Source organism: Gymnodraco acuticeps, unplaced genomic scaffold, assembly GCF_902827175.1.
Source record: "Gymnodraco acuticeps unplaced genomic scaffold, fGymAcu1.1, whole genome shotgun sequence".
Taxonomy (NCBI): Eukaryota; Metazoa; Chordata; class Actinopteri; order Perciformes; family Bathydraconidae; genus Gymnodraco; species Gymnodraco acuticeps.
Window position 1 is genome coordinate 299,256 of NW_022990385.1, and position 131,062 is coordinate 430,317.

Here is a 131,062-nt window from a genome sequence, read left to right on the forward strand (position 1 = left end):
CAATCAGGGTTAAAAGCTCTGTTCTCACTGTCCACGTTCCTCTTCTTGGAGAGCGCCATGTGTAATTATTTGTCTCTCCCTGTCTGCTGCTAACACGCCTGTTCACTCTCCGCTTCTCTCCCTGTATCGCTAATTATTCTCTTCACTCACTTTCCTCTCCGCTTCTCTCTGCCGCTCTCTCATCTCTTCTTCTGTGTTCTCTCCCTGGTCGCTCTCTCGTCTCTTTCGCCCACTGTCGGCAGCGGTTAAAGATGTATTATTGATTATAGGTCCGTCCGTATAGGTCGGCGTCTGGGTCCGGGTCTGGACCGCGGTCCACCTGTTGCCGACCCCTGCACTAAATTGTGATACATTGAATTGTTGCTGTAGGCAATATTTACCTCAATGCCTTCTGGTCGCACACCTAGCAGTGCCACCTTAGGATCCTTTGTCAAATGTTGGTGGAACACTTCATTTAGGGCCTCAAACACTTCATCCCAGAACTTTCTTGGTTTAGGGCACGACCAAAACACATGGGTATGGGTGCACCACAATTTCTCCATCATCTATCTGAGTTTGTCGGACTCATTTTAGCTACTATTTCTGGTGTTCTAAAAAATCTTGATCGATCCGATACTTTAACATTATTTTACCGGTTCTTTTTGTTATCTTTTAAGGGAAAAACTCATTGGAAACAGAATTAACTTTGCTTTATTTTATGTAAAATATTTTTTCTTGTGACAAATTATTAAAGACTAATGTGATGATGGAAATGCAAAACAATGAAAAAAATGGTTAGATTTAATAAGTAACCCATGTTTGTAAGAGTTAGTTAACTCCCTGTGTGGGCTCTGGGCTACCAGCAAACATAACACACCTGACGTGGTAACGTTACACGTAAATGGGGCACCAGAGCTACGAGTGACGGCAGTTATTTTCATTCTCCGTCTGAATATGATGCCTTTTGACCAGATGTTTGGACAAGCATGATCTAAATCGGGCCATGTAGAGTGTAACTAAACTTTTGAAAGCTCCGTTCTCTCCGTTTTGAATTTGTAGCCCTGGGGCCCATTCATTACCCTGGTTTAGCAATCCCTGCCTTACATTGGCCCTACATCCTGCATTAATGAATAGTTATACGACTTGAGCTCCCACCTTCTCCAGTCTGTCGAAGTGATCCCTGAGGAAGGCCAGGGGACGGTCGGGCCGGGTGGTGCACAGCTGGATGATGCAGTCCTTGAGCAGCTTCTGGATGTTGTGTTTCTGGACATACTGCTCGCACTCTCGGAGGCTACGCTCCTCCTCACCGCTTGTGCTCGAGGCCATTTTTGTCTTGTGACCTGGAAGAAGAGGAGAGGAAAAACAAAACGGATCAGGAAGCAGCATTCTGATATTCGGAATTATTCGGAAACTGTGCTTTATTTTGACCTATGAACTTAAGGGGTTTCCCAGTTGAAAGTTACAAATAGCATGCCATGTTTATAGGGGACAAGCACTGGCCCTTCCTTACTTTCATTTCCTTTCATGTCTAAAAGATAAACCTTATTAAACATTATTTCACAGCTTCTCTGAAATATGAGTCCCATAAGCCTTTCAAATGAGAAACATGCCATACTATGATGGCATGTAACAAGAACCATAATATGACTTTACACTGACACATCTTGCTGGGTGATAAAAGCAATAAAGATGATTATCTAAAAAACTAAACAAATGTTCTCAATGACTTTGTGTGATGTGTGTGATGGAAGAATAATTCTTTATGGAAGCAGGTTAGGTATAAAGTGAATCAATTTGTGTTGATACAGAACGGTTTCGAGCCACAAAAAATGTTGGCATTAAAAACTTAACCTGTAGTAAGATTGAAGATGGACACTAATTTTGGAAAACATTGTCTACACACTCAAAAGCCCCCAGCCCCTACTTCCGGGTCATTTCACTCCGTTATGAAGGTTCCTAAGCTAAATGGACTATTCGACTGCAGCCCTGGACTTTCACTTGTAACAGAGTATTAGTACTACACTTTGGTACTTCTACTTTTACTTCATTACAAGGTCCAAGTACTTTTTCCACCTCTGCTATGCTACCCAACCAGCCATTGAGCTATAGCTGTAGTACAATCACTCAGTATTATTTAGTATTTAGCAGAGCTGAGGCTGGTCTATTTACACTGTTAGCTTCTAGCAATGCAACACACATGAAAAATGACTTATTTCACCAGATGATTTCTTATGATAAGCCTTCTTGAAATACTGACCACAATCATTAGCTTAGCGAGCTAACAGTTAGCACGACAGCCTCGTCTGAAAACAAGGTGAATAATGAACGGTAACAGACGGAAACACGACCCAGGCTGACACTAAGTCATGCAGGACAGTGTGCCATTATTCACACAGCAAACAATAAAAACATCTTTACCAAATATCAAATGACGTGGTTCTGATTGTTTTCCTTCTTGAAACCACCACTTCCGCCTGGACGTTTCACAATAAAAGCATTGCCTGTAATTAAAGAAAAGAAGAGGATAAGTTTGTTATTTGTTTTAAGAAATCTCTATTAAACAACAAATGACATATACCGGTCCAAATGATATCCATAGAAGCTATACGGAAACTGCAAACTTTCAACTTGTTTACCGTTTTTAAAATCTTGAAACACTCACGGATTTGATTAGTTATTTTTAATATATGACACGATGGTCTTTATAGATGTTAAAACAAACAAATCATCCGCTGTTCTTCACCTTCGTAAGGTTGACATTTTCGGCAACTCTCTTTTACCGTATCAAATTAAGCTGACCATGCTGGGCATTATATGTATAAAACAAACAGAAACAATATGTGTGTATCTATAGTAGGCAGTGTAGGCAGGGCCGTTTCTAGCTTTTTGGGGGCCCTATGCAAGATGCTGTTTGGGGGCCCTAGTTTTGACAGTTTTTTAACTGCAATGGGGGGATTCTGAAGCCTTTAAGATGATCTGTGGAGATGCATCAATCTGTTACACGTTAATAGGAAAACAGGCTAATTTCAAAAAACCAAGCAATTGAAAATTACAAAAAATTATATTAAAAAGGTAAACAATAAGGCTCCTCTATGTCAATAAATGCAAGAGATGCAGCATTTTCTCAACAATGTTTAATTTACATTGTTCATCTTCCTCAAGTGATCGTTGGCTCTCAACCCATGATTTGGACTTTATTACCCCAAAAACCCAAGCCACAGCTTTGCTATCATTGCAGTTTAGTCGTGTTTATATCCTACATTGGATTTGTCAGCATATAATGCTTCACACACAATACACAGTGGCGACTGGTCATTAGGGGCAGGCACAGCCCCACCTAGTGTCAGCAGAAAGTATTACAAATAATGATTACAAAAAAATGCTAAAAATAAATAACAAAATATATAAAATATATTTTAAGATCATGGTTGATCATCTGATTCGTCTGTACATTGCTGTTTTAGTCTGTGTTCTTCTAATTAGTGTCTACAGTGTGTGCCTATTGAGCTGTTTAGAGCCATGTGGGACAAAACCCGATCATGCCCCTCCCTCTCACTGTCTAAGTGAACGGTGACTGTAAAAACTACACTGCGCATGCTCAGAGTATTGTCCTATTTAATGTGTGTGGCAAAAAATAATGACCATAGGGGCACTGAGCTGCCATCCCCACCATACGTCATCTCACATAATTCAGAGCTGATTTACTGTAAGTACGTGTGCCGCGAAAAGTGTGGTGTGTGAAGAGAGGAGAGAGACCGTCCTAAAACCTGGAAGTAAGCTGCGCATGGCTTCCCTCGACAAAAAGCAATGAGATTTCTCCATAGGATTTTAGAAAATAGCTGGAAATAAGATCTGTGGGAAACGTACCTGTTAGATAAATGCACGTTTTGGTCAGCCGGATAATATCCACATGTCTACCTTACTTTTATAATTTTCTAATCATAAATCTATCGATTAGATTTATGATAGACTTTTGAAACTACAAGAAGATAAGGAGGACTTTTACAAAAAAGTAATAGAGATTTTTGTCCAGAAGGATAGGCAAATGGACTTCATCTTCAAGTCAAGGTAAGACCGCAATTTTATTGAAAATGGGATCTTACTAAGAGAGAACAATTCAATATTTAAATGATAAAATTACATTTGTTGGGTATCCTTTTGTTGAACTGTCTGTTTAAAATTAATCTAAGCATCAGACAAAAAAAGCTTTTGAAAATAATATTATATTTTGATTTAGGTCAAAATATAATATTTGTAAACCTGAAGAGTCAGTGCCAGTGCCTCACCAGCCATGAACCTCACTGCACAAGCTTATATATAGACATCTACGTTTTTTGTGCCCACCACTTTTGTACATATAAAACGCCACTGCGAACACAGGAGGGGGCTTGGCTGTCTACAAATAAAGATGCTCATTTGAATTCTCCCCAAATATATTGAGGCTGAACCTGAACTTTGAATTCTCTGCTCCCATCATAATCTTGGCATCTTGTTAAAATTGTGAATGCAGAATTAAAAATACTATGTAACTGGTTTGCAGTTAATAAATGATCCCTTAATGTGGCCAAAACAAATTACATTTATTCAATATAAAGTCTGAGAGTAGAAATGACTGCATTATACGGATTTGCAATACAGAGATAGAAAAAGTTGGTGCATGTACATTTTTAGGACTGCTTGTTGACGAAAAACTCAATTGGAAGCACCATATAAATTATGTACAGACTAAACTGTCAAAAACAATAGGTATTTTGTATCATACTAAGAAAATATACTCTTTATAACAGTCTATTTCTCCCTTACCTTTATACTGCTCCGAAATATGGGGAAACACGTACTCAACAAATCTACAAAAATAATAACATCCCAAAAAAAAGTATTACGAATAGTCTGTGGTGTTGGTAAATATGAACACACAACTCCCATATTTAAAAAAAACTCAATCTATTAAAATGTGTTGAGATAGTACAGCTTAAAACAGTACTGATTATGCACAACATTTTCCATAAGAAATGCCTAATAACATTCAAAAGCAGTTCCAAACCACAGCGTGAACATATGAATGTAAAAAAGTCACTTGAAAATAAGTGTTCACAATGTTTATATGCAATTATGTATATATTATTATTTTATTCATTTGCCAAGTACATGTGTACCTATGTATATATTTATATATAGTATTTTAATTTCCAAAAAAAGATAGTTGAAACTGCTATTGACATGTGCAGAAAATGACCCTATATCTAGTTTTCGTATATATATATATGCATTTATTGTTTTCCTGCCCTAACTTTTATTTAATTTTTTCTCCTGTTTCTTCTTCTGGCTTGAACGATCCACTTGATAACCCGCGTCGTAGTACCGTTTAGCGAGAGCGCGTATGTTTTTACAGGCCTCTGAGGCCTGTACTACGAAGCTGGATTTGTGCTTAGCCGGCTAACTTCAGGGAAAACTCCGGCTTTCCGGTCCTGGTTCTCTTTTTAGCGGGCTAGATTTCTATGGTAATTTATAGTGATGGCAGTTTGACACTGAAGCTTCGAACGGAGCTTCAACCCTGGACTTCCTATTCCATAGAAGCAGTGCTTCGAAGCTTGCTTCAAATCACGTGACATATGACGTCCGAAGCAGCAACTGCTTCAAATCACGTGACATGTGACGTCCGAAGCAGCAACTGCTTCAAATCACGTGACATGTGACGTCCGAAGCAGCAACTGCTTTATTTCCTGAATGAATCACTACTGGTTTGCGGTCCATTCACGCGATTCAATGCACTGCCTCGTCTCGATTCTGACAGGTGACAGGTTGAAACAGTTTCAAACTTGAGTGCTTCAACACTTTATGACCGCTCTAAACAATGCACAATGTGTGGGTTGTTGTCGTAGTTTGCGTTGTTGCTGTTGAGTTGTTGTTGTTATTGCATTTGATATCATTATAGAGCAAGCCAGGAAGAAAGATAGGTCATTCTGGCTCGGGAAACACTTTGAAATGTGGAGAAGTTGTGAACAAAAAGACAATTATCAGTAATATAAAAACAGTTAAATATTTTAAGGAATAGATAGCCCAGTGGGTACAGCCGGAGGCCCGAATGCGGCGATGTCCTCCGCGCAGCTGGTTCAAATCCTGGAATGGACGTATTTTAATCATTGCTTTTCAACTTTAATAACTGATAAAAGGCCCTCTCCGCCCGAAAACATGTCTAGCACTCTCTAGTCTCTTCTCAATAACCCAATACACACAATTATAAATCTTTAATTGCAAATAGAACATGATATTCAGTCTTAGTGGGTGTGTGCGTCGAATATTTTTCAAGGCAAAGATACGTTAAACCCACTGCAGCCTTGCACTTCGCCAGGAGAGGTCGCTGTAACTGAAGCTTCGAGAAATGAACCTATTTCCGACACAATTGTCCAAGTGGTTCGACGCTTCATTCAAAGCTTCATTTTGCCATCACTAGTAACTTATGCTGTGCGGCTAACCTGGGGGGTATACTAGGAATCTAGTTCAACCTATCCTGGATATGTTTTGAGTTATCCGGTTGACTTAATCCAAAACAAAGCCGCTCTAAACTGTCATACAACGCTGGCTATCAACTCGTTCGCTCAAGCCAGCCGTGTCCTACCTAGTTAGGTGCGCGTTCACATAAAAGGGGTGGTATCTGGAGCATTCGACCAATCACAAACATGGAGAAGCGTACTGACAGCGCAGCGTGATACTTCCTGAATGCAAAGTCAACTATAATATTAGACATATGAAGAAGTTAAACATTAAACATACATGACTTAAACACTTTATCCAGGATCAAAGCCACATAGCTGCACCTGCAAGGTGAATACAGCTGGTAAAAGAACAAGTGTTTGAATGCGTACATTAACAGGTTTATTATATCACTGCCCCGTCTAAGACACGATCTGACTTTAATTACATTTGACTCAAGTGTTTCGTCAACTTAATGCGTTGCTTAAAATAATACTTCTGCATACAGTATGTGACACTGTGAGTGTTGCACGGCCAGATACGGCTCAGCTGACTCAGATAAGGAAATATATGATACATTATGATGTGATATGAATGATAATGGGACACATCGACGTCTGCACTCACAGTGCCGTTGACTGTAGGCTACGTAATGTTACTTTAGATCCGGTTACTTATGTTGTGGCAGATATTTAATTAAGCTTTCTTAACATAATAGTATAGTTATAATAGTCAGATTGCTCTGAAGATGGGTGGTGATGTTCTATTCATTTTCACGTTCACACAGTCGGTGATTTTGGCCGGCTGTCTTTCCTGCAACGGCAGTTTAAACTGTATTTCCTCCGCACACTGAGCTCTGATTGGTCAGCAGCCAGGCGTGGTGCTTTCACTGAGTTGAGCTCTTAGCCTGCAACCTAACCTGCTCCGGACCAGGTTAGGTTGCAGGCTAAGAGATCAACTCAGTGAAAGCACCGCCTGCTGACCAATCAGAGCTCAGTGTGCGGAGTTTTTAGCGATCAAGTCATATTACAGGAGAAAGGAAATACAGAAAAGCTGCCGTTGCAGGAAAGACGGCCGGCAAAAATCACCGGCTGTGTGAAAGTGAACATTAATAGAATATCACCTCCATCTTCAGAGCAATCTGACTATTATAACATTAGCGTTAGAAAGCTTACTTAAATATCTGCCACAACATAAGTAACCGGATCAGAGTAACATTAAGTAGGCCTACAGTCATATCACTTCATAATGTATCATATATTTCCTTATCTGAGTCAGCTGAGCCGTATCTGGCCGTGCAACACTCACAGTGTCACAGACTGGATGCAGAAGTATTATTTTAAGCACACATTAAGTTGACGAAACACTCGAGTCAAATGTAATGAAAGTCAGATGGTGTCTTGGACGGGCGTGCAGTGATATCATAAACCTGTTAATGTACGCATTCAAACACTTTTTCTGTTACCAGCTGTATTCACCTTGTAGGTGCAGACTATGTGGCTTTGATCCTGGATAAAGTTTTAAATCATGAATGTTTAAAGTTTAACTTCTTCATATTTGACTAGTATTAAAGTACACTTTTCATTCAGTATGCTTCTCCATGTTTGTGATTGGTCGAATGCTCCAAATACCACCCCTTTCATGTGAACGCGCACCTAACTAGATAGGACACGGCTGGCTTGAGCGATCCACTTGATAACCGCGTCGTAGTACAGTTTAGCGAGAGCGCGATTGTTTTGGATTAGGCCAACCGGCTAACTCAAACATATCCAGGTTAGGTTGAACCAGCTTGGTAGTACAGGCCCCTGCTCATGATGGTTGTTGCTCAACAGCTATCAGCAGACACACCCACCTTTCTCCCCTCCCTCCCTCCTGTAATAACACAGTCACTTCCTTCACCAGTCGCACTGCTTCATTCGTGTCGACTGCCCAGAGTCCACGAACACAGCCCTGCACCTCTGAGCAGCCCCACAAACTGAACCTGACCACAGAGCAAAAGTAGGTCATAACATCACATTTTGTTTTATTACATTTAATCAGCTCACTCAGTTTTTGATCACTTGTAAAACTGTTGTTTGCATTCCATCTGGTCCATATCGATAGGAAAACAGTATGTCCCAATCTGTTTGACAAGGCAGGGCAAATACAAATACCCTACTAACACTTGGAATGTGCTCATACTATATGCACAAGTTTAGTTTCTTTCCTGTAAGATCCAGTAGTTGTTAGGGCACATAATACAGACGTTACAGTCACAGTGTTTGAACAGTGTGCACCACACCTGGTAAAGGTGTGTCATTATCTTACAGTCAGTACTAGCAGCTCACAGTTGCTGCAGACAGGGAACTCAGTGCCAGTAAAGTGGATGTATCAAAGTAAGCAATACCAGTCAGGTGGATTTAAGGTGTTATGATTAAATAGGAGCATGACAGTCTTATACGTATACTTTATTGTTATTGCTTTAGAATTCACTCCTCACATTATTTCTCAACCCAAATACTACAAACGAGCGGTGCTTTGTCTCTAAAAATGTTTCTCTACTAATTATCTGTCTTTCCTCCCTGATCTGATCCTGGGACCTGCAGCAACACATCTGCAGCTCAGCAGTAACAGTGCTACATTCCAGGGCCTCCTTCTGTTCAGACATGTCGCTCTACAGTTTTGGACTGGAGCCACTCTCCTGCCACTCCTGGAACAAAGACAGAACCCGTAGGTGACCAGCAACACAGTTACACATGCCTCTGTGTTCTTTTTCCATGATGGGTGCACTAGTGGGTGGGACGGGACCATACTAACAATGTAGAGCGAAGATACATTTTCTCCCTGATCTAATTTCATTAATGTTGTCTGGAGAACCGCAGGGAATCTGATTATCTATGCAGGAAATGGAGTCAAAGAGCCTTACTGCACGCATCTGACTGCACTTCAGTTCCAGGATGTCTTATTCGGTGTTTACTTTGCATTACAGTTACACACGGAAGTGCAGATTACTTTATACACACTTTAAATTTGACCTACCGTAATTTGATTTCAACAAGAAAGCCAGGGTCACTGCTGCTGTTTGCCAACAATATATTTTTGTGAAACTAAAGCGTGAAAACAAAAGCAACAAGACTATTTTATTTGCAGTTGGTCACTTGGTTTGTTGGTGGACTTTGGTCTTTGATGTCTCAACTAAATCCTACAGCCTCACAGCCAGTGAGGTTTGAGCACAGCTTTGAGCTAAGTGCTAGCTAACATGCTCCTACTGATGTTAACTTGTGGTTGTTATATTTCCATCTTAATTAAGGATGTTAGCATATGAGCAATAAAGGTCACCTATTATGCAAAATGCACTTTTTGATGTCTTTTATACATAAATATATGTCCCTACTCCCTAATGTGTAAGGAAACTCACAAAGTGCCAGAAAATAAAACCCTCTCTCTTTTCCTCCTTACCCACATCTCTATAAAAACGTGGGGTACAGCAGAGCTGATCCATATTTTCTGCGGTCATGATGACATTTCTGAAATGTGGGCTGGCTTTACGTTGAACTCCTGACAACGTGCCGCCCACGTCCCAACCTATCATCCCCATATACAGTCGGCTAGCTGAATCCCCTCCCTCAGCTGTGTCTGTGTATTCAGCAGGATGTCTATCACTGTTAGCCCAGATAAGTTGAATCTACTTAAAAAAATTGAGTCAAGTGTTGCCTTTAAAAATTTAAGTAAGCATTATTAAAACTTGAGTAAATTAAACTTAAATTAATCAAGGACTAGAATTGTTATTTGAAGTACAATGTACTTCATGTGAAGTTGATTTTACTTAAAATATTGTGTAATATCAATTGGTTTTTTTTCCAATTATTAACTTAGAATTTTAGTTGAAAGTGGTTACATTTCGTATTTATATTTTTTATTCCGTCAACTACAAAAAAGAAAAAAGACACAAAAATAAAGTTTTACCTTTTATTAAAACTTGAGTGTTTCATTTGGATACAATGAAATTGAGCTTCCTATACAAACTGTGGCAAAAAATATTGTACCATACATTTTCCTGAGAACATATTTCACATGAAAGCAATAGCAATCTCTCTATATATTATAGATATATAGTTATATCTATATATATCTATAAAATAGATATATAGATCTATATATTTATGTAGAGCTCTGAAACAATTAAGAGACCTCTGTAAAATGATCAGTTCCTCTCGTTTTACTATTGGTAAAAACTGGATTAACATTTGTGTTTTATTCTATAAATTAATGACTGACTACATTTATCCCAAACTCCAAATATTCTCATTTAGAGCGTTTATTTACAAAAAATACCAAATGTTCAAAGTAACCAAAAAAGATGGAGTGTTTTCAGACCTCGAATAGTGCAAAGAAAACAATTTAAAATTCATTTTTCAACAACACAATACTAATGTTTTAACATAGGAAGGGCTGAGGAATCAGTAATTGGTGGAATAACCCAGATTTTCAATCCCAGCTTTCATGCGTCTTGGCTCTGCAACACCTTTCACATCGCTGTTGGGTCACTTATTAAGCCACTCCTGGCACAAACACTCAGGCAGCTTGGCTTTGAGTGATGGCTTGTGACCATTCATATTCCTCTGGATCACATCTGGATGGACCTGGCTGTGGGGCATGGAGCATTGTCCTGCTGGATAAACCCACCCTCAGCTCAATTCAGGTGTGAATGGAGGAAGACCAGATCAAGACCCTGTCATGGAACAGTTGGAACCTCACTGGATGTGATCCAGAGGAAGATGGATGGTCACAAGCCATCAAACAAAGCCGAGCTGCTTGAGTTTGTGTGCCAGGAGAGACATAAAGTCACCCAGCAACAATGTGACAGACTGGTGGCGAGCAACCAAGACGCATTGAAAGCTGTTATTGAAACATCTGGGTTATTCCACCAAAGATTGATTTCTGAACTCTTCCTAAGTTCAAACATTATATTGTGTTGTTTAATAATGAAGAACTTGTTTTCTTTGCATTATTTGAGGTTTGAAAACACAGCCTTTTCTCTGTTATTCTGACCAGTTGTAATTTTCTGCAAATAAATGCTCTAAATGACTTTGGGAGAGATGTGTCAGTAGTTTATAGAATAAAACACAAATGGGAATGCCAACAAGCTTAATAGGTCAAACAGTGCAAACATGCAACAACAACAAAAATGCAATATGGAAGCCTAAATACTTGCCATATGTAACAGTAGCCAACTTTTCAGAACCCCGTTTCACAATGTAAGCTGATTTTTCAAAGTCTGAATTTTGGGGTGCAGCCTCAACTTTACCAAGTTTTAACATCACCTGCTGAACAAAGTGAAGTGTTTTCATGCACTTTGGGTACTCAGTTGCAGGGCATAATGAGTCTGAACAGGACACAGAAGGCCTGAGGCAGGTTAGCCGGTCCATCCAATCACCACTTCCCCTCCAAGACGATTGCCACAATGGATGGGGTTGAGCTGAGGATTTTCTCCGGCAGTTTGACTGTACACCTCCTTATCAGCCGCATCCTAACGGAGAAATAAAGAGATTGACATATAATTCTACATCGTCCAGTAGCTTCCACGGTTTATAATGAAAAGCATCATACATATTTAAAAAACGTATCATATTTCATTTATATTGTTGGTGAATTAGTTAATGAAAATATATATAAGGAATAGTGTAAGTTAAATTTAGTTCCGTACTTTTTTAAACTGAATAATGTCCCGGGTTCAATTCACCCAAAACTTACCCAAGGGTGCAAAAATGTGAACATAACACAAGGGTTAAAGTCACTTACGGTGCAGGTCTTGAAGAAGGCAGAAGGCTCATCCCTCAAGATGATTGGCAGTCCCCGAACACAAAGGCATCTGATGTCTGTTGGCTCAGTGGTCTGGAATATAGTGGAGATAACAAAGAATGGTCATATATTCATCAAAATCAAATACATTCTACAAACTCTACACAATTACTTTATTGCAAATATACTTGAAAGTAAAGGAGAGGACAAAAGGAGATGACATGATGGGAGAGAATAGAAAAGGGAGAGAACATAACTTCTTCTTGACCAAAGAATAGAATAGGAAACAAAACAAGAGAGCAAAGCAAACAAGGGAAAAGAGGAAACAATGACACATGAAGAGATGCAATTAAATTGACAGGACAAGAGCAGCAAATGAGAGAAAAGAAGAGATGAGAGGAAGTCAAAGGGACAGAAGAGGACAAGGAGAGAGGAAAGAGATTGGGTAGACAGATGTTAAGTAAACCCACCTTTGTCTGACTTAGCTCAGACAGAAATTGGCCAGTGACACCCTCTTCTTTCTTCCTGAAGAGGTCCATCAGGCTCGGAGAGAAACGGTCAAGTGCATCGAAGAGTTGTCCTTGAGATTTTTCCCCCACCACTCTGTTGAACTCGCAATAAACCTGAAACACAAAAGAGAACAAACCATGTAAAACTGTCAAATAAAATCCTCCTTGGTGAAACAAATAAGTGCATTTTTTTATTTAGACAGCTTTTGCTTGCTTCACCATCTGATTTTTCAAGATGCCTCTGTGCACTTCTCACAGTAATATCTTAATAAAATCAGATATTTAAGTAGGTATGAGGATATAACTACATTTTATGAACATTACATTTAGAACACAAAAGGACAAACAAACCTGGGGAGGTTTCAGCCTGGAACCTCCACCCCGCTGCGGGACCCGTGGTCCCCGAGTCAGACGATGCGTCTTGGTCATTTCATATCGGCCCGGCCCGGGAAGAGACGCAGCACACCCTCCGGCCATCAGAGTCGAACCCGCAGTTCGGAGGAACCGACCGCCAGGACACCGGTACTAGGCCGGTGGAGGCCCTCCGATGGTGGGTCGCGTTTGCCATTCGATCAGTGAGAGGAGAGGACAAAAATGCAACAAGAATTGTCAAAATCGGTTAATATATGGATGAGTGGGGGGGGGAACGGCTGGACACAGGCCGTGGGGCGACACCCGAGACCGGGCTATGTCCCCGTTAGAAGGAACCGGGTGAAATAGCCAAAAAAAGAAAAATCAATAAAACCGGTGGAAAATAGGGGGAAAAGTGACAAAAAGTGTCCGAAAATAGGCACTCATGAGGCGGGCAGAGTCCCCTGTTAACTCCCGTTACATTCCTCATGGTTTGAGCAAAAAATGGCTAAGTCAACTATTACGAGAACCAGGATGGGGGGTTCAAAAGGCCTGCCCAAGGGCCGACCCCAAAGTGCATGGTGAGCGGACTCATCACCTCCGTGAGAGTGGAGGTGTCCTGAGAGTGGAGCCTGCAGGCAGACCCCTCTCAGCTGACAGGCAGGTAGGCCATCCAGCTATTTTAGCCAGGCCGACTAAAATGATTGGTCGTGCTTTTTACATTGCTACGGCTTCCACAGAGGAACATTTTGTATGTATGTATTGTCAAAGCATTTCATATATGCATTGCTATCGGGATGTTAAGAGCATTCCATGGAATATACAATAAGTGTTTCTGAAATAAATTACATACCCCACCTTTAAGGGACGTTAATCAACAACATCTGATAACGTAATGTGGTCGCTAATGGTAGCTAAATGGCGTCTCACCTGATGTAGTAGCACAAAGCAGCCGTCCAAGCGCCACCCTCCTCTCCCTATGATGGAAGCCTGAGACAGCCTGTGGTGGCAGGGTTCGAAGCGTCCGGCGTTAATGTGGGGTGGTGTCCGACTCACACGACTAAAAGAAAGGTGACAAAAACAGCAACTGGGTGAAAAAAAAATCTACGTCTTCAGTGAACACGAACAAGTGAAAAAGTACAGCACTATCTTGTTTAAAACTATCTGCACCTCGTAGCCTACTATCGCTCAGTAAAAGTTAACAAAAGCGAGGGAAACACACATTGCCTGACTGCAGTAGCGTAGAAGTGCTGGAGTTAAGTGATGTAAATCAAATGAAAACTTAATGCGGTCGCTATTAAGATCTAGATCCCTCCGCGGGCTCCATGATCACACTGCGGGGATTCTCCCCCCCCCTAATGACCACCTAGCAGCACATTATACCGCTTATTACATGGCTACATACTAAAAAAACAAACAAATTATTCATAATATCGATTTTAAATGATTTAATTGACTTACAAATTATCGTAATGCTTCCCGCCAAAATAAAAAGTCCGTTCCACGGCGCACCAACGAATGGAACTTTAATTCAGAAAATAAACAGCAACATAATTCGAATTTACCTGTAACTGTCAAAGTCTGTTAACATTTTATTTCCTCTAAACAAGTACTGAAACAATGCGAGAGAAGCCCACACCGTGTTCCCGCCAGTTGATACTTCCTGTGGCTGTGTTACACCCAAAAGTACGAGAATTCAACCAAGCCCTGTTAGGCTAAATCACTCACCAGATTCAGTAGATACGGCAGCCGTGCAGCGTCCTTCTTTGGAAGCGTAGACAGCGCGGTGAAAGGGTGCAAGTCCGGCGTTCAATCAAAGTGGGGTTGCGTCCGACTGAGAAATTGCGAGCTGGAAAGCGTGGCTGCGGCACATTAAAAATATCCTTCTCTTTCCCATAATGCATTGCGAACATGACTAAAACTTAATAATGTGAAGTTACTTAACTTAAAATTATTGACACATTGCTTAACTAACACATGTAAGTATTATATGCTTACAGTTGGTAGTCAGCAAGTAGAATAAGCTTACATTTGATAGTAATGCAATGAAACTTAAAATAATGTCAGTAATTTGTCATTCATTATTTAATTAGATATGAACTCCGGGCTAACAGAGAGGGACTTATGGCGCATTTCCACTACAGCACGGAGCTCGCTTTAAGCAGGGCTAAGGGGGGTGCTGAGGGGGGGGGGGGGGCTGAGGGTGCTGCAGCACGTCAGGCAGGCTGAGCGGAGATCCCCTGCCTGCACATTTATTTTATTTTTATTTTATACATATTGATTTCATTTCATTGTGCCTGAGATTATATTTTATATGATATATTATTATTCAAATGATAATTTAAAACTATATAATAAATAATTTTGCTTCAGGGAAGAAAAATAAAAAAGATGTGGAAAAAAAAGTTTTTTGTTAGTTTTTAGTCGGCTACTTTTAACGTGACGCACAACAACACAAGTAACTGACATGGCGCAAAAACGTATCTCGGAATTTGTTCTCTCTAAACGCTAAATCTTCTAAATCATGTGCATAATCTGTATGTATCAATATCATGTTTGTGGTATTTTAATTATTATTTGATGGTTATAGCTGCTGCATAATCTGTGTAATATGTAGCCAATACATTCCACATAGTTGGTCAAATAATATTTTACATCTTTGTAGTGTGTGTGTGTGTGTGTGTGTGTGTGTGTGTGTGCGTGTGTGTGTGCTTTTGCTTTTGTGCGTGCTCTATAGTGCCCGTAATAGTGTTCACTGGAGTCCATTGTTATGCCACTGTGTGTGGTGTGGTTTGAAGTGGAGCAACTAACTGAAAGACATTGCCAAACCTCATGCAACTCCTTTATGGATCAAATCAAATCAAGTTTTATTATATAGCACATTTATAAACGATTTTGGTCGAGCCAAAGTGCTGTACATATAATAAAATGAGCCTACAGTAGAGACACTTTACAGCAAATACAACAGCACAGATTGTTCAGAATATCAGTATGAGAAAAACGACACCCTCTATCCTTAGACCCTCACATCGTACAAGGAAAAACTTCCAGAGAAAACCCACAGTTTAAGGGGAAAAAATGGGAGAAACCTCAGGGAGAGCAACAGAGGAGGGATCCCTCTCCCAGGACGGACAGACGTGCCATAGATGCCGTGTGTAAATCGAAGAGATAATACATTTCACAGCATATAGACCGAATGTTAGGAAATGCATGTGTCTGTAATAAGAAGATGAATCCACGAGGATGTCAGCTACAATCCTGTGGAAGCCATCAGGGAAGCAGCATGGCGAGACCCAAGGCAGGACCGCAGAGACAGGTTCAGCCACGACCCGAAACGTCCACGACTTAATCCAGAACTCAGGATAGAGGATCCAAGACACAGGACTACAGCAAGAGGATCAGCCTCGACTCCGGATCCCGGCGTAGATATAGATACAAAACAAGAAAAAATATGTGGCTGGGTTAATCGGAACAAGAGAATACACAGACACAGACAGAGAGGGAAAAGGTAATTGGATAAAAGTTATTCTTGATAACCCTCTAGAAAGATCTCATGAACTTCCCCACTCAATCTATCAAGACCCGAGCAGTTCTATTTGAAGTCCAAGGTAAAGGCACAGGCCGGCGCATATCGCTCATGGAATCCCTCACCATATGAACTCTGACCCCTCAAGTGTACAAGTGAAGAGACACCATGTGTCAGCTCCTTTTTAGAATAGTATTTCTTCTCTTCTCTGAGAAACAAGGGTATGAAAAGAACAGCCAGAAACAGAGGAAGAGAGGCAGAACGTGACTACGTAAATGCACTCTCCTAAATATTAAACCAGTAAGAGGTGAAGAAACACAAAGCCAGAAATTGAAATGAAAAGGCACCATCATGCTTCCCCTTAGAATAGGGTGGAAATTATGAAGACCCAAATTATGAAGAGGGGACATGGGATACTAGTGAGAGGGACAACCAGTGAAAAGGCCCAACGTATCCAACGTACTAGCACTCTCCAAAGAGACAGAAAGTCAAAGTATAAACCGAGAGGCACAACGTGACTACGTAAATGCACTCTCCCGTGTAAATGAGTTCAAGGGAAAGGGGGTGAAAAACTAAACTAATCAAAAGAAGGAAGTAGAGAGGCCTAAATGCCCTCTCCTAGATTCAGTTAAAGGAAGAACTGGGGAACAAACAAGTACAGGAGGAAAGGCCCAACGAGTCAACGTCAACACACTCTCCTAGAATAGTTCAAGGGTAAACGGGGTAAGGAAGAATATAGTAAGAAACAGAGCTGAAAAGGCGTCCAAGAACGCTTTCCCCTCTAGTCCAGGTGAAAATGTAGGATAAGAAGTAGAGATAGAGAGCACAACAACCTATCTCTTCGTCAGATGCACTCCCCCGCCTGGATAAGCGACTCTGTGCCCCATCCCCCTCTACCGGACCTTAGATCCGCAGAGGGAGAGGGGAGGGACCAACCCCAAGGGGGGGTTTAGGGTTTTAAAAGAAAACCCCGCAGAGATCCAAAAATGGATGAAGAAGTAATTACAAAACGGTTTATAAAACCAAGAGGTTATTCCTCATATTTCTAAAATGTTCTAATCTAATTCAGGGTTATACCAACTCAGCTCCAAGCAACCAGACGTAGCAACCAGTCAGTCCAGTCAGAACCTTCTCTAAGGTCTCCCCGCCCCCAACCTACTAATCATAAAAAACTGAAACCCCATAAAACCCCAATAATATTAATAACATTTAATAATATAAAAAATAGTATCAATTCTGTGGATAACTAAATAAATAAATAATTAAACAAAAGCCAGAGAGAAAAAGTGAGTTTTAAGTGTTGATTAAAAAACCCCCAGGGTCTGGGCCGACCTCACATAGTAGACCTCGCAAAGTATTCCAGAGCCTAGGGCCAGCCGCTGCGAAAGCTCGATGCCCTCGGGTTTTAAGCCTGGTCTTAGGCACTATCAACAGCAGCTGATCAGCCGACTTTAAGGCTCTGCCTGGGGTGTAGCGATGGAGGAGTTCGGCTATATAGGCAGGAGCCAGCCCATTTAGGGCTTGAAAACAAATAAAAGGAGTTTTAAAATCGATTCTGAACCGAACTGGAAGCCAGTGCAATGAATCCAGAATTGGGGTGATATGGTCATGCTTTTATGGCCAGTAAGAAGACGTGCAGCTGCATTCTGAACTAGCTGGAGGCGTCTAATTCAGGCCTGGTCCATACCCACATACAGATTATTGCAGTAATCCAGTCTCGAGGTAACAAAGGCGTTAATAACCCTTTCTAGGTCTTTAAAAGATAAAAACGACTTGGTCTTAGCCAATAGTCGTATTTTGAAAAAGCAGGTCTTGACTACAGTGCTAACCTGCTTATCAAATTGAAAGGCGCTGTTGAAGGTCACTCCAAGGTTCATGACAGAGGGGAGGATATTTTTATTGAGGGAGCCCAGAATATCAACCGGAGAGGCTGGAGGTCGGGGTCCAAAAAATATGACCTCGGTCTTGCTCTCGCTGAGGGTGAGGACGTTTTGGCTCAGCCAGGATTTAATCTCCATTAAGCAGTCCTTCAACTGCTGTAATGAGTTGGCATTTTGATTGAGAGGCAGATAAATCTGTACATCATCAGCGTAACAATGGAAGGGGATATTATGTTTTGTGAGAATTTAACCTAGGGGCAGTATATACAATAGGAAAAGGATGGGGCCCAGAATCGAGCCTTGGGGAACCCCACAAGTAAGAGGGGCTTTGGCAGAGGAGAAGGCACCTAACTGCACTGAGAAGCTACGGTCCGTCAGGTAAGACCAAAACCATGCAAGAGCAGAGCCTGTAATACCTGCGGACTGTTCAAGCCGTGACAACAGGATGCTATGGTCCACAGTGTCAAAGGCAGCTGTCAGGTCTAACAGCACCAAGACAGCTGGGCTGCCTGAATCGGCGGCTAAGAGCAGATCATTAAAAACTCTTAAAAGGGCTGTTTCAGTGCTATGCATAGGTTTAAAGCCAGACTGAAATTTTTCGTGGATGCCATGCGTGGTTAAGAACGACTGCAGCTGGGCGTAGACTACTCGCTCCAAGGCTTTAGATAAAAAGGGTAGCTGGGAGATGGGCCTGAAATTTGCGAGAATGGAGGGATCGAGATTTTTCTTTTTAAGTAGTGGCTTAACCACGGCATGTTTGAAGGCAGCTGGGACACATCCTGAGCTAAGAGAGGTGTTTACAAGCAATAAAACACTTGCTCCAACTGATTCAAAAACATCTCTAAGGAAGCGAGAGGGAATGCTGTCTAAGATACAGTTTGTCGGCCGCAGGTGCTTGACTACTTCCGAGAGAGAAGAGAGGGTATACAGGCTCAAAGTGGTCGAGGACAGCAGGGGCACAGAAAGGGAGCAGGATCTGGGGTAGCACTAGTATAGGCTAGCCTAAGAGCAGATACTTTTTCGAAGAAATGTATGGCAGAGAGTAGTTGATGGCACAATTGGAGAAGCATCACAGGGATTAATGATCGAATTGAGGACATTAAAAAGAACTTGAGGTTTATGGCTGTTTTTGGAGATTAACAGAGAAATATACTCTGTTTTGGCTGCTTTGACTGCCATCTGATAATCGGAAAGGCAAGCGCGAAGAATTTCTAAGGAGACATGAAGTTTATCCTTTTTCCATTTTCTCTCTGCACGCCTACAAATGATCATGGTCCCCATACTGAGGATTTCTCTGGATGTGAACTTTCCTCTGGTGGAATTATCAGGACAAGCTATAGGCCTGTACCCATTAAGAATCAAAATGTAATGTGCAGTATCTATGCAAAATCGCTGAGTACTTCATTTTCCCCAGAGGATTAATCTTTTACCTTTCAGGCGTTTTTAAGAATAATCACAAATGAAAACTGTGAATTTAAATTTGCTTCTGTAGGTATTAAATCCTCTAAAGGTGCCGTATGCTGTCCACAACATAAAGACCCTTGACACAAATGTCATATTAGGTTTTCTAAAAAATAAATGAAACGATTGATTGAAAATCTAACTGGGCATATTACCATGACATTGTCATGCTCCTCAGAGGATGTGACATTTCCACTATTGCAAAAATAATAATGAATGGCTAAATGACATGGCATATCTGTGTATTAAACATAAGATGAACCCTGTTTTGTCAATTTTGTCACCCTGAATATGGGTCATCACAATGCACATTCATTCTCCTTAAAGGTGGGGTAGGTCATTTTGGAAAAACCAGCTCGAGTGCGCTAGAATTTGAAAATACACAGCCGGAGAAAATCTGCCACTTCCTTACAGAGCCCCTCCTCCAACACACGAACGCGCACATGACCAATGAGGGCACGAGATAAGTTTGTGCACAGACGGAAGGCTGACAGGCAGGTACTGTAGGCCATCCAGTTACTTTACCCGGGCCGGCTCAGATGATTGGTCGTGCTTTTTACAGCGCTACGGCTTCCACAAATAACATTTTTTTATGGATTTTTTGTCAAAGCACTTAAGATATTCATTGCTATCGGGATGTTAAGAGCATTCCATGGAATATAACAAAAAGTGTATCTCGAGCCGGTTTCTCAAACTTACCTACCCCACCTTTAAATAAAAACGATGTCATATTTACTACCCCAGTGTTTTTGTATTAGTATCCTCACATTTCAAAAGCCTAACATTTGGGTATACATATTTATTTACAGAGATTGCAGTGAGTCCTAACAACAATGTGGTGGACATCTATGAAAAGAAAGGCAATGAATGGGCCAAGATCCACGAGCTGACTGAGCACAGTGGGCGGATCACAGGTACTGTATCCCTCCTCCAACAGTGACGAGGCCGGGGGTAAAGGTGCAGCTGGACATTTGCCCCTTGCCATTCTCCTACGACTCGTATGTTTCTGTTTTAACACACAAGGATTGATGCGATATGAATTTATATGAACATTCATTTGAGAGAGATAATACGAGATGTATACAAATGTATTTTTATTTAATGTGATAAGAATTTGGAACTGAAAGTTTATTCTTTTACTTGGGAATAATGATTTGATAGGCTAGAACATTTATTGGCATCACACCGTTATATTTAAGAAAAACTAGTCTGAGGAAAATGATAATGAATTCATATTACAAGAGAAAACATTGGAAGGGGTTCTGGTGCTTGTATTCGTTTATACCGTGAAACACAGCATGGTCATTCCCTCAGTTTAAAACATGAGAGTTTGGGCAGCCAATAAGAGAAACTTAAATTCTAATGTAATTATTTGACTACTGTACATGTTGGTATTGATATCCACAATTAAGGAAGCACATTTGATTTTAGGGTGTCTGAATAATAAAAAACTGTTGATGACATTAAGTTAAATTCATGATTAGAAAGAAAGCATTGCATAATGTATGCTTTGACACTTGAATGGAGCTTCAGAATAATGTCCACAGGCATTGACTGGGCCCCAGAATCCAACCGCATTGTGACATGTGCCTCTGACCGCAACGCCTACGTGTGGACCCTAAAGGACGGCGTGTGGAAGCCCACCCTGGTGCTGGTGCGCATCAACCGTGCAGCCACCTGTGTGAGGTGGTCCCCGCTGGAGAACAAGTTCGCCCTGGGCAGCGGAGCGCGCCTCATCTCCGTCTGCTACTTCGAGAAGGAGAACGACTGGTGAGCAACACATGACCAATTCACCATGATCAGAGACCAGAGGTGGGAAGTAATTAAGTACATTTACTCAAGTACTTGTAAGCACAATTTTGAGCTACCGTAATTTTTTGGTACTGTGTACTTCTACTCCACTACAGTTCTGAGGTACATGGTGTACTTCTACTCCACTACATGTATTTAATACCTTTAGTTACTTCACAGATGTGGATTAATGATGTGAAATATAATCAAGTGTTGAATCAGACTTTAGTTCCACCTGGAGTAAATCCACCAGCTACCCTGCAGTATACAAAGTCATTCAAACTAGCTGCACCTTCACCAGCTTTGAGAACACTTTCATGATCAATCATTATAAAACATATCATATCTATTATTCTGAAATGGACCAATCTGCACAATGACTACTTTTACTGTCTTAGCTACTTTCACTATATTTTGATGAGAATACTTTTCTACTTTCACTTGAGTAATATTGTGATTGCAGGACTTTTACTTGTAACAGTAGTATTCCTACACTGTGGTACTTCTACTTTTACTCAAGTACAATATCTGAGTACTTCTCCACCTCTTCCAGAGACTTGAGATTATATTGATTTTGAGGATCAAGATGATTTACCGCAGTAGTGTCTGATCTCATGAAAAGGGATATCTGTCAATAAGTTAAGAAAAAGGATACAAAAAAGTCAAACAATTACTGTACTGTCACATCCAGAAACCTACAGAAACAAATAGAAAAACACAACAAATGTTCATATATCTCTGACCTCTTCCTTGATACATGTATTGCCTTGATGTTTGCCAATAATTTAGTTTACAGGTTGTCATCATTCTCCTTCCCTTTCAGGTGGCTGAGTAAGCATATCAAGAAGTCCATTCGCTCCACAGTCCTGAGTCTGGACTGGCACCCCAACAACATCCTGCTGGCTGCTGGCTCTGCAGACTTCCACTGCAGGTGACACCCCCACCAGTGCTCTGATACTGGAGTCTTAGTTCTACCATCAGATACCTTAAGAACCACCACAATAATAACTAGCTTGAACAGTAAACACTCAATTTCAAATAAATCATTCAAAACAAATCCAAATATGCTCGGGCAACGATGACATAAACAAGATAACAATAAAAGCACTCTTTGATCCCATTTGGAATTTGAGGATGCAAGTCAGACCAACTTTAAATCTTCACACATTCACAGTGCAAAACACTCAGTAACATTTACACTCTGCATTTAACTCATCTTAGTATAAGGAGCTTTATGTTTACAGCAGTTGCTAACAGACTGTGTTTGTCCTTTCCCCTTGCTGATCTTATATTATCTATTTTAATTTCCTGCAACCGGACGTCTTCCAGAAGCAGGCAGGTAGTGGTAGCCTTTGTTACAAGAGTATTTAATAATATCTTTGATATTTCTTTTTAAAAAAAAATATTTTCCCTTTTTTAGGTTCAATTAAGACCATGGCAGAAAAAGACAGCTCCAGAATTGTATAAAATCAGCATATCGTTAACTCTCAGCTTTTCCAAGACATTACATTACATGTGTTGTGCACCGTCAAAAGTGTTAGTCAGTCATGTTTCATGTTTATGTTGTATTGTTTTTCACTTCCTGTTTTGTTTTTGTCACGTCTCATTTCAGGTTCCTTGACTCCCTTTCCTTATGTGTTCTCCCGCCTTCATCAGTGTCAGCCCCGCCCCTGATTGTTTTCACCTGTGTCTTGTTGTTGAGTGTTTAAATTCCCCAGTCTCCCAGTGTTCAGTGTCAGTTCGTCTTGTCTTGTACTCATGCCAGTACTCTGCTCGTCGGCGATTGCTTCTTTTGTCAAACCTACGTTATGCTTCTGAAACTTATTGAAAGTTTAATTCCTCATGTTGTGAGCGATATTTTGTTGTATCTTTTTGGACCCTTTTTTGTCACCTCGTAAGAGTGTTTTTCTTTTGTATATATTTTGTGGAAGAAATAAAGTATATTAATTATACTTTACCTCTAGCTCCCGGGTCGTGCATTTGAGTCCTTACATTTGAGTATCCAAGTTCGTAACAACATGTCACTTGTTAGACGCTTTTATCCAAAGCGACTTACATACTCAATACTGTGGACAATCCCCATTAATATTTCAATGATATCAAACAATATAAATAGATCTGCCTGAGCAGGAGGTCTGACAGTACTTTATAAGCAAACCAGCCTTTGACCGCAGCTGACAATAACAGTCTGCACACTTCTCAGGGTGTTGTCAACCTACATCAAGGACATTGAGGACAAGCCTGGGCCCACTGCCTGGGGGGCCAAGATGCCGTTTGGAGAGGTGCTGTTAGAGCATAAGGACTGTGGAGGCTGGGTGCATGGCGTCACCTTCTCCCCCAGCGGAGACCAGCTGGCCTGGACGGCCCACAACAGCAGCATCACTGTGGCTGATGCCACCCAGGGGAAAGAGTGAGTACATCTGCTAATACTAATATTCAGCTAAACGTACAGAAAGTCTGTTACAGAGTATCAAGTGACAAACTTGGTACTCTGTAACAGGTACTTTATGTCTAGACTAGAACATATTCCAACATAAATCTGCTTCTTTACAAACTCATCAGAGCAAATTCCACAATTTCAAATGTTAACCTCTGTCTGATTTTCAATGGCTAAAACTCCATTAAGAACCATTTAATCAGATGCAATGTGTTTAAAAAAAGTGACAAGCTCCACCACTCTGTCTCTGACCTCCAGGATTACCATGCTAACCAACAACCGTCTGCCCCTGCTGGATGTCCTGTACGTCAGCCCCACGGAGCTAGTTGCTGCGGTAACTATTACCTGTGTGTGTGTGTGTGTGTGTGTGTGTGCGTGTGTGCAAAGTCAACTTTAATGTCAATCTTTCAGTTTGTATGTACATACAGAGAGATCGAAATAACGTTTCCAACAATCCCGAATACAAAAATACAATTAAGCAAATATATATACAAATATGTATATCCTATATATACACAATCAACACATTTATACATACAGTGTATGCACACATTAAGATAAAAACACAACAATCAATATATACAAAATAACAGTCACTTCAATATCTTTGGGAATGTACAAAAGCGTAAAACAAAAAGTGTCTGGTGCTGGAATTGAGTGTCTGAGTGTGTGGGGGTGTTAAAGTCCAGTGGGAGATGGGGAGAGAGGAGAGTTCAGCCTCCTGATAGCCTGGTTGAAAAAACTGTTCTTTAGTCTGGTGGTGCTCGACCTCAGGCTGCGGAACCTTCTCCCTGAAGGCAGGAGGGTGAAGCGGCAGGTGGAGGGTTGGGTGGGGTCACCCACAATAGTAGGGAGTACTTTTCCCCGTACTTTTCCCCTTTAGTTCCGTTAGTACCCCTTATGTTGCGTTCACACCAAAAAGAGTACTTAGTGCCGGGAACTTTTACCCCCATTCTTAGTGCCTGCTGAGAGGTGGTACTATCCTGGGGGAAAAAGTGCCCCAGTTCTGATTGGCTGGGCGAATTGCAAACCACGCCCCGTAAAACTCTGAAGAGTTTTGTGAAGCCGCCATTGTATTTGTGGCAGAAGCTGCTGGGAGTCCCAGCAGCAGCTTCTACTGAAGCCAGTCCCCAACTCCGGGGACTTCCGGCCGGGGACTTTGGGTGGCAGTAAACGCCGTGAAGTGGTTTGCAGCCTGCCAGTAAACCCAAAGCAGAAGAAGAAGTGACGTCAGCGGCTTCATTTGCGTAATCTTCCCTCAGGGAAAAGTACTCCGGTGTGAACGCGATTGGTACTTAGTGCCCAGGGGTAATAAGTGTCGGGGCACTAAGTGCTGCAAAGTACGCGGTGTGAACGTGGCTAATGCTCTGCGGGTGTTGTAGAGGTCCAGGAGTGATGGGACTGAGGCACCGATGATCCTCTCAGCAGGGTCTTGCGGTTCGATGCTGTACAGCTTCCGAACCACCGCGTGATGCAGCTGCTGAGGATGCTCTCGATGTCGCCTCGGTAGAAGAAGAGCATGATGGGGGGGGGATCCTGCTCTCTTCAGTTTGTGGACGAAGTAGAGGTGCTGCTGGGCTATCTTGGTGATTGACGTGGTGTTGTTAGTCCAGGAGAGGTCATCTGTGATGTGCACCCCCAAGAATTTGGTGCAGCTCACCTGTTCCACAGCAGTACCACCAATGGTCAGTGGGTGGGGGTGTTGGGTGTCGTTTCTCCTGAAGTCGACAACAATCTCCTAAAGTCGACAACAATCTCCTTTGTTTTCTCCACATTGAGAAAGAGATTGTTGTCTATGCACCACGTGGCCAGCTGGTTCACCTCCATCCTGTAGTGGGTCTCGTCGTTGTTGCTGTTGAGACCCACCACGGTTGTGTCATCTGCAAACTTAATGAAGTGGTTGGAGCTGTGGGTGGGTGTGCAGTCGTGGGTCAGCAGGGTGAAGAGCAGGGGGCTGAGCACACGTCCTTGGGGGGCCCCTGTACTCAGTGTGATGGGGTCTGATGTGTTGTTGCCGACCCGTACAGATTGGGGTCTGGCAGTGAGGAAGTCCAGCAGCCAGTTGCAGAGAAAGGGGCTGAGGCCCAGGTCTGTTGGTTTACAAACCAGCTGCTCAGGGTTGATGGTGTTGAACACTGAGCTAAAGTCTATGAACAGCATCCTAACATAAGAGTTTTTTGTGTCGTGGAAAGTGTTGTATGCCAAACCAAAGATGATGCCGAACTAATGACAAAACGGGTAGCTGTACTAAGGAAGAAGTAGGCCGGCAAAAAAAGAGCTTGAGACACTCTGGAGCAGTGCAGCGACCAGGTCCTCGCAAACAGGACAATTGTTAGGGAACACACTACTGGGAGGAGTAAGGCTGAAGTCGCCTAATGGCGCATTTCCACTGCAGCGGGTAGCCCCGTTTAAGCGTCCTTAATCGTCTTCAAGTGGCCAGGCCAGTTTTTTGGTGGCCTTTCCATATAGCGTAGCCCCGGCTAGCGGGTACTTTTTCCCTCTTTTTCCGGCCCCATAAAATCGTGGTTCTATCAGGCCAGGGCTGAACTAGTGACGTCAACACTCTCGACTGCTGATTGGTCAGAGAGAATCGTCACAAGATCGCGCGCAAGATCATCCCTAGCGTCGCATATATATCTAGAAGCAAGCTTGCAGCATTTTTATACACAGCATTTTGTAAACGGAGGAGCTACAAAAATGGCAACGTCAAAGAAAAGCACACCGTGGTCGACGGAGGAGGTGACGACGTTCCTACATCTCATTGGGGATGATAAATTCCAGCAGGAGCTCGACGGAACAACTCGAAATGTGAAGCCGATCGCCCCGCCTACATTGCGTTGCTACCCCAGGTCCTAAACTGTAATGGAAATGCGCCACAGCCTCGGACGGCCAGCGAGGCAGCCCTAGGCCTGAGTGAGGACGCTTAGGGACGCTTAAACGGGGCTACCCCGCTGCAGTGGAAATGTGCCATTAGAGTCGGTGTCCCTATCGATCACCGGCATACTAACCCAACCACAGCAACCTGAGCACAAACAACAATGTCAAAATGACCAGTTACATACGACCTTCACACTGAATATATCGCCTGTAGCTCCATACCACATCTCCAGCAACCCCGATACTTGAGAAGCAATTTAAGAAGGTGGGCCCAGCAAAACAGGTGAATAGAAACAGCATAACAGTCAATATATTACATATTTACATATATATTTGAAGTCACACTAGTCCCAGTCCAGTCTGCTTTTTACAAAAGAAATGTCAAAGATACTCTACATCAGCTCTGCCATGTTGTAACAACCTGTCCAAATGTTGGCAGAAAATAGAGCCAGAAATCTACAAACGTCCAATCGGCAAACTCAACACGGCCCCCACTGAGGTGGTCAAGAGATTCAGCCACAAACCGGTTCCCATGGCAGCACAATGGGAAACAGCCAAAACATGCTCAAAACCCCTGTTGGAAGAATGGGCAGCACGTTGATCCTGGACAACCCCACTGCCAAATTGCTCTTAAAGAGCAACAAAAACCCTTTTATAATATATATTTTTTGTGCTTTGATATTTTACGTCCTTATAGAAGGGAAGAAACATTTGGAATTTTAGTTAGCCGTTTTGGTAATGAACTATTGAAGTGATTGTTGTGATAGTGGCATTACTGTAATATATACAAACAACTTTCCCTATTCCCAATGCTTTTGTCTTTTTCTTGGTTAAAAACACATAATTTAAAGTTCATGAAGTCTTAATTTTCCCTTAAACATTCGTATGATTCCATATCCTTATGTGATTTGGTCAGGGTCATGACTGTTGCCCCTACCAGTTCAGCTATAAGGGTCCAGGTGCTCTGGAGTTTGTGAAGAAGCTGGACATCCCCAAGCAGTCCTCCAAAGGCAGCCTGACAGCCATGCAGCACTTCCAGAACCTGGACAAGAGGGCCACTGACGACGACACCAACGAAGTGGGGACCCTTCACCAGAACAGCATCACGTAAGGGCCAACGCTTTCCATTAAACTACAGACAGAACCCAAACTGAGAAGGTTTAGACTGAAGTGGAACTATTCTGTAGCTCTGGACCCAGCAGACTGCGGGCCTTTTGTCAGACAAAGCCTACTAGTGTTGCTCAATTGCTAGGACTAGGGGTTATGATTATGTTACATGATTCTATATATGCTACATAAAAGCTCTGTCCCGAGGCATTTATTAGTTTCGAACTCTGGGGACAATCTTTTTTGTAAAATAGTTATACCTCTTCCTGTCGAGAAAATTATTTGTTTTTAAATATTCCATGTGTTTTTTTTAACTGGTTTTGTTGAAATATATTTTTTGATATTAATATTTAAACACATTAATGCAGGAGTAGCAACCTAATTTAGAATACATACAGCTGTACTTCAAACTGTTACTGATGTTAAGGTGTCTCCAGAAATCAATGTTTTTGAGGTTTTTTTGCAACAACATTAAACACTATTAGTTCTGCTTTTGTAATACGTGTGCATGTGTTGTGTTCTGCAGACAGCTGTGTGTTGTGTCTGGGGAGAAAGCCAAAGTGGAGAAATACAGCAGTGTGGGTCTGGATGGAGCCATGGTGATCTGGGATTTTAAGGTACAAAAGTAAATCTGTGATTTAGTAACTAACTGATCTAGTTCACTGTAAAGTGTGTTACTTACTGCTTCCACTCTTTGCTCCAATAACAGTTGAGCAAGCTTTGAACATTTGAACATTACCATGTTAGTCACATTGGATTGGTCTCACAATCTTCACAAACAGATTTCATTATATAAAGTCACATCTGAAGTTAGTTGATGTTAAAAAATACTAGAAAAGGTCAGTTGGTTGCTGACATATTTCTCAGATCCCATTCATTATCCTTCAAAGTCACTTTTTATGTTTTTGAGGATAATGAAGTCAGATAAAGCATTGTTAGCCTGATACTTATGTTGTATCTGATTTTCTTATCCTCAAAACATAAACAGTTTGGAGGACATGTTGGTGCACTGTATTATAATTTCTAAAAATATTTTTGACAGAAAGTCTTATTTACGACATAAAATCAGTTAAACCTATAGGACAAATTGATGTTTGAGAAATGTGTTTTATGAATAATGGTCCAACATTGTGCCACATAATCTGCCTTTAAAGCACCACATCAGTAAAACTGTGTGGGATCTATTCTGACATGTGTGTCCTCTCCCTGCAGCACTAAGACCCCCCAGAGCCGTCCTGCAGGAGACCCACACTCAACTGACCATCACACGGCTGAATATAACTACAGTAGAGATGCCTTTGAGAAACTGGAAAACACTATAAGCACATTTGTTTGTGATATTTGAGTAAATAAAGAGTGTACAGGTCAGACAATGAATTGTAGTTACTGGTTCTTTAAATTTTTCTGTTGTGTACTCACTGTATTGTTGTGTTATTTTTGCTGTCCGACTGCATATTCATGTATTTCTTTAGGTTATGACTCTATTTCTGCTTGACTATTGCACTGCCGTACTTCTACTATTTGACCTTCTCAGATAGTTTGTTTGTTTCATTCTAAGCTATCCAGCAAGGTTATTTTCATTTATGTTGTTTTTTTCTGTACAGTGTAGAGTCTTGTTGTGATGAGAGGGATGGAGGTATTTAATAAAAACCTTGCTCGCTGGAGAATAGCTACAGAATTAAGTCCTGTCACAAGTTAATCGGAGAGGATCACAGCTGGCCACGGATCTCGATGCTGCATTCGGGCTGTGAGTAAACAACTTGTGTCTTACTTTTAGGCTGTCTGGAGGTATGGACAGCTATTAAAGCTACTAAACATCACATTAACAACGATGTACAAATGAAAGTCGGAGCCAAATACATATTTGAAATGATTTATTAACGTTTGCAATGTTTTGAACAGACATCCCCAGTCACCTCATTGTCATGTTGTAGTCCTCGCTGTACGCGTCCGGATATCGGCATCGCAACCACAACCTCACAGACTGGTACTGAATGTGCATCAAAGTGTTCCTATGGAGCCAAATAACACTATTTAGCATTTTGCCTAATCATTCCTGTAGCTTCTTGGCTAAGCTAACACTGTGATGCAGTTCCACCAAACACAAAAGTAATATATAAAAAAGGATAATATTGGACTATAAATGAATAATATTACAACAAATAAATAAGTAAACACATGTATATATTCATTCACTGGCCACTCATTTAGAAAATGTAACTCCAAAAAGACAAGTAACACTATTTAGCATTTTGCCTAATCATTCTTGTAGCTTCTTGGCTAAGCTAGCACTGTGACGCAGTCAGTGCTTGAATTGGAATGAAAAAGGTGCCAGTACTCTAAAATCAGCAACTTTTTCAAGTCAATTTTATATATACAGCCCACAAACAAGAATTTGGCTACTATAATGCTGGTGGGTTTGTCTCTTTACTACTGTATATTTTAGAAAGGTTCACTGTACTTAACATTTTTTATGATAGGCAGCGGATATGGCTAAAGCTCAGTAAGGTCAATATTAACTGAAAATATAGCAATCAAAGTCTAGATCTTCTGCTGAAGACACATGAAGCAGAGACCTTTCAGGTGAGAGCCCCTCTGGTGGTGTTCAACATTAATGACAAGGAAACAAAGCTCTGGTCAGAAGCATTTTTTATAAAAAGCTTTAACAAAATTAAGTATTTCTGTACATTTTGAATGCAATCTAACTTTCCAACTCAGAAAACGAAAAACAAAAAAGTGCCAAAAGTCTTCTCACATGGCTGAGCTGCTTTGCAATATACTTCACCACTGAAGAATACAAATATGTATAAAGTAAACTATGATGCAATCTAACTTTCCAACTCAGAAAAATGATAAAGAGCATGAACAAAGAACATGTAAAAACAAATGCAAAATTTGCACAATCTAAAACTGTAACTGCAAGTAACAAAGTCTGAGCCATGGTAAAGAGTTACATTGAACACCAAGCTGATCAGATAACTCCCTGGTTGGTCTGAAGTCCTTCTATCTCCAGGATCTGTACAAATCTGCACATTATGCCAAAAGTCTTCTCACTGGGTGAGCTGCTTTGCAATATACTTCACATTGTTAGAAAAGGCTCCAGAAGGCCTTGGGGACATCAGTATCAGGGGCTGGAGCTGGACAGGCTCTTTCATCAGCACTTCTCCTTCCCTTTGCCAGCCAGGACCTCACATACTGTTCCGGATTGAACTGTCCTAGTGATGGTCCATTACATTTAATGAAAACCAGGCTGGACAGTCGGCTGACAGAGAGAGCATTCCTTTTTGCAGTAAGGATATCGTTCATGCAGCTGAATGCCCGCTCACACTCACTAGTGGAGACAGCGATGGTTCGGACTGCTTTCAGTAGAGGCTCCATGGCAGCAGGTGTACGGGATGCCCTGGTTTCCTTGTATTCGCGAAAGCCCTGAACAGTCTCTCTTCTGTCCACTTTCAGCACTTCGCACAAACGTAGCACCTCTACGTCCCCGTACTGTACGTCTAACTCCTCTTCAGGCCAACTTCCAGGATGGATAACTTTCATGTCCTGGATTAGCTGATTGTCCCGGGCCTCCCGGCCATGTAATGGGATTTCTCTTGTGCTGACATGAGAGGAGGTTGTGGAAGTCATTCTGTGTCTCAGATTCTCTACCATACTGCGGAAAAACTGACCTGCATGAATCTGTACAAGCCTGCCATTCTCACGCAGGGCAACACCCTTGAAGGACTTCTCAGCTAGAGCTGTATGAACTGTAGTCATGTGTGGGCCAGGCATGGTGACCATGGATTCAAAAAACTCGTATTTCTCGAGTTAAGAGCCTATCTGCTGTAGGCAGTGTCATCTCTCTTTTTTGGAGTTGCCGAGAGAGGTCGCTGAGCTCTGTGAGCGCATCGTACATCAGTCCCAGATTGCTGACAAACGTTGCAGATGTGAGCACATCATCCGGGCCCTTGTACTTTGCTCTGTCTCTGGAATCCCTGCTCGTGTCGTTTGCAGCATTTGTGAAGTGATCATGAAGCACTCGGTAGTTTTCCCAGACTGCTCTGACGCTCCTTTCACTTGAAGCCACCCAGCGGATGGACAAAACACGCCCTATCACCAGGAGACGCTGTCCGACTGCTTGCGCACACTGCGCTAACTGCCTCTGATTTTTGGGAGCGGCATGGAACAAGGAATAGAGTTTGTCAAAAAAAATCAGGAAATGATAGAGCCCTGAGACCTCCTTGACCACATCCCCAACTGCCAGCTCTAGACGATGATTGGAGCAGTGCCACACAAACAGGCTTGGGAATTTACTACACAACTGGGTAGCAACGCCTGTTCTCTTCCCTAGCATGACTGAAGCCCCATCACATGCAAAAGAAACGAAACACTGACCTAAAAAGTCCTCGTTAAAATCTCTTCCAAGACACTCCATTAACGCCTTTGTGATGTCATCAGCCGTTGTTCCATCCAACTCGATCAGCTCCCAAAAAAACGTTTCGGGCTCAGCATCAGCTAATGCTGAGCGTAGACCCACAACAAGCACCGTTTTACCACTAATAGTGGTAGATTCATCGACCAAAACACAGAGTTTTCTTTGGTTTTATGTAATGTCTTCTGCCATTTTTTTCTTCAGCTCATGAGCTATGTGGTCGATGATTTCGCCACAGGTTTTATTGGAGTGCAAAACCCTGCCCACGTTCAGCCCATTCAGTTTCTGTACATTCAAATCAATTGGCATGTCTGTGAATGGCCGGCTATGTTTGCCAATTTTATATGCCGTTCGAAAAACTCTGATAGTGGTGTCTAATTCAGATTTATGCATAGACTGCACTTGATGTTGAATAGTTTCACGTGAAGCAGATGTAAGGATGTCAGCAGCTTTTACATGGGCTTGTGATTCTTTATGTTCTTTGATTTTTTTTTCTCAGGCTAGCTTGTTGTTTGCCCTTGTCAACACCGAAATGAGACACTGCACACTCACCCCATTCAGTTGACAGTTTCAGTCCTTGTCCAGTGTGTATTCCCAAAGATTTGACATCTCTGCATATCCGACATCCTAGCTTCTTATCTTTAAGAAGGAGCCATGCATTGGTCTTGCAAAAATATTGCACCTGGTCCGTTGTCCAGCAGTCAGGTGCATCGCTTTGCCCGGTGTTGGTGGTGGCAGTTGCGCCAGCAGCAGCTAACGTTAGAGGCTCTGGAGGAGGCGGCGGAGCTAGTGCTAATGCTAATGCACTAGAACTTGGAGCAGGAGGATCAACCAAAGAAAGCTCCCCATCAGACACAATTTCCAACACAGGCACAGCATTCTCTGTATTTGAAGTTTCTTCCGGCGACAACCGCTGTCTTTTTGCACTTTTATTAATCCACGCTAACATTTTAGAAATGCTAATTTGTGACGTGACTTGCTTTCCTTCTCTCGGGGGCGTGCCTGCTCTGTTCTATCACTCTACATAGCCACCCACTGGGTGGGAGTTGCACTGCATAAACACAACACACGTGCATCTAGGTATGTAAATTGTAAAGCATTAAAACATGGTTTTACTAACAGTTTTCAGTATGTTGTTACTTCGGCATTATTATTATTATTATTATTTTGAAACGTGTATTACTATTAAATCACGGTCAAATAGGTTAATTTTGACAGTCGTTTCCACCACAGTATTTACATGGAGAAGATAAGCCCCGCCCCCTCTCCAGCACGTTCTGTTTGAATGACAGGAGTAAACAGCTGACAGCCGCTGTGAAACTCCAGCGGTTAGAGCGATGAGAATGTCCGTTCGGCACCTCATGACGCATCTACTGAGTACCGGGCGGCTGTATATATATATATGGATGTATAATAAGAACGGCGGGAGAGTGTTGAGTACTGGCACGGTGTATGAGTACCGGAGTACCGCCAGCATGCCGGTACTGAGCAAGAAGTGCCGGTACTCCATGGGTCAGAACCAGAAGTGCCGGTACTGCGTACCGGTGAGTACCGGCCCAATTCCAGCACTGGACGCAGTTCCACCAAACACATAAGTAATATATAAAAACAGAGAGATTACATACCTTTCCCGTGGTGGAAGTTCAACATCCGAGTCACTACTGTCCGGATCCAGGTCTGGCTGGAGGAGATCTTCATCATCCGACGAAGAGTAATCTTGTATGATCATATAGGCCATAAGGTGAACCCTGTTATCGTTTCATCCCGCTCCACAGAAGTGAAACTACACAATCTTTAGTTCATAAAAAAGAACGAGTCATGCTTATCCACCAAAAAAAATATCGTCGCTAAAATTCCTGCCAATTCTTCTAGGCACGTAATTATTGGCTGAACTAGTCCCTTCGAAGCGTAATAATATCTTGGTCCAAAGTCGTGCCACGGTTCGTCACGTGATCGTGCTACACCAATTGGGTAGCTGCATATTGTCAACAGAAGTGAAAGATGGCGGCCGCCATGGTTACGCTAAACCAGACCAAATGGATTCTAAACAGTGCTGTATGCTTGTTTTATGTCATGTTTTGTCATATGTCTTAATACATCACTAAGTCCGAGGTATTTGCGTTATATACGCGGTATTTGTGAGAGGTTTTACTATCTGGGAACAGAGTTGACCATCGAATCAACATTGACTAGCAGCGTTTATCAGCCAACTCCAGCTACAAACAATTTCCCCACGGGGATTAATAAAGTATATCAAACTCATATTTATCAAACTATCATTCCTGGACTGCCATGTTCACATCGCTAGGTTCATTGGGATTATTCCATTAGACTGAGGACTTTTTGTCTGTCTGTTGTTACCCTGTACACGTTAAATGCACTCTTAAAATAAACATGACTTGATTTCTGCGTCCAAGAAGAAGGTTAACTTGTTACGTTAAGTAATTTAGATCAATAAAATGCAGTACTTCCAGGCTGAAGACTTTTCTTTTTGTTGCTGCTTTTAATTGAACTATTCATATCTTAGACTGCACTGTAACTTTTATCCATGTATTTTTTCTTTTAATGTTTATTTTATTAGCTTTTCTTTTGAATGACTGATTTTAAATGCCATTTTCTTAATGTCTTTAATTTTTTGTAAAACACTTTGAATTGCCTTGTGTTGAAAAGTGCTATATAAATAAACTTGCCTTGCCTTACTTATACCAATGTCCATTGATTCATTTATTTACTCATTCATCCCTCCACAAATGAAAACAACACTGATGAACCATAAAAACGAGATTTATTACAAATATAAAAGGTATGACATAGAAAACAGTAGAAGGACATGTAATGTAGTATAATTGATTGGTGTCAGGCTGGGCGGAGCAGCTGATTGGTGCTGTGATTGCCTCAGCTGGTTAAAAGAGTCCTGCTGATTATACTCTGTTCTAGTACCAAAAACAAACGTATCTATGAGTGATGTGACACTTCTACTAGTGTCAGTTGGGCAAGGCTAGTGTCTAGACTCAAAACTGTGTCCCATGATGCACAATGTCCCAGTCTGTTAAGCAGTGATGCAATGCGTGATGATCCAGTTAAATGTCGAACAGTTAAACCTAAAGCCAAGGACTTGGGTGTCTGCTTGCGGCCCTTGGAAGCAAGGTACACAATGTCTTGACAAACAGACAACACTTTCAAATGTACGTCATCATCAATGTTGACATAATGATCCAGTGTTGGCTCCTCAGTGGAACCTATAATCCAGCTGAGCAGATTGTATAGTCCAATGGGGACAACAGTTTGAGATTCAGTGACATTTACATTTTCAGAAGTGGGAGGCCATGGGCATGACATGCCAGGAGTGTCACTAAGCAGTCTTTTCAAAAACAACGCTGCTGTATACAGTGTCCTTGTGTCCTCATGTGTTGTTTGGCACTTTGTTCTCCCTGTTTCATTGTCGCTGTCTGTCTGGCTCAATTCACTGGACTGTGTTGTTTCCGTACCGGATGGATCTGGTAGCATGTCCACGAGTGCATCCTTTGACAGAGTCTCAGCAAAAACCAGTTCGCAGACGTTGCGCTTGGTGGGCATGTGAAACGCTAGCTGAGGGAAATCTTGAGCCAGCCTCTTCTTCAACAGATCCTGTCTGTAACACAACAAAACAGTGACAATTACGAGTCACAGGAGTACCATCAAAAGCAGAGTGGTGGAGGTGATACAAGACATTACAGACTAGAACCTATCTGCCATACAGCACATTTAACACCAAAGAAGCCAAATAAAGGCCCACATCATCACAAACAACACTACACACTACACATCATGGGGGTTTCTCCAAACAGGCCTGTCATACACATTTTGTTTAAAGCTGGCCTTGCACATGATAAATAATAAGACTTGTATTACATTGCAGTTACCTGTAGTTTGAAGCATCAACACCTTCGTTTGCTTTCACCATGTCAATGAAGGCCTGCCTCAGCTGGCCCATTCTAAGCACCTCATTGTTGACAAGCAGCCTCTGGCGGATGATCCTCTCACAGAACAGCTTGTAACTGGCATCAAACATTGCCTCATCCCTACAACACATGAATGAGAAGTAAATAAATGGATAAATGAATAAGTGTTGTGATTGTGTGCACATATAACAGAAGGAAATTGGATGTTTACTTATAATGTTAAGTATGTGTATGTGTATATATATATATAGCCATCGCCGACACACACCTGGACTTCAGTCTGGTGGTAGTGCAAATAGGTAAAGCAATCCAAGGAGAAATAACTTACTGTTCTGTCTCTGGTTTGTCAGGTCTCAGCAAAAACATGGTGTACTGACTGTAACAGCTTTTGTGGTACCGCACCTCCAGAGCCACACAGTCTTTGTCTTTTATATGTAAAAGAACACTTTGGTCATCTTTCTTCTCAGCAGCTTTCTGCAATTTGCCTAAACGGAAAAAAAGGACAACTCAATGAGTTTGTTGACGTATCTCTCACACATAATTGTACCTTTCAGTTATTCAACCACAGAGAATGTGTGTGTGGTGTGTGTGTAGTGTGTGTGTGGTGTGTGGGTGGGGGAGGGGGTTTGCTTACCTGCTTTTAATGTTTCAGCCTTACACAGTTGATCCCTTTGTCGCTTGCCTGCTTTGATGATCATTTTCTCCTTCATCTTGCATATAATGCACAGGGCAGGAAGGACGGGGCCAGAGCCTGCGATTGGCAGGCCTGACCTTGATCGTAGCTTCTCTGTTTGGCTTCGGTACGTGCTGCGAGACGTCGATGGGATGGGCTCGACCTCAAGGTCCTCCCTAACGTCTTGATCTCCCTCACGTGCGAGCCGTCTTTCCACCTTCGTCATGGCCTTTGTGTCGGTAAACCTTATGTAGCATGTGTGGTGGAAGCCAGCGTCCTCAGGAATATCTTCGAACTCGAAATCAAGACAGTGCTTGTGGTTTTCAGCCACCACGTTCCGAGAGTCTCCCTTCAAGCCGAGCAACCGTTGTAAGCTTGTCCTGTACGTATTCCATCTTGTATTGGTAAAACAATCAACCTTTTCGTGCTTCACAGACGTAATATGCATGTAACAATGTTTGTGTGTTGACAATTTTGACTTTTTGAGACTTTCTGGTGCGTTTTCCTCGTCTCCGCTACTCGATGAAACCATGGCGGCCGCCATCTTTCACTTCTGTTGACAATATGCAGCTACCCAATTGGTGTAGCACGATCACGTGATGAACCGTGGCACGACTTTGGACCAAGATATTATTACGCTTCGAAGGGAATAGTTCAGCCAATAATTAGGTGCCTAGAAGAATTGGCAGGAATTTTAGCGACGAAATTTTTTTTGGTGGATAAGCATGAATCGTTCTTTTTTATGAACTAAAGATTGTGTAGTTTCACTTCTGTGGAGCGGGATTTCTTTTCTAAAGGACTTTTCGAGGTTCACCTTGCGGCCTAATAGCCCCGCTATCGTCAGCTAGCATCTCTAGCACCTGCTCGGTGGTGAAGCTCTCCCTTCTGGCTGCCATTATTTGCTAAAATGGAAAGAGGATACACAAGAAAAAGATCTAAAAGCAAAGAAATCAACCTCCTTGAAATGTGCTCTGTTACCTGTTACCTGCTATCGTCGCTGCGTGCTGTGGTGCTGTCCTGCTGTGGTAATGCGTAATGGAGCGGGCGTAGTTTATACTACGCAGGATCATATCTTTGGAACCCATTGGTCGATTTGGGTGATTGACACCTTTTCTGAACCGTTAGAGCCAATAGAATCGAGTGACAGTTAGTAAATCCCGCTAAACACTTACGTCAAGTAGAGAGAGGTTTGCGTAAACAGCACGTGAGACAGCATTAGCTCGGGACTGCGAAACTTTATACCTACTCTGCTGCCATGAATGTAATGATAGATTATCAGGAACAATTCTAAAGTGACTAAGAGACATTGGATTAACCTTAAGCAGCGTTTGTATACCCTTTAACACGAGCTTTGATCACAAAACAGCAAGGGTAAAACATAATTATTGTTATGGTTTTGAAAACTGTTGTTTTTTTTCTTCTCTGTTCTGGCTGCTAGCTCAGTGAGTTTGTGTCTTACAGTGATGATACTTATAACAAAATAATCTGTGGAGTATCATCTTTCAGATGATATGTAGTTTGTGCAGAAAATATTACGTTTTAAAGATCGTTTTTTGCTAGTTAGCACCGAATGTAGCATCTGCCCGTTTTAGCTAAGGGCTAATGCTAACGCTTCTTGTGATACTTGTGTTTTGTTTCGGTAAAAATGGTTCGTATCGTCAGTTAGCTGAGATTCTTCTCGTTAATCTGGTATAACACATTAATAGGTTTTTAAATATTAAGATGCCCTGAGACCAGTGGCGGCGCCAGAGATTTTCTCTAGGGGGTGCTGTGGGGTAGCTTGACGTTTCATAGAGGGTGCTCAAACATTAAGGGTTTCCCATTAATGCACCAGCGCTACAGTTGAATTTTCTACTGCAACCAGTGTTGAAAGTGTGCCGGTCCTACCCGGTCCTTAGTACCGGTAAGAGATTTCCAGGCGGTCCGGAGGACCAGGAAGAATTGACAGCTCCACCCGTGGAATTTATACTACGAAGGGAAGATATTTTGGTTTGGATTACTGGTCTGGGGGAAGTGTGTGTGTGTGTGTGTGTGTGTGTGTGTGTGTGGTGTGTGTGTGTGTGTGTGTGTGTGTGTGTGTGTGTGTGTGTGTGTGTGTGTGTGTGTGTGTGTGTGTGTGTGTGTGTGTGTGTGTGTGTGTGTGTGTGTGTGTGTGTGCGTGCGTGTGTACGTGTTTGTGTATGTGCGTATTGTGTTTGTTTCCCGGGGAAAACCCTCACGAGAAACACCGGCTGTTGTTATGCCTGCAGTGACGTTAAGTTACTCCGTTCTCCGCTTGTAATTATGCCGTTACAAGCTTCAAAGCTGTATTTATCACCTGAATTTGCCGAAACAAGTTTAATATTCTGAAAGCCAAGACTTTGTTTAATTGAAATCAGATGAAAACAAACTGTAACGGACCCTGCCGTGTTATCTATGATTACTATACTCTTTCATAATTTCAGCCGGAGGGAGGGGGGGCGGCGCTGCGGAAGAGCAGATTGCGAGGGAGAGGTGCCTGTCTTCGTCCCTTTACAAGCTTCAAAAATATATTTATCGTGTGATTTTGGAAATAAAAGTTTCATATTCTGAAAGCCAAGACTTTGTTTGTTTAAAATCAAACAAAACACCCGAACACCGAAAAAATAGTTTTTTACGTAAATCCACGTTTATTTTGAAATGAGCCGTTGCGACTTCCGACTGATTTCGATAGAGCGGGTCACATATTGTCAAGTGTTTCTAATTTCTACCCCATAAAGGCATTACAAATGTGAAGTTTGTGTTCAGGGATGCATGAAGCTGGGGGCGGGAGGAGAACAATATGAACCAATGAAGGTCGGGGTAGCATTATAGTACCTGCAAGAAATTCAAACCACATTCACCCCTGACTGCAACACTCCCCACACGCACACACAGTGCACCCGCGACTGTAACAATGAAGGCTCGATAATCAGCCTAGGGTTGCGTTCCGATAATCCAAAAATCAGCTCCTAAATTCTAACCCTATCTCCTATTCCTTGACCTCTGAGTGAAACGTCACGGGGTTAAGGGATAGTGGATAGGAGAATTCAAAAGGATTTAGGAGAAGAGACTGCGGTACTTTAGAGAATCCGAATGCACTTTCACTATCCGACGTGTTTATGATGCGCCAGCGGACGTCATGAATGTGCGTCTGCTGCTGTGGGGAAACTATGGAAACTACAGTTTTCTGTACAGCGGACTACAACATGGATGTTTAATAAGAACGAGGGACTACTGTAAACTCATCTAGAGACTCTGCACCGTGCTCTGATGCTGTTGCTTTATGCTTTATGAACGTGGACAACAGAGAAACATATTCTTCATGACCAAAGTTGGAATTGAAATAAAAAAGGAAAGTGAAACTTCTGCTCGTCGTCACCCTCTCCCTCCGGTCCACATTAATACAAATGATCCCAATACGTATGATTGATGAAAAGATCTTAAAATCAATACAAATGTATTTATTATAAACGTTAGTCCTTAACATCTATCGCTGTGTATATCACCATTCAAACATCTATTAAAAGTTGAACAACCCCACACAGCTCAGTGAAATGTTGACTTTATTTGATCATTTCAGTAAAAACTAACGTTTATATTTCTCTTTTTGATTATAATACTGATGAACGTTCAAAACAAAGCACTTTGGCAACTTACCACATACGTTTTAAAATGTGTAATAAGCACCGTAACTTTCATGATATAATTTCTCCCATAATCGTTTGTGTCCGTGAACGGCCGACTGTTGAGTGACGGCAAATGCTGCGGCTGCAATGCATTGTGGGGCAGCATTTTCTCCTCTCCTTTCGGTTAGGGAGGTCCAGTGGTTCCTAAGCTAAAGGAGGTTATAAAGGAAGTTTGAAACCTCCTTTCCTTTCATTTGGAGAATTGGAACGGCACTTATCATGGCTGCCAGTGACGTACTTCCGGGTCATTTCACTCCATTAGGAAGGTTCCTAAGCTAAATGGACTATTGGAATGCAACCTAGGTGTAAGCAGGGGTAAAGTGCTATTTTTACAAGTGGGGAGTGGACCTCACCTCCTCTAGGAGGGTCCTCACCTCCTCTAGTGGTGATTTTTTTTAAATATTGAAGTTAAAAGCATCAATCTGGTGCACTTTGAGAGCAACATTAAGAGATCTATGGATACATCTCTCAACACCCATATGAAACAGAACTGTAAACAGATTTTCTATTTCTTTATAGATATTTTACAAATCACTCCCCTTTTAAAACAAATCGTTTGAGACCCACTGAGATAACTAGACTAAAGTTAACTATCTAAACACTGAGAGTCCTTTACTTCACCTGAGCTGAGGTTATCTGAGACTCTCAGTCTGACAGGAGAGAGTTCTCCCTCCACCCTGTTGTTGAAAAAGCTCCTTATATCCGTTAGCTTGACTAGCTAGCACCAGATGCTAACCACAACGATCTCCGGTAGATACCCACTGGTGCGCGAGGCGAGCTCTCTCGCTCGCGCACAAAATGGCTCGTGCCACACACACACACAGAGCAGAGCTTGAATGAAACAGACCCAGAAGTAAGCTACTTGTACTCACGAGGCCTATTATGTGCAGAATTCCTCTCGCTTTCAGGTGGTTTTGATTGAGTGTCCACACGTGGACGTTTAAGGACTAAAAAACGATCCATTTGTCACTTTGCTGTTAGCAAATAATTTGGGGCTCCAGCTAACAGGAAGTCACTCAAGTGTCACAAAGTCATTTAGCCTATCGGTAGGTCAAAAATCGAATGGGTGCTGGCCATTGGCCTAATCATATCACCTGTGTTGGCTTTATGTTTTTGGTCAAACATTTGTTTGTTTCACATTTGCATTGATGTAATCAATAATTTTTCTGATTTAATTTAATAAAAATAATAATAATTTTTTGAAAAAAATAAATAAAACATATTTCTTGGGGGTGCTTAGGGGGTGCTTTGGCAATCCTGGGGGGTGTTTCAACATAAACTGTACCGAAAATAAATACCTCACCACGTCTATCTAATTATGAACTTGCTTTACTTTCACGGAACACATTTTTGGTGATAACAAATGTAACAAAGTAACATATTTTTACCAACACATGTTCTACGCCACTACATACACTGAACACAAATATAAATGCAACACTTTTGTTTTTGCTCCCATTTTTCATGAGATGAACTCAAAAGATCTAAAACATTTTCTATATACACAAAATAACCATTTCTTTCAAATATTGTTCACAAATCTGAAAAAATCTGTGATAGTGAGCACTTCTCCTTTGCCGAGATAATCCATCCCACCTCACAGGTGTGGCATATCAAGATGCTGATTAGACAGCATGATTATTGCACAGGTGTGCCTTAGGCTGGCCACAATAAAAGGCCACTCTGAAACGTGCAGTTTTGCTTTATTGGGGGGGTCCGAAAACCAGTCAGTATCTGGTGTGACCACCATTTGCCTCACGCAGTGCAACACATCTCCTTCGCATAGAGTTGATCAGGTTGTTGATTGTGGCCTGTGGAATGTTGGTCCACTCCTCTTCAATGGCTGTGCCAAGTTGCTGGATATTGGCAGGAACTGGAACACGCTGTCGTATACGCCGATCCAGAGCATCTCAAACATGCTCAATGGGTGACATGTCCGGTGAGTATGCTGGCCATGCAAGAACTGGGATGTTTTCAGCCTCCAGGAATTGTGTACAGATCCTTGCAACATGGGGCCGTGCATTATCATACTGCAACATGAGGTGATGGTGGTGGATGAATGGCACAACAATGGGCGTCAGGATCTCGTCACGGTATCTCTGTGCATTCACAATGCCATCAATAAAATGCACCTGTGTTCGTCGTCCATAACATACGCCTGCCCATACCATAACCCCACCACCACCATGGGCCACTCGATTCACAACATTGACATCAGAAAACCGCCACACACGCTGTCTGCCATCTGCCCTGAACAGTGAAAACCGGGATTCATCCGTGAAGAGAACACCTCTCCAACGTGCCAGACGCCATCGAATGTGAGCATTTGCCCACTCAAGTCGGTTACGACGACGAACCAGAGTCAGGTCGAGACCCCGATGAGGACGACGAGCATGCAGATGAGCTTCCCTGAGACGGTTTCTGACAGTTTGTGCAGAAATTCTTTGGTTATGCAAACCGATTGTTGCAGCAGCTGTCCGAGTGGCTGGTCTCAGACGATCTTGGAGGTGAACATGCTGGATGTGGAGGTCCTGGGCTGGTGTGGTTACACGTGGTCTGCGGTTGTGAGGCCGGTTGGATGTACTGCCAAATTATCTGAAACGCCTTTGGAGACGGCTTATGGTAGAGAAATGAACATTCAATTCACGGGCAACAGCTCTGGTGGACATTCCTGCTGTCAGCATGCCAATTGCACGCTCCCTCAAAACTTGCGACATCTGTGGCATTGTGCTGTGTGATAAAACTGAACATTTCAGAGTGGCCTTTTATTGTGGCCAGCCCAAGGCACACCTGTGCAATAATCATGCTGTCTAATCAGCATCTTGATATGCCACACCTGTGAGGTGGGATGGATTATCTCGGCAAAGGAGAAGTGCTCACTATCACAGATTTTTTCAGATTTGTGAACAATATTTGAGAGAAATGGTTATTTTGTGTATATAGAAAATGTTTTAGATCTTTGAGTTCATCTCATGAAAAATGGGAGCAAAAACAAAAGTGTTTCATTTATATTTTTGTTCAGTGTACTTACATTTCAATGTGTGCTGCGTCGGTTCAGCCATTCTCCGCAAGGGTTTTTGAAATTGGTCTGTGCGCAAAGCATTGTGGGGATTTTAAGGACGCAAAGTCTACCCATGTGCAGCCTCGAAATTTCAAAAATGTTAAGGACGCGGCCTCTGTGGAATTCCAAGTATGCTGGAGATTGGAACAGTACTTTGGCGGCACTCGATGACGTAGCATCCTTGAAATATTGGCTTGGAAGCTAGCATCCTCGAGATTGAGAAACGGCCACTATCATCCTGAAGTACTGAAGAATACAAGGGGGCCGCAGAGACCCATCCTTCTTCTTAGTTATATCTCCACACATTATGACACCAAAATACTACTGGGACGTTCCAAGGGTCAGTATTGATTTTGATGACCCTGGCCGCCTGGTACTGGATTTATATTAACGAGGCGGCAGTTAGCAGCTAGCGGCTAGCTAGTAAATTATGCTAAATTACACATCAATCGTTATGTACTTTTATATTACGCTAGTGATATCCAAGCAACAGAGCTTTATTTAGCATGATACTTGTGTGGGTTGTACATGAAACCACTTGGTAATATATAAAAATGTATATGTTGAAGCCTGTTATGATCAATTGTGAGTTAAAACTGTATCTAAAAAGTAAAGCTGATGATGGATTACTGTGGTGGAGTTAAAATAACAATAGCCTATTTCTTTTTGAAATGTGATGGAGTAAATGGATAGTAACTGTGATTATTCATGTTAAGTACCCCACAAGTAACTAAAACGTATAATACTTGAAGGAAAGGTGTAAAATGTTTCCATAAATACCAATATCACACACTACAACACCCCTTTTTGTTAAATACCAACCATGTATATAAATATAAATATGGTGAGTGGGCTTTAAACTAAGACAGGCCATTTATGTTTGAAATATCATGCTAACAAACCTGCAATTACAGAATTGAATGATAGTGGTTATATCTGTTCATGTCTTGTTGACATTATTACAATTTTTAAAATGGTTCTCCTCTCTCCTGCAGTCAGCTGTGATTCCAGGTGTTCATGCTGCCGCCCGCCTCCCCCCTCCCCCCCCATCCATCTCCTTTCATCACATCCAGTACCAGGAGAGCTAATCCAAAAACCTCATCACACCTCCTCTTCATCCCATCTCCTCATCAAATCCAGATCTTCAGCATCATCATCACCAGTGTCTAGACCCCGGGGGGTTCCCTATATGCTCACGGCTGCATTTCCCCCTTTAGATATACCATTTCAGAATCGGGGTCTAATCGCCAAAGACTTAACATTTATCATATGACATGTGTCAATAAATGTTCTTTAAACAAAATGAAGTCTCTCCTGATTGAACTGTCTGGACCCCATCCTCAACTTTTTTCAAACCATAACATGCCTTCAGAGGGCTTTCCTGTTGATAATGTTTGGTGGATTTTTTAATAGAATAATTGTAATCAATATTATATTACCTTTTAATCTATATAAATTGTATTAACATTTTGTGTCACTATTTTGTTCACCTTGTTCTACTATGCCAGCCATCAGAGGTATACATTTGTTAACATCTCTTTTAGGTTTAATTTCTTATATTTGTGAATTTCTATATAAAATGCTAATTTCTACCTGAAATGCTTATGTATTTTTAATTCCATTTTCGTAAAGCTTTCACTTTTTCAGCAGAATAAATATTATAACTGGTTTTGTTCAGCATTGCCAGCTTCACTGTTGAGCGTGATGTTGTGCCCAGCATTCTCCTGGCCTGTGCTCTGAAATCAAAATGTGGATAAGAATAAAACAACACTAAAATAAACACTACAAAAAACACAAGGTTGTTCATTTGTGTGTATACATATACAACACAGGCAATATACATATATATATATATACAATTATAATGAATACAACTGTTAATTTGATTAGAGCTTTGACACATATCTTTATTGATAGCCTATATGTATAAATATGACGACTTAATATATAGTCGGCCTAATAGCAAACAGCTACGTTCAACTCTTTTAATGGTATATTGCAAGTGCAATAAGAAGCTACAGGGACGTTAATCTACGTCAGTAATATTAACTTTATTTAATACAACATTTACGGTACAAGATTTAATCATACAGCCCATGTAGTATAATATTTTACAAATGATGAATTACAGCAAACATGTGCAATATATCCATTATTACAGCTCCGTGGGATGGCAGTAAGGCGATATGGTCCGTTGTTATTGTGCATCCATGGGTAAAGAGAAACGCATGTAGTGCTGAACACGTAACGTGAACGTGGCGGGCAGCGCGGTCCCGTGGGTTAGATGCGCGTTCATAATGCAGAGGGAAATAACTCTCAAAATAACATTATTAGCACATTTTTACAACTTGAGGAACGAATGTTTTTAATAAGGGCTATACAAGTGTTTATACTGGGTTGTTTATTTAGTTTTAAAATTATCCAACGAGTTACAGACCACTCTTTCCCAATGTAAGTCAATGGGAAAAAGTGTTTCCGGGCCCAGCAACCTAAAGGAAGTATAGTACCGCCGTTTGGCCACAACGAATATTCTCATCGGACTCCGGCGCACTTCCTGGGGGCTTGGGAAGCATACTTGCTTCGTTTCTGAAGGAGGTGACTTGGAAGTACGCGACTACCAAGCCAGCATCCTCGCGATTGAGAAACACCCAGTAGCCTATGTTAAACGCGCCATATAGACTCTGTAACAAACACAAGTCCTGATTTCAAAATGTTAAAGCAGGTCAGGACTTATAAATAGGCTACATGTAAATAAAGCATTTCAAAAATAGCACAAACAAATCAAGTAGCCTATTCATTCTGCACACAAACCCTCAGCCTATTCCAAAATAATATGTTATTTTATTGGACTATTTGGTTATTAATGTGATCATAATGTAATGTCGTTTGTAGCTTCTTGTACAAACACACAGACTCAGGGGGGAGATTGTGAACGTTGAGGGTCCACTGCTGCCAACCTGCTGCTCACTGTTCGTGTGTGTGTGTGTGTGTGTGTGTGTGTGTGTGTGTGTGTGTGTGTGTGTGTGTGTGTGTGTGTGTGTGTGTGTGTGTGTGTGTGTGCGTGCGTGCGTGTGTGTGTGTATGTGGAGGGGGGGTGTACCCTACGTCACATGAATGGACGGACACAAACAGAGCCCACAAGGCGCAAGCAAGCATCCAATAGAAACACGTTGGAGCACGCTTGGCCAATCGAAATGAAATGCAGTGACAACATAATTTCACTACCAGCCAATAGTAGGAGGCGAGGGCGTGACGTAGCGCTGTCAGCTGTTCTTGTTTTGCTTCTGTTTTCCAGTTATTTTCCTCAAGGGTCTGGATAACCGACCTCCACAAATACCCAGTGAAATCCGCTAGTATTTGTTCCGTAGCAGAGAAAAGCAGCCCCCCCTGCTCCGGCCGCCCACCGACCTTCCTACAGGTCGGCATTTCTCCCACATTGGAGCCGTCTTCCGCCGACATCGAGCGAAGAGGTGCAGCCGATCCCAGGCCTCCAATCCAGGGCGGAGGGAGGGAAGGAGGTCGCTGGGAATCGGGATGGAGAGCGGAGTGGCGGGCCCCGGCGGAGAGGCAGCGGGGCCCGGCGGAGAGGCAGCGGGGCCCGGCGGAGAGGCAGCGGGGCCCGGCGGAGAGGCAGCGGGGCCCGGTGGAGCGGACGGACCGGGGTTGCAGTTCGGCTGCGCCTCCTTTAACCAGGACTCCACGTAAGCAGCAGAACATGACATGAGTCAAGCAAACACTCAACATGCTTTAGATCTGTCTCAGACTAAAGGAATGCAGGAGGCTTTGATCAGATTGTCCTGGGATCACCTAAAATCCATAAAGGGGCAAGCCGATTTCATATGGCTTGCCTATATCAAAACCGGTTTAGCTAATGATCAGATTGAGTATCATCCAAAACATTGCTTTGTCTTCTGGCTCTGGAGAAGATTGGAGATTTCCTTTCAGGAAATAACCCTGATGATGTCATAGTGATGGTTAGGGTTATTTTGGCTTGGACACCACTAAAAACAGACATCTAAAAGAGATGGGGTTTATGCACACACCTCTGAAATTGAACATTTTGATCTCCTACTATAAAATGGACACTTATCAAAGTCAGTGTTCTTATAGACTTGGCAAATCCGTTAACCCAGAAGAAGCAGCTACTTTCGTAGCCTATATAATAAGACAAAACTTGAATGAAACCTTATATATATATAGGATATATATAAGGTTTCATTCAAGTTTTCTGTTTGCACCTTCAAAGCTCGTGGTCAGAAGTTGTATTTAAACTGAGGATGTTCTGACCTCTGAGTTGTCCGGAGCGCAGCCACAGACTAAGATTTTATTGTGAAATGGGAAATGTAACTACAGAGATGGGGTCGTTACTAAAAAAAAGTAATATATTACATATTACATATTACTTTAAAAAAAAGTAATATATTACACTACTTCATTACTCTCTACATAAAGTAACTCGTTACTTTGCTCGTTACTTTACTCGTTACTTTACTCGCAGGGCCGGCCCGCCCCTCCCTACAGGCAGATCACGCAGACTGCGGCGCACCTACAGTGTGCGCGCCACAGTTTTGCCTCTGCGAGACTCCACTTGCACCCCAAATTACTATTGCATTAAGGAAGACATAACACAAGTCTTTCTCTAAAATAGGCTACCAGCCTACCACAACAAACTAACAGTCTGTGAAACGTCAAGACACTAATTAATGAAACCAGTTCAAGACGCATTATTCTTATCATTCTTTATGAGGGCAGTAACGGTAAGGTATCTAATTACTTATGTATTTAGTATTCCATAACTTAGTAACAGAGATGGTCAAAGTAAAGTGGTAGAGACAGAATTCCTACAATGAAGCGGGACATTGAACTGTTCACCCGTGAGAGGGCGATCAACAAAAGAGAGCGAGCGGCCCCGTTGAGGGAGTTTACGATGAAAAGACTCAGCCATGTTTATGCAGCACTGCACGTGGAGATGTGGTCTCGCAAGTCGCGCAGATTACATAGGCCTACATGTATATAAACCTGCGGCGGAAACCCCTCTAGTCTGTCAGTGAGTGTGATTATTTTATAAAAGTAACGAAGTAACGCGTGTCGGGGCAATGTTAGTAACTGTAGTGTGATTACTAAATTATAAAAGTAACGCATTACACTACTCTGTTACCGACAAAAGTAATATTATTACAGTACAAGGTGTGGACATTCTCTCGCGTTATAATATCAGCGCGGCTGTGGTCAGATCAAAATGCCTCCGAATGCAATTTGAACAGACACCCAACTCTGGAAATGTACGATCAATATTTTTGGAACTTGACTCATCCAACTACAGGGGAGCTAAGACAGGATACTGTATTGGACTGTGCTGGACAATACCTGTCTCTCACAGCTCCTGGCATCTATGATGTTAGGTTGGGGTTTCCATTTAAAACATGGTAACCCATGTTGATGGCTGTAATAGCAGCGCATGGATCAGTAGGGAGTTTCCTGTGCCTTGCTTAAAAACGTCTCTTAAGGGTGTAACTCGTATTGCAGAGAAGCTTCCACTGCTTAGTGTCAGATTATTTGAATAGTTGAAACACACAATAACAGAGGTCACTGTATTTTAGACAGGCCTGCCTCTGACATGTTGTTAAAGTGTTGAGTAATCCAAAGATTTAGGACATTATAGAAAGAAATGTTCAAATCTGTCTGGTTATGTACTATCACCTGTGTGTATATTTATCTCCTGTCCATGTTGCAGAAAGAGTTTCAGACAGCAGAAGAACAGAAACTCCATATGTATGCTTTGTCTATATCTTAAAATGACAGATGCTATAGATACTTTATTCATCCCACATTGGGAAATTATTAATTCACAGCAGCAGTGTTGTCAAGCATTACATGAGTTAACATATTTAAAAGATACAATAAGATACAAATATAATACAACTAAAAATGACCATTCACAGCAAATATATACTAAATTACAAAAGAAAGTACATACTCACTAGAGTATCCAAATAATACACAATATAAAGAAACTACTGAATACATTTGAGACAGGACAGGAATGTGCACACCTGCTGGCCATTACCAAAATGACCTGTGTAAGAATAAAGTGATGTCTCCAACACGTAAAACTGAGTTACTATAAAGTGTACAGGCTAAATAAGTACAGAAATGGAGGAGACAGAATGTTGGTCAGCGTGTAAGCTTGCTTAAAACATCACTTTTATATAAAATGTAATGGAAACAGGTGAGTTTGATATCATTTTTCTTCCTTTTTTTATGGACAAACAAAATGACAGGTCATCAAATTAACCCACAAAAAACCTGGAATATTAATCTGCCTTGTATCCCACAGCTGACCATAACAAGGCATAGATGGTGTGTATTGATGGACAATACCTCTGTCATTATACGCTTTCAAGCTGTGGTCTAAGTCTCTGGAACATCAAAAGTGTTGCTGTCGTTGTTTATCACCTATCTCTAATATGTTGTTACTTATTTCTCAAGATCTACCATGTTGTTACTTTGCACTCCTGGTTAGCAAAGGTCCTAACCATGACCACTGGATTGGTGGTAGATTTCCTGTTAAGGAACAAATTACTCTATACTCTGGCAACTACTGTAGCAAATGTTCCATTGTTATTTGATTTCATTTAGATTTAGGGATCCATGTGTTCATCTGTTCAAAAACACTTTTGTCTAGCAAAAGTTACCCTTTGAAATAGCAGTGTGACTTTTATAAAAAAATATTCAAGGTGTGCTCCAGCAACTACATTTTTTACCTTCCTAAAGTTTGGAGACTCAAAATATCCTAAGTTCAGTAAATGCTATGGGTCAGGAGAAGACATGAAATGTTTCCAGAGCTGAGTGGAGATGGGCCGTATCTAATTTCTGGGATTTCCCCTCCTCGACTCCTCAACTCCTCGGTCCTCCGGTAGTGACCCGGAAATGAATTTCAGCGCGCCATGTTGAAGGACATCTCATTTCTCTAAATGCACTTCGAGGACCGAGCATCGAGCATCGAGGAGGCTCTCTGGAGGAGCTCTAACCGAGGATACACTGATGGGTCCTCCACGGTCCTCCACGGCTCCTTCGTGCATTTCCGGCAACAGAGATGTTTCAAAGAGTCGTGACCAGTGGTGGCGCCAGGGTATGGCTGGGGTAGGCTACAGCCATACGAAGAAATGGCTTAGCCCTACCTTAGCCCGACCATGAAAAAGTATGTTAAAGTAAGCATGTTGAGAACACGGATTGCGAAAATCTACCGGTCGTGTCCACAACACACAAACTGATCCTGCTGTCACAACAAGTGCACGTTACTGACGCAATATGGTTGAGACCATTCGGGCTTATGCTAGAGGGGTGCAAGGAATAGTCTAAGTAGTGGGGGAGTTTTTTACACTAAAGGTGTGGACATTCTCTCGCGTTATAATATCAGCACGGCCGCGGTCAGATCAAAATGCCTCCGAATGCAATTTGAACAGACCTACAGCCAATCAGAGAAACAAAACGTTGGGTCTGCTGCGTCATGCATTACTGATACATCACGTTCACAGTGAAAAGTCCCCAAACTCGCGCCGAGTAAATTGCAGACAGACAGCAGAACTTCTAGGATTAATTGTATATTTCGGATGGATGGATTTGTTCTTAAACGCCCTCGCATTGAGGTACAAGTCGAACAGGTGCCAGAGTCACACGACCCACCTGAAGAGTGAATAGTGAGTTTTGAATAGGTCATTAGGTCATTTGAAAAAGTGTTTTGTATGACAATAGAGACACAGGCAACCTGTTGTGTGCTGTGTCTGTCTCTCTCTGTTTACCTGTGTCTGTGTGTCTCTCTCCCTCACTCACTCTCTCTCTCTCTCTCTCTCTCTCTCTCTCTCTCTCTCTCTCTCTCTCTCTCTCTCTCTCTCTGTCTCTGTCTCTGTCTCTGTCTCCCTCACTCTCCCTCTCTCTCTCCATGTCAATTCTATATGCCAACTTGTCTTGTTTCTGCCGCTGCGTAGCATGTTGTAACAACGTGGAATTAGCAGAATAGGCTATTGTATTGTTTAACTCACACCTGTTGCTCTCGATGTAATTTAGCTGATAAAAGGAGACTAATAAAAGCTAATAAAAGCCTCACGCGTGCGTTTCACTGTCAAGGGGTGCGATATAGCGTGTATGTAATTACATTACAAATACTGACTTGAGCCCCACCACTGTATGGGTTAGCCCTACCATAGATTACCCAACACAAATACTCTGGCGCCGCCACTGGTCGTGACGCACGGCCGGACTTATCTCAGCCAATCACAGCTCTGCATGCATCCCCTGGATATTATTTTATTAACTACTTTCATCGCAACGTGATGTTTACACGAAAGGTTTCTCAATTCTCTAATTTCCCCTCCTCGACTCCTATCCTCGAGACTTAGTCCCGCCCACAGGAGATGCGAGCGGAGGACTGAGGAGGGGAGCCGAGGAGAGAGGAGGGGAAGCAGCAGGCGGTTAGAGAAATGAGAACTCCTCTCCTCTGAGCGGTCATTTTAAAGAGACGTCCATTAATGATGACAGGAGGCACAGCAGCCCTCTGTCTGATGGACAGATGTGTTCATGACCACTTATATATTTACTTTGATTCATTCACAGTGCGGTATAATGAGACAATAACAGGCTACAGATGCGGACATTTATATAAATATATACAATTTCAGAATCAAACTGAATGAGAGCACTCTCATAATAACACAATCAGAGACTGGATATATCCCCCCCCCCCCCCCCCCCCTCTCTCTCAGGTCGCTACAATGAGGAAAATAAATTACGGGCCAAAAGTATTAAAAGTAAGCATAGGACACCAAACCAACTGAGACCTGTCTGTCCGCTGCATCTACACACTGTACAACACGCACCTACACACTGTACAACACACACCTACACACTGTACCACACACACCTACACACTGTACCCAGTGGTGTTTCTATGTGTACAAAACTGGGGGGGCAGAGAGAGGAGGGGGGGAGAGAGAGAGAGAGAGAGAGAGAGAGGGGGGGGGACAGAGAGAGGGGGGGAGGAGAGAGAGAGGGTGGGGAGAGAGAGGGGGGGAGGAGAGAGAGAGAGAGGGGGGAGAGAGAGAGAGAGAGGGGGGAGAGAGAGAGGGGGGGAGGAGAGAGAGAGGGGGAGTGTCAAATTACATACTGAAGACCACACGGAGCAACACTGTGAGCGCATACATTTACGTACACAGCGTGGGGATGTCATAGTAATGCACCTTCATACATGGAGTAAAGGTCACCATCACAAAGTAATTCTTAACAATAACAACAACCGTAATGCTTTAGCATTAAAACATGGGACAGGAAAACACAGACACTCATCACCGAGGTCACAATATCAATCGATCCAGCAGAGGCAAAACATATAAGATCAACAAAATATATGACATAAATGAACTTACCAAAGCTGAAGGCTCACTTGAAAAGAAAAGCGGCACGGCGGTCCTTCCTCTGACAGAATGTGTCTATCACTTTGGGGATGAAGTCCTGTAGTTGCTGGATCAACTGGCTTTCAATTGAAAGCATGGCCAATGCGTTAAGTCGCGGCTGTCCCATGGTGTTGCGAGTGAAAGTCTTTATCCTTTTGAGGGTGGAAAAGTTCCTCTCTGACTCGGATGTCGTCATCGGAGTTGTCACTATTATTTTGACCAAAATAACAGTCTCAGCAAACGTATCCTCCAAGTTGTTCTCGTGAATGGATTTCAACAGAGACAGGGCAGTGTTTCCAGTGTGAAGTTCACTGTGGCGGTAGAGCGTGGTCAGCTCAGACTTCAACTTCTCCTTGTTTCCCAACGCAGGCCACAGTTTCACGGCGCAGTCAAGCTCAGGTGTAGGAAATGACAGGACATGCTGTGGGAAGAATGAGCTGTCAACGAGCTTTGCAGCGATCAAATGGTCACTCTGTGAGAACCTCTGTTCCACCTGTGAGATGACTGTGTCACAAGCCTCCTTCATCACCGGCGCTGTGCTGCTGACTCGTCGGCCTGGCTCGTCTGTTCCATCATGAGCGGTGGCGGCCAATGCATCAGTTTGCTGCCTCATTTTCTGGACATGTTCCTTGAAACGGCAGAGCGCGCTGTTGATCCCAGGTGCATCGATGCTTCGTTTTTGCAGAGTGTTGTATAAAACATCCACTTCTGGCATAAGCAACGAAAAAAACTCCAGGAGCTGCATAAATGCTCGGTCCCACAGTTTCTTTGACAGGCCGTATGCCTCACTTATGGTGACCGCATCCCATCCTGGTTGTGCGCGTATATGCTCCATACACTGAAGCAGTGCTTCTCGGGTCTCCCAGTTCACAGTTCTGCTTTTAAAGTTCCATCTCACAGCCGGTGGCCGTGGTATGCGTCTCTGTGTTGCCTCTGCAAGAGCTGCAACACATTTTGGAGCACCGGAGAAAAAAATGGAAAAAGCAGTTAAATCTGCAAAAAACACCTTCAGGATGCTCATCCTTGCTGAACACAGTTGCTGCAGGGTCAGGTTCAGTTGGTGGGCGTAGCAGTGAACAAATTGAGCGTTTGGGTACGTCTTCTTCATCACCGTCTGTACCCCGCGCACGTTACCGCTCATGACGGCCGCCCCGTTATAGGTCTGAGCGATTAGCTTTTCTTTCAGCTTCAGGGGTTCCAGAACAGCCTTGATGCTGTTAGAGAGACCTACACCAGTTTTGTCCTTTACTTCCACAAACTCCAAAAAACGCTCTGTAACTGTGAGGTCAGGCATAATGTATCGCAGCACAATCACCATTTGCGATTTACAGGAGAAATCGGTTGTCTCGTCGGCCTGAACGGCAACAAATGATGTGTTGTCCACTTGCTTGGCTATTTCCTCCCTCTACACATCATACATGCAGTCTAAGAGTTCATTCTGTATGGTGCTTGATGTCCCTTTAAAAACGGGCTGAGCTTCGTAGTGCCGTCGAAGCCTGGAATCGCCCTCACACATTGTCTCGAAAATTGACCTGAATATCCCTGGATTCAGAGAGTCCGCCGACTCGTCGTGGCCCCGCAGTGCTGTCTCACATTTCCCACACAGTTTAATACAGGTGATGATCCGACCCAGCACGTACCTGTTTTCTTCCACCTTCCTATTATGAGAATCAATGCCGCGTCTGTAGGAGCTGTCAATCTGAGCTGCAACATTCACCCTTCCCAGTAATCCCAATTTTACGGCATTTTCCAAATGACTGTTGCTGCTCTCATGCTTCATTGTCCTCTCCGAAATATGCTTTAAATCCTTGTAACCTGTCCTCGACCAAGTACCTTGATCTTCACCAAAAAGCAGGCAAGGAAAGCAAAAGAGGGAATTCTTCTGGATGCTCGCCGTTAGCCATTTCTTTTTAGCAAACCACTCAGCGTTAAACCCACGTTTAACTTTGCCCGCAGTCTGGACCATTTGGAAATCCGGTGGATGGTGGGCACCGAGGCGCTTTACCTCCAGTTTCTCTCCGAGACTAAGTGTCTCAAATGTGTGCTCCAGTAAATGGTCAACTTCATTCATTTTCTTTCAGTTTTTTACTTCTTTTAATCGCTGGTGATGTTAGCTATATGCTGCTCTCTCGTCTCCTCTTCAAACTACACGTGACGTTTTGCAGCACTCCACACGTGACGTACTTACAGCCAATCAATTCTGAATTATGTGAGATGACGTATGGTGGCGATGGCAGCTCTATGCCCCTATGGTCATTATTTTTTTGCCACACACATTAAATAGGAAAATACTCTGAGTCACCGTTCACTTAGACAGTGAGAGGGAGGGGCAGGATCGGGTTTTGTCCCACATCAATCAATCAATCAATCAATCAATGTTTATTTATATAGCCCAATATCACAAATGTTACATTTGTCTCAGTGGACTTTACAGTTTGTACAAAATATCAGTATGACAATATGACACCCTCTGTCCTTAGACCCTCACATCGTACAAGGAAAAACTTCCAAAGAAAACTCACAGTTTAAAGGGAAAAATGGGAGAAACCTCAGGGAGAGCAACAGAGGAGGGATCCCTCTCCCAGGACGGACAGACGTGCAATAGATACCGTGTGTAAATTGAAAAGATAATACATTTGCAACATACAGTAGGTAGTCCAAATGTTTGGAAATGCATGTGTGTATAATAGGAAAATGAATCCACGAGGATATCCATCCAGGACCTATGATCCAGGACCACAGCAACGACTCAAGATCCAGGGCTCGCGATCCAGGACAGAGGAGCGCAGGATCATCCATGACTCCGGATCCCGGCGTATATAGACACCAAAAAGAAAGACATTTGGGGAAGCTGGGTTAATCGGAACATGAGAGTACACAGGTATAGACAGAGAGAAGGAAGAAGTAAGATGTCCCCCGACAAACTAAGCCTATATCAGCAAAACTAGGGGCTGAATCTAATCAGCCCTAACTATAAGCTTTATCAAAAAGGAAGGTCTTAAGCGCACTCTTAAAAACGGATAGGGTGTCTGCCGCCCGAACACAAACTGGAAGCTGATTCCACAAATGTGGAGCTTGATAAGAAAAGGCTCTGGCTCCCATTGTACTTTTAGAGACTCTAGGAACAACCAACAACCCTGCATTCTTGGAACGCAATGCCCTAGTAGGACAGTAGGGTATAATGAGTTCTTTGAGGTAAGATGGCGCCTGCCCATTAAGGGCTTTGTAGGCGAGAAGAAGAATTTAAAATTATATCCTGTGTTCTATAGGGAGCCAGTGTAAGGCAGCCAGAACAGGAGTAATGTGGTCCCTTTTCCTAACTGTGGTTAGTACACGAGCTGCAGCATTTTGAATCAGCTGAAGCGACTTGACTGACTTCTTGGTACACCCTGATAATAAAGAGTTACAATAATCCAGCCTTGAAGTAACAAATGCATGGACTAGTTTCTCTGCATCGTTTTGAGGCAAGATATGCCTGATTTTTGCAATGTTACGTAGATGGAAGTAGGCGGTCCTTGAAATTGATTTTATGTGGGCGTTAAAGGATAAATCCTGATCAAATATAACACCAAGATTCCTTACAGTCTCACTGGAGGCCAAATTAATGCCATCCATAGTAAGTATATCCTTAGATAATTTGTTTCATAGATTCTTCGGGCCAAGTACAATAACTTCAGTTTTGGTCGTGTTTAACATCAAAAAGTTTAAGGTCATCCACGTTTTTAAGTCCTTAAGGCAGTCTTGAATTTTATTTAGATGATTAATTTCATCAGGCTTGATTGATAAATATAGTTGAGTATCATCCGCATAACAATGAAAGTTTACAGAATGATTCCTTATAATATTGCCTAATGGAAGCATATATAATGTGAACAAAATAGGTCCGAGCACTGAGCCCTGTGGCACTCCATGGCTAACTTTGGTTTGCGTGGAAGATTCATCATTGACACGTACAAACTGAGAGCGTTCAGATAGATAGGACCTAAACCAGTCTAAAGCAGTTCCCTGTATGCCAAGTAAGTGCTCTAGTCTTTGCAATAAGATATCATGGTCGATAGTATCAAATGCAGCACTGAGATCGAGCAAAACAAGAATAGAGACACGTCCCTTGTCAGAGGCTATTAGAATGTCATTTGTGACTTTAACCAAAGCTGTCTCTGTGCTATGATGTGTTCTAAAGCCAGACTGAAAATCTTCAAATAAATCATTGTTTTTTAAGTAATCACACAACTGTTTTGCGACCGCTTTCTCAAGAATTTTTGAGAGGAACAGAAGATTGGAAATAGGTCTACTGTATAATTGGCTAAAACCTCTGGATCGAGGTTGTGCTTTTTAAGAAGCGGTTTTATCACTGCTACTTTGAATGATTGTGGAACATAGCCTGATAATAAAGACATATTCATAATATTTAATAAATAAGTGCTAATTAATGGAAAAACTTCCTTCAACAGCTTAGTTGGAATTGGGTCTAACATACACGTTGATGGTTTAGAAGAGAGAATCATTGAATTTAATTGTTCAAGGTTTATGGCTGAAAAGCATTCTAGTTTACTATCTAGTGTAATATTAGAACTTACGTTTCCGGGAGCTGTTGATAACACTATACTGGTCAAAGGCAAGAGGTCATTAATTTTGTTTCTAAGAGTAACAATTTTATCGTTAAAAAAGCACATTAAATCATTACTCAGTGCTATGGGAATAGAAGGCTCAATCGAGCTGTGGCTTTCTGTCAGCCTGGCTACAGTGCTGAAAAGAAATCTTACATTATTCTTATTCTCATCTATTAATGAAGAGTAGTAGGCTGCTCTCGCTTTACGCAGTGCTTTCTTATATTCATTGAGAGTAATATGCCAAATTAAACGAGATTCTTCAAGTTTAGTGGAACGCCATATCCTTTCAAGTTGTCTCGACTTTTGCTTTATTTTGCGGGTTTCGGCATTATGCCATGGAGCTAATCTATGTTGTTTTATTTTCTTCTTTATCAAAGGAGCAACAGAGTCTAATTTTATTCGCAGCGCATCTGTAGCACTATCAACAACATGATCAATTTGGGGTGGTGTACATTTTGTATAAGTTTCCTCCCTTACATGCAGACATGCTATCGAGTTAAGTATTGGTGGAATCTCTTCCTTAAATTTGGCTATAGCACTAACAGATAGGTTTCTGCTGCAGGAGCTTTTGACTAATGCTTTGTAGTCTAGTAACAGTACTTCAAAAGTTACTAAGAAATGGTCGGATAATGCAGGATTATGCGGTTCGACTAATAGTTGCTCAATTTCAATACCATAAGTCAGAACAAGGTCGAGAGTGTGATTATAGCAGTGGGTTGGTTTATTTACACTCTGACAAAAACCAACAGAATCTAATATAGAGTTAAATGCAACAGTAAGGCTATTTTTATCATCGTCAACATGAATATTAAAGTCACCTACGATAATTACTTTATCTGTTTTAAGAACCAAAGTTGATAAAAACTCAGAGAATTCAGATAAGAATTCTGAATTCACTGTAACAAATAAGATTGGCTGCAAAGTTTTCCAGGTCGGATGCGTAAGACTAAAAACGAGACTTTCAAAGGAGGTATAATTTAATTTTGGTTTAGTATTGATAAGTAAACTTGAGTCAAAGATTGCTGCAACTCCACCTCCTCGGCCCGTGCCTCGGGCAATATGAGTATTGATATGGCTGGGTGGAGTGGCCTCATTTATGCTGACATATTCTTCATATCTCAACCAAGTTTCAGTGAGACAGCATATATCAATATTATAATCTGATATTAAATCATTTACCAATATTGCTTTAGATGCTAGAGATCTTATGTTTAAGAGACCACATTTAATCTTCCTGTTTTGTTGCACTGTTGTAGTTGTTACATTTACTTTTATTAGGTTATTATGTATGACACCTCTATTAGGTTTTACCTTAACTTGTCCTTGGGCAGACACACACACCGCTAATATTGGGTATTTTATTGGGTTCGGGATTCCTATGGATGACTGCCTAGGAGAGATTGCAGAGAAGCGTGTAAGACTGCGACTCCGCCTCCTGTTCTCAACTCCAGTTTGTCATGGATTAAGTCCACAAAGCCCTGAAATGTTTGCCGAAATGAGATCTTCCAAAGTAGGATGAATGCCGTCTCTCTTAATGAATGCCGTCTCTCTTAATCAGACCAGGTTTTCCCCAGAAGGCTGTCCAATTATTTACGAAGCCCACATTGTTTGCTGGGCACCACCAAGACAACCAGCGCTGAAATGATGACATGCGGTTATACATGTCATCATTGATCAGATTGGGGAGGGGACCAGAGAAGATTACGGTGTCCGACATTGTTTTAGCATAACTACACACCGACTCCACATTAAGTTTGGTGCATTCTGATTGGCGTATACGAACATCATTACCACCGACGTGAATAACAATCCTACTGTATTTACGTTTATTTTTAGCCAGCAGTTTAAGATGCGCCTCAACGTCGCCCGCTCTGGCCCCCGGAATGCATGTGACTGTGGAGGCTTCGGTCTCTAATTTCACGTGTCTCATAATAGAGCTACCAATAACCAGAGTTGGCTTCTCAGCGGGTGTCTCGCTGAGTGGGGAATATCTGTTAGATACGTGAACGGGTTGGTGGGGACCTGCGGGTTTCGCGTTATGCCTCTTCTGAACAGTCACCCAGTCTCCCTGCTGCTCGGGAGTTGCCGGGGGACGGCTAATAGGAGCTACCTTTTGCCGGTCCGCACCGGCTAACATGGGCTTTACTGTAGCTGAGTTACTTTCTAAGATGCGGAGCCGGGCTTCTATGGCTATGATTCCCGCCTCCAACCTAACAACTATACTACATTTAACACATGTACCGGTACCAGTAAAGGAGGTAGGGAAGTAACCAAACATGAGACAGTTAGAGCAGGAAATAGCACCCGAGGGTGGGGAAAGAGCCATGGCTAGCTATCAAGCTAAAGTAGCTACCGTTAGCAAACCCGAAAAGAGTGTAGGCAACTGTGGAGTTACAGTCGCTAAGAGAAGGAGAGTTGTGAGTGTTTAAGTTATAGTAACGTGTGATTACAACGTCAGGCAGTTGCCGTGATCAAGAGTTTTAAAACGATCGATTAAGTTAAGATAATAAGCTATCAGCAGCAGAACAGGCACATGGGATACCCGGAGATGACGCATGGCTCTAAACAGCTCAATAGGCACACACTGTAGACACTAATTAGAAGAACACATACTAAAACAGCAATGTACAGACGAATCAGATGATTAAACATGATCTTAAAATATATTTTATATATTTTTTTTTTTGTTTGTATTTTTTTGTAATTATTATTTGTAATACTTTCTGCTGACACTAGGTGGGGCTGTGCCCCACCTGCCCCTAATGACCCGTCGCCACTGACTGTACCACACATAACTACACACTGTACCACACGCACCTACACACTGTACAACACGCACCTACACACTGTACAACACACACCTACAGCTCCTAAAGCATAATCAGGCTACAGCCGTTGTGTATTTTATTATGTGAAGCACAAAATGGTCTTAGAAAAATATCGACTCTTTGTTTGTAGATATCTACTAAACTAAAGCAAATAAAGAGAGTAGGCCTGTTATACTGAGTAATATATATTTTACACACTGCTCTGCTTTCTGCACGGACCTCACAGCTGTTCACACTGTAAACATTGTGTCGCGATGAAAGCAGTTAATAAAATAATATCCAGGGGATGCATGCAGAGCTGTGATTGGCTGAGATAAGTCTGGCCGTGCGTTACGACTCTTTTAAACATCACTGTTCCCGGAAATACATCCGCGGAGGAGCCGTGGAGGAACCATCAGTGTATCCTCGGTTAGAGCTCCTCCAGAGAGCCTCCTCGAGAAATTAGATGTCCTTCAACATGGCGCGCTGAAATTCATTTCCGGGTCACTACCGGAGGACCGAGGAGTCGAGGAGTCGAGGAGGGGAAATTAGAGTATTGAGAAGCCTAAAGTTTAGAGAGAACAGCTGTGAGGTCCATGCAGAAAGCAGAGCAGTGTATAATATATATCACTCAGTATAACAGGCCTACATTACTCTCTGTATTTGTATGCTGTAGTTTAGTAGATATCTACAAACAAAGAGTCGATATTTTTCTAAGACCATGTGCTTCACATAATAAAATGAACAACGGCTGTAGCCTGATTGTGTGTGTGTGTGTGTGTGTGTGTGTGTGTGTGTGTGTGTGTGTGTGTGTGTGTGTGTGTGTGTGTGTGTGTGTGTGTGTGTGTGTGTGTGTGTGTGTGTGTGTGTGTGTGTGTGTGTGTGTGTGTGTGTGTGTGTGTGTGTGTGTGTGTGTGTGTGTGTGTGTGTGTGTGTGTGTGTGTGTGTGTGTGTGTGTGTGTGTGTGTGTGTGTTGGTTTGGTGTCCTCTGCTTACTTTTAATACTTGTAAATAAAACTTTTGGCCCGTAATTTATTTTCCTCATTGTAGCGACCAGAGAGAGGGGGGGGGGATATATCCAGTTTTAGTGTGAATGCAGGTGATCCAAAAAGTATGCTGTTGCAGTAATCCAGTCGGGATGTTATAAAGGCATGGATCAGAGTTTCAGCAGCGGTCGATGAGAGGGATGGTCTGATGCGGGCGATGTTCTTTAAATGGAAGAAAGCGTTTTTGGTGACCTGGTTGACGCGTGGGAGGAAAGTGAGGGTGGGGTCGAGGATGATGCCAAGGTTACAGATGTGAGTGGAGGGGTTGACAATGGAGCCATAGATGGTAAGAGAAAAATCTTGGGTTGAGCGGGTAAGTGAGTTTGGGCCAATAAGTTCCGATTTGTCACAGTTAAGTTTTAGAAAATTGTTTTGCATCCACATTTTAATGTCAGTGAGGCAGGTGCTGAGCTGGGAGTGTGTGGTTGGAGAAATTGATTTTGTTGAGAGGTAGAGCTGTGGAACTGGAGTTGGTGTTGACGGAGGATTTGTCCAATTGGGAGGATGTAGATGATGAACAGAAGGGGACCAAGTACAGAACCCTGAGGGACGCCATGATTGACGGGGGCTGTGGGGGATTTGGAGTTGTTAATGGAGATGAATTGATGTCTGTCAGAGAGATAGGATTTAAACCAGGAGAGGGCAGTACCGGTAATGCCAATGGAAGACTGGAGGCGGTTGATGAGGATAGAATGGTTGATCGTGTCAAATGCGGCTGTTAGGTCAAGGAGAATGAGAATTGAGAGGGAACCAGAGTCAGCAGAGAGGAGAATGTCGTTGGTCACCTTGAGTAGGGCAGATTCTGTGCTGTGGCGAGTACGGAAACCAGATTGAAAAGGTTCATGAAGGTTATTGCAGTCCAGATACGGCCATGCAGGGCCATGCAATGTCGCTTGGGGCCCCAAGCGACATTGTGAGATGAGCCCCCCCCCCACCGACAGGAGTCAAACAAAAAATGTTGGGAACAAAGTACTTTGCAAATATAATTCCTATTTATTATTATTATTATCAACACAGTTACTTTTTTATACAGTGAGGTAAATGGCAAATGTGCATGTATGTCGTTCAGTATGCGTTTACAGGTGAATACGTCTGCATTTCCTGCCAAATACTAGCCTCAAAAAGATTAAAATATAATTAATGCAAATAAACTACTTTTATTAATAATAATAATCATAATTAATTTAATAATATAAATACTATATTATTTTATTATAATATAGTTGTAATATAGTCAAGATAAAACATGCTTATGACATGCTCAAAAAGTAATATTTCTTAAATCTGTATTCAAATGTAGTTCCCTCTGTCAGCAATGTATCAACAACTAAACACACATTTCCATCAGTATTTCTCTGTGTTGTGGTTGACATGATGATGACTGTTAGGAGTTAAGGGGAGAGGCTGAGCATCACCATGAAATGTGCAAAGGGGAAAAAATGCTCCATGTATTTTAGGCTGTAAACTTTAACTGTTATGTAAGCCAACTAGACATACAGTGTATCACTCTTCCTCCTGTACATTAGCAGATAAAAGGCATAACATACTTGAATGAATGGAAAATAAAGAATGCTGGAAATAACTGCATCTCCATTAGCCTATGCTATGCAGAGACCGCCTTCTTCCTGTCGTGAATTGCAGCTGATGCTTTAATATGGCAATTGGCAAAAGTTTGACATTTGACTTAAAACATTCGTAAGTTGTACATTTGACTCATACAATAACCCACCTTTGAGTGATGCTCTAGTTTCTTTTTTTCCCCTCTTGCTTGCGTCAGACTGTAATTGTCTTTTCACCGACATCTCTTCACCTGCACTAGTGACCGTATCAAAGCCGTTGTTATGACATTGGGGTCATGCAGAGTGAGATCGCTGTCCCTTTTAAAAGAGGGGTGTGGGCGTGCATGCGTGTGTGGGTATGGTAGAGTGAGCGAGCGGGATATATGTTTTCTAGAAGTAAAACGAGGCACTAGTGAAGGGAGCCGGATCTTATGGCTCTGTTCCTTTTTTACAGGGGGCGGGGTTACTAGGTTTATCTGCGAAATAATCACCAGGATAATGATTGACTGTATTGCCAGACCTAATGTCAATAATCTGCATTGTAAACATGACACAAGATGGCGCCATATCCATGTCATCATGTCAGTGAATGTACTTTGAATGTACCCTCTGTATGTGTTAAGTAAATAAAGTTGCATTGCCTTGAATGAAATTCACGCAACTCTTAATATTAGATACTGTGTTTTTAAGTGGCGATGGAGATTATGTGTTGACCCTGCTTTAAAGGATATGTTGCTTTTACAAATGGTGCGCTTTATCACTGCCTGGGTTTTGGTTGAAGTGCATCCAAATGCTGCTGCGTTTTCACGTTTGGCTCATTTTCCATTCGAAAAACACGTCGTCTACCTGTCCTGTAGCCTACCACTTGTTATGACTTCTCTCTCGCGCGTATTCCGTTAAGACCCACCCCATCTCACTCCGCGTGCTGAAACCTACCAATCAGAGTAGGGGCAGGTCTTCACAGAATATGTTTGGGGAACAAAATCAAGCTTTTTAAAAGGCGAGTGGATTTTGGCAGGCAGTGAGTGCGGACCAATGATTGAACGATTACAAGAACGGCTCTCACCAAGTAGGACTCGGTTCCCCTCTTATACCTTGCTCCAGAGTGCCGTGATGCATTGTTTATTAATGTGGTTCAGCTGCATTACTGCCCGCTGCAGTGCTGCCCGTCTACCGGAGTTTATTCTTTCGTTAACTCGCGGCAGCGGCCGCTGTAAAATGTTCATTGTCTGACTGTCACAAGCAGCTGATAAATTTCCCCCATCCCCATAAGTGAATGTGTTTTGGTTTGAAAGCTGTTTGGCATCACAACGCTGTTATGAACGTTTCTCTGGCATTCTAAAGGTGATGTTAGCTAGCATAATAACCGAAGCTAATCAGACTATCTTGACTACTTGTTGCTATCATATTGTGGCATAAGCCATTTTCTACACGCATATTTTACCGGCGTAGTTTTCGTTATGATTTTACTTGTGATGGCCACATGTAGCCCATGTATTGATTCCATCCGATAGCTGCAATAATACAAAACAACAGGAAAACGTCTGCCTCTTCACAATGGTCAATAACAGTGAACAGATGGTTATTAAAGTAAGGTCAAATAAACAGAATCACACTAAGCCTGGTTAGTGTTGCCTGACTTTATATAAGTGTTTTTTATAAGTGTGTGGTCGCGTTCTAGTCACTTTGCTCAGCGCTACTGCTTGTTACAACTTGTATTCGCCGTACTCGCGAAAAAACACCTGGAAGAAGTCAAGGCCAAGGTGACATCCAGGGTCACGTTGATCCGCCGCCTCGCTGGAACAACCTGGGGAGCCTCCGCTAAGACGCTGCGAATATCCACTCAAGCCCTGGTCTTCTCTGTAGCGGAATACTGCGCCCCAGTCTGGAGCAGAAGCCCTCATGTGAGAAAGGTCGACGTGGCTATCAATACCTCCCTCCGAATAATAACTGGATGCTTAAAGCCTACCCTTGTGTCCCTTTTGCCAGTCCTCGCGGGAATAGCACCAGCCGGCCTCCGACGGAAGGCTGCCACCCTCGCCCTGGCCAGGAAGGCACAAAAGTATGACTGGCACATCCTGCACAACACCACAATAACACCAGCACCTCCAAGCAGTGGCGTTTTCTCCCGGAGGCCAAGGGAAGCCAGGCTTCCCCTGTTTTTTCGGATTGTAGTTATAATTTAAATAAATAAATAAAAACACTTTGTTTTGTTTAGATAATTCTCCTTTGCTGTGTGTTGCTGCCGGCCCGTCTCTCCCCCATTCTCATTGAGTATTTTACAAAGAGTGAAACAGCGCCCCTGTAGATGTTATGGTGAAACAGTAGATTGCACTCACTGTTGCGAGAGGAGGCCAGCCGAATCTGGCTTCCCTTGGTGAAAAAAAATGGAGGGATTGACCAATCAGATGAGGCTCACGTGATGCCCCTGCCAACCTGTGATTGGTCAGGGCCATGCCAAGGGAAGCCAGAGGCGGCTGGCTTCCCTTGCCTCACAATCCAATCAAATCGCATCAATTTAGTGTTGCAGTGACGCATCCTAAAATCCGGAAGTAAGCTGCGCTCGGTTTCCCTCATGTTTCCCTCGACAAAAAAGCAATGGGATTTCTCCATAGGATTTAGGAAAATAGCTCGAAATAAGGTCAGTGGAAAACGAACCTGTTAGATAAATGCAAGTTTTGTTCAGTCGGATAATATTCACATGTCTACCCTACTTTTATAATTTTCGAATCATAAATCTAATCGATAGAAGATAGATAGCGTCACTGCATCACTCTCACCGCCATTAGAAAGTAGCAAGCAACTGAAGCAAGTGCAATTATGGAGGGTGGAGATTTAGAGTATTTAATCCAAAATAATTGTACTAAACTTCCGCTACAGCAGCAACAACAAATACAATCTGATGACAGGCCAATGCCCAAACAAAAAGGAGCGAATCGGACGTAAAACGTTAAAGGTCTCCTGATTTAGTTTGTGAATGAATGCTTATTAGAGTTTCGGCTGGAGAGTGCGTGCAGACCTGTCGGTTAGATAACAGGCGTGTGTAAGTCCTGCATCTGATACAAATGTGTGTAAAATGATACCGGGTGCTGTAATCACTCATCTGGTTATGTGATTACATTGACCACCACATCTCCGACCCAAAAGAAAGGACGTATTATTGGCTTCCCCTAATTTTTTCCCCACGCCACACTACTGCCTCCAAGCAGACTCAAGTCCCGCCACCCCTACAACAAAGCAGCTCAAGAGATGCTCAACTCCACCTCTGAGGACATCTCCAGAGATGCATGGTTTACAGCAGCTTGGAAGCAGGAGTGGGAGTCAGCCGGGCCCTCCCGAATCCACCGTTACATCTGGGACCCAGGATATGGCGCCATTCGAGGAGACGACCTACCGCGCCGGCAGTGGACCACTCTGAACCGTCTACGAACTGGGGTTGGTCGCTATTAAAGACGTGGGGCTTGGCGGCCAGTGCGGCATGCGAGTGCGGTGACCCTGAGCAGACCGCTGTCCATATAATCACCATCTGCCCCTTATATAGACCACCCTCGGAAGCCAGCCTCTTCAACCTAGGACCAGAGATGCGGGCATGGCTACACGACACCGAGTTGGACCTCTAACGTTACACGAAAGAAGAGACTGCAGCCACACCCCCAGGACCCAGATGGAAGCCTGAGCCGGCCAGCCCATATCCCCAACACACCTTCCCCAACCCAAAATTCATACCCAGCAAACAAAAAGGCCATAAAGACATTAACTGGGAGGAGATTCGTTGTCATAACTGTTCAGGATTAGGTCACATGAAGATAAATTGCCCCTCACCAAAGAAAACAACAAGAGCCCAAGTTTATTCAGCATTTCCTGAAATCACTGATCCCACTGTGCTTCACCTTAACACAAAATCAAGAAATGAGTATTCTCATGCTTATAAATTAACTGGAAGTGTGTGCTGTTTTGGACAGTGGTGCACGGAAAAGTGTGTTGGCTCTGCATAAGTACGAAGCTATTCACCCAGAGGTCCGGCCTCCTCTCCAGCAATCAGTTGTTACGTCCGTTGTCGGTCCGGGTGACATACCTGTGCTCGTGAGGCTAACTTCCCTGTCCAGATAAACCGACGCCAAGTTAGCATACACTTCCTGGTTGCTGACATAGCTTCAGATGAAGCCCTGCTAGGCCATCCATTCCTGGTCCAATCCAAAGCACGTCTTGACTATGGTACCAATCGTATGGTTCTGTTTGGTGAAGAGGTCCCATTCTTCAAGCCACGAAGCAAGCCACCATCACGTGCAGTGAGAGTATCCCGGACTGTTGTAGTGGAGCCTGGGCGGGAGTACATGGTGCCAGGCTACACACGTTTTAAAGGACAAGCTAAAGGGGAAGTAATGCTTAGCCCCACCAAGGGTTTCGTTGAAAAACACAGACTGCTGGTAGCCCGAGCCCTTGTAGAAACTCAGCACTCTGGAACTGTGCCCCATCTCATCTTCAATCCAGGCAACGCTCCCGTAACCATCAATGAGGGGGCCATCGCTGTTCTTCAACCTGTCGAAGCTGTACAGCCTGCAGCCACTACAGATCAGCCGGGGCAGACTGTCATTGGTCCCACGGTCCCAAAGCACCTGCAACAGCTCTACGCCCAGAGCTCTACTGAGCTGAAAGCTGAAGAGCAGCCCCAGCTTGCAAAGTTACTGCACACATATGGCAGTGTGTTCTCTACTGGCCCTGATGACCTCGGCCGCACTAGCCTGGTGCAGCATGACATCCTAACCAGGCCAGGTGCCCCAGTCAAGCAAACGCCATGCCGTATGGCCTCAGAGAAGCAAGAAAGTGCCAACCAGCAGATACAACAGAGCCTGGAGGTAGGACTGGCCCGCCGCAGTAACAGCAGCTGGGCGTCAACTATAGTTATGGTGCACAAAAAGGACGGCACCTACCGCCTTTGCATAGACTATAGAGCCCTAAATGACAGCACTATTAAAGATGCGTATCCACTACCCCGCATCCAAGACACACTAGACACCCTCTCCAATGCCAAATGGTTCAGCACGCTGGACCTTGCCTCTGGCTATTGGCAGGTCGAGCTGACCCCTAGAGCACGCAAAGCATCTGCCTTCTGCACAAGAAATTGACTGTTTGAGTGGAATGTCATGCTCTTCGGATTGTGCAACGCCCCGCGACCTTTCAGAGCCTGATGGACCGCGTGTTGACCGACATGCAGTGGGAGACCTGCCTCGTCTACCTGGACGACATCATCGTGCTGGGCAGAGATGTGCCAGAGATGCTGCAAGCCAGGTTTTCGACCGCCTCCATCAGGCTAACCTGCAACTCAAGCCTGCCAAATGCTGTCTCTTTCGCCACCAGGTGGCCTACCTGGGCCACATTGTCTCTGAGGATGGTGTGGCTACTGACACCAGCAAAGTTCAGAAGGTGCAGGAGTGGCCGGCGCCTACATCAGTCCAAGAAGTCCGCCAGTTCATCGGCCTTGCATCATACTACAGGCGGTTCGTTAAAGACTTTGCCTCCGTGGCTGAGCCTCTCCACGCCCTGACAAAGAAGTATGCCCGTTTTCACTGGAGTGAAGAATGCCAGGAATCATTCAACGAGCTCAAGCGTCTGCTAACCACAGCACCAGTTTTGGGTTATCCACTCGACCAAGGCAGCATGATACTGGACACAGATGCCAGCGATGTGGGCATTGGCGCTGTCCTCTCTCAGATTCAGCAGGGCAGAGAGTGCGTGCTGGCCTATGGGAGTCACAAACTATCCAAAACTGAACAGAATTACTGCACTACACAACGTGAACTGCTGGCTGTGGTGGAGTTTACATCACACTTCAGGCAGTACCTCCTGGGCCGGCCCTTCACAGTGCGCACTGACCACAGCAGCCTTCACTGGCTAACACGGATGAAAGAGCCTGAGGGACAGCTTGCCAGGTGGTTGGAAAGACTGGGTGAATACAACTTTGAGATTGGTCATCGGCCTGGCCGGCTGCACAGCAACGCAGACAGCCTCTCAATGAGACCCTGCCGCGAGTCTTGTCCATGTAAGCTGCCATGCCCCTCCTCTCAACCGGTGAGCTTTAGTGATCAGGCGGTGCAGTGCCAGTTGGACTCTGACATCAACCAGGCGATGGTGAGTCCAGTGGGGGTAGAGAGACCCTCAGCTTCCACAGCAGTGAGTCCAGTGGGGGTAGAGAGACCCTCAGCTTCCACAGCAGTGAGACCAGTGGGGGTAAACTGTTATGTGCTTGTGATACAGGACTATTTTACAAAGTGGGTGGAAGCTTACCCCCTTCCCAACCAGCAGGCTGTAACTGTGGCTGAAGTGCTGGCTTCAGAGTGGGTGTGTCGTTATGGAGCACCACAGATGCTGCACAGTGATCAAGGCCAAAACTTTGAATCCGAAGTGTTTCAGGAAATGTGTAAGCTGTTTGGCATTGAGAAAACACGCCCAACACCTTTCAGACCTCAATCTGATGGCCAAGTCGAAAGATTGAATGCCCACTGAGGTGAAGGGAGAAACCCGGGAGGCTGAACTTCTATTCATTTCTTGGGCAACCAGCTATAACTAAGTTCGGTAGGTCTGTCACCTCTACTCAAAGCTCGCCCCACTCTTTTGCAACAGAGACGAATGCCACACTACAAAAGATACTGGCCACAACAGCTGAGCGCTGCCACTGGGACTGGGACCTCATGATCCCCTATGCTGTTATGGCTTACAGAGCAACCAAGCACAGTGCAACTGGTTTCACCCCTAACTTCATGATGTTTGGCAGGGAAGTGAGCGAGCCGGTGGACCTGGTAGCTGGTCTACCCCCAGACTCTGACACACTCCCTTCAGCCCCTGAATATGTCCAGCAGACCCGACAACGCCTGGAGCTGGCTCATCAAATCACCAGAGAGGCCATTGGTGAGTCTTTTCTGACACTTGGTGAGTTCCCTGGAACACCGGGGACACATATTCATGTGTAAAAGACGTACAAAAGTGCATTTTGCATGATAGGTCCCCTTTAAATTCTCCAAAAATCAATATGCTCACAAGCAATAACACATCATTGATATACTCCTCTCTCCTATCTTTATCATACCATCTGCATTCTTTATTTTTATTTATGCACATTTTACTAATCACTCCCCTTTTAAACTGTGTTTTTTTTTTTTTTTTTACTGACATTGGAATTATTTTTTACTGACATTGGAATGATTTCTTAACTTATTTTGAACAACTATATTAAATAGTGTATATAGTGTAAATATTTGTTTACATATGATATGACCAAACCGTTTGAAACCCACTGAGATCATTTAGACTAATGTTTACAATCGCTCAGCGAGTCCTTTACCTCACCTAAACTGACGTTATCTCAGTCCGACGGGAGAGGACTCCCCCTCTCCTTATTGTTGAAACAGCTTCTAATCTCCGTTAGCTCCGAGCTAGCACCAGATGCTAACAACAACCCCCGTAACTCTCACTAGCCTGATCCCAACCCCTCCTCGACTCCTCCTTTCCCTCACTCGACTCCCTTCCTTGCGTCTTAGCTCCGCCTCCGTAAGATGCGAGCGAGAGACACGAGGAGGTGACGCGAGGACAGAGGAGTCCTCAGGTATTAATTGGGATGTCCTCGTTCACTCAAACGTCACTTTTAAACGACGTCTGTTAATGATGACGTGCACAGCTGTATCCCCTCTCATCGGGCTTAACTGAAGAACCCATTAGAACCGGCCCATTTGTTGTTAAATATTTATTTAATTGAATGAATCTTTCTCTTGTTAGTCAAGGAATGCAATGTATGATGGTTGGTCCTGCTTTTGTGTTCCGTTTTGGTGTAAAATGTAGCCTACATTTAAATAAAAATATAATAATAGTAATGTGAAAGCCTTTACTCTGAAAATGTGTGTCCTGTAGATCCCCACATTCACCACAAACCCACATTCAGGACTGTGCATTTTAAATAATTTAACTCCTGATTATCTTAACACAAAACAATACAAATAATTGTTATTTATGAAATAGCTTTCTTAATAGCTATGTTTTAGTGACGTTAAAGATCATTAAACATGACTTAAATTGTTAGTATAACCTTAAGAAATGAATTGCACATAATAATTCCCACGGAGCTGTGAGCACTTTTCCACTCATCTTCCAGTTGTTGGTTTTCCTCTGTTGAAATCGACCAGCTGTGAAGGTGGGGGCGGCGCTTTTATACACGCGAGTAGTGAAAACACTTCCTCGTAGTCTGCTCTCGTGTATCCTCCCTTTCGTCTCCTCCCGCACCCCTCCTCCCGCACCCCTCCTCCCGCACCCCTCCTCCCTCACCCCTCCTCGACTCCTCCGTGTGCATTTCAAGTATTGGGACGTCCTTCAAAATGGCGTGTCTTGATCGATTTCCGGGTCAAGTCCCGGAGGACGGGAAGAGAGGAGTCGAGGAGGGCTATTGGGATGAGGCTTTTGTCTCTCTCTAGAGGCTTCTCAATACTCCAATTTCCCCTCCTCGACTCCTCGACTCCTCGGTCCTCCGGTAGTGACCCGGAAATGAATTTCAGCGCGCCATTTTGAAGGACATCTAATTTCTCTAAATGCACACCGAGGATCGAGCGTCGAGGAGGCTCTCTGGAGGAGCTCTAACCGAGGAGCAGGGGCGCCGTAAGGGGGTGAAAAGTTAGGATGATTCTAAGGGCCCGTGACTGACAGGGGCCCCAAAAAAATGTAGAACATTAAGAAAAAAAATGTAAGTAACCTTTCATCAATCATCAATAATTAACATTAATATAACGTTAAATTGATAATGTAATCACTAAACTTACGATTCATTTCACTTTTTTTCTTCCAAAAGTTAATTATCCAAAGCCTCTGTATTTACATGTAATGGTTTGGTCCTGCCTCCAAACGCTGTGCGGCACCGGCCCTTTCTAGCAGAGAGTGAGAGCATGTGAGGAGGGATGCTAGTACGTACGTGTGTACCATGTCTCAACGACTAACAAAGTCAGGCTTTCAGGAAAGAAAAGAAAGGAGAGAAAGACAAGAGAGAGGGACTAAAGGGCGACAGTATGTCACCCAGTTTTTCAAAAGAAAAGGTGGGTGTGGTCCATGAGTGGTGGAAATTAGTCTGTTAGCTAAGCCATAGTCCATTGTAAATAATAATTGTAATGTTTTGCTGACATTAAGTACTGTTAATATCTTCACAGAAAATTCAGAGGTTTTTCATTTCACTCCTCTTTTAGCTGACATTTAATAAATGCAGGTACATTTTTAGCAGCTATTCATACTAAATAGGTTGTCCCTCCCCCTGGTGCCAGGACCAACAGATCCATCTTTAGGCTCCGCAGCCCTGTCCCCCCATAAGGCTTGGTAGTCTTGACATGCTGTCCATTGCAAGCCAGTTGGCTAGAAAGCTGGACTTCAAGGACTTGATTAGTGACGTAGCCTGTAACAAGGCTAGGCGCTGGGCTCTTGGTGAGTAAGGCTGAGCCAGGGCTTGTAATAACTGTTAAAGGGCAAGGCTATGGTAACGGTATTGGATCACACAGAAGATGCATGATGAGAAAAAGACTCAGAACAGGTAATAGGCTCTGATTTAGCACCACCATCAGGCCTTTTCACTTCCATTTCCGTTTTGTTGTCCGTTTATACTTTAACCCTCTGAGATTCCAAATATCACGTTGTGTTCAAAGCGTCACAACTTCTCAGCTGTTTCAGCCAGAGACATGTCGTGTTTTCCTCTTAAACTACAGAAACGGCAATAAACAACTCTATTAAGTTTTTCATTGAGAGGTGTTTACTTATTTTGGTAGAACGAATGAGCGTAGAGTTTTAAAAGATGCGGATAGTCTCACCCCAGTGTGCGAAAAAGTACACATCCCACCGTCCGGTACGTGTTATTTACAATATCGGACAAGTAGATCTGTCAATTGACTTGTCCGGCGGACAAGTGACGTTTATTGACAAATTATTGATACATTCAGTTTACAAAAGGCAGAACTCATTCGCAAATTGTACGTGTCCGCCATTGTTCGTTTAGAAATGTTAGTTTCGGTTCTGTTTGTCGATTCCTAAGGAAATGCATCTCACCGCTTTCTGTACAGTTAGACGGGGGCGGGGCGGGAAGTGTAGCACAGTGGCAGGGTTGGGAAGCAAAACTCGGTTCCGAGTAGGAACAAATAACAATTGTCCGGTACCGGGATCAGTGGCGTTTTTATATGTACAAAAGTGGTGGGGCACAAAAAACTTAGATGTCTATATATAAGCTTCTGCAGTGAGGTTCATGGCTGGTGAGCCTCTGACTCTTCAGGTTTACAAATATTATATTTTGACCTAAATCAAAATATAATATTATTTTCAAAAGCTTTTTTTGTCTGATGCTTCAATTAATTTTAAACAGACAGTTCAACAAAAGGATACCCAAAAAATGTAATTGTATCATTTAAATATTGAATTGTTCTCTCTTAGTAAGATCCCATTTTCAATCAAATTGCAGTCTTACCTTGACATGAAGATGAAGTCCATTTGCCTATCCTTCTGGACAAAAATCTCTATTACTTTTTTGTAAAAGTCCTCCTTATGTTCTTGTAGTTTCAAAAGTCTATCATAAATCTGATCTAATCAATAGATTTATGATTCGAAAATTATAAAAGTAGGGTAGACATGTGGATATTATCCGGCTGAACAAAACGTGCATTTATCTAACAGGTTTGTTTCCCACAGATCTTATTTTGAGCTATTTTCTAAAATCCTATGGAGAAATATCATTGCTTTTTTGTGGAGGGAAGCCATGCGCAGCTTACTTCCTGGTTTTAGGACGCCTCACTGCAGCTCTCTCTCCTCCTCTTCACACACCACACTTTTCGCGGCACACGTACTTACAGCCAATCAGCTCTGAATTATGTGAGATGACGTATGGTGGGGATGGCAGCACTATGCCCCTCTGGTCATTATTTTTTTGCCACACACATTAAATAGGACAATACTCTGAGCATGCGCAGTGTAGTTTTTACAGTCACCATTGACTTAAACAGGGAGAGGGAGGGGCAGGATCGGGTTTTGTCCCACATGGCTCTAAACAGCTCAATAGGCACACACTGTAGACACTAATTAGAAGAACACAGACTAAAACAGCAATGTACAGACGAATCAGATGAATAAACATGATCTTAAAATATATTTTATATATTTTTTAATTTATCTTTTGCATTTTTTTGTAATCATTACTTTTAATACTTTCTGCTGACACTAGGTGGGGCTGTGCCCCACCTGCCCCTAATGACCAGTCGCCACTGACCGGGATTAATAAGAGTTGTGAGGACAGGAGGCGAGGCTGCACGGTGCAGCTCTCTCTCTCTCTATGCTCTGTATCAGCTGATCGCTGCACGGTGCAGCTCAGCGTCTCTCTCTCTCTTTCTACACACAGCGGATCCGCTGCCCGTTTAACAGCCTCATCTTTGTCAAACTTTCTAATGTTCTTTCTCTAACACGTAATGAAGGTTATTAATCGTTTTAGCTCCTGTGTTGTTAATATTGACCGCCATTTCCTTTATGAAGTGAAGCAGCCTCCCTGTCTGTGTCCTCGCGCTGTCCTCACACCCCCGGACCCCCAGACTCGGAGGAGCACAGGGATGTCAGTATTGTTTATGAAGCAGGCAACCCTGTCTCCTAAAAATTACGTTCCCACAGAACTAAACTGCATTCTGAATTACGTTTAGCTTGAAACGTATTTACTCCCACGTTACGTTCGTTATGAACGTATCTAAAATACGTTTATTTTCTACATATCTTCTAGAAACATATTTTCTCCCACGTTACGTTCCTTATGAACGTATCTTAAATACGTTTATTTTCTACATATCTTTGCCATTTATTGTCTTGCTTATAATAATGACAATAGTCATTTATAAATATCATTTTAGAGCACACCTTTGAAATCGAGAATCAGGCTCGATATATGGTTAAATTAAAATCAGTAGGCAAGGCTGTAATTTCTCCAGCTGTTACTCTCATGAGCGAGGCAGAAAATAATAGTTTTAACATGACAAAAAGCTGCTGTGTCGTTTACCTCAAACATTAAAACAAATCCAGAGTAACGTGTTTCTGTACTTCCTCTAAGAAGAAAAGACAGTAAAAGAAGAGCTCTGTGGCTTCAGGCTTGATCGCCGTTCAAATGACAGCGTTGGTTTCCCCAAAAGTGGGCGGGGCTGTAAAGTGACGTAGATTTTACTATCATCTATTATTCAAAACCATTCTATTTATTCTAACGTAAATTACATGCCAGTGTTTTATATTTTTATTTATTTGTTTTTATTTTAAATCGTATAAACGTCTGTGAGGAAAATAAATGTGGTTTAGAGCCTCAAAATACTGAAATCTGTATTTTTAAAAAATATTTTCCTTCTAATTTGTTATTCTTTTCTAAATAACACAGTTATTTACTCAACAATAACACACAATTATCCGTGTTTTTATTTATTTGTTTAATTCTATAATCTTGGGCTTTTTAGCCGTAAATAAAGTCACCAGAAACAGACGGGACATTTCGAGATTTAGGATGGCCGAAGACACTACACTACCCATAATCCCCAGCTATCGTTTGGGACTACAGTCCCGTTGACTAACCCCGTGATGTTGGAGTGGCAGTGCGCCAAGGTTACGCCGAGCGTCAAGCTCTTTGAAATGGAACGAAACCACGGCAGACTATTCAAAACTGGACTCGAACGCCCCCCGAGAAATACACATGCTGGCTATTGTGTTTCGCAACATGTTCTCTATGGCACGTATCTACTGGGAATTATAGTTTTAAAATACGTTTTTCCCAAAATTAGAAGTTGCCAGTATTAAACTGTGTACAGCCCTGGAGGTTTAGGGGATAGGAAACACATTGGTGTGTACACATTTAAAACATGTAATTACTAAATGGGTAAAAATCGCTTATATCCATAATGGGCAGCATTAATATATACCCACACGACAGCTCATTGTTACTTTGTAATTCTACTCCACTACAATTCAGAGGTTAACCTGGTATTTTTACTCCACTGCATTTATTTTAGTTACTTTGCAGATTCTGATTAATGATGTGAAATATAAACAACCCTTAAAGCAGACTTTAGTTACACCTGAGTAAAATTCAGGGAAGGTGATTGTCAAGTGCCAACAATCAGGAGAGATATTTGATAGTTGGTGCTTGAGAAGACGAAACATTTATCTGCAGATCTCTATTAAGTATATTCATTACTCGTTATTCTCTACTAATAGTTAATTAAAAACTGTATAATGGCTATTTTGCACATCCCTTTCAAGATTTCAAGATTTTCTAAGGTTTCTTGATCATACACAACTTGGGTCGCAGGTTCCTCAACAGCGCATTACAAGACATCTATCAATATATGTGTACCTCCACCATTAAACTGTCATATTCTGCACATTTCTTATTCTATCTACATACATAAGAGTATAATTAATGTGTATAATATCAGTTAAAAGAAGTGCTTCAACATAGTTAACATTGCAGGAAAGCAATATATTAGACGTTAAGTACTTTGTCAGGCTTAATATTCATCGGTAGATAGATACCCCCAAAGCTTTTTTCTTGTTTAAAATAAGACCTTAACCTAAAGTATTCTTTAATGTGTTAATAAAGGTTAATTCGTTTTTCTGTTTTGCACATCCTCATATTAATATCTTTGTACATCCGGCACTAAACTGTTTTATTGTAGAGAACACTTATAGTATCTTCTTGACTTTTTATATTCTATATTTCTATCATTGACCTTCTACTTTCCCCCTATGAAAGTATGTACTCTTAATATTGTTTTCATCAAATAACATTATTCAACAAAAATAATTCAATAACGTGCTTTAACCACTAGGCGGTGCACACAAGGTACACACAGCATACTAATAATAACTTTGTATTATTAGTGTAGAACACTTATGTATGTATAACATCTGAAGATGTGTAGTTTTATTCATGTTTTTACATAATTTTACAGGATATTGCTATACTATTTCTAATGTTTTACTTCTACACATTAATATCTGATTTGTAAAACATCACAGACAGAAAGGTATATCCGTCATTTAATGGTACGCTATTGAAATTCTGAATCCATAGATGTGTCTCCCATCACCCAAATCCCCTGACTATTCTCTCAACTCAGTATTTACATTCTTATATTCAAAGAAAATCAGTAATATCTTTAAAAACTACAAGTCCTTTTCTATCAGCTGTGCACCGTTATGGTGTAAATATAACCTATTATCTACCAATTGGATCAAATATAAAAGTCAGCCGAATTACTATTGATACTGCAAGGAGACGTATTTTGTGAAAAGAAATTGAAGATGTTGTTTAATTGTTGATATATTTATGATCCACATCAAGTATTCAGTTTTGGCGGCAGTTCCTCATGTTTGTCTAGAAGTCTTCTCATCAGGGCTCTATAAATAAAGAACTACGGCAGATGTATAATATTTAATGCAGCCGAACCGTGTATTACAATGCCGTTATGTGATGACTTCCAAAGAGAAAACACTCTGAATTAGGTATTATTTTATTTTTCGTTTTCGGATATCACAACTTATTAACACCATATGCCAGCGTTTATTGCGGCTAAAACATCCAATCAACGAGCTTCAAGTTGAGGATCTTGGGTAATCAGTTCGGTGGGTTTGTGGTGTGTATCGCTCGAAATGTCCCGCCTGTTTCCGGTGACTTTATTTACGGCTAAAAAGCCCAAGATTATAGAATTAAACGAATAAATAAAAACAAGGATAATTGTGTGTTATGGTTGAGTAAATAACAGTGTGTTATTTAGAAAATAATAACAAATTAGAAGGAAAAGATTTAAAAAAATACAGATTTCAGTATTTTGAGGCTCTAAACCCCATTTATTTTCCTCACAGACGTTTATACGATTTAAAATAAAAACAAATAAATAAAAAGATAAAACACTGGCATGTAATTTACGTTAGAATAAATAGAATGGTTTTGAATAATAGATGATAGTAAAACGTCACTTTACAGCCCCGCCCACTTTTGGGGAAACCAACGCTGTCATTTGAACGGCGATCAAGCCTGAAGCCACAGAGCTCTTCTTTTACTGTCCTTTCTTCTTAGAGGAAGTACAGAAACAAGTAACTCTGGATTTGTTTTAATCTTTGAGGTGCAATAAACGACACAGCAGCTTTTTGTCATGTTAAAACTATTATTTTCTGCCTCGCTCATGAGAGTAACAGCTGCCGAAATTACAGCCTCGCCTACTGATTTTAATTTAACCATATATCGAGCCCGATTCTCGATTTCAAAGGTGTGCTCTAAAATGATATTTATAAATGACTATTATCATTATTATAAGCAAGGCAATAAATGGCAAAGATATGTAGAAAATAAACGTATTTAAGATACGTTCATAACGAACGTAACGTGGGAGAAAATACGTTTCTAGAAGATATGTAGAAAATAAACGTATTTAAGATACGTTCATAACGAACGTAACGTGGGAGAAGATATGTTTCTAGAAGATATGTAGAAAATAAACGTATTTGAGATACGTTCATAACAAACGTAACGTGGGAGAAAATACGTTTCTAGCTAAACGTAATTGAGAATGCAGTTTAGTTCTGTGGGAACGTAATTTTTAGGAGACAGGGTTGGAAGCAGGGTATATAAAGTAGCTACATTATTGAAATGAAAATACTATTTATTTACTTTTACAAACAGTGAGCAGCTGCAGCATGTGTATTGCAGGACATGTGTAAGCGTGCAAGCGTCTTTGAGTTCTAGAAAAGCGCTAGGCCTATAGGCTATACATCTAATGTATTATTATTATTATTAGGCCTATGTGTTGGACATGTGTGGTTGGACTCTGTCTCACAGGCAGGTTGCAGTGTAACATCAGAGGAGACTGGGCCAATTGTACATTCTCAAACTGCCCCACTTAGAACTAACTAAACAATGCAGAGATTATTTTTATGTAATTGTATTCAATAACCGTAAGAAATTAAACAGTATGAAGTGATTTGTAAATAGCAATACAGATTTGACTTAATGTTTTCATAAATACATTTTTCTCCCAGTTTGTCATGGGACTTATTTTTACCCTCTCAAAGAACCGGAATCGAGAACCGAAAATAACCAGAATCGAAAAGCAGAACCGGAATCGTTAAAATCCAAACGATACCCAACCCTATGTGTGATGCAGTAAAATCTTACCGCTCACTCACTTACGACACTTAGCGGTGTCGTAAAAACCGTGGGAAAATACGAAGAAGAAGATTCCAGTGGCCCCAATTTTTGTCCATTCTGGACAAGTGAAAAATGTATTCGGAAAAGTAAATTGCCAAACTCACTTGTCCGTGGACAAGTACTCTCTAAAAACTTTTTCTCACACTGCCTTGATTCTGGCATATTGCTTATCGTTTTCTCTTTTATAGATCTATTCTCATTCACCATCTTTGTTTGTGACGTAAAGAGTGAAAGAGTCACGTTTCTGAATAGGACACTCTGAATGGATGCAGTCACAGCCAATCGGAGTCTGATTCAGAGGGTTGCCTGTCAGTTCCATTGTTATGTTTACTGAAACGAGAGCCGGTATAATTCCACGTGCGAAAACAAAATAAAAGTTGGAATACATTATTTTAGTGTTTTGAAAGTAAACTGAGGTATGGCAAGGAAGTTTACTACGGCTGAGGCTTTGGAGCTGATTTTTCAAGGGGACGACATCGAAGACAATTCAGACTCTGCTCAGCATGCCATGTGTGATTGTGGACATGATATATATCATGTGTACTCTTCAAAATTGGCAGGACAAAAAATGACAATTCCTGGCAAAAACACGCCCATGGACACTGCCCAAAAGAATGGGCATAAGTTAACTAATGAACAGAAAAAGTTAGAATCTTCTAATCAGTTCTATATAATGATAATAAATGTGTGCAATTTTCTGTGTTGAATGTTTCTTTCAATGTTATGGTTAGCAGTTCTATTTAATGAAATAAGTAAAAAATGCAAGCTCCGTTTTTTATTTATTTTTTATTTATGGGCAAATATCCCCTATTATAGTGTATATAAGTCTCTAATGAGTGACTCATATCATTAGCTGAGGTTGTGCTGATTTCTGGGATGTGTAAAACTTGATTTTACTGCAAATAAATGACAATTTATAAGGCAAAACACAAAGATATACAAAAACGGAAATGTCCTATGTGGGTCTCAGAGGGTTAATACCCGCTTATTTTGTAGTTGGTATATTTAAAAAAAATCTGCTGCTTATGTTATTCTTTTTGTTATAGCATTTTATAAATGATAATATTGGTGTTAATGTTCACTTTATTTTAATTTAAGAGGTCATGTATATTTAAGTTATATTCAGGGCTGCACATAACTGGTGCGCATGCGCACCTCCGCCAAAAAAAGAGCACTGGGTCATTTGAAAAAAGGCGCATTTGCGTACCAACATTGAGAGAGAGAGAGAGGAGAGAGAGAAGGGAGAAGAGAAAAGAGAGAAGAGAGAAGAGAGGAGAGAGAGAAAGATATTTGCGAGTTGCATATGAACTTAGGGTCGGCCCGTAGCGCTGGCGTTATAGATGTTCGCCTAGGGCGCCAGATCTGTGGAGGCGCTGCGCTGGCAGCTCTGGGAGGGAAAAAAACATTTTTGACCGTTAATAATTTTCGGCCTTGATGTAACAATATTCATAATTAAGTAAATGTAACACCCTTTTCACCCCGGTTACACGTTTCATTTGCCCTGTACGATGGGCGCTGTAAGTGATGAAAATGGGGGATGTTGGCTTAGCTGGCGCCCGCAGCTCACAGCCAAAGTGCGAGTGAGCATGGGAGCGAGGGAGGGTGCACCGGTTCCGGCGCTGTTGTTATTAGCATCTGGTGCCGTGCTAGCTGCTCTAACGGAAGAAGAAGATGTTTCTACAATAATGTGGAGGGAGAGTCCTCTCCAGTCAGACTGAGGCTGATAACTACAGCTCAATGAGGTAAAGGACTCTTGAGTGTTTAGATAGTTCACTTTAGTCGAAGTTATCTCAGTGGGTCTCAAACGTTTTGATCACAATTTATGTAAACAAATATTTCCAAGGCACTCCTTTATAATTATTGGGATAAACAGGTTTGAAATCATTCCAATGTATACTATAGGACAGTAACCACAAACATCCTTTAAAACTGGAAAGATAAACAAAATGCATAAATAAATAAATGTTAAGATAAGATATGAATGAACAACAAAAATAAAATAAGTTACATTAATTTGTTATTGGCTATGGTAGGTTATTGGTTATGTTCACATACTTATTTGATTACATCCACTTGTTTAAGATGACAACAGAGACTTTCGACCCAAACCCAGCTGTTGACTTGTGGATGCAAGCAGCTAATCGCAGACTCAACCAGAGAGAAAGAAGTAGGCCTACATCATCAGCTACCATGTCTGACAGAGAGGAAGACAGTGAGGAGAACAGTCAGGAGGGTAGTGATGACAGCTTGTCGGATTACTGGTCGTGCTAATGTTGTCTTGTGTTCACCTCTGTTCACCTCTGTATGTGTGTTCTGTGTTCACCTCTGCATGTGTGTTCTGTGTTCACCTCTGCACGTGTGTTCTGTGTTCACCTCTGTATGTGTGTTCTGTGTTCACCTCTGCATGTGTGTTCTGTGTTCACCTCTGCATGTGTGTTCTGTGTTCACCTCTGTATGTGTGTTCTGTGTTCACCTCTGCATGTGTGTTCTGTGTTCACCTCTGCATGTGTGTTCAGTGCCGTGTGTCTGGCAAATAAAGACCCCCTCAAAAGTTACGGTTTATTTCATTTTAAGGATGAGCACCAAGCAACATCTCCAGGTGCTCCTTTGAGAACCAGGGCAAAACAGTTATGTGCACCCCTGGTTATATTCATTTTTTAATGTTACATTCAAAAATGTTATTAAAAAGGCATGTACACTATAAGAGATGACTATTGAGAACTATTGTCAGGAATGTTAGTGTTATATCAAATAGTGAATTCTACTGCAGCAGAATGTTGCACGTCTGCACAGTGTTATATTTTCACCGCTCAGTGTCAGTAAATATTGTGCGGTTAGTATTAGTATACAAGATAGATGCAAGCCTGTACAGGTAGAGTTATTTAAAGCATCAATGAGTGGGTTGGGTTCTGGAGGTGTGGTTACAGCATTGTGCTTGGTTGGCGTGGCCTGTGCCTGGTGGTGGGGCCAAAATCCCTGGCGGCGCCCCTCTGCCGAGGAGACACTAGAGGCTTCTCAATACTCAAATTTCCCCTCCTCGACTCCTCGACTCCTCGGTCCTCCAGTAGTGACCCGGAAATGAATTTCAGCGCGCCATGTTGAAGGACATCTAATTTCTCTAAATGCACACCGAGGATCGAGCGTCGAGGAGGCTCTCTGGAGGAGCTCTAACCGAGGATACACTGATGGTTCCTCCACGGCTCCTCCACGGATGCATTTCCGGGAACGGTGGAGGCGTGACGCACGGCCGGACTTATCTCAGCCAATGACAGCTCTGCATGCATCCCCTGGATATTATTTTAGAAACTGCTTTCATCGCGTCGCGATGTTAGAGAACAGCTGTGAGGTCCGTGCAGAAAGCAGAGCAGTGTGTAAAATGTATATCACTCAGTATAACAGGCCTACTCTCTTTATTTGCTTAAGTTTAGTAGATATCTACAAACAAAGAGTCGATATTTTTCTAAGACCATTTAGTGCTTCACATAATAAAATACACAACGGCTGTAGCCTGATTATGCTTTAGGAGCTGTAGGTGTGTGTGGTACAGTGTGTAGGTGTGTGTGGTACAGTGCGTAGATGCAGCGGACAGACGGGTCTCAGTTGGTTTGGTGTCCTCTGATTACTTTTAATACTTGTAAAAACAACTTTTGGCCCGTAATTTCAATTCCCCATTTCAGCGACCAGAGGGGAGGGGGGGGGGGGGGGATATATCCAGTCTCTGATTGTGTTACGTTATTATGAGAGTGCTCTCATACTTTGAATTGTATATATTTATATAAATATATGTGTGTGTGTGTGTGTGTTACCGCATCTGTAGCCTGTTATTGTCTCATTTGACCGCACTCTCAATTAATTCAAAGTAAATATGTGGGGGAACAATGTTCAGCTGATCTAACAGAGATTATAAAATACAGCGCTATGACAAAACACTCGACAGCTGATGCAGCTGTTGCCATAATGAACGGACGTTGCTTTAATATGACCGCTCAGAGGAGAGGAGTTCTCATTTATTTAAACGTCTGCTGCTTCCCCTCCTCTCTGCTCGGTTCCCCTCCTCGGTCCTCCGCTCGCATCTCCTGTGGGCGGGACTAAGTCTCGAGGAGGGGAGTCGAGGAGGGGAAATGTAAGAATTGAGAAGCCTCTTCAGATGGGTCCTCCACGGCTCCTGCGCGGATGCATTTCCGGGAACGGTGGAGGCGTGACGCACGGCCGGACTTATCTCAGCAAATGACAGCTCTGCATGCATCCCCTGGATATTATTTTAGAAACTGCTTTCATCGCGTCGCGATGTTTACAGAGAGAACAGCTGTGAGGTCCGTGCAGAAAGCAGAGCAGTGTGTACAATGTATATCACTCAGTATAACAGGCCTACTCTCTTTATTTGCTTTAGTTTAGTAGATATCTACAAACAAAGAGTCGATATTTTCTAAAACCATTTAGTGCTTCACATAATAAAATACACAACAGCTGTAGGCATACTGATTATGCTTTAGGAGCTGTAGGTGTGTGTGGTACAGTGTGTAGATGTGTGTGTGGTACACAGTGTGTAGGTGTGTGTGGTACAGTGTGTATGTGTGTGTGTGGTAGGTGTGTGTGTGTGGTACAGTGCGTAGATGCGGCAGACAGACAGGTCTCAGTTGGTTTGGTGTCCTCTGCTTACTTTTAATACTTGTAAATACAACTTTTGGCCCGTAATATAAATTCCCCATTTCAGCGACCAGAGAGGGGGGCGGGAGGATATATGCAGTCTCTGATTGTGTTACGTTATTATGAGAGTGCTCTCATACTTTAAATTGTATATATTTATATAAATATAGGCTATTTGTGTGTGTGTGTGTGTGTGTGTGTGTGTGTGTGTGTGTGTGTGTGTGTGTGTGTGTGTGTGTGTGTGTGTGTGTGTGTGTGTGTGTGTCCGCATCTGTAGCCTGTTATTGTCTCATTATACCGCACTGTGAATGAATCAAAGTAAATATATAAGTGGTCATGAACACATCTGTCCATCAGACAGAGGGCTGCTGTGCCTCCTGTCATCATTAATGGACGTCTCTTTAAAATAACCGCTCAGAGGAGAGGAGTTCTCATTTCTCTAACCGCCTGCTATTTCCCCTCCTCTCTCCTCGGTTCCCCTCCTCGGCTCCTCCGCTTGCATCTCCTGTGGGCGGGACTAAGTCTCGAGGATAGGAGTCGAGGAGGGGAAATTTAAGAATTGAGAAGCCTCTTCTGTCTCTCTCTCTGTCCGTATCTCTCTCTCTGTCCGTATCTCTCTCTCACAAAATGTGCTCAGGGGCGGTTCTAGGGGGGGCCAGGGGGGCCAGTGCCCCCCTAACACTGACCTCTGACCCCCCTGTGGCCCCCCTAACAATTAAACGTTTTTTTTTTTTTTTTAAATGTATATTTTCTGGTACTCAGTTTGCCAAAAACCGCAGTATTTTGTTGCTGTAATGTGAGATTGTGCCGACACCCTTATGTAAAGTAGAGATGTAACTGTTCATTGCCTTTATTTTTATATAAATATGGTGTTAGTGCAAACATTGCACTATAACTTAAGCTGAAGCTAACAGTACTAACTATAAGATCTATCTGAAATAAATAAGTGTACTGAAACAAATACCAATAACTGTATTGCATTGTTTTCTTATGCGCAATTACTTCATACTGTCTAGTTCTCTTTTTCGTCCTGCATTTATTGTGCCCCCCTCAGAAAATAACTGGCCCCCCAGTGGCCCCCCCAGTCAAATTGGTCTAGAACCATCACTGCGTGACACACACACACAGACGCTCCTCCGTGACAATGACCGCTTGCGTAAAAAAATTATAATAAACACATTTGAAAAGTGGGCGGGACACAAACAGGATTTTGAAAAGTGGAAATTACACCCATGTATATTTTACACACTGCTCTGCTTTCTGCACGGACCTCACAGCTGTTCTCACTGTAAACATTGCGTCGCGATGAAAGCAGTTACTAATATAATATCCAGGGGATGCATGCAGAGCTGTCATTGGCTGAGATAAGTCCGGCCATGCGTCACGCCTCCACCGTTCCCGGAAATGCATCCGCGGAGGAGCCGTGGAGGACTCATCAGTGTCTCCTCGGTTAGAGCTCCTCCAGAGAGCCTCCTCGATGCTCGATCCTCGGTCCTCGAAGTGCATTTAGAGGAATGAGATGTCCTTCAACATGGCGCGCTGAAATTCATTTCCGGGTCACTACCGGAGGACCGAGGAGTCGAGGAGGGGGAATTAGAGTATTGAGAAACCTCTCATGAAACCTCTTATCACGTGACCTCCATAGAGAGGCGAAGTGCTTCCCTTTCCGGGGGAGCTCCATGGGGCCTTATTTCAGAAAAAGTATGTATTGAAGTCAATGGGGAGAGAAAGATTATCTTTTGATCCCGTTTGAATTGTGCCACGAATTACACATATGATGTTTGTCAATTTAAAAGATAATTTTTCAAGTCAAAACAATTAAAATGTGTCGTAAAACTGTGAAGTAACACATTTTTTGTGTGAAGCGCTCAATGAACTACAACTCTGGTCTTGCACACGTCACCAACACCAAGATGGCCGTCACGTTAGCACATTTCACCTCTTTCTTTCAGAATGAGGCAAAAAGTATTAAAAGAGGTGAAAATCACTACAAGTCTGGCCAATTTGAGAGCTGTACATACACACAAGGGGAGTTATTCGCTCCGTAAGAGCCAGCATACGGGACCGGCTTTACAAGGTTTCGGTGAGTAACACGAGTGTAATGTGTGACGTTAATGACATCACTTACACGACTCTGGGATTTGTAGTCTTTCTAGTTGCGTCTTATATTTAAACAGTTTTACGACAAACTGTGACTTTCTTTACATGGAAATTATCTTTTAAATTGACATATATCATATGTGTAATTCATGGCACAATTCAAACGGGATCGAAAGATAATTTTTCTCTCTCCATTGACTTCAATAGATAATTTTTCCGAAATAAGGTCCCATGGGGCGGAAGTAGAAGGGCGTGACTTCGCCTGTCTGATACCATTACTAAGGTTACTTTATAACTACAGAACAACTGCATCTCTATGATGACTGAGACAACTGCATCCACTGAGGGACACTGTTTGATACAATTGAAAAATAAACGCATCAAAGGGACCTATTTGTTAACTTCTTTCATTCGTTCTGAGGGTTGTTGGATCAGATCTCCAGCTGATCCTTTTGTTTCAAGAAGGCATATTTCTTATGCAAGACAATTTCCACCACTAGGGGTCGCTCTGTAGTAAGGAAAAGGGAAGGGATGTGATGAATAAGTGAATGCACCCTTATTAAGGGCTTGCTAGATGTGTACGAGTTGTACTGATGTTCTGTGTGTGTGTGTGTGTGTGTGTGTGTGTGTGTGTGTGTGTGTGTGTGTGTGTGTGTGTGTGTGTGTGTGTGTGTGTGTGTGTGTGTGTGTGTGTGTGTGTGTGTGTGTGTGTGTGTGTGTGTGTGTGTGTGTGTGTGTGTGTGTGTGTGTGTGTGTGTGTGTGTGTGTGTGTGTGTGTGTCACACAGGTCACTGGCTGTGGGAACAAAGACTGGCTACAAGCTGTTCTCTTTGACCATGGTGGATAAACTGGACTGTATCCATGAGAGTGGTCAGTATGAATCTCTGTCTCTGCACTTGATTTCTCTGGCCCACCGGATAATGATAAAGCTCTGCTGCTGTTACACAGAGACTCTGCTGTCCTATTGGTACTCTTGAACACACTACATGTACTTTCCGCTAACTAGGGATCAACCGCTCTGTCAACTAAAGATCAAGTCACTCAATTACTAAAATCCTTTATCTGATTCAAATATACAGTTAAAATGCCCAACAACAACTAAATACAAAGTCAGTTCATAATAGCTTCTGGCAGACAACTCCCAGTCCCTTACTTGTATTGTTACCATAGAACAGATTGCTTTAGGTTGTTTGAAACATGGGACATTGGGACAATGTAAGAACAGAAGTCCACTAATTATACACCAAAGGCAGTGTCATTTTTAGACATTAGTCTATAACGGCATAATGTATTACTGGTGGATCATTAAGTTTCATTGATTATGGCTCATGTAATAACAGGACAAAGACTCTGCATTGTGTGAAGTGTATCAGCTCATCTGTCCCACACTCCTCAGGTTTCTGTAAAAGCAACACTGAGATTTTGAAATGCTGACACGACCTGTTACACAGTGCATAATAGGTTTATTGTTCATAACCAGGTTGAGCTCTTATTGAGGTTAATCTGTTTCCACTAAATACTTTCTTCTTACATTTATTTCTTGCTACGAGTGTTCAACCTTTCCAGTGTTTGTTCCCCCTCAAATAAATCATATAAATGATCTTTAAAATATTGCTGTTTACATGATGGTGTTTACTGTACACCTTGCCATAAGAAACAGCTCTGCTGATGTTGGCTTTCTGCTGTTACACTGATCACAAAAACACAACAAGGTACAATATTTACAATGTTCATTATCTTAGTTTATTCTGAGAAGGTGCTAACCGGATAAACGAGTCAAAAGCTATTTTTTCTTGATGAAAATGTATGTTGTACTGTGTGTGATAAATAGATGAATCACCATTCATCCTGAGGAGAACATGAAGGTCTGAACTGTATTTCATGACAGTCCATCCAAACGTTGTCCAAACACAAATGCACACACTGAGGTTGTGCTAGAGCAGAAGACAGAGCTCACCAATAGGACACATTATAGGACACACAGGGATTCATTGATTCATGTCAGGATGTAAAGAAAATGTCAACAAAGATCAATAGGAGTGCTCTAAAATATATTGCCTTAAATCTTTATCTGGTTTCTGAATACGATCTCAACATAATGTATGTGTGTTTACCAAAAACTCCACTGCATGCTACTATTTATTGTCGGTATCGTTTCTCATGATAGAATTTGATTTCAAATTCATGTTGAAGACCACCCATTTGTATTAATCAGATCTAAAAAAAGCCAGGCTGACATGTACAATGTTTATTAAATGTTAAACATCTGAGATATAACCATCTGACTGAAATGTCTTTAGTTTGAAGTATCTGGAATTATTTCATCTGACCAGAAGTGAAAGAGAATTCCAGGTTCTAATATCCGAATGGTAAGATCTAAGAGAAGCAACATAAAGCAGCGTCCCATACCTGTGTGACCCCCCCCCCCCAGCAGAGACTCCAGATGTGTACATCGTGGAGCGTCTGTTCTCCAGCAGTCTGGTGGTTGTAGTGAGCACCGCCATGCCGCAGCGCATGAACATCTACCACTTCAAGAAGGAGACGGAGATCTGCAATTACAGCTACCCCAACACCATCCGGGCTGTCAAGCTCAACAGACAGGTGAGCTGCCACACACACCCTCAAATACTATAGTGGATCCCTTTCTTCATAACATTTAGGAGGTCATTCACATAGCTTTTAGTCACTGGCCGACACGAGGGGGCAGTTTCCACTCTTGGTGAACTTGGGTTCCCTTCTAGGGTGGAAATGTCATGAAATTCCCACTATGGGTGCCTTTTCAGTGTGGAAAAAGAATGCAGTGTGGGCACAATGATAACACAGTGCATGTGTTATCAATAATAATGTTATTTTTCAGTTGAACTTACAATCCTGCCCATCCTCTTCTTTATTGCATATTCCCTTTTATTAGTGCTGCAGATAAGTGAATATTATCAGGGCAATCTTTCACAAGTGGTTACAAGCACTAAAATTGGTACATATACTCCATGGAGGTTACTCTTTTGAAAAAGCACGTTAGCCACTCAAAAATCCAAGATGGCCGCCATTTTTCAAGATGGCCGCCGCTGATGGCTTCAAAATATAATTGTTTTGCTATAAATTCACTTTCGCGAAGTGCGCTGCAGGATAGACACGACAGTTGAGCGCAACACTAAGAAAACATCACTTTTACCTCTGCTCCGAGATCAAGCCCACTCTGTTGCTATTGTCAGACATGTGATGGACAAAATCAAGGACATTGTGGCATTTTTTAACCCAGGCCACAACAACACAAACTATACACGTTGGCTTCCTATCCACCTCAGAGACATGATGACCTTAAAAAAAAACACCCTCAACTGGCCAAGGAATTTGAGAGTGGAACATGTGTTGTGCACAAATCAAGCCAAGAGTTCTCAGCAATGGCCATCGACCAAGCCCACGAACAGGCCAACGCTGTTGTCAAGGCAGATGGGGGAGCAATTGGCCTAACTGAAGATCCATCAGCACTCAGGAGGTGGATGATAGCTGGGCCTGAAATCAGCCATTTGGTCACACAGTGTGAAGCAGCCTCTGAAGTCAAAGAGGATACAGAGCACACCAGCCACCATGAGCAGACAGAACGAGCTCAAAGGAGAACGTTGAGAAAAGTTTGAGAAAGTTGATAAGCTCTCACAAGTTATGATATGATGTACAGATATGGGCAATCCTTTCCAAGAGGAGAGTCGTGACCTGTTGTCCCTAGACACAAAGGATATTGCTCACACCAGTGCAGTAGACTTGATGAGAACTCACTATGAAAGGGGCAAAGCTCAGTTCCAGGAATTCATGGCAGTAATCGACGTAGAAGATTCAACCTTCTACAAACCAATCAAGAAGAACCGTGTGGATTTTTTTCGTCAAAAACCAGCCTGTAACGACGAGACGTCGTTACTAGAGCTCACGTTGATATAATCATTGTACTGTATAGGGTATATTGACACAGTATTGGCACATGATTTAAACAACACACTTTATCAATGTATGAATATGTTTATTGACAATTGATTGAATTGCATCGTTGTGTGAGTGTCGTGCGGCGCGGACGCCGGGCCGTTCCTGCTCGCTGTTCGCCTGAGTAAAGAAATGGATGCGGTTTAAAATGCGCATATTCATGAATTGCTAACAGTACGGTTAGCGAGGGATTGTTCATGAAGTAAACGTGTGAATTAGTGATTTATTGTGTGATGATTAAACTTACCTCTGTCTGTTCTCTCTCCCAGGGTGTTCGGGCAAAAGAGTTCCCCCGGGCCCGCACACCTCTAAATATAGTTCCGGGAGGGAAACGGCAAGTGGTAGTCTCCTGGGGGGAGTTCGAAATTTTTTGCACATAGATATAGATAATTAATGTATATTGTCATAGCTTTATTCATGTGTGTATTATTGGTAAATTGGTGGGGAAATGTTTAGTAAATGTGTATATAGTGGTATTAAATAGTTTGCTTGGATAAAGATAATGGTATGTGCCAGCCAATGAAGATCTGAGGCATCCTATAAAAGGCAGTCAGTGTTGTTGAGAAGGGGTGGTATACTGTGTGGGTGATGGAGGACAGCCATGTGGTCACAGTGGTTGAGAAAATAAAACAGTTTTCTGGGGAAAAACACCAACCTGCCTGCTTCTTCTATTTGTCCTCCATGGCTGCTCGGCATTCTAACACAGCCTCTATCATTTTTTCCAAACAGAAGGTATTGCAGGAGGGATGTCAACTATTCTCTAAACTGTTCATTTGGTCATGAGAACCACCCATTCCCTGCTGCTCTGAGTGATGGGGGAAATATTCACAGCTGCCAGAAATCCCAGCTTGCTGGCATACTCGAGTCGCTTGTTGCAATCGCTGACACTGAGCCTGAGGCAGATATCATCATTATTGATGGTTCAGCACTGGTATACAGTCTTCCACCACGAGGCTCCAGAGCTTTGAAGACTATGCAGTACGGGATTTCCTTCCCACGATCGAGGCACACTCTACCAAGTACAAGAGGACTGACATTGTGTTTGATGTCTTCCTGCCCATGAGCCTAAAGGTTGAAACCAGGTCAAGGCGAGGACGTGGAGTCAGACGTAGGGTGACCAACAAGGGCACAATTCCATCAAACTGGCAGAACTTTCTCAGAGACAATGACAACACTACCTTGCTGACTAAATTGCACAGATGTCAGCGCAAAATGTGGTCATTGTGACCAAAGAAGAAAACGCTCTAAGTACCCAAACCATGAGCCTAGACGAGTTGGCTCCCTGTAGTCACGAAGAAGCCGACACAATAATCTTTGCATGCCAAGCAAGCAGCAAAAGAGGGCAGAAAAAACATAATTATAAAAGCCAACAACACAGATATTCTTGTGATTGCAGTCAGCATTCTTCCAACCCTTCAGGAAATTGGTCTGCAACAGTTGTGGATTGCCTTTGGCCATGGACGGAACCTTAAGTGGATCCCTGTGCATGACCTTTGTCTTTCTATTAGAATGGGAAAGAGCAAAGGGATTCTCTTCTTTCATGCCTTTACTGGCTGTGATGTTGTTTCAGCTTTCCGCGGTGAAGGCAAGAAGACAGCTTGGCAGACATGGGAAGTTTGTGACGAGGCATCTGATCTCTTCAGTAAACTCAGCCAGTATCCACCAACAGTGGTTTAATGATGACGAACTAAAGATCTTGGAAAAATGTGTGGTCATGATGTATGACAGGTCCAGTGCTGCTGAGGGTGTTAATGATGCCAGATTTGACATGTCTGCAAGGAAACAGAGGGCCTACAAGGCCATTCCTCCTACCTAAGCGGCTCTACTGCAGCATTTGAAACGTGCAGCCTACCAGGCAGGTATATGGAGTCAGTCAACAGTGCTTCAACCTGAAATACAGAGTCCTGCAGAGTGGGGATGGACCAAAGAAGAAGATCATTGGCAGATATTCTGGACCAAGCTTCCGCCTATCGCTGAGAGCTGTCAGCAGCTAACCAAGTGTGGATGCAAGTCGGAATGTAGTGGACGATGCAAATGTTACCGATTTGGTCTTCCCTGTACAGCATTATGCAGCTGCAGGTGTCAGGAGTAAATACATACACAATCATACTGTTATTATATCTAATAAACATGGAAATACGTTTCCTGTTGGTGTTTGAAAATCGTAGTTTTACATGTTATTTGCAATTATCAATTTTTTTAAGTGTTATTTTTTACATTTTGTATTTTAAAATTACACAAAACAGCTCTGAACAAGTTCAAACATATACATTTGACTTTACCATAGTCAAAAACACATAATTCAATACCTAAATCACCCAAATGTACCCAGTGGTTGAAATTCTGTAGTAAAATACTGTTTCCTCGGCTGTTTCCATTTTGAAAATTGAGGTGGCTAACGGGCTTTTTTAAATAAATGGCCCCAGAGGGATAAACATTGACATTTTGGTGCTTGTAACCACTTGTGAAAGATTGTTACAGCTATCTGCAGCACTATATTCAGTGCTCCAAGTTTCCAGAAAATTATATAATTCTTGAATCATAGAATCAGGGGTCGATATAGCCTGACCTTTAGTGTCTAGTAAGGGTCAAGCTCCTGGTACTCTGAATCCTACAATCCCCATAATGCAACTCCACCGCTTGGTAAATGTCTGGATCTTCCTCATGTTTTGTATGGCAGCAGGAGTATGATAAGAGATGTATAGATTCCAATCATCGGGGTTTTCAGATCCCTGCAGAGCTTCACTTCATGTCCCCTGTCTCTGGACATGTGATGTCCTACCGTCTGTGGGTCTGGACCATCTGGACGCTGTGGACTTGATCAATGAAATCGGAAAGACACCTAAAATGAACCCAATCCCTTCTGATCCGCTGTCTCTGCTGACACCTGGCAGGGGGGCAAGGCAGACTCTGGGGGCCGGGTCCCACGGCGGAGAAACTCTGGACGACGGGCAGGAGGGCTGCGGAGACCCCGATGGGACTCATCCTGAGACCCCGATGGGACCCATCCTGTGGACCCGATGGGACCCCTCTTGAGGCCGGATGGACAGCCATGGGAGCACTGGGGGAAAAGGAGTCAGGGGGACCACCGGAGCAGGAGCAGGAGACAGTCGGGCAACAAGCTCTTTAGCCAGGGCTTATTAGCTACCTCCATCCGTGCCATTTGGAGGGCAGCATTTTTGACCTCAGGCCCTCCTCCAGTCTTCAAAGATACATTCAGAGTGTATTTTAATTCATACAGCTCTTGGCCACAGACAAAAACAGCTGGGTCCATATCTTGGTCGGTTCGTACTGTCAGGAGCAGGGGGTAATCAGGACCCAAATACAGAAAAAGTATAAACAAAAAGCGAGCTTTATTAAATAAAGATCTGTTCCAAAAAACACTAGAAAAATGTACGAGCATGCTCAACAAAGGATCAAACCAGGGAGACTTGGAGACACGGGACCGCAGACCTGCCTATAGAGGTGTTCCACAAGTTGAGCTAAATAAATGTTTGTAGGTTAAAAGCCGACCGGCTTCTTACTCAAAGTGTAAAAGGGAGGATTTCTTTGGTACAGAATTGGACCTGTAGGATCACTGTTATGCCCGAAGGCAGACTGTTGACATAGATCAAGTCTATAATATAGTATCATTCAAACAAAAGTGTTTCCTGTGGCTGTGAGCTTTAAGTTCCCTTTGCTGAGTCGACTGAACAGTTGTGGTTTTGACCTTCTGCTCCTATGATTTGTGTGTTTCACTGATGTGAGCTGCGCTGTGCTCTGTCCTGCAGAGGCTGGCGGTGTGCCTTGAAGAGTCCATTTATATCCACAACATCAAAGACATGAAGCTGCTCAAGACTCTGCTCAACACTCCGTCCAACCCCTCAGGTGAGACAGTGGACTGAACCAAGTCTTAGAGGATCATTCAGGTTTATAAAAACTGCTCTTGTTGTCAATAGTGAAGCGTGACAAAGCACTCAAGAGTGGATGGTCATCACACTAACATATATATATACTGTATTATGCCCTGAGAAGCAAGTAAGAAAAAATATTCTGATATATTTAAAAAATCTGACCTAAATAGTTTTGTTTTGTTTATGACTTGAGAACAGGTGCAATCATTTATGCTTGCAGTTGATCTGTGTGAGTTGAGTTGATGATGATGATGATGATGATGATGATGATGATGATGATGATGATGATGATGATGATGATGATGATGATGATGATGATGATGGGGACTGACTGATTGTCCGCAGGTCTCTGTGCTCTCTCTATCAACCATTCCAACTCCTACCTGGCGTACCCCGGCAGCGCCACCACCGGGGAGATCATAGTGTATGATTCCAACAACTTGGTAAAAGACATATAACACAAAGCACCTGAAATAATATGCTGCAGTCTGTAATCCTGGTTTCTTTCAGTTGGAGGACATTGTGTCAGGGTGAAGCAGTCAGCTGTTGGAGGACATTATGTCAGGGTGAAGCAGTCAGCTGTTGGAGGACATTATGTCAGAGTGAAGCAGTCAGCTGTTGGAGGACATTGTGTCAGAGTGAAGCAGTCAGCTGTTGGAGGACATTATGTCAGGGTGAAGCAGTCAGCTGTTGGAGGACATTGTGTCAGGGTGAAGCAGTCAGCTGTTGGAGGACATTATGTCAGAGTGAAGCAGTCAGCTGTTGGAGGACATTGTGTCAGAGTGAAGCAGTCAGCTGTTGGAGGACATTATGTCAGGGTGAAGCAGTCAGCTGTTGGAGGACATTGTGTCAGGGTGAAGCAGTCAGCTGTTGGAGGACATTGTGTCAGAGTGAAGCTGTCAGCTGTTGGAGGACATTATGTCAGAGTGAAGCAGTCAGCTGTTGGAGGACATTGTGTCAGAGTGAAGCAGTCAGCTGTTGGAGGACATTATGTCAGGGTGAAGCAGTCAGCTGTTGGAGGACATTGTGTCAGGGTGAAGCAGTCAGCTGTTGGAGGACATTATGTCAGAGTGAAGCAGTCAGCTGTTGGAGGACATTGTGTCAGAGTGAAACAGTCAGCTGTTGGAGGACATTGTGTCAGAGTGAAGCAGTCAGCTGTTGGAGGACATTATGTCAGAGTGAAGCAGTCAGCTGTTGGAGGACATTGTGTCAGAGTGAAACAGTCAGCTGTTGGAGGACATTGTTGGTCAGAGTGAAACAGTCAGCTGTTGGAGGACATTGTGTCAGAGTGAAGCAGTCAGCTGTTGGAGGACATTGTGTCAGGTGAAGCAGTCAGCTGTTGGAGGACATTGTGTCAGAGTGAAACAGTCAGCTGTTGGAGGACATTGTGTCAGAGTGAAGCAGTCAGCTGTTGGAGGACATTGTGTCAGAGTGAAGCAGTCAGCTGTTGGAGGACATTGTGTCAGAGGTGAAGCAGTCAGCTGTTGGAGGACATTGTGTCAGAGTGAAGCAGTCAGCTGTTGGAGGACATTGTGTCAGAGTGAAGCAGTCAGCTGTTGGAGGACATTATGTCAGAGTGAAGCAGTCAGCTGTTGGAGGACATTGTGTCAGAGTGAAGCAGTCAGCTGTTGGAGGACATTGTGTCAGAGTGAAGCAGTCAGCTGTTGGAGGACATTGTGTCAGAGTGAAGCAGTCAGCTGTTGGAGGACATTGTGTCAGAGTGAAGCAGTCAGCTGTTGGAGGACATTGTGTCAGAGTGAAGCAGTCAGCTGTTGGAGGACATTGTGTCAGAGTGAAACAGTCAGCTGTTGGAGGACATTGTGTCAGAGTGAAGCAGTCAGCTGTTGGAGGACATTGTGTCAGAGTGAAGCAGTCAGCTGTTGGAGGACATTGTGTCAGGGTGAAGCAGTCAGCTGTTGGAGGACATTGTGTCAGGGTGAAGCAGTCAGCTGTTGGAGGACATTGTGTCAGAGTGAAGCAGTCAGCTGTTGGAGGACATTGTGTCAGAGTGAAGCAGTCAGCTGTTGGAGGACATTGTGTCAGAGTGAAGCAGTCAGCTGTTGGAGGACATTGTGTCAGAGTGAAGCAGTCAGCTGTTGGAGGACATTGTGTCAGAGTGAAGCAGTCAGCTGTTGGAGGACATTGTGTCAGAGTGAAGCAGTCAGCTGTTGGAGGACATTGTGTCAGAGTGAAGCAGTCAGCTGTTGGAGGACATTGTGTCAGGGTGAAGCAGTCAGCTGTTGGAGGACATTGAGTCAGAGTGAAGCAGTCAGCTGTTGGAGGACATTGTGTCAGAGTGAAGCAGTCAGCTGTTGGAGGACATTATGTCAGAGTGAAGCTGTCAGCTGTTGGAGGACATTGTGTCAGAGTGAAGCAGTCAGCTGTTGGAGGACATTGTGTCAGAGTGAAGCAGTCAGCTGTTGGAGGACATTGTGTCAGAGTGAAGCAGTCAGCTGTTGGAGGACATTGTGTCAGGGTGAAGCAGTCAGCTGTTGGAGGACATTGTGTCAGAGTGATGCAGTCAGCTGTTGGAGGACATTATGTCAGAGTGAAGCAGTCAGCTGTTGGAGGACATTATGTCAGGGTGAAGCAGTCAGCTGTTGGAGGACATTGTGTCAGAGTGAAGCAGTCAGCTGTTGGAGGACATTATGTCAGGGTGAAGCAGTCAGCTGTTGGAGGACATTGTGTCAGAGTGAAGCAGTCAGCTGTTGGAGGACATTATGTCAGAGTGAAGCAGTCAGCTGTTGGAGGACATTATGTCAGGGTGAAGCAGTCAGCTGTTGGAGGACATTGTGTCAGAGTGAAGCAGTCAGCTGTTGGAGGACATTGTGTCAGGGTGAAGCAGTCAGCTGTTGGAGGACATTGTGTCAGAGTGAAGCAGTCAGCTGTTGGAGGACATTGTGTCAGAGTGAAGCAGTCAGCTGTTGGAGGACATTGTGTCAGAGTGAAGCAGTCAGCTGTTGGAGGACATTGTGTCAGAGTGAAGCAGTCAGCTGTTGGAGGACATTGTGTCAGGGTGAAGCAGTCAGCTGTTGGAGGACATTGTGTCAGAGTGAAGCAGTCAGCTGTTGGAGGACATTGTGTCAGAGTGAAGCAGTCAGCTGTTGGAGGACATTGAGTCAGAGTGAAGCAGTCAGCTGTTGGAGGACATTGTGTCAGAGTGAAGCAGTCAGCTGTTGGAGGACATTGAGTCAGAGTGAAGCAGTCAGCTGTTGGAGGACATTGTGTCAGAGTGAAGCAGTCAGCTGTTGGAGGACATTGTGTCAGAGTGAAGCAGTCAGCTGTTGGAGGACATTGTGTCAGAGTGAAGCAGTCAGCTGTTGGAGGACATTGTGTCAGAGTGAAGCAGTCAGCTGTTGGAGGACATTATGTCAGAGTGAAGCAGTCAGCTGTTGGAGGACATTGTGTCAGAGTGAAGCAGTCAGCTGTTGGAGGACATTGTGTCAGAGTGAAGCAGTCAGCTGTTGGAGGACATTGTGTCAGAGTGAAGCAGTCAGCTGTTGGAGGACATTGTGTCAGGGTGAAGCAGTCAGCTGTTGGAGGACATTGTGTCAGAGTGAAGCAGTCAGCTGTTGGAGGACATTGTGTCAGAGTGAAGCAGTCAGCTGTTGGAGGACATTGTGTCAGAGTGAAGCAGTCAGCTGTTGGAGGACATTGTGTCAGAGTGAAGCAGTCAGCTGTTGGAGGACATTGAGTCAGAGTGAAGCAGTCAGCTGTTGGAGGACATTGTGTCAGGGTGAAGCAGTCAGCTGTTGGAGGACATTGTGTCAGAGTGAAGCAGTCAGCTGTTGGAGGACATTGTGTCAGAGTGAAGCAGTCAGCTGTTGGAGGACATTATGTCAGAGTGAAGCAGTCAGCTGTTGGAGGACATTATGTCAGAGTGAAGCAGTCAGCTGTTGGAGGACATTATGTCAGGGTGAAGCAGTCAGCTGTTGGAGGACATTGTGTCAGAGTGAAGCAGTCAGCTGTTGGAGGACATTATGTCAGGGTGAAGCAGTCAGCTGTTGGAGGACATTGTGTCAGAGTGAAGCAGTCAGCTGTTGGAGGACATTGTGTCAGAGTGAAGCAGTCAGCTGTTGGAGGACATTATGTCAGAGTGAAGCAGTCAGCTGTTGGAGGACATTGTGTCAGATTGAAGCAGTCAGCTGTTGGAGGACATTATGTCAGAGTGAAGCAGTCAGCTGTTGGAGGACATTATGTCAGGGTGAAGCAGTCAGCTGTTGGAGGACATTATGTCAGAGTGAAGCAGTCAGCTGTTGGAGGACATTGTGTCAGGGTGAAGCAGTCAGCTGTTGGAGGACATTATGTCAGAGTGAAGCAGTCAGCTGTTGGAGGACATTGTGTCAGAGTGAAGCAGTCAGCTGTTGGAGGACATTATGTCAGAGTGAAGCAGTCAGCTGTTGGAGGACATTATGTCAGAGTGAAGCAGTCAGCTGTTGGAGGACATTATGTCAGAGTGAAGCAGTCAGCTGTTGGAGGACATTATGTCAGAGTGAAGCAGTCAGCTGTTGGAGGACATTATGTCAGGGTGAAGCAGTCAGCTGTTGGAGGACATTATGTCAGAGTGAAGCAGTCAGCTGTTGGAGGACATTATGTCAGAGTGAAGCAGTCAGCTGTTGGAGGACATTGTGTCAGAGTGAAGCAGTCAGCTGTTGGAGGACATTATGTCAGAGTGAAGCAGTCAGCTGTTGGAGGACATTGTGTCAGAGTGAAGCAGTCAGCTGTTGGAGGACATTGTGTCAGGGTGAAGCAGTCAGCTGTTGGAGGACATTATGTCAGAGTGAAGCAGTCAGCTGTTGGAGGACATTGTGTCAGAGTGAAGCAGTCAGCTGTTGGAGGACATTATGTCAGAGTGAAGCAGTCAGCTGTTGGAGGACATTATGTCAGAGTGAAGCAGTCAGCTGTTGGAGGACATTGTGTCAGAGTGAAGCAGTCAGCTGTTGGAGGACATTATGTCAGAGTGAAGCAGTCAGCTGTTGGAGGACATTGTGTCAGAGTGAAGCAGTCAGCTGTTGGAGGACATTGTGTCAGAGTGAAGCAGTCAGCTGTTGGAGGACATTATGTCAGAGTGAAGCAGTCAGCTGTTGGAGGACATTATGTCAGAGTGAAGCAGTCAGCTGTTGGAGGACATTATGTCAGAGTGAAGCAGTCAGCTGTTGGAGGACATTGTGTCAGAGTGAAGCAGTCAGCTGTTGGAGGACATTATGTCAGAGTGAAGCAGTCAGCTGTTGGAGGACATTGTGTCAGAGTGAAGCAGTCAGCTGTTGGAGGACATTGTGTCAGAGTGAAGCAGTCAGCTGTTGGAGGACATTGTGTCAGGGTGAAGCAGTCAGCTGTTGGAGGACATTGTGTCAGGGTGAAGCAGTCAGCTGTTGGAGGACATTGTGTCAGAGTGAAGCAGTCAGCTGTTGGAGGACATTGTGTCAGAGTGAAGCAGTCAGCTGTTGGAGGACATTGTGTCAGGGTGAAGCAGTCAGCTGTTGGAGGACATTGTGTCAGGGTGAAGCAGTCAGCTGTTGGAGGACATTGTGTCAGAGTGAAGCAGTCAGCTGTTGGAGGACATTGTGTCAGAGTGAAGCAGTCAGCTGTTGGAGGACATTGTGTCAGGGTGAAGCAGTCAGCTGTTGGAGGACATTGTGTCAGAGTGAAGCAGTCAGCTGTTGGAGGACATTGTGTCAGGGTGAAGCAGTCAGCTGTTGGAGGACATTGTGTCAGAGTGAAGCAGTCAGCTGTTGGAGGACATTGTGTCAGAGTGAATCAGTCAGCTGTTGGAGGACATTATGTCAGAGTGAAGCTGTCAGCTGTTGGAGGACATTGTGTCAGAGTGAAGCAGTCAGCTGTTGGAGGACATTGTGTCAGGGTGAAGCAGTCAGCTGTTGGAGGACATTGTGTCAGGGTGAAGCAGTCAGCTGTTGGAGGACATTGTGTCAGAGTGAAGCAGTCAGCTGTTGGAGGACATTATGTCAGAGTGAAGCAGTCAGCTGTTGGAGGACATTGTGTCAGAGTGAAGCAGTCAGCTGTTGGAGGACATTGTGTCAGAGTGAAGCAGTCAGCTGTTGGAGGACATTGTGTCAGAGTGAAGCAGTCAGCTGTTGGAGGACATTGAGTCAGAGTGAAGCCGTCAGCTGTTGGAGGACATTGTGTCAGAGTGAAGCAGTCAGCTGTTGGAGGACATTGTGTCAGAGTGAAGCAGTCAGCTGTTGGAGGACATTGTGTCAGAGTGAAGCAGTCAGCTGTTGGAGGACATTGTGTCAGAGTGAAGCAGTCAGCTGTTGGAGGACATTGTGTCAGAATGAAGCAGTCAGCTGTTGGAGGACATTGAGTCAGAGTGAAGCAGTCAGCTGTTGGAGGACATTGTGTCAGAGTGAAGCAGTCAGCTGTTGGAGGACATTGAGTCAGAGTGAAGCAGTCAGCTGTTGGAGGACATTGTGTCAGAGTGAAGCAGTCAGCTGTTGGAGGACATTGTGTCACAGTGAAGCCGTCAGCTGTTGGAGGACATTGTGTCAGAGTGAAGCAGTCAGCTGTTGGAGGACATTGAGTCAGAGTGAAGCAGTCAGCTGTTGGAGGACATTGAGTCAGAGTGAAGCAGTCAGCTGTTGGAGGACATTGTGTCAGAGTGAAGCAGTCAGCTGTTTGAGGACATTGAGTCAGAGTGAAGCAGTCAGCTGTTGGAGGACATTGAGTCAGAGTGAAGCAGTCAGCTGTTGGAGGACATTGAGTCAGAGTGAAGCAGTCAGCTGTTGGAGGACATTGTGTCAGAGTGAAGCAGTCAGCTGTTGGAGGACATTGTGTCAGAGTGAAGCAGTCAGCTGTTGGAGGACATTGTGTCAGAGTGAAGCAGTCAGCTGTTGGAGGACATTGTGTCAGAGTGAAGCAGTCAGCTGTTGGAGGACATTGAGGCTAACAGCAGCTGTTTAAAGCTCACTTTAACTCACAGCCTCTAACAGTTCATTTTATAAAACGGTCACAACATATACATTTCCATAAACACACCAACAAAAAATGTAATTATTTATTGATAACAAATTATTATTATTTTGCATTTCTTAAAGTTGCCTAGCAACACACATATGCTGTGAAGCTTTATTAAAGAGCAGGCTGTAGGTGAGAATCTAGTTTCCAGCTATCCTATTGAACCCTGAAATGTTGAGAACCCCAACGTTTTATGTTAGAAATGTAGAGTAGGTTCCCCAGCACATAGAAACTTCCGGATGCTAACCTGCATAAATTGGGCAATTTACACAATTAGTTTCGTTATTAGCATTAGTTAGCATTAACTATGTGGACAATAGTTACAAAATGCCTTGGCTGATTGTGACAGTTTTGGGGTTGTTTTGGGGGTTATTGAGGATGCTGAATCCATTTCTGACATTTTCAGTATCAACATTAGCAGTATTACCATGCAGAAAGTGGCCATATTTGTTCTCTCTGTAGGCTCTTTTGATGAATTCCAGGTCCATCTTGACGTTCAAGGGGAGGCAGACACACTTATTTAAATAATATTTTGATGGAATATTTTTAGTGCTTTAAAAACATATTGAAGCCTCGATTGCAGAAGATCTGCTGAGCTTCACTAAATCTTTATTGCTCAATATCAAGACGTTTTCTCTATATGTTACACAATAGTAGCACGTATTGTTAAAAAAATATGTTTTAATGTTAATATAGTTTATCCTTCATACACAGAACAATAAGAACATATCAGCCCTATATTTTCCAATTCTAAACAACAAATATAAATGAACATTTCGACTTTATACAATCTATATCAAAAATTATTATAACAACACCACGAGTTATAATAGTTAAGAACTGTGTGTTGTGAGAAAAATAGTGTTATGAGCAGTAAATAAAATGTGTCATCTTAAATGTTTAATTCTACTTCCCAACACTATGATATAATAATATGTGATAAGAAGTAAGTATCCAACAATGATGTTGAAAAGACCAGAACCAGCAATGTTAATTTTTTTATTTACATATATATACATGTTTTGATAGAATTATTTCATTGTTGGTCTGCCATATTTTAAACAACATTATACTGTAATGCCAGCCTGATCGTTTACTCTTTAAACAATTCTTCACAAAGAGTCTGGTATTATTCGTTTGACATTAGAAATATTTTACATAAACTTCTTTATCAACAAGCACATTTTCTTCTGGAAATTAAGAATTCAAATGTCACTTTTTTAATTTGATGCCTCGTCATGGAAATAAACATTTAGCAACTTGATGGAAATACAGCCAGTGTTAGAGACATTAACACATCAAATCAAACAATGTCCTTCTTTCAGAACACAGTGGCCATGATCCCGGCTCACGACAGTCCTCTGGCAGCTCTCAGCTTTAACGCCTCGGCCACCAAGCTAGCCAGCGCCTCAGAGAAGGTAAAACCGCTCTCAGACCCTGTGGGACACGGCACCTTCAGCTCCAAACACCTCAGTCCTGAGGGCTGGTGAAGGACCAAAAACAATGAATCCTTGCTTTGTGACGACTTCCTGACATTTCCTTTTACCCCATCATCATGAGCTTTACACTGTCTTTTTGCCATCCTGACATCAGCCAAACTAATCTGTTAGTATTGGCAAAATCATTAGCCCATGGTTTATTTCTGCTGATGACATTGTTTCAGATACAGAGGCGTTTTATGGTTGAAAATGTTTATGGGCTATCAAATACTTTAGATACAGTAGATGTTACAGTTTAGATACTGTAGATGCGAAAAGAGAAAAAACATGAAAACAATTAGCTATTTGACATTTGACTCAGTAACATGTTCACATTTCTTTTGTCTTCATCTAACTGTTGCAATGCCCAGTCTTCAGATTGGGTAGCCTCATGTTACCACATCGTCCCGCTGCTCCATGTTATTTCATCCTCTAATACAGTTTGAGATCCTCAAAGCCTTGGAATAACAGTTCCGTCCTCTGAGGCTAATACACAAGAGGAACAAACAGTGTCTTCGCTTATAGCAAATAGCCATATCTTCCTGAAAACACTACCAGCGGTTTGGCTTATACATATGTGCTTTGCGCCAAAGTGTTTAATCCAAGTGTTTCGAGAAAAAGCTGACTTTCAAACATGTGCTAACATATATAATTCAAATTTAATTGTAGATGGAATCTTCTCTAAATAAAATGTGAACCCCTGCCAAGAACAAGCACACATTCACAACAGTCAGCATCACATTCTAACATGCGGGTTTCCATCACTCTGGGCACTTGACACTGGGTGGCTGTGATGGAAACTTTTGAAGCAATGGAGTTAGCGGCCGGATAATCAACAAGACAGGTGGTGTGTCACGAGGTGACACAGCGGTTGCCAAACCAATTCTGAAGAACTCTTCTGCAGCTCGAGGTTTGAACTAGTTCAGAGTGTAATAATCAACATTCTTTATCGGTGAGACTAAACAATTATGGACCCTGAATCTAACCAGAGCTCTCGCCCATAGGAAAGAATGTGCGCCAGGGAACCTACGTCCCTGAACAGTAAACTACCTCAAGCTGCTCCTCCTTAAGAGAGATAGCAGCTATACCCAAGGCCGTAGACCTATGCCACGGGAAAGGAGACAGTGAAGAGAGAAAACGATGAACTGGGTCGAAGGTTGAATACCTAAGCTAATTATTCCCTAACAGGGGCTATCCAATAACAAAACACCTTCACCTGTATTAGGTTATGCATTAATCCAGAATTGTATTGGACTCTAAGGCTTTGCCTCACATCCCCCAATGACCCAATACATCACGTTACATAAGATTGTAAGAGGAGGGACACCTGTGCTAGAACATGATGTAAACCAAAGTAAAGATGATGCATCACCGGCTGTCTGTCTCCACAGGGAACCGTCATCAGAGTGTTCTCCATTCCTGAGGGCCTGCGTCTGTTTGAGTTCCGCCGGGGTATGAAGAGGTCAGTGCTTTAAACCTACAATCATACAAGATCTGCACTCTATGAAAGAATCACACTGTCCAATGCCAACAGCCACACATATTAACCAAACTAAATAAACTAGAGGTTTCCGTCACTACAGCCTACTCCAAGAGATTTATCAACTTCAAATTATTGATTGATCCTCAAGTTTTTGTGCTGTGGAATTGTGAGTGTGTGTTTTGTCTGTCTGTCTGCAGGTACGTCAATATAAGCTCCTTATCCTTCAGTCCTGACGGTCAGTTCCTCTCTGCATCCAGCAACACAGAGACGGTGCATATTTTCAAAATGGATCAACTGGGACCAAGGTGCACACACACACACACACACACACACACACACACACACACACACACCCACACACACACACACACACACACACACACACACACACACACACACACACACACACACACACACACCTTGAGAAAGAAAACCTTTTTTTCACAGGCCTCATTGAAGAGCCAAATTGATATTAAAACACCTGTTTACATAGTCTCACACAACGTGTGCATAGTTGAAGTCTCATTTATCAGGTTGTGTGCTCACTACTTTACGAGGGTTTCTATTACTTTGTAAAACCCTTCTGCATGTGAAATGTGTTTGGAAGGACATGAGCTGGATAGATGAGATCTGGATAACACTGAATATGCTGTGTGAGAGCTTTTAAAGACCATTCTCCATTTCTGGATTCTCAATGGAGGCATGCAAGAAAAAATAGGTTTTCTTCAAGAATACAGAGTAAATAATATACAATTTCCATTTTTGGGGTGCAGTATTCCTTTAATCCTTTGTTTTGTAGTTCTGGCCACTAGTTCTATCATTTTCCATAACATTGTACCGACCAAAGTATAAATGCCGTTTATGATAAAGCCTTTTTGCAGTGGAGGGGACGAGGCGGCCACCTGGACAGCCTACGTGGGGAAGATGTTCTCAGCAGCCAGCAGCTACCTCCCGGCTCAGGTGTCGGGCATAATGAGCCAGGACCGGGCCTTTGCCATCGTCCACCTGCTGACATCCGTCCAGAGGAACGTCTGCACCATGGCTATGTGAGCTGCTCTCTATGACCAGTTTACATTGCACTCAATCAGTCCTCACCTACCTGAGAGTTAAGATGTGTGTTTACACTGTGATGAACATTTATATTTGTCTTCACCACGCCTCATTAGGTCCTCACTGATCTAGCTATGACACAGATATTATATTTACTGAAAACAACTTTTGGGTGCAGTTCCTTGTCCGATCACTTTTGTGTTGGACGAAAGAGTGATGCCATGATTTTTTACACAACAACTGAAAGAAATACTTGATCTGATGTTTCAGGATCCAGAAGCTTCCACGGCTACTGGTGTCCACCGCTGATGGTCAGCTCTTTATTTACAACGTGGATCCGCTGGACGGAGGCGAGTGTATGTTAGCCCACAAACACAGGTGAGGCTATAACTCCAACCACAGGGGCGGAGAAACACACTGCAGAGATTGCATTACAAATCTTGTATAAAACATGGCCTAATTCCATCCAAATAATCTGACTGAAAAATCTCACTTTGTTTAAAATAAATCTTTAGATTTGTATATATATCTTGAAATGTGTACAGGATTTCTGCATTCAGAGATCAAACTAAAGATTTATTTTAAACAAAGTGAGATTTTTCAGTCAGATTATTTGGATGGAATTAGGCCTGGTGTAAAGCCATGTTTTATACAAGATTTGTAATGCAATCTCTTTCAGAATGTTACATGTATAACATGTATATACAACAGACGTAAACCTTACCAGTAATGAGCGGGCTCAGTGTTTTGAAGATGTTTTCTCATTAGATTCTACATATAGAAATTGGAAAATTGGAAAGATCCTGATGATTTGATGAAGGTAAACACAGTGAACTGCTGTGAGTAAACAGGGCCATATTCCAACATTATGAAGTCATACTAATGGAGAATTTATAGAAAATTCCATGTATTAGCAGGTGTCTATCAGGAAGGTCCGCACAAGCTGCTTAAATATCTTGGTTCTCTGTAGCTTGGAACTGGTTTAAGCTGTGGACTACCTTTAATCTTCCGTTGTTGCTTTTCCAGCTCCTTCTGCAAGGATATGGTGCCTGCGTTGCCTAACGCTTCATGTGTGACTTGCACCCCCCCTCACTGACTCTTACGGGACTACCCTTCCCTTGGGTGTTTTGTCCCTTTTCTCAAACTTGACAGGGAAATCTTTATTTAATTTATGATGCAGTTTACTTAAACATTTTTAACTTCGAAAAAAAAATGTATAATTTGTTTCACTAATATTATTTATAATAAATATTAGATAACAACAACAGAACTAGGCCTACAGTAAATTGCATGCAGAGCCCATATACTGTGGCGGACCCCTCTCTCCCTGTCCCGCTTTTATCCAAAGCGACTTATAATAAGTACATTCGACCAGGAAGACACAACCTTGAAGAAAACAGAATCATATAAGTACATCAGGTTTCATAGAGCCAAACATTTCAAGTGCTACTCAACTGGCTTTAGGTAAGCCAGTCCTTTATTAGTATAAAAGTGCTTCGTTAATAGTTCTAACGCTCGAAGTGGAGTCGAAAGAGATGAGTTTTCAGTTTGCGCCGGAAGATGTGCAAGCTATCTGCCGTCCTGATGTCAATGGGGAGCTCATTCCACCATCTTGGAGCCAGGACAGCAAACCCACGTGTTTTCGCCGATGGGAACTTGGGTCCCCCTCGCAGCGAGGGCGCAACGAGTCGTTTGGCTGATGCGTGCGCATCTCTCCCAGACGAGCTGAACAGTTTTTTTGCACGATTTGAGAGCAGCCAGGCTGGGGGTGCAGAGAAGGACCAGGAGCCCTGCCCTTTTGTTTTAAACAGGGCAGATGTGTGCAAATCCTTTAAAAGGGTTAACCCACACAAGCTCAGAGACCTCGGGCTCAACAGCGCCCTCTGTGACTGGATCCTGAACTTCCTGACAGGCAGACCCCAGGCAGTGCGGGTGGGAAACATCACATCCTCCACCCTGATCCTCAACACCGGAGCCCCTCAAGGCTGCGTGCTCAGCCCTCTCCTCTACTCCCTGTTCACACACGACTGCGTGGCCACACACAGCTCCAACACCATCGTGAAGTTTGATGACGACACGACCGTCATCGGCAAGATCACCGATGGCGTCCTGAGAGGAGGTCGAAACCCTGACATCTTGGTGCCAGGATAACAACCTCCATCTCAACGTCAGCAAAACCAAGGAGCTGATTGTGGATTACAGGAAGCAGCAGAGAGAGGGACACGCCCCCATCACCATCAATGGTTCCTCTGTGTCCACATCACTGAGGACCTGTCATGGACTCCTCACACCACCACCATCACCAAAAAAGCTTGACAGCGGCTCTTCTTCCTCCGCAGGCTGAGGAGGTTCAACATGGACTCCAGGATACTCTGCAACTTCTACAGGTGCACCATAGAGAGGATCCTGACCTTCTACAGGTGCACCATAGAGAGGATCCTGACCTTCTACAGGTGCACCATAGAGGGGATCCTGACCTTCTACAGGTGCACCATAGAGAGGATCCTGACCTTCTACAGGTGCACCATAGAGAGTATCCTGACCTTCTACAGGTGCACCATAGAGAGGATCCTGACCTTCTACAGCTGCACCATAGAGAGGATCCTGACCTTCTACAGCTGCACCATAGAGAGGATCCTGACCTTCTACAGGTGCACCACAGAGGATTGTTACGGCTGCTGCCTTCCTGGTTCTCTTAACTGTGTTAATGTGTGTTGCATGTACATGAGCTGTGCGATTACCCTGTGGTGATTGGCTGCCATCTCCTGGTCCGCCCCATGAAGATTGTGATTGGAGCACGCCGGGCCCGACGCACTCCAATCGCAGCGCACAGTCGGGGCACACCTGCTGGAGACGACTACAAAGCTGGGGACAATCATCACTCTGGAGGGGTCTGTTGAGTGAACAGATGCCTCTCGCTACTTGCTTTTTGTTCTGTGGTTAACTTGTGTGGTCTGTGTCTGGTAGTGTGATATTGTGTGTTAGTAGTGCCTAGAGTAGCTTAGTTAGAGGTTAGAGTAGTTTACATAGTGTTTAGAGTAGCTTAGGTTTTTGTGACTGTTGCCTTTAGTTTAGCTGTGTGTTTTGTATATATTCCCTGTGTTAGTCTGTACCACTTTTATAGTGAGGGTTTTAGTTTCTATTTAGTTCCGTTATTATCTATTTTTTTGTATGTAAACAGGCTCCCTTTTTAGAGTCCTCCATTTGTTTGTTCATTTAAACGTGCGCCCTTGTGGCCACTTTGTTTGTTTCAGGCTGCCTGCCTGCCATTTTGTTTCACCTTGTTACAATAAAACCATTTATAATTATTACCAATTCCAACTGGTGTGTGTTGCACTTCCTCATCCCTAGTGGGGACGTAACAAGGATCCTGACTGGCTGGATCACGGCCTGGTACGGCAGCTGCACCGCCCTCAACCGTAAGGCTTTACAGAGGGTGGTGAAAGCTGCACAGAAAATCACCAGGACGGAGCTGCCATCCATGGAGGACCTTTACTCCCAGCGGCTCAGGAAGAAAGCCCTCAGGATTATAAAAGACCCCCATCACCCAGCCACAAACTGTTCTGTCTGCTGCTGCCTGGCAGGCGCTACCGCAGCATCCTTCCGGACTAAAACCACCAGATTCAGGGACAGTTTCATTCCACAGGCCATAAGACTGTTAAACACCTGAACTTTGAAACAACATCCATAACATTCATCTGGCTGCTACTTAGAAATTATTTATCTATTTACCTAATATATCATATTTCAATGACTTGCATAGACTCTTATTGCACTATTTCACTATTTGACTTTAGTAAACTATTTTTCTTCTTGTATTTACTATTTACTTGCACTATATTTTTCTGTTTATCTGTGTTTTGTGTTGCACTGTTGGAGAAGCCTGTGACCTAAGATGTTCATCGACATAACTACATTGTAGCTATGTTCGTTTGACGAATAAAGAACCTTGACCTTGAGACAGTGTAGTCAGTGGTGCATGTGTGTGCATGGATGAGTGTGAGGCATGTTGTCAGACCTACGCTGGACAGAGTAAACTAACAAAGTTGAGTAAGAGAGATGCTGGCTGTAAGGACATTACAGATGTACTACACACAACCAATGAAGAAACACTAATGAATGTGTAATGGTTAAGTTTGCAAATTCAGTTCAACCTCAGAATAATGTTCTATTCCTACACCTCAAATAACTGTTTAATTGTTATGCAATACTCTGCTTTAGCCAGCATGTACTTTGTGTCCTGCATTGTGATTTTTTCCTTTGATATTAAAACTGTAATATTATCCAGGCATGGTAGAAAAGGGGAACTTCTTCTGCCTGTGGGTTCTGAAAAAGCTTTTCACAGTACAGATCCTGTTGAAGCCAATGGAACTAAAACACTTCTGAATCGTACATTTAGGGTCGGAGACTGCAAACTCCAAAAAGTCTTAACAACATGTTGTGTTCTTGTTTTCATTCTTTACCTTCCCTCTCAGGCTTTTTGGTATAGATGATAACGTGGACGAAGGAGAAGAGTCAGAGGGGTCAGAGGTCACAGGGCCAGCACAGGTGTGTCCATCCTACGCTGCAACCGCTGCCTTACCAGTCTCTGGTCCCACCACTGCTACCCTCACTGGTGAGTGGTAACTGACAAGAGCGGTTTGACTTCCCTCTCAGTTCAGCTCATTCAGGTCGTATGTTTCATTAAAAGACCCCTAATTTCCAATCCGAACAGAAGAGATTAACCAGGGTACCAGGTTCTTTATAATTGATGTTGTCCCTGATGAATAGGATTAGTTTTAGCCTTATACAGATTGATATTAGTCATTTTTAGCTTTGAAATAATGCTAAAATGAAATATCTGATTGTGGTTGGTTAATTTCACACCACTAAAGAAAATGACATTACATGTCACTTCTTAGATGCTTTTATGCAAAGTGACTAACATACATTCAGTATTGTGGGCAATCCCCACAGGAGTAATTAGGGGTGAAGTGTCTTGAAGTTGCTGATACCAAAGATCAGCACACTACTCCACTGAGCCACAGCCTCCCCCTTCAACCACACTGCTTGGAACTACTGTACATGGAGATCACCTTAAAGCAGATTCAGATTATTTGTCTGGTCTAACTAACATCTCGAAAAAGAAATAACCTCCGTAGGATAATAACTTATTAAATGTCCAGAGGTAATCAGGTCTGCATGTAAGTAAAGATGATTCTCTGCCTCCTTTACCGGTTTCTACCCAGGCTACTCTGAAGATGGCGGGGCAAAGAAAGGCGAAGTCATTCCAGAACACGAGTTTGCTGCTGGCCCTGTGTGTCTGGACGACGAGAACGAGTTTCCTCCTGTGAGCATCCATAAGGGCTAACTCTCTCCTACAACAGGCTCCTCTAGAGTCACCACACGGCAGCGTTGAGAAATAATGTCCTCCATTGCTATTCAAATGAGAGCAAAATCAGAACCTTGGACTCAACTGAGGACAACGTTGTCTTAACATAATTAACATTAGCAATAAAGTGTCTGTGTCTTTATTAGCATACACCAGGCAAAAACGTTTATTAAACAGTTTAATTCAACAATCCTCCCTCAAAGAAGCTTTTATGATCTAGTTTTAGAGAAGTGTTGATTCGATGACCCTCATGAGTGCAGTTTGTTGAAACTCGTCTTCCGAACACTTAGAAGTAATGAAAGAAAATAGGTAACCCCCTTTCATCAGAGAAATAACTAATATTCACTTTTCCATTTTCTTTTTTCATCATAGTGAAGTACCTAAGCCGATTTCATAAATGCTCCTTTCTATAGTTTTCTGATTGCAATTCAACATTGTAGGAATAAGCAATGTAAGAATATATCACTTGATTATTATTGCTTATGTGCAAAACAATATGTTATAAAACCAATATAACCTTGTATCATATTGTAATTGAAGTGGTATCCGAGGTTATCTTGTCTTCTGAAAGGGCGGGGGAGAATAAAGATCTCATCCTGCAGCTAATCTCAATTCCATTTTTGCTGGGATGTGTCAACGTTATCAGCTCAACAACTTATATTTACTATATTTTTGCATGGGTCACTCTATATGTGAACACCACTGGCAAACCCTACAAACAGGCAATGGAATTTTAAAATATAATAATGTAACAGTGAATCATATTTTAAAGATACACTATCAGTGTTGGGGGTGATAAGTAAGGTTCTGGCAGAAAGCTACATTTGTGAATCCATCGTTAATGCACTCTGAGAAAGATCAGAAAACACTCTTCTGCCATTATTATCTTTCTTTTACATCTCCAGAATGAAAATCATGCAGTAGATATTTCCATAAGTCACGCCTGGATAAAGCCAAAACAAATATTTATATGTAATGGCCATGAAATGTACAGTAGCACTGATGTGGCCTTTCAGGGTTTACGTTGTGAGGCCTCCTGCCTGATAATGCAGACGTTCTACTAACAAGCCTTATTGAACATCCTATACAGGTAGTATGGCTCTGCATGATGTCACCACAGTAAGTTACTTTATGAGCAGTGTGTACTGTGGACACAACCACATTATATTACAAATATAAGTTACATTAAAGTAGAATGTAGAATAGTAGCTGTTTTCTACTCCGTCCTCTCTATGGCTCATGCAAACTTTAACTGTTGCCATCCCCTTGAATCCATCAATACAAACAATGGAAAAGTGGCATATCCCTGTAAAAGCTTTCCAAACCTTAATTGTGGAAAAATTAGTACATCTGAGGTAAACACAAAAGTTAGCCCCTTCATTTGCTATCTGCTAATAACATTTGGATTTGCTTTCAAGGTAACTAGTCTACTAACCAAACTACAATACTAGCTACCTATTCATCATCTGCAGTAATAACGAAACATGCATGACTCATTATTTCCAGGTATGATTTTATATCTGCAGACTGTGCAGAGGTGCAATGTTTTGTATGTGTTGTGCCAGAATTCCCCACAGAAAGCGAGACTGAGGGAGCTGATCTGGACAAATCCTGTAGAAAAACTAACGGGTGTGTTCCTGTGTTTTTGGTAGATTAATTGGTGCCGAGACGGGACTGGAGGTGGCCCGGCCAGGCGCTCCTGAGTGGGTAGAAGGACAGGCACTGGTGGGATGAACAGCAAAAACAAGTATTTCAGGACGCCAAGTTTATCAACCAATTATCCACTTGAGAGCAAGTACTATGGATTAACATACAAGGTGACGTGGGAAACCAAACACTGACCAAGAATGACATTTTAATTAGTAATCCAGAGAGAGCCAGGTTCTGGTCCTCATGTTACATAATGCTAAAGATACACTTCTGATTTAGTCACAGCACCTGTAGACCTCTGAACTTCCTCCGTACTGTTGAGTTTCATCTGTAACCTTGGAACTATAATCAGGGAGTTTGTGTTCGGGGAGTGTTTCCTGGATGTATGAGGTGCATGCTGGTGCAGAAATATAACCACAACTTTCATAGCTTTTTTACTTGACGAATATCTTTAGTAAGTTGCATTACTGTAGCACATTTGTTTTCTCATTAACACTATTTTAGTTCACTTCCATGATAAAGAATTGTTTTAATTTGTATTCTGTCTTTGACTGCATTGACATGTAGTAGATGTTTCAGTGTGCGCCCCTGGTCATTTCAGAAGGTGTGTATGTGCTGTATATTTGTTTGTGCCTATTATCATTTGGAGAAGAGCAAATTATTTTAAAGAATTGCACAAGACCAAAACAAGTGAAAGAAAAAATAAACAGTGAAGAAAAAAATGAACCTATGCAAAGAAACTCATTTGTCTTGTTTTTTGTTCTGTTTTATACATGTAATTGTTCACGTGTAAATGTAGCAAACTGCTCCAGAGTGTGTTGAAGGTCACAATGTGATGAAGCCAATAGTCATGTTAGTCTGTATAGTGAAAAACATCAATGTATCTCTGGACACCAAAAAAACTCACACAAAGTCTATGGCCAGCCCTTCATGTTTGAGTCAATGGCTCGAGGTCACAGCGATATAACATCTCTCCTGTGTGAGGCTGAACTCCAGGACCCTCAGAGTATACCCATCCCTTACTGAATACATGGTGGTGTAGTAGTAATGTTTGGACTTTTTTATTGAAGACACATGGCACGTAGAAAATACATTTTGTACATCAATGGGAAACACAGTTACAGAATAAAAACAACTTAACTACAATTGAACATCAATTGAAAAGCCATTCCTTGTGTAGTGAGTAGTGCTCCTGAAGGCAACTCAAGGCTTGACTCCTCCCCAAACATTCCCCTCATTAGAGCAGCGTATAAAATGCACCTGGTTCCCTTTGTTCTTTCCCTTGGCTCTGCTGTCGTGGTCGGTGGTACAGGTAGGTTGCCTAACCAAAAGATAGGATACTTTTCTCAGCTCTGCCGGTATCTATGCTTACTTGCTGCTTCCTTGCAGATTCCTGAAGCTCAAGGTTCCAAATCCTCTTCCTGTGGTTCACCTGCTGCTGTTTTGTTCTCTTGACTTAGTTATTTTTGTTTATGCCGTCTTGCTTTTTGCTTAGTTTTGTTTATTTACTGTGTTTTGGTTGATTTAGAATTTCGATTAGTTTTGCATTTGTCTTACACTTATACTTTACCTGTTCATCATTTAACCAACTGGGATCCTTTTTGTTTAACCGTGTTTCAGTTGTTTGTTTTATTTTAGTACAGCTGAGTGCCGGTCATTGGGGGGGCTAGTCATCCTCACTGTTTGTTGTGGTGAAGAGCACCGGGGAGTGACCTGGGGAGTGATACTGTAACCAGTATTTGGTTGTACCCTACTGTCACGTGAAGTAGCCATGAACTGGCCTCAGCCCACCTTAGTTTTGATTTGCTCTTATATAGACTTTTAGTGTTGCATTTTAGGTAAATATTTTTAACATGTAATAAAGATCATTTAAAACTGAATAGTTCTTGTTTTTATAACACGATGTTATCTTAACTTTCCGAGTTCTTTTGATTACATTTAAATGTAATCACTTCTGCTGCTGTGAGCTCTTCTGAAGTTAGCTCTCCCTGAATCTTTTGATTAGAACGGGCATTAGCTATGAACCTTTTCACCCATGCAGTTATCCTCAATACAGTTTTGAATCTGCTGTACTTCTCTAGGTCTAGTAGTGGCTCAGCTTCTTCAGTGCTAGTAAACTGTACTTCAGCCTGAAACTTAGACCTAAGCTCAGCGTTCACCTCGTCTGCATCACAGCTCTCATCAATGACTTCTGCTCCATCTGTGGATAACAGTGAAGTGGGTCCACTCCACCACAGCTTGCTTTGGATGAGGTTCTGGACGCTCTGGCCTCTGGTGGGTAAATCAGCAGGATTGATTTACCGCTGCAGTGAGCCCACGACTCTGGATTTATGAGTCCTCTGTTTGACACAAACGGCTTCCGCCTTTGTGCTGAGCTGTGAATCCAATGGAAAACGATCATCGAATCTGTCCACATGTAAAGCTGAATCTTTTCCATGTTGAGTGGCTTGAGAAGATTATTCCCTAACCTTCCCCCGATTAGTGCACCCATAAGCTCCAAGCGGGGTACTGACATTTTCTTCAATGGAGCTACCTTTGACTTTGAGGCCACAAAACTTGTTACAACCTCTCCATCTTTGTTTTGTCCTTACAGATAGGCAACAGCACTGTATGCCTTTTCGCTGGCATCGCAGAAGACATGCAGTTTGATTGTCTATGAGTTTAGTTGGATCTCAATTTGGTACCACCTCGGAATGGCCACCAGGTGGAGCTTTGGCAGCTCTACACACCACTGATCCCATTGTTCAGCCAGGTCTGAAGGCAGCTGCTCATCCCAACCGATTGCCCTCTCCCACAGTTCTTGAAACAGGCACTTGACTCTTATAGTGAAGGGAGTCAGGAAACCGATAGGGTCAAATACTCGAGCTGATGTCTGCAGTACACTTCTCTTTGTATTTTCTTTGCCTTTTTAAGATGTCCAGCAGTCCCTTTACGTCAAATACAAAATGATCCATCTCTGCTTTCCATACTAACCCGAACACCTTCAGTACATTTCCACAAGTGGCTGTTTCTGTTGTGTGCTCCACTCCACTTTCTGTCCACTTGGCTCTCAGATCTGGTGAATGTGTCACCCATGTGCACAGGTTCATGCCGGCGTGAACCTGTGCAGAATCTCCTTTGCTGTTGTGGTAACTGAAAAGGCTTCATCCACATCACATGAGCTGGAAATGAAATCATCAACATAGAGAGACTCTCTCAGTGCTTCCACTGCTACATGCTGCTCTGTTTCATACTGCTTGATATGGTTTCTTATTGTTGCAGCTAACAGGAAAGGGCTAGGTGACATTCCAAACGTCACTCTATTCATTCTCATGATACGCAGCTCATCTTTACCGTCTTTGGTTGGAGGCCCATGTAGCCACAGGAACCTAACAGCATCTTTATCCTTTTCTGCTAGAGCTACCTGCATTAAAGCCTTGGTCATATCTGCAGTAAAGGCTATCTGGTGGAGTCTGAACTTAATGAGCACATCTAACAGATTTGGGTTAAGGTTTGGACCTGTCAGCAAACAGTCATTTAGTGAGGGGCAACCATAGGCGGATTTTGCGGGGGGGCAGTGGGGGCATTTCCCCCCCTAGTGGCTGAAATATGTTACAGCATTACTACGTCTAAAGATGTTCCAATACAAATATTTCGTATGTCAATATTTTAATAGATGTAATATAATGATTGTTACAATACAAATCTGAATAATATCATGTTTTGTTTGAAATCATTTCATTTTTGAGCAGTCGCATGTTGTGACGTGTGTGTGTGTGTGACGTGTGTGTGTGTGACGTATGAGGTTAAGGACACAAGTTCCCTCGCTTTTTTTTGCATACAAGTGATTCAGCTATTGTATTACAATAATTAGCAGTAATGGCTTTGCGGCGATTTTTAAAACGTTTAAGGCGTCTACTTCTGCACTAAGTAGGACACTGGTTCATAATATTGTAGCGTGTTCAAGTAACCAAGGGATATAGTAGTTATCAAATACGTATAAGATGTGCACAGTTATGATACGTTTTACAGTTATGTAATGCACTGTTGTTGGGGGGAGAGACCGCCCCTTCCATATGAGTGTGTGTGTACGGCGGGCATGAGGCGGGCATGACGGGACGAGTTGCGTTCGTATGTGGAAAAGTCATACTCAGTGCGGTGAGCGCTGGCTTTATTGTATCCGTAGCACCCCACGCAATAGTTGGGGACTGTGTACTGACGTCAGTAAAAAAGGTTTGCCCCCCCAGCGCAAATGTCAAACTACGCCTATGGGGGCAACCCTCTTCATGTGATGATGCATCAAACACAATTCTTAGTTTAGTTGTTGCTTTATCTTCTCGGATAACAGCATGATGTGGCATGTCATATTTCACAGCCTCCGGTTGCTCTTCTGCTGATGTGTTACTGGTACATCCTCACAGATGCCCTGCTGCAGGTAATCCTGTATGACATCATTGTACCTTGTGTACAGGGTCACATCTGTTTTAAGTCTCCTCTTAAGACCTTCAAACCTCCCCTTTGCTACTCTGAAGTTGTTTGGGAGATCTTGTCTCTCTGGTCGCCATGGCAACTCGACTTGATAGCAGCCATCTTTGTATTTTACAGTCTGTTCGAAGAGCCTCTGTTTCCTCTGGGTTTTTTCATGAACGCTGCCCAGTGACTCCACCTCCCAGAAAGCGTGTAGCTGTTTGGAGATCTGAGTGTCCTCTTCTAGACTTATGTGCATACAAGTGGCTTCGGTGACACCTGAGGTTGTTACTGGCCCTTGCAAAGCCCATCCAAAGCTGCTTTCTACAGCTACCAGCGATTCTGTTATCCTCTGGACCTTGCCTGTCACCACTCTCCAGTAATAGTCTGCTCCTATTAACACAGACAGTTCTGGATCATCAGCGCCTTCCAGTGGAAAATCAGCAAGCTGCAGATCCTTTTTCTTTAATTCGTTTTGGATTGGTTCGCCTGGCACTTTTATCACAGCACTGCACACTTGAGGGGTTTCCACTGCTTCGATCTCTATTCCTTTCTGTGAATTCCACACATTTTTTAGGGACACTTTCACAACGTTGCGCTTTGGAGAGGTGGCTCCAAAAGTGTGAAGATGTAGCGTCTCCTGCCTTACCACTGGTAGTCTTAGTGCTTTAATTACATTCTCATGAACGAAGCTTCTCTGGCTGCCTCCATCCGACAGACAGCGTATGACTTTCCTCCCTGCTGGGCCCTCTGTCCACGCCTTGACTGTCTGGAGCAGCACTGTGTTCTGGACATTAGCTCTCAGTTTAACTGTGCTTGACACAGCGGATAACACAGCATCCGTACTTCCACTGTCGGTATCTGGTTTAGCTTAACTTTGATCACAAACTGACTGGTGATGTCTGTGACTACACAAGGCACATGAAACACCCTTGACTTTGCAGAATTTTGCTATGTGTTTTGGGCCAAGGCACACATAGCATCTTCCCAGTTTTCGCAGTTTATCTTTGCGAGCAGCAACACAATTGTCGGGACAATGTTCTGGTTTTTGGTTGGCACTGTCACAATATACACATGTCTGGTAGTTATTACTTGCTGTGTGCAATGCAGTCGCTGATGGCACATTTCAACTTTTAGGTTTGTTTTCAGTAAGGGTGTGTGGCTTACCAGTTCTGATATTTGGCAGAAAGTCCTTTTTAGTGGTACCCGGTCTGGTGAGCTGAAGGGCTCTCTCTGCTCTGGACTTCATTCTGAAGAAACAGGATGAGTTCAGGTATTCTCCATTCACCACTGGAGTCTGAAATGCGTGTATAGTCTAATGCTATGTCTTCAGGTATGAGCTGTAGTAGAACTGGGCATAGCAGGCAGCCATATGTGTCACTGTGTACCCCTAAGGATTCTAGACTCCGAATTTGTATTTCACATTCATCGTACAGTTGTCTGAGAGCTGCAACATCCGATTTTCTCACAGGAGTCAAGTTTAGCAATTTGGACATGTCTGCACTTACTACAATGTATTTTCTTCCAAAGCGGTTCTGAAGCAATTGTATTGCTGCTGCATCATAATTATCATCTGTCATGGCTAGTCCTGCCACAGCTCTTGCTGCTGCTCCAGTCACATAGGATCTCAGGTAAGTGAACTTCTCCCTCTTACACAGTGCATCGTTGTCATGAATAGCCGTTTCATATTGGGACCAGAATTCTTGCCACTGGCTTATTTCTCCACCGTATTTTTCTATTACTAACTTGGGCAGTTTAACAGTCTGTTTATGCAGTAATCTGACTGAAGGTGCACTCACATCGCTCACCCGCACAGTCACAGAGTCCCGCGCCTTCTGAATGTATCTGGTGGCCCGGGATTTCCATGTGATAATGCGGTCCTGGTATTCCTGAGTGTTTTCAATCTCTTCCTCCAGATCGTCCGTCGGTGTTTCATCCTCAATGCCTTTGTCTAAATCTAATAAACTTTCTTCCTTGTTCGACAATAACGTCAGCATTTCACGGAGTCTATCAGAGTCTGGTTCATCTTTGATCACCTCCTCTTCTATACGAGTAATCAGCTTCGTTGTCGAGGCTCGTATTGTTCCCCGCTTCCGTCTCATCCGTTCGTAGCGCTCAGTCATTTCAACAGCTAGCATTAGCCAGTTAGCTTCCAACTACGACACATTTCAAAGTCTTGACATCCCTTGTTTCGGCACCAAAATGTTTTGTAATAGAAGCTTCGAATAAAGAACCAAGCGCATTCTTATCCAAATTGAACTTTTACTTTATATTCATTAAACAGTTTCCAACAAGAACGGTGGAAGACAGAGAAAATGCACTTATAACAACAGGAAGGTGTCAGAGGAGGACACATACTTGCACTTCAAAAATAAAAGCATTTCCTTGCATACTCGCCTCTCCTCCGGTGGTACCCTCGGCTCCCTCCGCCGCCACACTGCCCAGCACACTGGAGATCACGATCCCGTCGGGGGTTGCCAGTCTCTGGCACTGCTATTTTGGGGGTCACGGGCTGAAAAGCCTCATCATACTTAAAGGGATAGTGGAAATGGAACCTCAAATAGTTTCGTTTTAACTTATATACAAGCATAATTACGTACCAAAACAATCACACCTGATTTAAAAAATATATAATAATTGCCTTACGCATGTTAGAAGCACTTTATTGCAGCTTCCCCGAAGTTTTTTAGAAACGAAATGTTCGACTCAGCCAAACCGGAAGTGACGAAAACTTAGGAAGACGATACGATAACAAACCATGGCGTCTATGCAGAATGAACGTGGAAGGGCAAATATACCAGACAAAGAAGAAGGATTGTACGAGGTATCCAGTGATGATAGCGAGTCAGAAACATCCTCTCGGCTTTCCTATGAAAATGTCGTTTTAGGAACTGAATCTGAATCCGGTTCAGTAAGCGACGATGGTGACAATATTGAGCCAGACGATGAACCATTACGTCCTTATTTGTTCGAGCCCGAGGTGATGGTTCACGGCATGGGCAATGGCGAGGATGACCAGGACCAGGCGCCAGATGATGCACCCCTACGCACAAATGATCTTGACTGGTAGGTCCCTAAGCATAGCTCACGCATCTTAAGATCACCTGTAGCCTTTACAAATATTAATCATTGTTAACCAGTTAAGGCCGAAGGTCTCCCCAGTGGACCCCTCCCACAGTTTTTTTTTCTCTCACATGTCTCAGGGCTTCTTAACATTTATGAAACTATTAATGTTTCATACCCTTTTAAAAAGGTAAGAAACTCCGCTAACTGACAATAAGAACAATTGTTAGCTAGATAAAACACAAGAGTAATACCAAGCCTTTGAATTAGCATTGAGCGAAACAATGCTAACTAATGCTAACGCTTTTTTACACACAACACACAGTAGAAATGCCCTTATTACTATCTTAACTGCACAAACAAGATATAGGATTTAAAGCTGAGACTCCACAGGTGTAATGTCATCACTGTAAGACCTCGAATTCCTGAAGCTATCAGCCAGAAAAGAGAAAGTAAACAACATCCGGTTCCAAAAATATTACAATAATTACGTCTTACCTTTTTTGATTTGTGATCAAAAGTTGTGTTCAACGGAATAAAAACGCATCTCAAGGTTAATCCAATGTCGTTGTGTCACGTAGAATTTGTTACTGATAATCAATCATCATATTCTCGAAACAATCGTCAGTAAAATGACGGGAGCACACGACTGCCGAATTACTCGTCAGCTTCGGCTCCGTGAAGTTTGCCCGTGTTATCTGAACAAATTTCACCCACTGACGATGAATGGCTGGGTTTCTTGGAAACGCATGCGTCGATACGCCATTCTCTGCATTTGCTGTCGCACTACAGCCATACAAAACACATCTATTCACCATAATAAAGGTCGGCTATTCACATGCAAATGATATTGAATGTCCGCCATTGTTTGTGCCCGTCTTCCTATGCTCTCGTCATCACCCGACGATTCCCGAAGTATTTCGTTTCATTGAGAGGGCGCAGTAAAATTGAAAATAAAATGAAACTAGGCGCATGAAATAAAAAAAAAATGGTTTATTATGCTTATTTTTAATAAAAATACATAAGTTAAACCCAAAATTCGCGGATTTCCACTATCCCTTTAATCCTAGACAGTAGCACATGGTATATTGTACGACTTTGTAATTTTTGAATGTTGATATGTATTCGCTCATAGTCTACTGTGCCTTTCACGCAGACAATAAAAATGTATTTTGAAATGACAAATAGGTTTATGTTTCAAGTTTATTTGCATTAAAAACGTTTAAACCCTTCTGTTCAAAGTTGATATGTTGTTTCTTAAAAGATTAAATCTTTAAAAACATGCTGTTTGCCATTTTTAAAGTTTGATGGAAGAAATTAAATATAGATCACTGACGTGGAGCTTTAGGCCTGCAATGCTTTAAAAAAAAAATAAATTCTCATTAGTATGAATAATCTTAAACAAGAACAGGATCTTGAGCCATGATGTTTTTAAAGTACAGAAACATTCAGAATGCATGACTATTCCTTCAAAGGTTTTGTAATAGACGCCTAGTACTCTTAATTCATAAAGTAATAATAAATGTGAATGATTGAGCTCATTAGTGGCCTGACTGGCCCTCCTAATTTGGTCTAAAAAAAGCCAATGATGATCATTGTGAAGGGGTGTCCAGCCCATATCAATAATACACCAAACTACAGGCTAATGTGAGATTCAGAAATAAAAAAATCATGTCTTCATGTTATAGTAGGCCTACCTTGCATGAACCTGTTTGAAACCTTAATGACCCCATGAATCATGTGATTATTTATATCTTAAAACATTTAACAACTATATTTAGAAGTTCATAAATATCTACATGTATGTATAAAAACATTAATAGATCTCATTATTACCTACTTTATATGTAGGCTACTAAAAAATAAAGTGTACTAAGCCCCGTTTTTGTTTTAATTTATTAATTAGACAAAATGATTTGTGCTTAAAGTCATATACTGTTGTGTGTCTCAAACGGATTGACTAGATTATTAATTAATTAACCTAATAGTTGCTTAAAATGCTACAATAACATTTGCAATTCGTTTTTAATCTGCCATGTACGATATCAATGTCTCTCAGCCACCGTTGTGTCAGGTGGGCGTGTCGTGTACTTGCTGCAGCTGGACCATATTGGCAGAGTTGGCTGCTATCAGAAGATCAGCTGTGCAGAGTCATCACAAACGGACAAGGAAAGGAGGTCCTATATGGAAGCAAACAAGAGACAGAAGTATTTGAATTTTATCAGACAATGAATTTATAGCATTGAAAATCATGTATCTTAATTTTTTTTGCTCCGAATTTACCTATGTGAAATAAAAATGTTCAAATTCAGATCCCAAAAATTCAAGTGAAAAAAATTCGACGTCAAATATTTCTGTGTTTAAAATTCGATGTCAAAAATTGCGATGCAGCATCATCCGGGCTACTCAGACAGGATAAGCAATCGAGCCTGAATGCAATCAAACCGACTTCTGGGGGACAGTGCGGTGAAGCCCAATGCTGCTAACTGTAGGCGATGGATGCAGATGGGAGCAATTCCCGTAGAACCTATGTTAAAATGTCCAACTTAACATCAGAAAATGAACATGTTTCTAGCCTGGATCCACAAAAACATATTCTGTATATAGTTAGATTCCCCCTTCATGACAACGGGACTGCTTCTCCTAGCTCCTCTGTCTCACTGCTAGCTCCGTTAGCTCCATTGGCTCTGTGATGCTACAGGGGCTCAGCTAATGAGGAGAACACTACTTGAACTCGGCCGTGTTTGTTGTGTTGGCTCCTGGTGGACTATTCGTCATGCAAATATAGGATTTATCTGCGGTTAAAACAGACCGTCCATGAATGCAGTTTCTTCGGTAAGTCAACCCTGTGTACTTTATGTTATGTTACTGGTGTTTTTATTAAGCTAACGTTAATGAATGTTTAGAGTTGGGTTAGCATTTGAGCAATCGTATCTCTATCTGTGCTAACGATGCTATGCGTAGCATCCAAGAGTGTAAAACATTAAGTGGGATGCTACTGTATACCAGAAGGCTTCTGTGCGAGGTTGGTAAAATAAGGTCATCCTTGTACGTTAGATAGTTAGTTTGCTAGTTAGGTTACTGTATGCATTGTTAAGGTTAATTTCAATTCGCTATGCTCTACTATAGCATAAAATAGACTAGCTTACGTCAACGTATTGTTGAAGAGAGGCTTAGTGTATATTAAATCAACCTCACAATGAAATGTGTGTATCTTTAAAATATGAACGACACATTTCAAGATGGTCCAGAAATAACGCTGCCTTAGATATTGTAATATGGTTTGTTGAACTGGAGTTAGTTATTGCAGCTAACCACCTATCCGACGAACGACCCAAACATTGTCGTTTTTAATATTATTACCAATGCCTCTTAATTGTATTATCATCACACTTGAGAAACAGCCTTATCGTGGCTGTAGAACGGAACATGTAACTTAATGCCTGCATTTACGGACGATGAATAGCGTAGTCAACGCTTTAGTGACAAGGACATTTGTTTAAATATTAGATATGACGTTATCTGTGACTTCAGTGAACATTAAGCTTATCCTTTGCATTGCATTTGTTAAATAGGTTTGTGTCCTACCATTACGTGTGTCATTTAAGGCAAATATTATTGAACATAGTGAGAACTGCGACCCTTTATCTCTGCATACTGACTGTAAAACAACATGTTAAAAGTAGGGCTGTCAAGTTAACGCGTTAATAATGCAAAAAATAATTAACGCCACTAATTATTTTAATGCGATTAACGCATGTGCATTTTTTGTCCTCGGCCACCCCGTAGTTTCAGAGCGCATCGAGTTTAAAATACCATCTACAAGCTGATGCTGACAGCCCCGCTCCTGCCGCCCGCTTGCTGCAGACCACACTTCCACGCTCACCGGCAGGCACCGACTGGCCATCGGGAGGACCGGGAGAGACCTTACGTGTATTGTTGTTGTTAGCATCTGGTGTTAGCTAGCTGCGCTAACGGATATAAGGAGCTGTTTCAATGAAAACAGAGGAGTGACATTTCGCCGACAACTGCGCCGAGCACTTGACTTTATGCAGGAAGCCAGACAGTGGGACATTGTACGAAAAGTCAGCACACTCAGCTCGGATAGTGCGCGCAACATGATCGCAGCGTCCAGGCAGCTCCCGTTCGAGCATATGTAGGGTTGCCAACCGTCCCGTATTTGAACCAAAAGGGGCGTGTCCCGTACGGGACTTTGTTTGTCCCGGACTCCCGTGTAAAGGGGGGAAAAAAATTAAAATTCTGTTTGCGCACAATGCAGTGTGTCTGGCTGCGTGTTTGTGTGCTGTATGCGAAGGGCGCTAGGACCGCTCAGTTGACAGGGCAGGCACAATGCTCGCACGTGTGTGTGAGATTTTCTCCGGTGGGCCGCGGGCGCAGCATCATTGTTTGTGTGGCATGTCAGCCTGTTCGAGAGGGGTCTGCCTGCAGACCTCCACTCTCAGGACAGTTCCGGTGCAGACCTAACTCTCAGGACACCTCCACTGGCAGCCTGCACCGGAACTGTCCTGAGAGTGGAGGTCTGCAGGCAGGCTCCCATGGCATGTTCAGTCGTGTGGGAAAATGAGCGCTGCCGGTGGAGGAGGTGATAATGAAAGAGGAGAAGAGAGAGAGGATGTGGTTCTGGGCCCTGGCCCTTCTAAAAAGAAAATAATTGTGTCTTACAACAAACAGTGGGAAGAAAAACACAGTTGGGTAAAGCCCGTGAGTGGAGATCTGTCTCGGGTCTTCTGCACCGTGTGTCGGAGGGAGTTTTCAATAGGTCACGGTGGAGAAAACGACCTGAAACAGCATGCTGGCACAGAAATGCACAAGCGAGCAACACAAAATAAAGGTGCATCAAATATAACTAAATTCTTCGGCAGTTCAACTGCAGCAACTTTGACATTTTGAGGGTTTTGGGGGGTTTGACCCCCAAAAACATTTTCGAACCCTAGGGGCTGGCACCCCCAAAATAATTAAATAACATAACCCTAACCCGAAATAAAGTAACAAAAAAAGTAACTAAATCCGCCAGAAACCTGAAAATCTTCGCGCGCGAGGGACACATGCAGTACTCGAGTTGAGGGGGGATGGCATCCCCCCTGAAATAAAAACGGTCAAAAATCATCCCCTTTCTAAAACTGCCATTCCCCCTTTCCATCCCTTATGTAATGTTATCAATGAACGTGGCACTGGTATTACTGCTATTTCAACATTAATTTTGCGCATTTTGAGTAAAATACTGTGAGCGAGGGAGCACGCACACACGCAATGACATTTTTACCAAGTCACTGACGCTATACTATGCGAGTGCCCTAGAGGGCGCCAGAGCGCTGTGATGTGCCTGTTTGATCGATGCCAGAAGCGCAGATAATGGTCATCACAATGGCCAAGCGACCAGGAGGACAACGCGATCTGAGGGACTTCATATTTAAAAATACTAAAAATAACATTTCAGGTAAGTCAAGAGTCAGTAATCTTAGTCATTACTTTACTCACCAAAGGTGGAATCTATGGACATAAGCAGCAATAACAACTTAGTTTGGAGTTTAGCTACGTTTTTCTCTCGTGTTAGCTAGCTGGTAAGACTCAAAACTGTTGATGAAATGATACCACCAGCACCAGAAGAGCTGAAACCCCTCCTTCAAGCAGTGAACACTCTGGTCATCTCCACAGCTGAGTGTGAACGTGGGTTTAGTTGGATGAACATTTGAACCACAACTAGAAGCTCCCTAGAGGTAAAAAGCATGTCAGCCTTGCTTTTCATCAAGTGTGTTGGCCCTCCACTGAACAAGTTCAGACCAGAGGTATATGTCAAGACTTGGCTTCAAAGCCATTGCTTAGCTAACAATCCGAAAGCAAGAGCCAGAAAAATTGAGACCAAAAAGCATGATTATGAAAATCTTTGGAAACTTCTATGAGATGGGGGAGAGTGGAGTAGGCAGCCATTGACAACATTGGTCCTATTTTGTATTATCTGTATAATCTTTTAATATATTTTCATATTTTGTAAACAATTTCAATTTGCACTTAATGCCCTGTTAAAAAAAGTAACATTGGGAATGTTAACATAACATATTTGTATTTGAACTGCAATAAAATGATGACGGATCAATATTTTTCAAAAAATGTTCCTCACATTTTTCATGAAGAATTTACACAATGATTTAATTAATTACGATACAGATGTAACCCTTTAGATACCAGTTTTGATCGTATACCAGTAACTGCTTTTTTGAAAAAATACACTATAATTCAATATTCTAAAAACTATTTTGACTTTATTAGTATGATCAGTTGATCCATCTGAATAATAAATGAGGGACTGTTAACCTACAAGATTTGTACCATATACTTCCATTATAACCACATTTTTGTATCCCCTCCCCCCCTTTAAATTAAAGTGAAAAAAAGATTTTGCACTAATTGTCCTCTGCATTTGACCCTAAATGTTAGTGGTGCCATGGCAGCCCGGGGACCGACTCTAATTCTGAGGTGCCTTGGTCAAGAGCAATGAAAGGAGTATCTGAACATCCATAACATGCATGTTGTTTTAGGAGTATAATAATTATCTTTATACTGGTTGGTCTCCCACCCTCTGTGGGTTATCAGCACAAATTATGTCTCCATATGATAAAATCCACCATCCCCCCTGATTTTTTTTTTACAACTTGAGTACTGGGCATGTGTCCCGTTTCTCCATTTCTGGAAGTTGGCAACCCTAAGCATATGACTTGAGTTGCACATAGCTCCAACGATCCATCACACACACACACACACACACACACACATACATTGTATTGTATGAGAGGTTCCAGGTTGAATTGAGGCGATTATTTGTAATGTTCAGAGGTTGTTGTGTTTAATATTCATGAAAATATTTGTCATTGTTCAAATGATAATAAACATTAGCATAAAGCATATTTGTCCACTCATATGGTTATAAGAGTATTAAAAACTTGAAAAATATTCCTCTAAGGTGCATTTAGAACAGATAAAAAATGTGCGATTAACTATTTTAATCGACTGACAGCCCTAGTTTAAAGTGATTCTTTCAGTGAGACAACCGAACATAGCAAGCTTCTACAGTGGCACTAAGTTTTGATAACAGTTAAATATTATTTTAATAATACATTTATTTCAATATTGATGAATTTAGAACGGTTTATTCATAATCTGATTATCTTTGTAGTACACTGTTGGATTTAAAAAAACACATTCAAATAAAAAAATCATTATATTTATAGCCCCTGAACAAACAAACACACCTCTTTCTTAAATAACACACTTGCTCTGCAATAATATGTTTTTGATATTTCTGTTAGGAAAGGACATGCCTGAGAGACAGGACTGCTTCACCATGTTCTCTTTCTCTGAGGGTCCAGAAGAACATCCAAGAGGGAAAGGATAAGCTGATGAGATGAGATTTAAGAGCAGTACAGGACACTAGGAGACACTTAGGCCCTTTTTCCTTTCATTAATTTCCCTCCTCGACTCCTATCCTTGAGACTTAGTCTCGCCCACAGGAGATGCGAGCGGAGGAGCCAAGGAGGGCAACCGAGGAGAGAGGAGGGGAAGCAGCTGGCGGTTAGAGAAATGAGAACTCCTCTCCTCTGAGCGGTCATTTGAAAGAGACGTCCATTAATGATGACAGGAGGCACAGCAGCCCTCTGTCTGATGGACAGATGTGTTCATGACCACTTATATATTTACTTTGATTCATTCACAGTGCGGTATAATGAGACAATAACAGGCTACAGATGCGGACACTCACACATACACATATATTGTTAGAGCCAGTAATTTGATTTGATAAGAAAGGCCACCTAATTGTGACGTCTGTAGTCAACGCACTATAAAGGACTACAATTCCCACGGCGCCTGTGCTAACGCCACAGTGATGGGCAACCTGTTGAGAGACGCCGTCGAGGAACAGTTTTTAACCGTACTCGTAACCGTACATACAAACCGTACAAGTACCCTTTAAGTTGTGAAGATAAGCATTATCAAGAAAGAAAGAATACCTAAGTTGTGTTGTTTTATTTGAGTTTTGCCTATTTCTTTTGAATATTGTAAAGGCCTATTTTTCTTTGTTGCATGTGCAAAAGTTTGTTGTTTTATTTTGAGCAAATACATCGCAACATCTTCTAAACCATCGGAGGCCAAGCACACTTCAAACTGAGTAATTTAAGGAGAGAAACGAGTTAGAACTGTCTGTTTAAGGCGTCTAGTGGCTTGGTGGAAAAACAAGGAAGGAAGCCACGACATTGTTAAAAACTCTCATGACGGACAAATCCGTGTGGAATTAAATGGTTGCCACCATATTATTATAATGAATGAAATACTCTTGGAAATGAATGGATACGAGCGGATGTGAATCGTGAGTTTACAAATCACGGACTTCATAGTGAACAAGGAAGGACCGCATTGACTTTCTGGATTGTGACAACGTGGATTTCTGTGGAAAAAGGCTTGTGCCGCATGTTGTGGATGTTGCAATACAGTATAATCTAATGCTAGAAGTGGAATAAATTTGCTTATGAATAAAGTGTGGAACGTAACTCAAGGAGCGCATCTTGAAAAGCGCTTTAATAAGTTTGTCTATCTGGCTTACTGCCGCGGATCCCAGCCGCACAATAACAAAGCGCAACATTAAAATAAGGACAGCTGTTTACAAGTGGATGTTTAATGACAATAAAGCATAACAATGGCTGAAAATGTGGAAACGAATGAAAGTCCTATGGACCCAAACGTGAATGAACGTGAAGTGCCCGTGGAAAATGCTGACGTCAGACCAAAAAGAACAATAAGACCAACAGAAAAGGCTTTAGAAGATAGGCTGGCGCAGTTAATTAAAAAAAGGAGAACGAAATTGGGTCAAGTCTCAAGGAAAAAAAATGAGTGATTCACTCATGATTGATTATGGGAATATCATTGAGATTGTTGTCGTGGGGTTTTTCAAATACTCTCCAAAGAGTTTTCAAACTCACATTACTCAGTGCAAGAAATGCTGTCGGAGCAAGAACAAGAAAGTGATCATGTTGACTGGTATTTCCCAAAAATTGCATATTTCAATGAGTTTCAAGATGTGATGAAGAAATGGTTAGCTAGAGCTGCCTCCTTTGAGCATGTGCCTCCTTCTGACCATGGCTCATATACTGCACATATGTCAAGTCCACATAAAGCAATATCAGTGGGCATGATAAGCAAAAAAGGTAAAAGTTCTAGTGGCAGCAATACATCTTCAACAGCTTCATCAGTAAGAAGAAAGGCAGAGGCAGAGAGAGCTGCGCTCACATCACACGCTGCTGCCTTATCACAGAAACACTCACTTGAAAAACAAGAAGCTGACCAGGAAGCAATGAAAGCCAATATCAGAGCTGAAATGGAAAAACTTGAGCTTCAAACTGATATTGATGCTGCAACAGCCACAATTAAAACATTGGAAGCTTCTGAGGATGATGACTCTGATCCTGACGCTTGTGTGGGAGAGGAGCAGTATGACACGGGTCAGCCGGCTGAAAATGATGATTTCCAGGATGAAGAGAACCAAGGAAAACCTGTGGAGAAGGACAATAAAAAGAGTTTCATATACTCAAATTCAATGAACTCAAATCATGCAGCCCCTAGTGGTCATGTCCAAGTATTACAACCAGGGCCCACAACAAGGACAGCAGCATCAGCACAGCAGCATCACTCCATCCAAGTCAGACAAAGCTCTCGTACAGAAAGCAATGACTTTATTCAAGTAATGCAGCGGCAAAACGAAATCACTGAAATGCTAATGAAGGAGCAACGCTTAACATTACTCCCATCCAGAGAAATACCCATCTTTAAAAGGAGATCCATTACAGTACCTTTCATTCATCAGAATGTTCGAGCATACAATAGAAGATAAAACTGACAATTACAAAGACAGGCTGTTCTTTCTAGAGCAGTATACAGAAGGCCACGATAAAGACAAAAGTTGCCAATACATGGATTCTAAAAAGGGCTTTTTGGAAGCCAAAAGACTGCTCCAAGAGAACTATGGACATCAACTCTTAATCGCAGCAGCTTGTTTGAACAAAATGTTGAACTGGAATGCCATCAAGAGTGAAGATAGAAAAGCACTGCATTCTTATGCTATCTTTCTTCGGGGATGTTGCAACACAATGGAAGATGTTGAGTTTTTGGATGAAATGAATAGCACATCAAACATGAGAAATGTGATTATGAAACTCCCATTTAAACTTAGGGAAAAGTGGAGAACAACTGCATATGCATATTATGAACACAATAAGAGAAGAGCAAAGTTTCCAATATTGGTCGACTTCATTGAAAAGCATGCACGCATTGTATCAGACCCCATGTTTGGAGACATACAGGATGTCATGCCAAAAAGCGATATTAAAGTGTACAAGTCACCCAGCAATAAGCCTGCTCATGGTTATAAGGAAAGTAGTTTTGTTACTGTGACAAGCCCAGGAGTTAATGAAGAGCAAAAACCTTTCCAAAACATCAACTCAGACCATAAAGGCATTACTGTTCAGAAGCGCTGTGTATTTTGTGCAGGAGAACACACCTCTGAAACATGTCAGATGAACAAAACATCTCACAATGAAAAGATCGACTGCTTAAAAGCACAAGGAATTTGCTTTGGCTGTCTAACGAAAGGACATCTAAGCAAAGACTGTCAGAAAAGAATGAAATGTGAAGTTTGTTCAATGAAACATCCAATATTGCACATCTACAAGAAAAGGATTGAACAAAAAGACAGCTCTGATAAATACACCCAAGCAGCTTCTGTAAGCAGCGCATTAGTCTCTTTCAATGGCAGAAGCCACACTGGGGCCGGTGGTCAACAAACCCTACCAATTATCCCAGTTCAAATCAAGTTGTCAAACTCGAACCAGACTGTGCAGACTTACGCATTTATGGATCAGGGAAGCACTGCAAGTTTCTGTACTGAAGCCCTTCAACAAGATTTGCATGCCAAAGCCAAGAGAACAAAAATCCTCTTAAAAACAATGGGTCAGGAGAAAATGACACTTCCTTTGTCAAAGGTCTTGAAGTGAGTTGCATCGAAGGCAATGATTTTTATCAGCTGCCTAAAGTCTACACACAAGAGGAAATTCCTGCTGGAAAAGAACACATTCCCAAGAGACCATCAATCAATGGAAATATCTAAGAGAAATTAAGTTGCCTGAATTGGATTGTGAAATCGGGTTGCTTATAGGAACAAATGCACCAAAGCTAATGGAGCCGTGGAAAATAATAAACAGTCAAAATGGAGGACCCTTTGCTG

The 131,062-nt window shown here is 42.5% G+C and overlaps 4 protein-coding genes and 1 long non-coding RNA gene across 9 annotated transcripts; 2 read left to right on the forward strand and 3 right to left on the reverse strand.

The window, feature by feature from the left end:
• Positions 1 to 1,134: 1,134 nt before the first annotated feature.
• Positions 1,135 to 2,466, reverse strand: LOC117551497 (cAMP-dependent protein kinase type I-alpha regulatory subunit-like; the record flags this gene model as incomplete). Its single annotated transcript, XM_034224418.1, is given in 2 exon segments — positions 1,135 to 1,319; positions 2,237 to 2,466. A coding segment is annotated over 1 exon segment (171 nt), but the record flags the coding sequence as incomplete, so codon positions are not given.
• A 5,866-nt stretch (positions 2,467 to 8,332) lies between these two features.
• Positions 8,333 to 29,550, forward strand: zgc:86896 (uncharacterized protein LOC415190 homolog). Its single transcript, XM_034224419.1, has 10 exons — positions 8,333 to 8,451; positions 9,039 to 9,162; positions 20,771 to 20,875; positions 21,509 to 21,731; positions 22,576 to 22,683; positions 23,956 to 24,162; positions 24,448 to 24,523; positions 27,983 to 28,173; positions 28,700 to 28,790; positions 29,386 to 29,550. Exons 2-10 carry the CDS (start codon positions 9,099 to 9,101, stop codon positions 29,389 to 29,391), a joined length of 1,071 nt encoding a protein of 356 aa, XP_034080310.1. The 5' UTR covers positions 8,333 to 8,451; positions 9,039 to 9,098; the 3' UTR covers positions 29,392 to 29,550.
• Positions 11,884 to 12,737, reverse strand: LOC117551500. The gene is made up of 3 exons (XR_004569796.1): positions 12,705 to 12,737; positions 12,235 to 12,327; positions 11,884 to 11,962 (listed from the first exon to the last, which is right to left on the reverse strand). It is a non-coding gene; the product is annotated as an uncharacterized LOC117551500 (long non-coding RNA).
• A 5,916-nt stretch (positions 29,551 to 35,466) lies between the features above and the next one.
• On the reverse strand, positions 35,467 to 36,967 carry LOC117551496. The gene is made up of 3 exons (XM_034224417.1): positions 36,857 to 36,967; positions 36,490 to 36,648; positions 35,467 to 36,218 (listed from the first exon to the last, which is right to left on the reverse strand). Exons 1-3 carry the CDS (start codon positions 36,892 to 36,894, stop codon positions 35,543 to 35,545), a joined length of 873 nt encoding a protein of 290 aa, XP_034080308.1. The 5' UTR covers positions 36,895 to 36,967; the 3' UTR covers positions 35,467 to 35,542.
• Positions 36,968 to 47,205: 10,238 nt separating this feature from the next.
• Positions 47,206 to 113,006, forward strand: wipi1 (WD repeat domain, phosphoinositide interacting 1). 5 transcript variants are annotated; one of them, XM_034224415.1, is made up of 14 exons: positions 47,207 to 47,536; positions 47,579 to 47,649; positions 87,185 to 87,267; positions 88,829 to 88,998; positions 94,140 to 94,236; positions 94,608 to 94,705; positions 102,560 to 102,652; positions 104,104 to 104,174; positions 104,393 to 104,500; positions 105,077 to 105,241; positions 105,516 to 105,623; positions 109,721 to 109,860; positions 110,474 to 110,574; positions 112,269 to 113,006. In XM_034224415.1, the coding sequence occupies exons 1-14, from the start codon at positions 47,483 to 47,485 to the stop codon at positions 112,317 to 112,319; spliced, it is 1,410 nt and encodes a 469-aa protein (XP_034080306.1). In that variant the 5' UTR covers positions 47,207 to 47,482; the 3' UTR covers positions 112,320 to 113,006. The 5 variants fall into 5 exon arrangements, with proteins under 5 accessions (XP_034080303.1, XP_034080304.1, XP_034080306.1 ...); XM_034224414.1 differs by having other exon boundaries at positions 47,207 to 47,515; positions 47,558 to 47,649; XM_034224416.1 differs by having other exon boundaries at positions 47,208 to 47,515; positions 47,558 to 47,649; positions 88,832 to 88,998.
• Positions 113,007 to 131,062: the final 18,056 nt, after the last annotated feature.

What these genes read in the sequence shown, in the direction of transcription:
- zgc:86896 (XM_034224419.1), top strand. Translation starts at nt 9,099, where the DNA reads ATGTCGCTCTACAGTTTTGGACTGGAGCCACTCTCCTGCCACTCCTGG. An exon ending in TCTGCAGACTTCCACTGCAG is followed by an intron (nt 22,684 to 23,955) that starts GTGACACCCCCA and finishes CACACTTCTCAG; the next exon opens with GGTGTTGTCAACCTACATCA. An exon ending in CCACGGAGCTAGTTGCTGCG is followed by an intron (nt 24,524 to 27,982) that starts GTAACTATTACC and finishes TGATTTGGTCAG; the next exon opens with GGTCATGACTGTTGCCCCTA.
- LOC117551496 (XM_034224417.1), bottom strand. Translation starts at nt 36,894, where the DNA reads ATGTTTTTGCTGAGACCTGACAAACCAGAGACAGAACA. An exon ending in GACAAACCAGAGACAGAACA is followed by an intron (nt 36,649 to 36,856) that starts GTAAGTTATTTC and finishes CATGTGTTGTAG; the next exon opens with GGATGAGGCAATGTTTGATG. An exon ending in GTTGATGCTTCAAACTACAG is followed by an intron (nt 36,219 to 36,489) that starts GTAACTGCAATG and finishes GTTGTGTTACAG; the next exon opens with ACAGGATCTGTTGAAGAAGA.
- wipi1 (XM_034224412.1), top strand. Translation starts at nt 47,483, where the DNA reads ATGGAGAGCGGAGTGGCGGGCCCCGGCGGAGAGGCAGCGGGGCCCGGC. An exon ending in TCCTTTAACCAGGACTCCAC is followed by an intron (nt 47,650 to 87,184) that starts GTAAGCAGCAGA and finishes TGTGTCACACAG; the next exon opens with GTCACTGGCTGTGGGAACAA. An exon ending in CACCACTGCTACCCTCACTG is followed by an intron (nt 109,861 to 110,473) that starts GTGAGTGGTAAC and finishes GTTTCTACCCAG; the next exon opens with GCTACTCTGAAGATGGCGGG.